Genomic DNA, 121,896 nt, shown 5'->3' with positions numbered 1-121,896 from the left:
TGTTTAAACATCAAGCCGTTTAGCATGTCCAGTGGAACCTATAAAGAAGTGTGTCAGTTTTGCATCTACAGCAATGATTCTTAAGCTAGACCTATGTGATGGTAAGCAGTGTTAACAACAGAGCCTATCAGTACCTTCTGTGCTAGTCATAAATGATGTCCTTTAGCAACAACCAGCAACTCAAGAAAGAAAAAGTGATTGTGGCACTTTAGCTTCTAGAATGCTAACCACTGATCAGTTTATCATTAAGTAATCAAACAACAGGAAACTCTAGCTCCTAGTGTGTTAAACTTAAATCACATTTGCATGTGGTGAACCAACTACATTGCAATTCAACAGCTATGCTATGTTATTTCTTCCATAAAGCCCTTAGAATAAACACAAAAATACTAACACCTAGTGCACAAAGTGTTTTAGCATCTTAAAAAGGCTACTACAAAGATATTTTGGGTCTAAACTCAAAATATATTTTGTTTTGACACCTGGCCTGATCAGATCCTGAGAGGTTCTGACTAAAGACACAAATCCAGCTATACATTGACCATAAATGAACACTTTTTCACTAAGAGTTATTACTCTCTATCCAGTGTCGAGGTCAAGTGGGCTGGCTTAGAATTTGTTTATGTGATGCAGAGAATGAAATGATGTGAAGTTTTAATCATGCCATATACTGGTCTGTTGTGGTTCTCTACACATTTATTCTGTTATTTATTTATTTTCCCCCTGTCTTTATTGATTTCAGTGGTACGATTAGGAGATTGGCTACAAAGTTTCATTTCAGATGTTGTGTCTGGTCATCTCCACTGATGATACACCCGTGTGTTGAGTCATCCACACCCTGAAGTGCAATGTGCAATTCCACAGTTTACGTGACAAATGCTAGAGATGATTTATACAGTAATATACAGTAGGTGTGTGTAAGCATTAAGCTTCAGCAGTGTGTGTAAGAGAGAGAGAGAGAGAGAGAGAGAGGGAGCACACAACACTGGTTTTAGATTACTTTATCACGAGGAAGGACTCTAAAAACATTGTACCTTTTGATTTACGACGCAATATTTTTCAGTGTCTTCCCTTATCCTGACCACTGGACACTGTAAAAGCAAACACTCTTCAGCGGAGAGACACTCAAGGTAAGAGCATATTGAGAGAGAGTACAGACGGATCATTCAGCTCAGGGCTCTAACACTCTCTCACATACACACACAGACCCTGAAATGCCAGGATGAGTTACAACTCATCACGCACCAACACACTCACAAAGGAAGAAAATACAGAGCAAAAAAACAAAGCAACAGTCACCTTACACAAGTCAGTGTACACTCACTGGTCACTTTAGAAAACCCTGTCAGTCATGTAAAAGAGCAAAAGACTGAAGCCTTTCTATTTACTCAAAAGCCTCTAGTAGTTTTTCACAGTGCATGAAAAAACTTTACTGTGTAGGTGCAGGCTTCAGGTAAGAACTTCAGACAACATACATTGTACTGAACTCTGCGTATTAAACCCCTAAAAAAACTTGTGTTCCGCAAAATTGCATATTTAGAAGTAACACTTTTAATGACTTAAAGATGTTCAGAAGTCCACCAGGATATTAATCACAAACGTTTAGAACTGGAAGAAGAAATGGAATAAGATGTGATGGAATAAGACAAAGAAGGGCAGGAGGTATAGAAAAAGAGAAAGAGATTAGGGGAAATGGTTACAGAGGCTTGGGTATAGGGGAGTATGTTTGTTTTGAGTTGTGCCATTAACCCCTCCTCCTATAATCCTGTTATGAAACTCAGCTGTATTGGCCTCTAGGGCCTGTTTTTCACAGTGAGTCTAAGTCACGTTTTACTGCAACAGCAACAGAAAAAGCTTCAGTGCTGAAAAGGGTCTTTTGAATCATGCACTGCACTTTTATGGCGCTTGAGTAGCTCGGGCTCTCCAGCCCACCAACACAGCCTAAAGCTTGGGTTTGTGGAAGGTGCTCTATATGTAACATCTTCTAATTATTATTACAGTGAGGGGAATAAGAAAGGAGAAGGAAAAAAGAAGAAGAAAAAAAGATGACCTGGTCATGAAGAAAGTTACGATGGATTTGGTTGCTTATGTTTATGATGAAAGAACCCATGGCTGTCTGACTGCCAATTTAGCATTTATGTAATTTTCAAATGCTTGGTAATCAAATGCCTTAAATAACACCACACAGACATATTAAAAAGATTAAACATTAAAAGCCTTTTATGTTTATATATCAAAATAAGCTAGACTTTGTCTTGTACCCCAGAATAGACGTGATACTGACGAAGATGAGGTTTGAGCAGTTGAGAGAGAAGTTTATTGAAAAGGCTTGAGTGACGGTTGACATTCTGTGCTTAGCAACATTAGCATCATAGCTCCAGCACTCAACTATAAAAGCTACAATCGAAAGGCCTTGGCTGGAGTAATTGCAGTTGCAGAATAAGTTGTTAATATAAGTACCTATGGTCTTCCTTAAAGTGTGTTACAGAAAGAAATATTGTCCTTAAACAAAGGAAAATTAGCACAACTCTGCTAGAACCTGCTCTGACTGTTGTTTTGGATGCAAGCGTGCATGGACCAGCTTAGACCTCATAATGTTTATTGTTTTCTTAAAAAATAATTTTAAAAATCAGTTTTTGTTTTTTTATTTTATACAGCTAAACATTTAAAAAAACGACTGACAGAAATAAATAAATAAATAAATAAATAGCATTTTGATGGTCTTAAATTACAGATGTTGATTTTTTTCTTGGTAAAATAATTTCAGAAATACTTTAGTTCAAAAAGTACAAAATCTAGAATGAAAACCTAAGTCAAAGTAACAAACACAAGTCAAAATGGGTGGACAGTAGGTGTAAAGTGTGTTTTAATAAAATAAGACTTTAATATTAAAATGATTCCAGTCTCTCAGTGTTGTTTAATAATTATATTGAATAAAAATTAATTCAGTGATCCTACTCTAGGGGAATATGTGATATTAGTGTAATATATTATAGTTAAAAAAGGTTTATAGTTAAGTTTTAAAAAAGGGGGAAACAAAAAAAAAAACTTGAACAGCACCTAGCAGTTTTAGCTCAGCGAGATGCTACACCTCACAAGTGAGAAAATATTTTCACTGTGGTGGGTTTTTGCGAGAGTCTTGACAGGTTGAGAAGTACACATACACATACACACACACACACACACACACACACACACACACACACACCTCATTGTAATTCCTGAATTCTATTAGTCCTGGCCCTGCAGTGTGCCTGTGCTTAGCGAATAAATAATGCTAATGATAACAATCGCTCACACTGTCACACAAACTCTCAGCGGCACTCCCCAGGGGCACAAAGCCACACTGCGGCCAGACAAGAGTGTGTGTGTGATTCCAATGCTCTTAATTGCTCCCAACCCTGCAGCTTTCTCTCCAGGCCTACATCCCTACAGACCTCCCAAACAGTGTGTGTGAATGTGTGTGTGTTTATACATATACATATATGTGTGGTAACTTTCCTTTCCACCTTTACACTCCTCCTTCAATCTTGTTTCTATCTCTGTCTCTCTCTGAGAAATATAAATGGATCAGAATATGTTTTAAAGCATTTTAAACAACATCGTTTTTAAAGTGTTCATTGTGTAACGTATAATTGTAATTCCATCATTCACTCTTTCTTTTGTCATTTTATGTTAACTGTTACAAAGTAGGCGGCACGGTGGCGCAGCAGGTTAGTGTCACAGTCACACAGCTCCAGGGACCTGGAGGTTGTGGGTTTGATTCCCACTCTGGGTGACTGTCTGTGAGGAGTTGGTGTGTTCTCCCTGTGTCTGCGTGGGTTTCCTCCGGGTGCTCCAGTTTCCTCCCACAGTCCAAAAACACACGTTGGTAGGTGGATTGGCGACTCAAAAGTGTCTGAATGTGTGAGTGTTTTTTACATATATGTGTGTGGTAACTTTCCTTTACACTCCTCCTTCAATCTTGTTTCTATCTCTGTCTCATTCTCTCTCTCTAAGAAATATAAATGGATCAGAATATGTTTTAAAGCATTTTAAACAACATCGTTTTAAAGTGTTCATTGTGTAACGTATAATTGTAATTCAAAATTTAATCATTCACTCTTTCTTTTGTCATTTTATGTTAACTGTTACATGGTATTAAATAACCTAAAAATGATGTAGCAAGCAAGTATAATTTATCCTTCCTGCATTCGTTATGACTTCCATCAAAGAAAAAGTGCTGTAAAAGCATGTGCATAGATTTGTTCTGTTCTTGGGGATAGTGTCAAAAATACATATGAGTTTTGGTTTAGAATGGTTTTGGTTTAGAAGATGGCAACTTCAATGATAGTTTGAAGGTAACATATTAATACTTTTTTTTGTATGTTTTTATTTTTAATTTCTAATAAAAATATTAAAATGACAAAAGAGAAGGAGAATGTTTGAATTATGAATTACAATTATACATTGCACAAAAGCACTTACTTGTATGCCTAAATTTTATTAATCTAATGCTTTTCATGGGTAATACTAATTTAGTTTGACTAAATCTATTAGCAAATATAAACATCACTACTTTGGTACTATTATTGTTCTTGTACTTAAACACACATACCAGAAAAAATAATGGCTTACCCATCATAAATATATAAATATAATTAAATAAACACACAAACAATATACTATAGCAGAAAGGAAGCAGTGGGATATTTACTTCCAGTTTGTTGGAAGTAACAAACTGAAAAGATGGTTCTAAAAAATGGTTCTAAAAAGAAAGTAACTGTTATTGAAAATTATTCAAATTTAAAACAGTACCCATTTTCATTGAAAATGTTTACTGTGGTATCTCATTAAAATGGAAAAATGTCTCATTCCTAAACAAAATGACAAGTCGGGTAGTTCAGGAACGTACGTGTGTGTGTGTGTGTGTGTGTGTGAGAGAGAGAGAGAGAGAGAGAGAGAGAGAGAGAGAGAGAGAGAGAGAGAAATGGGGAATAGGTAGAGTAGGGAAAGAGGGAGAGCAAAAAGCAAGCAAAATGTGCAAAAACAAGGAATTGGGCTGAATGAAAGAGAAGCCCAATGAGAGGGTGAATGGGATGGAGAACATGGTGAGTGAAAGTAAGAGGGAGGCAAAGAAAGAAAAAGAAAGATAGAAAGGAGGGAGAAAGAAAGAAGGAAAGAAATAGAGAAAGATAGAATGGGGGACAAAAGAGAAATAGAGAGACAAAAACACAAGTGTCATAGAGTGAGAATGTGAGAGTTTGCTGAGTGCACCCCAGGATACAGAGTGAAGAAGCAGACTGTCTCAGCTCAGCTGGTGTTTTTGAGTGTAGAGGAACAGGTGAGGACATCCAAAATATCAGGAAGAGCTAGAACAGCCCAGCTCACTCTTTCTTTCCCTCAGGTCATCTAATGAAACTCAATTTCATTACCTCTCCTGCACCAAAAACAGGGAAATATTGTTAGCCTGCCTGCATTTGCAAAGCCACTCTGAATTTATGAATAATGAAGATTAATAAGCATACAAATCATATTAGATAATTGAATTCAACCACAGTGAAAAATGAGATGGAATAAGAATAGTTATTCTTCAACAATTTCCCAAAGAGCCGTGTCAGAGATTTAATATTATGCCTCATAGATTCGACCATTACTGGGGCCTGGCAAAACAGAGAGTGGGAGGTGGTGTGGGGGGTAGAGAGCGAGAGAAAGCAGGCAAGCGAGAGGGAACATGGAACACACATTTTCTTGCACAAAGATAATGCAATATATCATCAATGAGGGGAAAATACATGTAAAAATAACTGATTCCGTTCCCTAATGCCGTAATGCAGTTTGGTGGCTTTGAGGGACTGGGGAAGAGAAACATTAATGGAGCGGACGAGAGTGTCTGAAACAATGTGCTAAAATCAATACGGCCTCGATCCTGCACATCGCCCTGAGAAATACTTTTATTCTATTAGCCTACTTTCTAAACACATTTGCAGCATTTTTCAAAGTCTAAAAGTAGCTCCCAGCACAGATGGATGGATTTTCTTTAGGCCCTTAATATGATTTCAAACAGTGCTGGATGGACGGGGCTCTTCAACGCAGTCAGGAGTTCAAGTGAAAAGACACATTACCCATCATGCACCTGAGCTTAAAGCATAATAGGCATAAGAAACATGGGACTTGTGATTGAAACCCAATAACCAGAAATAATTAAGATTTAAAAAAAACAAAAAAAAAAAAACTTTTTTTAGTTCAGAGTACCACTCAAGCACTGAAGGGGAACTCCACTGAATTTTTGTATTATTAATAGGGTGGAATAGAAACAATATCTTTTAGAGTGATACTGATCATGGTGGTGGTGACAGGATCCAAGTTCTTTCACACAAACTAGTGGTGACAGGATTCAAAGGATCATACAAAATGGTTCAAAATCAATATACAGCAAAGCTAGAAACTGAATTGCATGAATTTTGAATGTTAGAATTGATCATAACATTCAACAATGTAAACACATTTTTGAAACAAAATGTAGTCTATTTTTTACTATATGTATTCAGGAAACTTAAATTACATTACATTTTGTGAAATTTGGGGTGACACTGGTAGTTTTGCAGCCACAGAGCCTCAGGGTCTCAGAGTCCTGGGTTTGATTCTTGCCTTGGGTCACTGTGAGGATTTTGGGGTGTGTTCCCCGTGTCTGCGTGGGTAGATCTTCTATCTAAAATTGTCCACACACATGTGGGCGTATGATGCCTTGCAATGGCCTGTACACGGTCCAAGCCAGATTCCTGCTTTTCACCTCAGGACCCTGGTCATATGGTAAGTTTATTGCACACTTGTGGTTTACACCTAAGCTGCAACAGTAGGCCTCTGCTCTTAGCTGATAGTGGATGCAGCACTGAAAGACCTTGATGCTTTGCCAGACTTACCATACACAAGTGTGTGGCTCGAGGGAAAGGCGGCTTGAATGCACTAATTGGAAACTCTCCGGTCTACAGAGAAACACTGGTTAAAGGTACAGTCTGTGATTTACAAAGCTGCTTCTGTTTATATCCTTTTCCTGAACACACACACACACACACCAATTACTGAATATATAGATGCCACATCTGCTTACTGCAATTATTTCACCCTATGGAGAGCCAAAACATGATGTCTTGATCCCTCTGTTCAGAAATAAACCATTTTTTAAGACCTATATTGTGCACATGTGCTTAGGGGCCCCCCTTGAAGCGGAAGCTCACTGATGTATCAATTTGTGCATACATCCCATTTCAGGGACAGATCCATTCACAATACAGAAACATACAATTCACTTTTATGGATTTAAAAACCATCATATAGTTACATTAATTCTGAGTAAATAATCAGAATTGATCAATGAGGCTTGTAATGTGACTGAGGCTATGTTTACAAATGTGACATGACTCTGTTTACAAATAGCATTTATATCCAGTAACCAAGATCTTACCATAATGATCAGTGGGGTATTCCACAAAGATTTCTGATCCTGTTTTGTTCACTAGCATTCACATCATCATCAAAGCAACACATTACACTTGGTTACACTTGCTTTCAAATGCAGCTTCTGCATTCAGATGTTAGTTAGATCTCATCTTTCAGTGCAGACACACACACACACACACACACCCCTCCTGATCCAATCACAATTAACCAGTTCCCTGTATATGGATGCTGTCTATATATGAATTTAAAAGGCAAGTAAATGTATTTGGATCTAGCTCCTGAACCTGAGGTGGTCAAATGTTTTGTGATTGGATCTACATGTGTGTAAAAATATGTTTTGAGGGTGCAAGTGTAGACAGTTTTACTGAATTATGATGCGATCACTGGATGTTAAAGCCAAAGTAAAGAGGGCTACAGAACTAATAATGTGTTTCATTAAAGAATCCCCATTGACATCACAATTTAGTCTAAGACCATAGGCGTAATCCGTGTCCAGGAAACTGACCCATAGTGTACCATTAAGATGATGCTCAATTGTCTCAGCCACTTTAACGTTCATTTATTACAAGTTTGATTTCTGAGTCGGAAAGCCTGAGAGGAATCTACACAGAGAGGGAAAGATGCACACACTCGCCCTGTTCGCGTAAAACCAGCATTAATAGCTTTTCACAAGAGCTGAGCAAATAGATTATAGATTTGGTCTCAGAATGGAAGGATGGCAAGAGAAAGATAAAGTATTGATGTGCAGAGAGAGAGAGAGAGAGAGAGAGAGAGAGAGAGAGTGAGTGAGTGAGTGAGAGAGAGAGATATTGTGTATACAGTATTATTTATTTTTTAACGTTTTTTTAATGTTTACGTTTGATTGACTCAATGAGTTTACAATACATATGTAAATTAGTCATGTCAATATGGCAACTTTGAACTGAACACACAGAGAGAGAGAGAGAGAGAGAGAGAGAGAGAGAGAGAGAGAGAGAGAGAGAGAGAGAGAGAGAGAGAAATAAGAGTTTGACGACAGGGAAAATAGATGCAAGAGCGACATCCTGTGGTTAGGAGTATAAGTGTAGAAGGTTAGAAGTATATTGTAAACTCTTGAAAATAGCATTAGCAGCAACAACAAAACTGAAGAATGATATCTATTGCTCTTTGTCAGGTCCAGCTGATATATAGGCTCACTAATATAACAGTTTATACATTTTTCTGTGAAATCCTTCTCTTTCTCTGTCTTCTGTTTTTCTTGACAGACAGAGGTCAGAGGTGAACTGTGACACAGCAGCTCTGATGTCCCTCCACCCTGTCCCTGTCACTCCTGCCCCAACTGCACCAAGCCAGCCATCAACAGGAAGCGACCCATATCTGACGGGGCTGCTGTCGGCCAATCACGCGACTGCTGAAGCTTGACGGTTACCTGCACACACTTCACACTCGCCACTGACAGCCAGTGGACCTATTTGTGTGTGTGTGTGTGTGATTTTTTTTTCCTGAATTCTGCAGATAATTATGGCTAGAATGTCACATATACACATCACACTGGATGATGCCTGACGAGAGAGAGAGAGAGAGAGAGAGAGAGAGAGAGAGAGAGAGAGAGACTGACTTATCTGTTACAAATACAAATGACCAATGAGATGGTACTCTCAAATACAAAAAAGAAAAGGAACATCAAGGGTGCCATCAGCATAAAATTCAATAGTCAGAATCTGTCATGGTACAGATTATATTAGTGTCCATGTCATGAGTAACTTGCCCTTCTGTTAAAGCAGTAATTAATTCACATTATTAAGTACTATATAGGGTGAGTCAACAGTCTCAGGACACCCTTTTATCTGAACACCCCAGCAAGTAATGGGTGAGGGGGGCCTGTTGCCCCCATACTGGATTAAGTGTTAGTCTTTCCAATGGGAAGGTGGTCATGAAGCATATCAAAGAAATAAAAGGATATCCGGTGACTGTTTACTCACCCTGTACACCAATCAGCTTGTTTCTACACCCACTGTCCATTCTCTGAGGTCAAATCAAAATCCACTGATGATACAGGAGCACTTTCTATTTCTACAGACTAAAGAACAATTTTACTCTGCATTCTGTGCTTGCTCTCTTTTAGCCTGTTCTTTAATTCTTTAATGGTGAAGAACCCCAAAGGACCACCAGAGAGTAGGTATGATTTGGGTGATAGATCATTCTTCGTTCTTCATTCTGCAGTGACATTTCCATGGTGATCAGACACAGCAGTGCTACTTGAGTTTTTAAACAGTGTCCACACTGTTAGACTCACCTAACTTGGGTCCATCTTGTAGATGTAAAGTCAGAGACAGTAACTGAGCTGTTGTTGCACAGTTTGTGTTCATACTCTAGTCCTCCATCAGTGGACACAGGTGCTGCACAACACAATCTGACATATCCACCACATCAATATCACTGTAGGTCTGAGAATTATACACCATATATATGGTGGTCTGTGGGGGCCCTGATCATTGAAAAACAATGAATAGGGGCAAACAAAGCATGCAGAGCAACAGATGGACTCCAATCTGTCATTGTAGAGCTACTAAGTGCTCCCGTATGGACAGTGGAGCTGAGAGAATAGACGGTAAGTGTAGATACAAGGCTACTATTGATCAGTGTTTGATGCCTTGTGGATGACCTTTTTTGTGGAGGTCCATGATTATTTTAATGTGCATTTACAAAATAAAGAAAAAACTGAGATTATACAAAAAATAAATAATGCTGCATAATAACCCATTATATTTCTCTATAAATATAATAATACTATTAATAGCTTCAACAACTGATCATGATTATTAAATAAAATGATAAAAATAAGATGTGTAGCATGGTGAAGTGAGCAGTAGGATCTTTAGAATATGTTTATAGTACATTAAAAAACTGTTATCAGTTCTCAAGTGGAATACCTATCAAAGAATAATAAATACTTCTTTTTTTTCAAATTTCTTTCAGGTTTTTCTTAAAAAGATTCTGAATTTAACTTGTAATAAATCAGTCTACACTGTATATGCTAAAAAGAAAACTTTGATATAAGAATGTGCATCAGCACTTTATTGTATTCAAACACACATTCAACTGATTTCAAATTCATCAAACATAGTCCCTACTTAAGATATTTAGGAGATATCACACACACACACAGACACACACATTCAGATTTCCTGGAGGATATCTGCAGGAAAAAAACCAAGCTTGCGTCCAGTGCTGACCTTCAGATAGCCATTCACCTCGTCTCCTTTCTTCACCACAATCTGACAGGAAAATTACCACATGAGAAAGTGAATAAATTAATTAAATAAATAAAAGTCAAATAATAAGGGACAGTGCAATGTGCTCAGACTCTTAACAACAATTATGTGCATGCAGTCAAACCCAAAGCATGTCACGGACCATGTCAGAGGTGTAGTTGGCTGAATGTGACCTATGCAAACTAATGTTAATGATCCAAGGCCTGGGATAGACAAAATAGGGCAACCTTATCTCTGTACATCAGCATTACTCAGTGGGCCATAAAGCACCCTCTGGTGGTTCTAAACTCAATACTTAAAAGCCAGTGGTCTGCAATAGAATTATTAGATAGATAGATAATAGAATAGAATTTTTTTGAATAAGTATTTTTTTATTTTTACATTTTTCTACAAAACATCATTTCTCTTGAGATGAATAATCAAATTGATTTGTCATTCATGAAACATAACCAGTTTATGTTCTATAGAGCAGGACCACCAGCCGCACATGGTTTAATACAGGACTGATACTGAATCTCAAACACATTCCATCCTACTCTATCCTATCACACTTTAGCCGACTAGGTTCAAGTATAATGCCTTTTTTAACATAAAGGATAATGACTGATAGCTCGTCATATATATGATCTCAGAATATGATGCAAAATTGAGCTTGTTATAAATCAAGCTCAAATTAGCCTAATCTGCTGATATAGTTGGGTGTGTTTATACATGTTCCAACCTGGTCTTTCTTCAGTGTGATCTGGCCCATCTCACGGTTTCCCACAAAGGAGCGCGTCACTTTGTACACCGTCTCCCCTGAGCGCACACGGATGATGTAGTTTGCAGGCAAGAAGCCAGATCTCTCACCAATCTTCCCCTGACACACACGCGCACACAAACACACACACACACACACACACACACACTTGTTTCTGTGGCCATTCTGGGACCATTACATAGAGTTCCATTCATATTGTGGAGACTTACAATTAATTTTCCATAAATACTACTAGCCTAACACTTGCCCTAACCGTAATCCATTCATTCATGGTGGTGTTTAATATATATATGTTTCAGAGTCAAAAAATTCTTAACTTACTAATTTGCTAGATTCCTTTTTACTAGATTTCTGTGATATATCTTTGAAGGATATTATAATGGGAGTAGACCTTAGTTCACATTTGGGTACAATTTACCCATCTATGTACCTTAATTTATTTGAATACATCACATTTCTGAAAATGACTTTTATTTTAATTTCTTCTATTTACAAAAAAGTTTGATTGGTTTCTGGTGTTTGGTAGTTTTAGGAACCAGGCACACAGTTTATCTCTCACTGTGAACAATTTTGATTGCTTAGTTTTTTCTAGAACATTTACAAGGGGGAAAAAATCTGATTTACTTTAATAATTTAATTTCAAATGGAGGGACTCTTAACTTGGATTGAACTGGTTAACTATACAGTAGTTCAGTAAATAAACCTGATACTATAATAATGTTAAATTACATTAAATACTTACTCTCCACCACTCTTCATTGGAGTCATCTATCACTGTAATACGATCTCCTGGACTTTTAAAACAACACACACACACATACAGGAAAAACAGAGGACAGGCAGGTATACATAGAGGTAACAGGGCTGTACACATTAATATAATAATATTAAATTAAATATTAAGGTATTATACAAGTATGATAAATCTGTCTGAAGTTGGTGATTTATGGATGTGTGACATGTATTTATGGATATTTGAATATAATATAGCTTCAGTTGGTCACAGGTTCTGAATTCACCAGTTCAACAAACAAAGGATCATGAATGGAGTGAATAGTTATACCCTGCTCCCACCATTCCACAGACAATCTCCAGCACTCTGTGTCTGAGTATTGTTTGCCTCATTTCTCTTTTGTTCACTACTGAGATATTTACTGAACTTGCTCCAATTATTTTGTTGTTATTGTTCCTAAACATTGTATACAAATATTTACATCATTTTCATTATATTAGGTATTATATATATAATTTACTTCAAAATATCATCAAAATGTTTGCATGTATCGTGAAAACAATCCCCTGTGGATAAGAAGATTAGTATATGCTAATTTTGTTTTTCTCAAAATAAAATTTTACATTATTATTAAAAGTAAAAGCTTTTCCCAAAAATGGTCTCTTTGGCTTTGTAAACTGTAGTGAAATAAAAGTAAATACACAGTTTTACTACCAGTAACTAACTCTGCAAGTGCTCTTCAAAGGCTTCCATCAGATCCACCTACATTATACATACATTTTCTAGTTTCTAGTTCTAAAATGCATTATAATACTTTATCCTTTCTTTACCTTGTTTATAAATTGCTACAGTCCTTTACAGAATCACTAGAGCATTACTTGGGAAGTGGATCATTCTGCTCTGAAAGTTTTAAACACTTTTTTTTTAAACACTAAAGTTTCTGTCCACTTTATTAAATCAAACCTATCCTTGTTAGTTCACCTTTAAGTGGTTCATCATGTGTGGCACAGACTGTCATAATCATCTTCCAATCCAAGTGTTCAAACTTCTTAATGGGCCATAATTAGAGCACCCATGTGCCAAAATGCTATTACAGAAAAACAATTCAAAATATTAAAACGTGCAAACAAAAAATTCTACAACCCAAATTCCAATAAAGTTAGGACGTTGTGTAAAACATAAATAAAAATAGAATACGATGATTTGCAAATCCTTTTCAACCTATATTCAACTGAATACACTACAAAGACAAGATATTTAATGTTCAAACAGATAAACTTAATTGTTTTTTTTTTGTTGTTGTTGCAAATATTCACTCAATTTGAGGCCTGCAACATGTTCCAAAAGAGTTGGGACAGGGCCACAATAGACTGGGAAATTTGAGGAATGCTCAAAAATCACCTGTTTGGAACATTCCACAGGTGAACAGGTTAATTGGAAACAGGTGAGTGTCATGATTGGGTTTAAAGGGAGCATCCCCGAAGGGCTCAGTCATTCACAAGCAAGGATGGGGTGAGGTTCACCACTTTGTGAAAAAATGCATGAGCAAATCTTCCAACAGTTTAAGAACAACATTGCAAGGAATTTAGGGATTTAATCATCTACAGTCCATAATATCATCAAAAGATTCAGAGAATCTGGAGAAATCTCTGCAAGTAAGCAGCAAGGCTAAAAACCAACACTTCAGAAATCCATTGTCAGTGAACAAAGTTTGTCGTTCCATCTACAAGTGCAAGAAAAAAACTCTACCATGGCAAGCGAAAGCCATATATCAACAACATCCAGAAACACTGCCTGCTTCTCTGGGCCCGAGCTCATCCGAGATGGATTGACGAATAGTGGAAGTGTCCTATGGTCTGACATTTCAAATTGTTTTTGGAAATCAAGTCGTGTCCAAGTCGGCCAAAGAGGAAAAGGACTGTCCGGATTGTTATCAGCGCAAAGTTCACAAGCCAGCATCTCTAATGGTATGGGGCTGTGTTAGTACCCATGGCATGGGTAACTTGCACATCTGTGAAGGCACCATTAATGCTGAAAGGTACATACAAGTTTTGGAGCACCATATGCTGCCATCCAAGCAACGTCTTTTTAAGGGACGTCCATGCTTATTTTAGCAAGACAATGCCAAGCCACATTCTGCATATGTTACAAAAGCATGGTTTCGTAGTAAAAGATTGCAGGTACTACCTGTCTCCCATTGAAAATGTGTGGTGCATTATGAAGCGCAAAATACGACAATGGAGACCCCGGACTGTTGAGCAACTGAAGTTGTACATCAAGCAAGAATGTTTTTATTTGTTTTACACAATATCCCAATGTCACAAGAAATGGAGTTGTATAAAATAGGTGCATAAAATACATTAAACGTGACTTTCATGATTGTAATCAAAAAATATTTTGTATAAAATTCAGATGATGTTTCCTCACCATTTGCTAGATCTTTAGTCTGTTTGCACACTGGAAATCAAGCTGAATGTGCACACAAAACCTCGGTGTCAGTAAATGAGTTAAAAAAAAATCATAAAAAAAAAATAATAATAAAAAGAAAAAAAAAAGTGGCTCAGTCAGACATACTAGGCTAACTCTCTCTCTGCTCACAGCTGAAAAACAGCAAATAATCCTCCGTTAAAATTCATGGAAAATTTGCTGTTTCAGATCATTTAAGTAGGAAACCACTCTAAATTCAGGAGACTGCTAACTGGATAAAAGTGCTACAAAACTGAACTGTAACTTTACAGTTACAAATGAGTTTCTGTGGTAATTCAAATAGTGAATAAAAACGTAGACGTGTTACACTCTATGATATATGTTCTTATATTTCACACAGTTCTATAATGAAAGATAAACGTTCATCTCTCCTTCTGAAGAAGAGAATGTAATGTATCCATAGGGAACATAACTTGACTCTAAAACCATTGTTGTACCTTTAATAGTACATTTAACTATTTGTAACTTTAGAAACAAAATTGTAACCATACAGTTCTGTACACACACAAATAAACCCTGTATGAGTGACAGTGGTGCACAGTGATGAAGTAAAAGTAATTCGTTACTGTACTTAAGTAATTTGTGTAGTTGTACTTTGTTCTATTTGGGCTACTTTTTACATTTTACTCCACTTTTACTCCATTACGAAAATCTTTCCTTTTGGTTTATCTGTGAATAAAACTGTAACGTGTCTGAACAAATCGCAGAGACACACAGTGACACTGTTGCTAGAAGACCAACAAACACAGTCACTACGCTAAAACCAAAGACTTTTTTTTTTAATCAACTGTTGTGCAAATCTGAGACTGTAAGTTATCACTTTCAGTTCTTAGAACTGTTATGAAGTAACAAAATAATTTGTATCATTTGGGGCGGCACGGTGGCACATCAAGTAGTGTTGCAGTCACACAGCTCCAGGGACCTGGAGGTTGTAAGTCCCACTCCAGGTGACTGTCTGTGAGGAGTTTGGTGTGTCCTCCCTGTGTCTATGTGGGTTTCCTCCGGGTGCTCCGGTTTCCTCCCAAACTCCAAAAACACAGTAGGTGGATTGGCGACTCAAAGTCGTCCCTAGGTGTGAGTGAGTGTATGTGTTGTCCTGTGAAGGACTGGCACCCCCTTCAAGGTGTGTTCATGTCCCTACCAATTTCACTACAGTGCTGTAAAAGTTAACTGCACAAGAGGGAGGAGCAGAACACCCCGCACCCCACCACCCAAATATTACCTAGTGTTCCTAAATGAGTAAAACAAAATGCTGTTGTGGTTCAGAGAACACAAAAAGAATATGCTGTAGCCTGCACAAGTGTCGTATGTCATTGTGAAAGTTTATACTTATGTGTTTATATACTTAGGTGTCTGTTTCGTTCTGCAATTACACCGCCAAACCACTTTGGCTGAATTTCAAATATTTTCCTCAACCCAATGTAGTTCACTATGTAGTGGTGTAGTGGTATTAGTTTTACAAATCTTTAAAGTGCACTATTTAGAGAGTGTAGTGTAGAGAAGTTATTATTTCTGGACTATATGTCCTTGACTTGAGCAACTTGAATCATATTCGTCCAACTGCAGACCAATCACAGTCACTGTGGTCTGCGTAGACGTGATGAATTACATTTCTGGAGAGGTGCGCATCAGACCATGCTGCCTACAGCATAGCTTCAACACAGCTTCAACAAGCATAAATTGGGCTAAATTATCAGTAGACAGCAACCTCTGTTGGTTTGGAGGGGGCAGCATCTTGGGTATACGTAATAGTTGCTGGAACATCATTCACTGTATTTAATTCACTCAGACTAATTATGTCATTCTATTAAAAGACTTGGGAACCAAGAGTGACACTAGAGTCTTTTCACCAAATATACCACTGATGAATGACAAGGAAACGAAGCAGGTAGACCATATTGCTATAATAAAGATTTGTTAGGTTCACTTACTGCAGGTCCAGGTCATCTTTCTCAATGGCTTTAAAACGGTACAGGGCTAGGTAGTAGTGAGACTGAGAAAAGACCCCCAGTTTCCCTGGCTGAGGCTTCTTCATCTACATCACACCACACACAGACATGTCTGAATGACTATCCACAAGCTTTACACAAGATGTTGGGGAAAAAAAAAATCTTTGAGGTCTGGATGACTTTTAGAAACAAGAGCATTAGTTCTATGTCATAAAAGTCTCTAATCTTCTCAAAGGTATAAGGTAGAGCTCCTTCACTGATACAGCTCTGGCCCATGCGTTGTTGGACATGTTAACCATAGGCTTGTGTCTAGTTGCTTCAGAGCATAATATTTAATATCATGCTTTTTTGTAGAGATTATAAATGCTGTGTGTCCAGCTGAAATCTGCTTTTCATAATGCATGATCCATAAAGCTATATACATGTATAGTATATAGCAGAATGAAATACATGTCATCTCTAACCTTGTCTTCAGCTGCTGCTTTGTCTCCCTTCTTTTCTGTCTCTTGGGTACCTGGGCAGATTTAAGGAAGTTATTTTAATACATTATGTTATAAAAATGTGTATATATATATATATATATATATAAACATTTGTACAGTACCATATGTTTGTGTGTGTGTACAAAAGTATCTATCTATGAATTTGATAAGATAAATTGGTATGGTAAGATTATGACTTGTGACTAATAATAATAAAAATCTTAGATGCCTAAGAATTATGTGCAGTACTGTGTGTGTGTTTGTGTGTGTGTGTGTGTGTTTCAATTTTATATATATTAGGCATTCAGGCCATCTCTCACCTTCCTCTCCTGGTCCTTCCTCAGCTTTAGGCTGGGATTCATCTTCTTCTATCATCATCATCATCTGAGTAAATAATGAAGTTCAATGTTTGGAACATTGCAGGAAATGTTGTAGCAGGGAAAACGCAAACAGATGGACAAGGAAAAAGGAGGCTGCTTTACCCTATACTGCACTTTATGCCATACCCTACGCTGTAGCCTGACAAGCACTTCCCAAGAAATGTAGTTGCATGCTGCGGCAAAGCAAAGCGCAACAACTAAAACTCTGGTACCCTTGGTAGCATATTTGCTAGTATCTTCCTGGCTCTGCTTACAGGGACACTGTATTCTTCTCAGAATGCCCTTTTCTGTCTTTTTTCTGTGTTATTAACAATGTAATATTATTACTACTGTAATATTACTATATCATTGACTCTGTTTTAATAAAAGAAAGATGGTCAGCTTGCTAATATCTCTGGAAGAAGGTATAGTTAAAAAATAATCAATCTAGCTCTTCAAAGAACACAGTTTCTATTATTCAAAGCATCTGTGAATCTTCACATAAATGAAAACTAAAATACACACACACACCCACACCAAAACAGTTGGCGAGCCAGCCAGGAGAAATGAGAGCTATCTGCCTGACCTATCCCTGCTCTCTGAGACAAGATGACAAAAAAAGGGCCCTAACAACAACAAAATTATATTAAAAACACTCAGTGAAGTGAGATTCTTTGTGGCTTATCCTTGGTTTGATAAAGTTGCTATGTATTTTGAAACCTTACATGTTTCTTATCTTCTGATGCTTTCTTTCTCTCTTTGTTGGCCATGATCACCCCGATACGGAGCGTCTCATACACCGGGTCAGTGCGGTTAGACTGGGCTACAGATACAGATAAAAATAAATAATTATGTTTTCATCTGAAGGACAAAGGAGGAGGAGTCAATATACCAGACATGAGGTCATTAACAGCTGGTTGAGTGTTGAAGAGATGAATAACTCACAGAAGGGAAGCAGCTCTTTAACTGTGGCATTCTGCTGGCTGCTGTAGAGAGGAGAGCTGTATGCCCGTCTGAAGCCTGGAGGCTGGGGGTATAAGGGGAGAAGAGAGAAAGAGAGATGAAAAATGACAAGCAACAAAGTGTACATACAATGAATCATAATGCAGCGTTAAGAAACTACTCACGATTTTCCCAAAGCACCGCTGGAACTCCACGTAGCTCTGACACTGATGATGAATATTGGTCTTGCAATTTTTACACCTCAGTGCAAATTTATTATTGACTGCAAAGAGAAGGAAACAAGATATGAAATTAAATGGTAACAGCCTCATATTGCTGTCACCTCTGAACCTGGTAAACTTACGAACAATCATACGAGCGCACACATCACAAAACTTGGGCTTTTTGCAGTAGTGGTCCTTAAACTTGTGTGGCTTTTCATTGACAGGCTTGACTGGCTCTGGGGGTGGGGGCTCTTCTTTCTCCTCTATTTCCACCTCCTCATCATAGATAAAGTAGACCTGAGAATAGGAAAGAGGTTAACAAGAATACACACAGAGGCATGAAGACATGACACAAATATCACTATTCCAGTAGTGAACTGAACAACACATCCCCTGGATGATGAAGGCCTGAGCATTGATCCGGTGACCTTACATTTCTGTCTAGCTAAATCTGTGCACACCATTTAGACCTCTGGGCTGTCCTCTCATACAAGACCAAGTAAAAGCCATACAAATAGCCATTCAAGAATTACACAATCAAACTTAAGGTCAATGCTTAAATTTGACACAATTTGAATAAACAGTGGTATTTGGATAACCACCACCTATCACCACTACTGTAGACAACCTTTTTTTTTTATTAAATTGTGTAGATATTTTCCAAAGATCAGTGTCATTTATCTTTAAGCTGTTCCATAAAAGACACGTTCTAGTCAATTCATAAGGGAATGAACTTAATCAACTCAACATGAATCTTGTGAGCAGAGTTTGGATGATTCTATTTTTGCCTGCTCTCTGTGGAGAAGTGGATCTACTGCTGTAGTCAGGAATGCGGCTGTGTTGTCCATGACTAACACTCAACCTGTTCTCCAGAATCCCTTGGGAACCAAGGATTTCAGAGGGCCCTGTTGCTGTGGGTGATCTGTTTTTGCCTCCCACATATTTGCCTGATGCTGTCTGTCTCTCTCACTGCTTACCCAAGACCCCCCATCTATGTGCATGTATGTGCACACCGAAACACTCACATGGGAATATGGAAAGAACTCTGAAGAGGAGCCAGTAACTCTCTCAGCAGAGCTTACAGAAAAGGGGCTTGGCATCATTCCTAAATATATTTCAAAGCAGACAGGCACAACCAGATGCTGCATAATTACTGCTTTGTGAGCAGAGGGATAAATGTGTGTTGTTTTGCATTAACCAGTAGAGGCTCCTGACTATTTGAGTGGTATTTGAGATGTTGGTTATAACAGGAGACTGGACTGGACACATTATGGGTTATTTCTGACTGAACCCACCGTGTTATTCTCCTCCTTCACCACATTGTCTGGAGCAGGAGGGTTATCATGGATGTCCACAGAATCCTTATCATCCAGCCTATAAGCAAACAAACATTTAATGTGGAGCAACATATGAGCCTAAGGAAGGTGTGCAAGTACATGTGGTGTTTAAAACTGGACTGAAATCACATGCAGCTGTGTTAATACTGATCCAAGATCCATTTCATTTGGGTAAACATAAGAGTATTCAATTCTCTTATCAGCACCTCCTTCCTGAATAAATTCCAAGTAATTTGGTTGAAAGAAATAAGAATGAATAAATAAAGGGAAAAGACTTCTATTATTATTATACACATTCATTACACACAGACTGATATATTTCAAGTCTTTATTTCTTTTAATGTAATGATTATAACTGACAACTAATGAAAACCCCAATTTAAATATCTCAGAAAATTAGAATATTGTGAAAAGGTTCAATATTGAAGACACCTGGTGCCACACTCAAATCAGCTAATTAACTCAAAACTCCTGCAAAGGCCTTTAAATGGTCTCTCAGTCTAGTTCTGTAGGCTCCACAATCATGGGGAAGACTGCTGAATTGACAGTTGTCCAAAGGATGACCATTGACACCTTAAACAAGCAGGGCAAGACACAAAAGGTCATTGCTAAAGAGGCTGGCTGTTCACAGAGCTGTGTGTCCAAGCACATTAATAGAGAGGCGAAAGGAAGGAAAAGATGTGGTAGAAAGAGTGTACAAGCGATAGGAATTGTGGGGGAGATTCACAAAGACTGGACTGCAGCTGGAGTCAGTGCTTCAAGAACCACCACTACACAGATGTATGTGAGACATGGGTTTCAGCGTCACATTCCTTGTGTCAAGCCACTCATTTTTTAAGAGACAGCATCAGAAGTGTCTCACCTGGGCTAAAGACAAAAAGGACTGCACTGCTGCTGAGTGGTCCAAAGTTATGTGCTCTGATGAAAATACATTTTGCATTTCCTTTGGAAATCAAGGTCACAGAGTCTGGAGGAAGAGAGGAGAGGCACAGAATCCACGTTGCTTGAGGTCCAGTGTAAAGTTTCCACAGTCAGTGATGCTTTGGGGTGCCATGTGATCGGCTGGTGTTGGTCCACTGTGTTTTCTGAGGTCCAAGGTCAAAGCAGCCGTCTACCAGGAAGCATCTGCACACAGTGATAAAGCTACCAGTACCTGGTTTAAGGACCATGGTATCCCTGTTCTTAATTGACCAGCAAACTCGCCTGACCTTAACCCCATAGAAAATATATGGGATATTGTGCATATGGTGCAGCAGGTAGTGTCACAGTCATACAGCTCCAGGGACCTGGAGGTTGTGAGTTCGATTCCCACTCCGGGTGACTGTCTGTGAGGAGTTGGTGTGTTCTCCCCGTGTCCGCGTGGGTTTCCTCCGGGTGCTCCAGTTTCCTCCCACGGTCCAAAAACACACATTGGTAGGTGGATTGGTGACTCCAAAGTGTCCGTAGGTGTGAGTGTGTGAGTGAATGTCTGTGTGTGTGTCTGTGTTGCCCTGTGAAGGACTGGTGCCCCCTCCAGGGTGTATTTCCGCCTTGCGCCCAATGATTCCAGGTAGGCTCTGGACCCACCGCGACCCTGAATTGGATAAGCGGTTACAGATAATGAATGAATGAATGAATGAATGAAGAGGAAGATGCAATACACTAGACCCAACAATGCAGAAGAGCTGAAGGCCACTATCAGAGCAACCTGGGCCCTCATAACACCTGAGCAGTGCCACAGGCTGATCGACTCCACATTGCTGCAGTAATTCAGGCAAAAGGAGCCCCAACTAAATATTGAGTGCTGTACATGCTCATACTTTTCATGTTCCTACTTTTCAGTTGACCAGCATTTCTAAAAATACTTTTTTTTGTATTGATCTTAAGTAATAGTCTAATTTTCTGAGATACTGAATTTGGGGTTTTCATTAGTTGTCAGTTATAATCATCAAATTAAAAGAAATAAACACTTGAAAAGTCTGTGTGTAACTTTTTATGACCAGCACCTGTAGGCCTTTGTTCATAAACAAACTAGCCAAAACATGGAAAGACTTTGTTTAAATTCCCAAAAATGCATGACTGTAGGGTCAGGGGTGCTGTGGCAAGACAGATTTTTCATCCATCCTTAGGGCATATGCATTCCCGCTGGCACTCAATGCTGCTGCATTGTCTCTGAACTAGATGGCTCTGTCTAATTGCATGCTGTAATATAATTACACACTTTTGAAATTTAAATTTCAATGCACGCATGACACAAAAGTAATAACAGATATCTCTTAATGTAGTTAAATGAGTTAAAAAATAAGATGATTGACTTTGAAATGTAGTCACATTTATTTAAAAAAATAAGTGAGTAAAAATAAAAAGCCCCCAAAATAATATAGATAATATAAATATGCATTGATTTCATTGCATGTAAAAAACAAATTCAAGTGTGTGATTATTTATAAAACTTTAATTTAATAAATAAAACACAAAAACGTATGCTTAGGTCAAAATAAGTAGAAGAGGTATAGTATAACAGCAGTTCTATAACCTATATAATAATCAGCTTTATAGATTATTTGTATGTAAAATCAGATAATTTTAAAATGTAGAACATTTTTCCAATATACGTGAGGCCCTGGGTATTTGATGACACTTACTGGTCATATTGTGACATCGCTGACTGGCGAAGGCCTGTAGAAATCTTCTATAACCAACACAGTGCTGTAGGCATAAAGATATGACACATTTATTTAATAATCTACTAAAGATGGTGGGCAGTCACACTGGAGCCTGTGACAATAGGGCCCCTCATATAGAATTCTGATATAATAGTCCATGTAATCATTTAGGTTTATTTTTAGATTAAAGTAATTTTAATATTACAGATTTGAACATGAATTTAATGAGAAATAGAAAACAAATTAATACACCACTGTATCAATTCAAAGGAATTTCACATTGGAGGCACTTCATTTTTAAATGTGAAGCTAGGCCATAAGATCCTTGTTAAAACACATTTTGGGTTTTACACCCAAACAAATATGGGTGGCTTAAAGAAATGTTTAAAATCATATTCATTACATCTGTTAGGTATACATGAGAAAAGATTCAGAATCTCTTCAAAGGAGTTACTATATTTAACTGCCAAACATAAAGCAAAATTGCAGATCTAAAGTAAAATAGTTAATGTAAAGTTTGTGTTGGGCAGAACTGTTTCAACATTTGCATCTCCTTTAGAGTTGTGGTGTACTTAAGGATATTGATGAAAGCTAAACGGAGCCTTCCCTATATGGATTCTCTATTATTGTCTCAAGCACAACTTCACAGCATGCTCAGCTGTATTCAACTGCCTTAAAAATAAGTAAATAAATAAACCCAAATCAACTCATGATTAAGTTTGTTACACTAAAAAAACCTACCCAGTACCAAAATTTCACTCAAATACCTTTAGCTCCATTAGACCCATTTTTCAACACAGAACTCAAATCAACCCAATTCATTTCCATATAACTGCATTCATTACACTGTGAGAACACTTCATCTGGGACTGGAAAGCTTCCTTTGCATGTCTATGTGAATGAAAGGAAGGAAGATATTTATTCAGTCTATATTTGGAGTTCAAAATATATCCCAGACTAATAGACCATATGAAAATACAGAGAAATGCGCAGAGATTAGAAAGATGTGGCTCGTTCTTACACTGAGCGTAGTCTCAGTTTTCAGTTGGTTGATGTGTAATTTGTACAAACTAATATAGAAATATTTAGTCATGCCGTCTTACCTTACTGGAGGAAGTTCTGTTTAGGTTCCACCCTGGATTGAGTGTGACAGGTCTTCAGAGTTAAAACAAAACCCCCCCCACCACCCACTCCCAACAGGTGGGGGATTCGGAAAGTAATGCCCCCATCCCCTTTGAATGGTTGTGAGCATAACCCAAAAACAGAATTTCAAACAGCTGCGCCTGTCAAATGTTTATAACAGAGTGAAAGAAATGGACCAGCCAAATGGACAAGTTCTTTCAAATAAATGATCAAATTGACTTTCCTAAAATGAAACAAATACTTGGGTGGCAAGTCATTTGTAATATGTAAATCCATACTGCACTAGTGATTTCAAACCTTTGAATGTTAGTGTCCATGAAACTAAATCAAGGGTTTTAATAAACACAATGAGCAACTGAAGCTTTACCTAGCTGTCCAGTTTAAATGGTTTATAGCCATATGTTCATAATTTATTGTGTGGTGTCAAAATGTTGAGCTCTCCTAATAATATTATGACCATAGATTTCTTAATTTCCACCATATACATATGCGCCTACTTAATCTTGTTAATGTAAGACAGACAAATCAAATCTTTTTATCATCTTTATATTTTTAAAAACAAACAAAAAAGAACAGATTAAATAGAATTTACAGTAGACATTTGCAATCATTGTGCACTTTTTAAATACCTCAGACAACTTCCTGCACAGCCGTCAACAAAAAACGCAAAACACAATGAAGGAGAGAGAGTAAGGAACCAGGGAGTGCGGGTAGAGGGAGAAGGAGAGGGGGAGTAGAGAGGGACAGGGACGGGTAGTAAAAGAGTAACTTATCCACTGAAAAGAAAAAAAAAAAAATCACTGAATATATAGATTTCTTATAATCCTTACATCACTTATATAAATATATCGAACCGAAAAAGGAAATTATTTCATCAGAGAGAGACAGAGAGAGAAAGAGAGAGAGAGAAAGAAAGAAAACAGCGCAACGTAGAAGTCACCAATAGCATTAAGGCAAACAAAGCGAGAGAGAGAAACAGCTGAAAGAGTGAGAAAGAGTGAAAAGGCAGACCCTGGAAGTGAACAGAAGGGAGAGAGAATGAAGAGCAGCAGAAAAAGAATCAGCTTAAGAGACAGTAAGAGCAAGAAAAAAGAAAGACATGGCAAGAGAAAGACTGCATATGAGGTCTGATGGAGAATGACAGAATGAAAGGAGGAGATAGAAAAAGGAGGTGGATGAGTGTTGAGGGGGAGCGTATCCATGTTCCTCTGTCCAGTGCGTCTCTGTGTGCTGACACTGCTCTGTTGCCATTGTGTGTCTGTATTTGTCTATGTATGTGTACATATGTAATTACATATACAGCAACAGAGTTCCACATGCATACGTGTCTTATGTGCTCTTCAGGAAATATATCAATAAATAAAAAACAAAACAAAAACAAAAAAATAAAACTGAGGGGGGAAAAAGAAGAAAGGGGGGGACGGGGAATAAGAACACCAGAATGACCTCTTCCCTTGTAGCATCATCAGCTTCCTCTCAAATGACCAACAGATTCCCCCTCTCCACTTCTCCCTCCCTCCCTCTCTCTCTTTCCTCACTGGGAGCTGGCTCTCTCAAGCACGCGCAGGTCATAGTTCTTTTTGGCGGCGCGCAGTTTAAACAGGCTGCCTCCGCTGTTGTTCAGCTTGAAGGAAGCGCTCTGGGCAGCCATCGTGTTGGGGAACACGGCCACCACTGTGTAGAGGTGAGCTGGGTCATGAGCATCGTTTTTGATCACTCCTCCCCCAGGTCCTGGGGCTGTCGGGGGCCCTCTGGGCCCCTGGGGGTCCTTCAGCCACTGGATCTTGGCTCCGCAGAGGGAAAGCTGGTTGAAGAGCTTCTCAGCCTCAAGACGAGAGATACCCTCGGGGAGGTCTGTCACCTCCAGCACACGGCTTACCACTGAAAGTGGGAGAAGAAGAAAAAGTCAAACAAACAAAGTCACCAAAGTGGGCAACATGTCAACAAAACTAGTGGTGTTAATAAGCAGCTTCTAAGCCAGTTTTGTAACAGGGACATGGGCAACTTGACTCGTGTCCTGGTAAAAAAATAAATAAATAAAATAATAAAATAATATTCATTTTGTAAATAAATTTTGAATCATACTGCTTCAGACATAGGACTGACTTGTTTGTAGTTTAAGGGTTATCTTCACACAGATTTAATATATATATATATACACACTTTTTTTTTTTTTGTTTAATTGATTTTTTTGATCATATTTTGTATTCCTTTTGTATTTGCTTTAGAATGAATATTCTATTCATTATTAAACGAGGGCAAAAGCAAGCTTTTTGTAGTTCTGTAGCACAAATTATTAGTGTGTTACATGGACGCTAAATGTTCACCTACCAATAGATTATGAATCTGTGTGTGTTCCGGTTCAAACCTATTTTTGAACCATTCAGGGCATTTCCACCAACAAAAAATAGGATCTGGAACCCGAAAAGTTTGTTTGCAGCATGAACCAAAGAATATTAGTTTTTTCAGCACGAAGAGCGACGACGTCTGTGGGGGTGTCTAGTTATACTGCAGTGCTGTTGATTATGTATTCTGTGATGTATCCTCGGTTCCACTAAAACTGGTGTAAGCGTGGGTTTGTTCACAGAAAATCAACAAGGTTCTTACAAGCCTGAATGGAACCAGTTCAAGAACCAGAGTTCATTTGGTCCAAGAGTTATGTGTGAGACTCTTACCCACGTCAGTAGTTCCAAGATCTGTAGAGGCAGATTTAAGTGTCGGTTTCTTCCCTCGGGCTCCATGCTTTATCACTCCAGGGCTCTGTGGACAAATGCATAAAGCAGTGTCAGAAACCACACTGCTAAACCTGCATTCACACCAGCAAACAACAGTTCACTTACATCACCCCAAATCTGTCTCTCGTAGATATGTTTGAGACACCAATATTAACCACTACATTCTTCCACACTTCATTTTTCTTCAAATTGTCCCTGTATATGCGCATGATTAGAAACTGGGGACCTCAGACCACAGTGTCCAGCCCTGTGCCCAAAATGGATTCCTATTCACTATTCCCTATAATACTCACTATACAGTGCATTATTATATGGAACTGAAGTCAGGATGGTAGTCAACAATTTCTGACACTAACTAATGAGTATTTTTTTAACCAACAAGACAATGCATTATGAGTATCCACTATCGACTAATATCAGCTAGTGTACATGGGTTCTACACTACATTTTGTGGTGCACTGTGGGATTGTTTGAGCGCACTGAAGATTGTCCACTATGTTTTTGGACACTACTACAAAATGGCAGAACACCAAAAAAGTGAATAGGGCACAGTTTTGGACACAGCATATGATTCTTCCAGAGATTTGCTTGAAGACAACAGTTTAGAATTCCTTTGCTTAAAGTTTAAAAAATATATATTAAACAGATTTGTTGCTCTGTCGGTTGCAAAAGTGTGCGGAAGTAAAATGTGGAGTGCATAGAAGAAACAGCAAGTATGTTTACATATGTAATGATGTTAACAGCACAATGGGATAGTCTTAGCCAGCCTGTAAAAGATGAAATAAATTATCTAAATGCTTAGATCACTGCTTTGTGTTTATTCATTTACAGCTTTTTTGGTAGTAATACAGATATTTGACAACAAAAAGAAATGAGCCACCATAGGACAAAAGAGTTAATGACATACTATATTTGAAATATAACATTATGGAATTATATTGGCCTTCTCTTTAAACAATGGATATTTTTAAAGCTGAACAGCTAAAGGGAAAAAAAAAAAAAGTAAGAATATCACCTGGTGAGCGCTATAGGAGGACTGACTGTGGTTGTGCATTATGGGCGGAGGACACAGGCTATATTGCAGCGGCTGCCCCAGTAAGGAATACCGTCCATCTGTAACACATGGAGCGTTTTACATGTTTAGTGTTTCTGGAGAGGGGCCAAAGCAATGAGATCCTGTCAACACAGCATTAGTAGGGCAGTAGGGTAACCAGATACTGAAAGTACACTAAGTGAATGTGTTTGTATCTGTACAGTAAAGATGCAGCGCTGATCTACTGGCAGAATACACTACAATTTGTGAGTTACTTGTAGACACGGTGACAGTAACATACGTAACCTGTCATTGGTCAATGAAGCCATAATACTGTGGGCGCCTAGGATGCATGCATATGCATGTGTGTGTGTACATGAGATAGACACTAGCCATAATAGAATTACTTAATCATCACTGTGCTGTGGTAAAAATGGTGAGTGTGTACATTACCTTGTGTTGGTCCGCTGGGACGGGGGAACTGAGAAATGAGAGGGAGTGCGCCCAGCCCAGGACACACACTGTTCCCACTGCTGGATGGAGAGGGAGTGGGAGACTGCGTAGGAGAAGCCAGGGGACTACTCAACTGGGTGCTGACCTACAGAGAGATGAGATAAAGGCTAAAAATGTAAAAGTCCTTATTTAAAAAAATATGAAACACACAGAAGCTTATGTATCTAGGATAATAAAAAATGTAATAAATATTAGCAACACATGAAAACCACTGATACAGAAAATCTCTGTTTTTGTAGTTAACCATACAGTGTAATTATTCATTTAATAAGCAGCCTCTTTATCCTCAATCAGCACTATGTTAACAGTAATATTGGCATTAAGGTGTCATGTAAGTTACTCAATGTGTATAGACACAATGTATGCAGAAGAGGCCTTAAAGTTCGAAAGGCATGCCTGGAACCAAAAGTTGCCATTCTGATCCCCATGACAGGCAGGGAATAGACGTGGGAGTAACTGTGTTTCTCCTCATATTATCCATGGCTGAAGTGCTCTTAAGCAAGGAACCTAACCCCCAACCACCAATGGGTGAAATGCAGAGAATGAAATGCAGAGAATGAAGGAAAACATAAAGTAACACTTCTTAGATATATTCAACCTTGCAGCTTTACTCTTAATACTTAAGTAAATTGGAGCCTGTCAGCTGTTAAAGGAGCTGTTAAAAAATATTTATTAGATAGGGTATATTTAAGTGGCCTTTTGGACCTTCATTTACACATACATTTCATACACACACATTTTGTCAACATTCATGCATTAGACAGATTCAGCCATTGCGGATTCATTCTTCTCTTTCAAAAAAAGGCTAACAGCTTCACCTTGTGGAATACTTGTGGCACAGGTCTATAAGAAACTGTTGAATGTAAGAGCTGCACAACGTGCACTGTAAAAATATGAAGGGAAAAAAACAAAAAACAAAAACAAACAAAAATGAAATATTTCTATATGAGGCTATATTTCAATTTGACAATCTCAGATTTTTTTTATTAATTTACAGTATTTATTAGGTGCACAAAGAGGTTTTAAAGTTTTTTCTCTGTAAAATATAATTGTAATTCAATATACATTCTCCTGTGCTTTTGTCAAATATAACAATTGCCATTTTATTTGTTAAAAACAAATAAAAGATCTTCACCACACACCTAAAACTTGGTATTAATACGCTAAGTGAACAATCACCAACATCAAAATCACCATTTTAAAATCACCAAAGAACTCACATGTACCCCCCACCCCAATAAACAGAATAAATCAATGCAAATGTTTTGTGTAGACATTTGTTTTTGTTGTAATACCTGTGGCTCAGGCTTGCTGGGTCTCTGTTCCACGCTGTAATATTTGCATGGATTCCACTGCACCATGGGAGGATTCTGGGTAGACTGTGGCCCATTTGGAACGCTCAGCTGCATCACCATGACACCCGGTCCAGGGGCTGGCACTCCTACACAGACACACACACACACACACACTGACACTGATATTCCGTTGAAAACAAGTTCCCAGAAAATCTGATTTGGGAGTCTATGCCCCAATTCAATCACCCTGACAATTACAGCACAGAGAACAGTTTCATTCAGCAGAAATTGTTTGGATATTCACAAATGGTTGACCTCATTATGCTCCTGTGCAGATGCCTGGATTAGTGAATGTAAGTAAATGTGGTTTATGATTGGAAATTGTCACTGTAAGTTCTCACTAACCAGCAGAAACAGACTAAAGGAGGTGAAAGGTAAGAGTAGCTATTTGTGGCAGAGATCACGCCAATGACCACAGTTACTTCATTCAATTCAAAAGGTCAGCAGATGTTGTACAAAAGTTCACGGCACGAGGTTGTACAAACTATTTATACTGGGATAGCAGGCGCCAAGTGTCAATACAGACTACAGCTTTTATTCTGTTTAGAAAACAATTTAGAGGCAAGGTTTTGTCATCAGTAGATATTTAGTGTGGGTCATCTGTGAGCTTATTCTTCATGAATGAATATGGGTTGGAATTAAATGCAACATTTTGAAAAATAAAATAAAATTGAGTTCCTACAGGTGTCATCCTAACTATTCAGAGAGAGCGTTTTGCTAGAGCATGTTTCTCAGACCATGAAGCAAATTTTATGGAAGCAAATCTGTCTCATCAGACTTGAAGTAGCAAGTAGTAATTTGCAGCATTGAATTTGCACTGAAATTATGCATCTGAATTTTGTTGCTTTTGAATTTAAGTCTTCAGATTTATATGGAGCTATATTAGGGTCAAAAGTTTTGTTCATTTGAAAAAGAAAATCTGAAACTGAAAGTTCAAATCCTGAGATTGAACTTTGAAAAATACAACTGTGCATTAATCTCCATCAGCGGAGAGGAGCGTGGTCTAACGACTGACAGAATACCAATGAATGCGGAGGAGCTTCCTCTGTGTTGACAATGAAAACTATCGCTGGACACTCACATTATATGCAATATTCAGTGTAAAACATTGACTTCAGTGACAAAGTCCTTTACAGTGAGCTCTTTTAGACAACATTTAGTACCTATCGCAGTAAAGGAGCTATAAACTCTGTCAGAGTGTGTAGTTCCATAACCACACTATTTTCCCAGCACTTTGCTGGCGTCCCCTCCAAAATACAAGTGAAAAACTTCAGCCAACACTTCCAGGATACAAAGGATAAGCAATCGATTCATTTAGATTTTCTCTTTCACCTTAAATGCTGCACTAGTTGCATTCTGTTGCCGCTAGATGGCAAAATACGAACAACTTCCATACTGTGGAAAAACTACACGTTTAGCTTCCTTCTGCGGATATTATCTCTTTGTTTTCAAAGTGTTTCAAAAATCTGAAAGTCTCACTAAAGACACAATATAACAGACTATTAATATCCTGAAGAAATTTTACTATGGAATTTTTTTGTAATGCCCCTGTGAACATAGCATGTGATATGACAGAATATGTGGACACATGAACTGTGGGGATGTGAAAATTAGGACACCCCATGAAAGCCTTGGTCTTTTTGAACATATTTAAACATATAGACATTTGAATTTCATTTGAACAGCACTGAGAGATGGAGCTTATACAAATAAAACTGAAGAAATTACTTATAAACATAGGTTGTAAAATGTAATTGACATTGGCAGAGAGGATTTGGCAAATTTTTCATGGGTGCAACCCACACACTAAGCTCTACTGCTCATCCCACAAAAGCATGTTCCTTACAAATGTGGGACCTTTGAAAACGGAATTGAACTGGCTTTCCAGCGGTATAAGATTTATTGCCAAGAAGCATTGTTACAACAAATAAATAATCTACAAACACAAATTCTATATAAATATTTATAATATTAGAAATAACCAGACATTGTGAATACACACACCGACATTCAGTGTTTAAACAAACACAACTTTATGAATTAAACTCTGCACTTTGGGATATTATATTTGTATTACACCTTCTGTAATATCAATTTCAGATTCTTGATAATCTGACAATTAAAAAATAAAAATGCTACAGGAAATATACTCCACAGTTAATGTTTCCACACTCTGTCATATCACATGCTCTGTTCACAGGGCCATGACAAAACATTTCCAAGTAGAACTTCATCTTCAGGATATTGATAGTCTGTTTCAATAAGCCTTTCAGATTTTTGAGACACTTTGAAAATAAAGATATAATGCCCAATGAATTTAGCCAAATGCACAATTTCCCTACACATTCTATCATGTCCAATGCTGTGTTTATAGGGTAAATATACACACATTCCACAGTAAAATCAATAGTCTGTTATATTGTGTCTTTAGTGAGCCTTTCAGGTTTTTGAGACACTTCAAAAATAAAGAGATAATATCCGCGGAAGGAAGCTAAATGTGTAGTTTTTCCACGGTAGGGAAGTTGTGATCATATTTTGCCATCTAGCGGCGACAGAATGCAACTAGTGCAGCATTTAAGGTGAAAATCCAAATGAATTGATTGCTTATCCTTTGTATCCAGGACTCTGGATTTTTTAACTCCTATTTTGGCATCTGAATTTCATTTGTCGAATTTGAGCAACTTCGAAATATATTGTTTGAAGCTTTTTTTAAAGCTATTTTTAAATCTGAATTTATTAACCTTGAATAATAACAGTGAAAACGTGTTCTTGAAAATTCACGAATTCAATTGAAGAGCAATTATATTCAGATGCATAATTGCAAAGCATAATATTCTGAGTTGGAAATCTGAAGACTTAAATTCAAAAGCAACAAAATTCAGATGCATAATTTCAGTGCAAAAAAATTCAGTGCTACAAATTCAAAGGTGGTAATATTTCAAAGTCTGATGAGACAGATTTGCTTCCATATCATCTCCTTTTGGGGAAACTAAAGATGTCTAAATGTGTTTAGCAGTCATAGCTAAACAATAACAACAAACAAAAAGTAAAGAATCCACATGAAAAGCAAAGAAATGAAACCACACCCTGAAACCAAAAAGAAACTACAAAATATAGAATTATATTTTATCTTTTCTATTTTCATTTACTGACTTGATCTGTTCATTCTTGTCAACACTCACTCACCTGGAATAAAGATCATTTTTTGTTCCGTGAAAAAATACATGCTCTCAACAGTTTTTTTTTTTATTTGCACATCAGTAAATGAATGTACAGAAATTCAAGCATCTGAAGCGGAACTAAATAGAAAACAGGCTTGCGCTATGTGCTCACTTCACTTTAATTTCAAATATTCATTATACTTATGTATAATAACAATAAAGGCTCTCTTATCTCTATCTCTCTCTCTCTTAACAAGGGCACACTTCACAGCTCTGTCAGAACAGTGTTCAACTAAATTGTTGCTGGCTTAAACATTTTCTCCATGAATTTATTTGACCAGGCATAATAAACTGTATCTGTGTTATATATACTTATAAATAGTGTAAAATCCATTATTTTAAAATAATGTACCATCTGCATTCTCTCCATAGCTGTTGTGTTTACTCTGAATTTAAAATACAACAAACATTTACTGATTTCATATGTCTCAGGAAAGAAGAAAATGTCTCACTTCAGACTTGTTGTGTTAGACCAATAGAGTTCAATAATGTTTGATTATCTGCCCTTTAGTTGTCATCAGTTAAGAGCACTAAGCATGTCATTAATCCAGCACACAGACTTTTACTTTAGTTATGTGTCAGGTAAAATATTTTGATGGAAAATTCTAGGTCTGGTACCTGAATACTGCTGCTGGATCTGCTGTGGGCTGCAGGGAGAAGGAGACTGGGTCATCTGGTACTGATCTGTACTGGGAGGCTGCAGATAGCCTACAGATGGACTAATTAATACAAACACACAACTACAGTCAAACAAGCATTCTGGTTATGTGTTTCAAAAGTTAGGATGTTTTGTGTATTTATTAGTACCTTGTGCTGTTCTGCTGTGTGGGGGTCAGGACGCTGTAGTAGACTGGCATTGGTGCAGCAGTTGGCATGGCTCCCTGTACAGACTGGCTGACAGGCACCATGACAGGCTGCTGGTATTGTTGCTGCACCACTGGCTGGGTTTCATTAGCTACTGCCACCTGAGGTCACAGGAGCAGAAAACACAAAAACATCTATTACTAATAATAATTACAAAGCACATATTACAACATCATATGCAATTTTAGCTTACTCCTGGTCAAATTACATGTTTGTTGATTTTTTTAAAAATGAAAACATGTTAACACTGTCTGCTGCACACACACACTTCTGCACATTTTAATGCACAGCTATTATTTTCTCAAATTAATATATTGGGGAAAAACATGTGACCTGTGCATAAGTTATAGCACATTTATTTTTGGTTTTGTTTGATTTATGATATTAAAATATAAGAATTTAAAAATAAATATTAAAAAAAATATTTTATAAATATGCACCACAACCCTGATGGATTAAGAGGAAAAGATGATGATGATGATGATGATATATTAAATAATACACAAAAATTAAAGTGACACATTTAAGCTTCCTGTACAGGGTACAATGACTTCTTTCTATTTACAATATGACCAAACTCCTGATTAGGCCAGGTGTTTTGTATGTATCTATACTTTACAAGGTGTGTGCATCTGAGCACCTATGCCCCAACTCTACCTGATAAGAAGGCATGGGCGTGTACTGGACCATCATGCCTTGCATCTGTCCACTCATGCCTGTACGTTGAGAGTTCATTATACTAGCATTCTGCGGCTGTTGAACTCCCATCATGCCCTGGTATGCTGGCTGCTGACTGGCCATCATGGGCTGGAGAGGAGCTGATTGAACAAATACAAAAGATACATTTAGAAATAGGAGGCACTAACGTAAACTTTTGTTCATGATACTTACAAGCTGAGTAACTTGAACAAACATCTTACTGCAATTTATTTTCCCTTTCACTCAAACTATATCAGCAGTTACAATATATGCTTAATTTAAAGAATAGAATTTTAAATTAAAAAGATGACTATTTTAAGAAAGAAAAACAAGAAACATAACAACAAGGAAACATTTTCCTGTTTTTGCTGTAATCCCATCTAAACACAGGGCCATATTCTCAATACTGAAAAATCACTTGCTTGATAACTGTTCCGGAGGAGCAGCATTTGAAATAGATTGGTATTATAACTTGAAGTTAAAATGTCTAAACGTTACTAGAGGAATTCACAAAAAATATTAAGCATTTTGAATCCTTATGTTTATAGGTCTGGAAGAAAAGTGGTGAAATGAAGAAACTTGTTGGACCAAGTTTCATGACCTGCAAAGAAGAAAAATACATAAATGCCTGGGATAATTACCTCTGGATGTAATTTAAGTAGCTGTACTTCTAAATCTGATATCTAACACGCATTAATGTATCCTGAGGACATAAATATCAGATGATTGCTTCATGAGCACAGAAGAAATAAAAGAGGATTGTGGACTGACCAGGGGGCTGCGTTGGCGGTGGGAGGGGCTGAGAGCGCTGAGCTGGATACGACACTTGGTGGGATATAGACCTGTACTGCTGCCCTGAACTGGGATACTGCCCACCAGCTGAGTAATACTGCACCTGGATCTGCGAGGATAGAGAGATAGACAGAGAGATAAATTAGGACTCATCAGCCCTTGCATATATTGCATGCCAATATCTGTGTAGCCACCCACGGTCTTCACACACTGCTGTTCTCTTCACAGGGATACAAAGGCTTATTTTACACATCTTACTGAATGCTATAATTATGATAACTTGGTGCGTTATGGACAGGACACTCCCTTAGAGCCCAGACCATTAGAGCAGTTCTAATAATGATGACACAATGGAGAGATCACATGACTAATTTTGAAAGTCACTGCTGCTGTTTTTGGAAGCTGTCTTTGTCTGTTCCTTTCTACACACAGTATGTTGGTGCAATTCTTTTCTTCCTTCTTTTTTTGTCCATTCAACATTTTGTTTTCTTTTTAGACACTATACAGTCACACATCTAAGGTGATACCACCTCTGCACCTGGAGTGCGACTTTGCTCATACTCACACATACAGTATCAAAGCTTTTTCACAGGAACAACAGAGCTGATTGTTCTCTCTTTTACCTCATTATTTAGCTAAAAATCTTTTTAGGTCCAATGTTCTCAGATTCTCTCTTTCCCTGTTAACAAAGGGTAAGACATTTTGGGTGACATTTTGCTGAGCCAAAAAGTCAGGAAAAACAATCAATTTTTTTCCCCAGAACCAACCTTTCTGCTAAATGCTATTTTTAGCAAACAAGTGTAAACAGCTGAACTCTGTGCTGTTGCCAGTCAAATGTTCATCTACCTGCCCTGAATCATTCCTCAAAAAATGAAGGTATTAACCAGAGTATTAACCATCTTTTATCTAGAAACATAGAAACATTGCATTCCAACAGTAAAAGGATAAGTACAATTTTTTAATACCCATTCAAATTGCAGATATTTGCTGAGACAGACTAGCCTAGCTATTAATAATACACATAAAGCTGTTTAACTAATTTAATTTAAGGGGACACCGAACTGTCCCCCCAAAATCAAATGTTCATTCTGTGAAACTACAAGTTATTTGAGTAAGTACGTAGGGAAGTAAATAAATAAATAAGCAATCCAAGTCAGCTGGAATCATGTAGATTGTCATTAGGGCTAAGTATTAATGATACAACAAAACAAGACTAGACTTAAACATATCTATTGTGGGTGATTCTTTCTGATCATTTTTGTTCAAATAGTGCATTTCAGTAATGGGAAGACGGTCATTCATGTGTGTCTAATATTTACATTTTTCTTATTCCTACTCTAAGTTCACAACTTTAATCAGAAAACACTTTTTATACTTTTCACTTTTTTAATTCTGAGCATGTTTCCTCGCCATTTGCTTGCTCTTCCATCTATTTGGGTGCTCGAAACCAGTCTAACGTGTTTACAAGCCCTGGTGTCATTAAATGGGTAAAAACAAACAAATAAAACGTATCTGGGTACGATATGCTAGGCTTTATCTATCTCTGCTCACAGCACAGAAAAGGCAACTGGAGCCTATTAGACAATTCCGGCCTCTAAATGAGAACTCCAGGCACTGAAAAGCCTTGTCCAGAACCACCATTTTCAGCCACTGTTGAGAACGAGCCTCTGTTTACTTTCATGCCAGAAAAGCAAAGGGCTCAGGCGTGTGAAGCAAAAAGAAACTGGATTTAGTCAAATTCTCTTAACTCTGACAAGAGGAAGTGGGACAAATTGTTGAGTACCTGCTACAAAAGATGCAGAACAAAATGAGAATGACTCGTTTTATCATATGACCTAAGACTGGCAGATCTGGATTGTTCATAGATTAATTTGGAGATCTGGAATTCCTGACAATGTGTGAATCCATTCAAACCACAATATTTTTTTTTCCTTACACAAATCATCACATGGTTTTGTTCTTTCACTCTATGGTTATTTATCCATTGCTTAATATTTTGTCAGATTTTCATATTTAGAGGCCTCATTTAAGCCAACGGAGTGATTATTTGTGAATTAATGTGTGATCAAGAATAAAAATGTTTAGTTATGTAATAAGCTGAATGCAATACCTGCTGAGGTGGTGGAGGGGGCTGCATGTAGCCCTGTGCAGGAGGAGTTGTCTGCAGTACAGTCTGTGTAGGTGGCTGAGGAGGTGGTGGAGGGTGTTGGTGAGGTGTGGGCGGCTGGTAACCAGAGGGTGGAGCAGACATAATGTAGCCTGGCTGTGGCGGATGATGTTGGGACAGGACAGCAGGAGGAGGCTGGTAAAGGTTACTCTGCTCTGGAGCCTCGCTCGAACCTTGGCGGCTCAAAGACATTTGCCCAAAGCCTGGATTTAACTCATCGGCCTGAGACAGAAATGGGGAGGAAAAGGGTTTAAAAATCACATAATAAAAAACAAAGGCAAAGTAGCAACATCAGATATTTTATTTGATAATATTGTTCAACTCAGTATTAATTTCTGAGTATGGAATCAATTCTAAAAAACACTACATTCCATCCTACATTACCAGTCAACTGTTTTGCCACACCTGAGTGATTTTTTTTCTGTTCTCTGCAACAGAGAAGCCTACTACTTTATAGTAAACATATAGGCATATAGAGCAATATAGTCTAGGCGCAGGTAAAGGAATAGAGAGAGAAAAAGCTTGAGACTAGAAAGAGGATGTATAAGAATGAGTTATACAGATAATGAGAAAGATGAAGAGACTGCAGGCAAATAATCAAACTGTTAGAGGAAATTGTCATACTGCTAATATCATAATACAGTTTAAGGAGGATGAAGAGACATTAAGGAGATGTGAAGGAGAACAGGAAAGGGAATTAGTACCATGTTATACTGCTGAGAAGGAGAAACAGGCAGGATGACCTGAGGGCAGGAGGGACTGGAGTATGAGACAGGCTGTGGAGAGGGCTGCAGAGATGCTACCGGCTATAAAGAGAGAGAGACAGACAGAAATAGGAAGATAAAAGATGTAGCTGAGAAAGTCAAGAGTAAAAATGTGTTGCCATACTTAAAGTAGTTTTTTTGTGACATTCATTCGTCTGTAAGCGCTTATCCAGTTCAGGGTCGCGGTGGGTCCGGAGCCTACCCAGAATCACGGGGCGTAATGCAGGAACACACCCTGGAGAGGGCGCCAGTCCTTCACAGGCCAACACACACACACACCTATGGACGTTTTTGAGTCATCAATCCACCTACCAACGTGTGTTGTTTCTTGGACCATGAGAGAAAACCAGAGCACTCGGAGGAAAAGCCACGCGGACACGGAGCGGGACTTGAACCCACAACCTCCAGGTCCCTGGAGGTGTGTGACTGCGACACTACCTGCTGTGCCACCATGCCACCCACGTCCAGTTACAGATACAATAATAATCCTATGTTATCTTTGATAGAAGTAAAAACCTAGATATTTTGTAAAAAGTCCACTTACCTGTGGCAGCATGTGGTTGTGGCTGCTGATGGGATGTTGTGGGTGGGTGTGAGTGTGAGCATGTGTAGGGGTGGGCAGCAGTGCAGTTTGAGGAGGTGGTGGGGGTGCCTGGTTCTGGGGTGGAGGGCCACTGGAGGGACAGTTGGAAGGACATGGCAAAAGACTGCGCCCCTGCTGAGGGGGTTGGGGTAGGGTGCACGCCTCTGTGGTGACAAGAGGAAGACCTGCAAAACAAGAAAAGTAAGGAAGAGTAACATTAAATTCTATTAAATGGAAGAGTAATTTTGAATTATTTACTATATTCATGCTGGAATCCTTTTATTAGGGGAAGAGTTACAACCCTAATTCATAAACTTGGGATGCTGCATAAAATGTATATAAAAACAGAATGCAATAATTTGCAAATCTCATCGACATGTTTTACTCACAATAGAACATACAACACATTTTGAAAGTGAGACATTTTACAATGTAAAACTTATAAGATTTTGAATATCCCACCATCTACGGCACATCATATCCTCAAATGACTCAAAAGAATCTGGAGAAATCACTGTGTACAAGGAAAAAGGTGGATGGTCATATTGAGTGCTTGTGATCTTGGAGGCCTCAGGGGGCACTGCATTAAAGACAAGCATGATCCTTCATTGAAAAATCACTCTATGGGCTAAGAAGCACTTCCAGAAATCATTGTCTGTAAACACAATTTGCAATCAATAAATACATGTGAAAGTTGTATCATGCTAAGAAGCTGTCAACATGATCTAGAAACGCTGCCATCTTCTATGAGACAAAGCTCATCTAAAACAGCCTGAGGCAAAATGGAAAACCATTCTGTGGTCAGATTAATCAAAATTTTAAATTCTTTTGGCAACAACTGAAGCCATGTCCTGCAGACTCAAGAGAAGCAGGAACATTCAGTTTGTTATCAGCACACAGTTCAAAAGCCTATATCTCTGGCAGGGGCAGCTTACACATCTGAAAATGCACTTTTAAAGCTGAACAGTATATAGAGGTTTTAGAACAACATATGCACCAATAGAAAACATTTGGTGCATCATGAATTGAAAAATCCAGCAAAGATCTAGGACTGTTGAGCAGCAAGGATCTTACATCAGACAAAAATAAATAAATAATAAAAAATTCCTCTCCAAAATCTCCAACAATTGGTCTCCTCACTTTGCAGATGATTTCAGAAGACGTTGTTAAAAGACAATCTAAGACATGGCCCTGTCCCAACTCTGAGATATGTTGTTGCCATGAAGTTTGTAAATGAGTTAATATTCTTTGTGAAATGTTACAATATCTCACTTTCCACCTCTACTATGTGTTCTATGTTCTACTGTGAATAAACTATGGGTCTTTTTAATTGAATTTGTCTTTAATATATTTTACACAGTGATCCAACTTTCATGGAATTGTTTTTGTACTATTTAAACAAAAAATAAAATAAAATTTATATATATATATATATATATATATATATATATATATATATATATATATATATATATATATATATATATTTTTTTTTTTTTTTTTTTTTTTTTTTTTTTTTTTTTTTTTTTTGGGCCAAGTTTTAGTTCCAAATTGACTTCCCTTTACTTAATGATCAGACCTGGTTACATCATCATCATCATCATCATGTGACGACGTTTAATATATTAAGACGACTATGTGAACCTGTGCGTGAGCCCCTGGCACTGCCCTGCGAGCCCTTGCTGCCCAGGCTGTCGCCACGTGTGAGGATGGAAATCCCACTAAAGCTGCTGGCCTTAGTGACAGGTGGCCGCAGTGTGCGGTTAGAACTGTCTGAGTCTGTGCTGCTCCATGGACGTGGTTCTAGACTCTTCATGTCACTGTCCGTGCTGCTCTGTCGACTACTGGACGCCCTGCTCGAACTCTCCTTATTACCCCTACATAGTCAAGGAGAGCAAAGGAGAGGAAAGAGACAGGGGTGGAACAGGAGAAAGGAGAAGGACAGGAAGAAGGGAACAGTTCTCATAAAATATCAATAGAGAGTTAACACAGACCTGTCATTTCTATAAATAAATAAATTATAAAAGAAAAAAAAAAAAAAGAAAAAAAAATTATAATAATAATACATAAATCTTCAGATAAAATAAACACAAACACACATAGCCACTTTGACATTTTTGACAAATGTACACAACACTACAAAGACCCAGCAGGATACACACACATTAAAAAAGGAGGCTTCAAAGAAACAATATTAAGACAAGGCACCATTCACAAAAAACACTTGTGAAAATGTCCTCCCCTCTTTACTGCAAGCAACAGACAATCAATCATACACACAAACAAGGACAAATCTGCAATTGTCTATTAGCACAACAACTCATGCCCTTTAAAAACAAACTGCACAATGCAAAAAAAATAAATAAATAAAAAAAAAATTATGCATACACATATATATTAAAAAAATAAATACATTTGATACACACACACACACACACACACACACACACACACACACACACACAAAACACTAGCATTTTGTTTAACTATAAGCATACACACTCATTTTCTGTGTGCTACGCTGTCCCTCTGGACAGGAGCAGCTGCCAAGAAAACCAATAAATCAATAGTCATTTTTATCATTTCATTTACATATTTTTCATTAAGTGACGTTCCATATTAAACACTTTTTTAAATAATTAAATATTTGCCAAAAGAAAAAAAATCTAAACAATAATAATCTAAATAGTCAGATATTATAATCTACAAATACTGCCTAAATAATGGCAGTTTGTAACTTTTCCTTTGCATAAGTTCTTTACCCTACTTCAACACAGATCCACAGTGTGAAAGGTATCTATTTCTAGCTGACATGGTTCTTGGCATTATTCAAAAACACTTAATGGCAACCTAATGGCTGCATACTGATGTACTGTGCAAAAATAAAATACCAATCTATTATGAATTTAACTACCAGTTAAAATGGTCATTAAATTTACTCATTTTACTGTATCAGGGAGGAAAAAAAAACAAACAAAACAAAAAAAAAACATACCATTAAGAATATTATCAAATTTATCGGTATATGAATTTGTTCACACATCATTTGCACATTAATGCAATTTTCTCTTCCAACCTTACCATCTTAAAACCAAGCAGTTATAGCTATATCCTCCCAACACTGCTCCCAAATGAGTCACTGCAGTTGTGTCCCTTCAAAGAGATCCTAACACTAACAAATTCACACATACTCCTTTAAATAATTGAAGGTCAGGCTTCTGGTATTTACACAGGGTCATAAACTTATATAAAGGCTTATAACAAAACTATGATTTTTAGTATCATAAGACGTAGGGGCTTTAAACATCATTTTAAGTTTTCCATGTTCTAATTGAGTTCATGTTTTAGGCAGCCCAATAACAGTTACTCACACCAAAAAACCATTTAATTGAACTGAGGGACATAACAGACCTATTTCTTAGTTTTCAAAGAGGTCACCTAATACATCCCCTACAATAACTTTATACCAATTAAATGCTAATCTGAAAACACCCTACTAAACCTTGTTCAAACGGCCATGCACAGAATGCTTAGGTAATAATAACAGTAAAATGAAAGTCTTCCCCAAGATGAGTAGGCTATATGGCAAGTAGTAGCATGGGCAACAAAAACAGCATGGCCACCCTTGTTTTATGCTTGTCCCACTTTGTCCCCAAGTGAAAATTCAATGCCCGTATTAAAATGATGAAACAGAGGGAAATGTCCTCACTATTTAGTCATTAAAAAGGGTGTGGCTACAGATTCAGCTCCATGGCATTTTCAGGGTCATATGGAAAACATTTTGATTTGAACATCAGAAAACCAGACGTTCATGATACTGAATAAAGTTAAGCCCATGTAGAAAGGTATTCTCAATTTTTTAAATGTTATAAGTGATTACCTATCAACATCAGAAAGCAGAGATCCCTTTATGAAAAAATATAGCATATCAGCATGGATCATTAATTTACAAAAAATGTTATGTATTAACAGTAATTGCTATTCTTACACATTGCAACAGACATGTCAAGGCTCACAGATGTCTTGAGGTGCACACCTGAAAAAGCCTCAATTATGCATCATGTGGATATGCAGATATACATGATTTTGTGCATCAAGTACACACTGCTTGGCTATGTAGAAGTAATAGTGGCAGGTCACAATCTAAACAGGCTAGATGGTACCGTCAATTAAAGTGTATAACATTTTTTTTACAATATGCTCTTTCTGCAACTAATTTTTTTCTTTGCTGGTTTATACATTCTGGTTTGAATGCTGTCCAAGTGCACAAAATGTTACATTAAAATATGTTGGTTAACATTCACAAATACGGAGCCTTCATTCTATATTCAGTTCCACTGTGAAACTGTATGCAATCCAGAAGTCCCACAGAGCTCGCAGGACGATGTGTGTCTTAAAAGGGAAAGTCTACGATTGTGGGGAAATGCAGTTTTCTCTGGTTTGTTTATGTTCAGAATCTCAGCATCTATTATAGTTGGAACAGTATGTGTGAGGGGGAAAAAAAAGACTATGTGGCTGAAATTTAACTTGTAAAAAAAAAAACAATTATAAATTGTATGTTTTAATTCACTGTTTGAATTACCACAGTAATTCACTCATGTGTAACTTGAGTTGTTTAACTTTGTAGCATTTTCTGGAAAGGCATTTCTGCCTTAAGTAATCTGAAACAGCAAAATTAAGTCAATATTACCCACCTATGGAAAAGGAACAAGGCAATATCTTCATATTGGTTCATGCTTTTTAATGTTTGGAGGTCTATTCATTGACTAAAATCCTTCAGATTCAATTTCTGCCATCAGCAGACAGAGAAACAAAGCCTAGCATACTAGACTGCAGCACATAATGAAGAAATATCTCCTGAATTTCATAAAACATGCTTACTTGATTACAATTGCACGTCTCCTTTAATAGTGATCAGTTTGTTTTATTGAATGCTGTGTTTGTTGTCAAAATAATTTATACATGATCCTTTTTTAAGGCAGTGTAGTCGAGTGAATATTTATGTACATAATTAACAGATGAGCTATTTATGCTGCCTGCACACCAATTTTCTGAGAAATAGGGAGGGAATGTGAGAGAGAGAGAGAGAGAGAGAGAGAGATTGATTCAAGAAGGATCCAGGTAACCAATTAAAAAGTTAAATAAATAAAAAGAAGAGACTGCAAAAGTGAGGGAGGGAGGAGGATAGAGAGAGCGCGAGAGCAAGAGAGAGAGAGAGAGCAAGAGTGGGAATCAGAAAAATGAGACATTTTTGTACTTTTCTGCCATGCTATTTTGCTCATTAATAAACTGAAGCTAGATACAGATAGAATTATCTATTAAATTATCTTTACACTTTATGGCAAATAATGAAAAAAAAAAAAATAAATGAAAATGGCAAGAAGACCCCACAGACTGCAATAACTCCAAACATGCGTCAGGTAGCAGAAAACTGTTGCATCACCATACAGCAAGTGACAATGCCAGAACATTCCCCACTGCAACCATAGCAACCAGAATTAGCCTGGCCCCACATACACACATGAACACACATATATACACCCACCAAAGTCCAGGTTCATATCAAAGAAAGTGCAAGAACAGTTAAGATTTGTGAAGTCCCCCTCCCCAATACCCCACAATGCGATTAAGTTCAGATTCACACAGCAGCCATGCACGGGCCCCTAGCAACCCCACGCCCCCCAACCCCCCTCATGTGGCAACACACGGTCACCACAGAAACACGCATGGTAATAAACAGCACATTCAGTACCTAAAGATCTGCCTCCTCTTATGGGAGGAAGAGGAGTAGCCTTCAGTGGACAGTCTGTGGGGTTAGAAAAAGGCTGAAAGTTACAGGGGAAGAGGAAGGGGATTTTTGTGCATGTGTGCACATCTATAGGGGGTTTTTGGGGGTGGGTGGGTGGGGTTAAAACCAAAGCCTGGATTTGTTCGATCTGGACAGGGAGAGTAGGCTTTAAACAGGGGGGGAAAGTGAAAACTAAGCAAAGTTTCCAGTCCTAAGCCCACAGTGTTTATACCGCTCTCAGCACTGCTCTACAGTATATTCATCCTATCTCAGCAAAATAAACTACCTCCGCATGTGCTCTACAAAGGCTTTAAGGCAGCAATGTTCAGCTCATGTACATTCATTGGACTCTATTAGACATGGCTTCCATCAGGTCCACCTACATTATACATACATTTTCTACTTTCTAGTTTTAAAATGTATTATAATACTTTATCCTTTCTTTACCTTGTTTATAAATTGCTACAGTCCTTTACAGAATCACTAGAGCATTACTTGGGAAGTGGATCATTCTGCTCTGAATTGACACTTATATGACAGTTTTGAACGCTTGCTAAAGTTTCTGTCCACTTTATTAAATCAAACCTATCCCTGTTAGTTCACCTTTAAGTGGTTCATCATGTGTGGCACAGACTGTCATAATCATCTTCCAATCCAAGTGTTCAAACTTCTTAATGGGCCATAATTACAGCACCCATGTGCGAAAATGCTATTACAGAAAAACAATTCCAGAAATTCCAATGAAGTTGGGACGTTTTGTAAAACATAAATAAAAACAGAATACGGTGATTTGCAAATCCTTTTCGACCTATATTCAATTGAATACACTACAAAGATCAGATATTTAATGTTCAAACAGATAAACTTAATTGGGGTTATTATTTATTTTATTTTTTTTTTGCAAATATTCACTCAATTTGAGGCCTGCAACACGTTCCAAAAGAGTTGGGACAGGGCCACAATAGACTGGGAAAGTTGAGGAATGCTCAGAAATCACCTGTTTGAAACATTCCAACAGGTGAACAGGTTAATTGGAAACAGTGTCATGATTGGGTTTAAAGGGAGCATCCCCGAAGGGCTCAGTCATTCACAAGCAAGGATGGGGTAAGGTTCACCACTTTGTAAAAAAATGCATGAGCAAATCTTCCAACAGTTTAAGAACAACATTGCAAGGAATTTAGGGATTTAATCATCTACAGTCCATAATATCATCAAAAGATTCAGAGAATCTGGAGAAATCTCTGTAAGTAAGCGGCAAGGCCAAAAACCAACATTGAATGCCTGTGACTTTTGATCCATCAGGCGGCACTGCATTAAAAACCGACATAAATCTGTAACAGATTACCACATGGGCTCAGCAACACTTCAGAAAACCACTGTCAGTGAACAAAGTTCATTGTTCCATCTACAAATGCAAGTTAAACTCAAAGCGAAAGCCAACAGCACCCAGAAACACTGCCAGCTTCCCTGGGCCCAAGCTCATCTGAGATGGATTGACAAAAAGTGCCCTATGGTCTGACGAGTCCACAATTCAAATTGTTTTTGGAAATCATGGACGTCATGTCCTCCGGGCCAAAGAGGATAAGGACTGTCCTGATTGTTATCAGTGCAAAGTTCACAAGCCAGCATCTCTAATGGTATGGGGGTGTGTTAGTGCCCATGGCATGGGTAACTTGCACATCTGTGAAGGCACCATTAATGCTGAAAGGTACATACAGGTTTTGGAGCAACATATGCTGCCATCCAAGCAACTTCTTTTTCAGTGACTTCCATGCTTATTTTAGCAAGATTCAATTGAATATAGGTTGAAAAAGATTTGCAAATCACTGTATTCTGTTCTTATTTAGGTTTTACACAATGTCCCAACTTCACTGGAATTGGGGTTGTAAATAAATTAATATGTATTCAACAACTGAACATTTGTGCTAAAAATCATTAACACTTCAAGGCTGTTTAAATTTCACAGCTGATGTTTTGTCTTTTTGCCTTCAGTACACTCGGGTGTTGTGGGTCTCAATGAAAATTATTTGGTATCTCAGAAACTACAGGTATTTGCTTTGTGATTTTGTCTGCAGTCCTGAATAAACGTAATACATTCTGTAGTTATTTCTAAGGCAGACATTGTAGGAACACTGCTAAATGCGATTCACGTTCTAAAAAAGTAACTGATGGACAGGGTAAAGAAAGGTTAACAAATTAGGAGGATTTATGAAATGGACTACAGTGTGTAATTAAACCACAAAAGTAAGTTATAGTAAGTGGACCTGATAAAAATTAGTGCAGATAAAAGTTTGGTGTACTTACAAAAGTGGCCAGTGAGTGTATAAAGTAGCAAAGTCTTGGATTTACAGGACATAAGACACAGTTCCATTTAATCAGAGAAATGACTGACAAATATTCAATCCATAAAAAAATCATCATTCATAAAGTAATTTAGTCTTTCACTGGTGTTCATCCTCAAACACTTGAACCTTTTAGTAACAAACAAAACGTCAGTTGGCTTATGGACTGCGTACTACACTTGACAGAGACAGATTTATGAACAAACATTTTTCAGGGTAATGGGGGTATGTTGCAGCAATGACACACTAGCTATTTATTGTCAGTGGGCATTGCTGGTGAGAGGAACACTCAATGTGAGTAGCATAACAGATTGTAAGAAATAAATCCGTAAACATACTGTCATTACATGTAAAGTACACGTATAGTTGTTTATTTTGCTAGTATATTATTTATTTTAAAAACATGCCAAATAAAAACACTAACTTAAACCAGTGCTGCTCACCAGTGTAGGTGCATCTTACCTGTTGTCGTTGATGTATCCATTTTGAGAAGACTGTGAAGAAAAAAACACCTGCACATTACGAATAGCTCCAAAGCTAATCCTAATCCCCAAACAGTTGCTTATAAATATAGATTAACAAGCAGGCAGCTCTTTCACTAACAGTGATTTGCAGAGTGGGTTTCAATTATTTTTATTACAAATCATTTTGAATTACACCTTGATCAAGGCAAATGACATGATCAACTAAACTGTAAAATGTATAATATTAAGAATGAGAGAAATTTATTTTTAAAGGGACTCTAAGATGCTCAAAGAAGGCTTAATACATCAGAGTAGCAATCTGGTAGCAGGTGGAATATTCTGTGCTCCTAAAAGCACATAATATAAGTAATACAATGAACATTAGAATTATATATTTTTAAACAAATTAAGGTTCTGGAAGAGTTCGCTGGCAATACAGATTGTGTATTGTGCATTGCTGCAAATTATCCTCTTATGTGAAATGTGGAATAGTGGCACTGCTTTGATTTTTTTTATTCCCCATGCCCCAGTGGCAAGCACTTACTTCCCGTGCAAAGATTCTATCTCGGACCCGCTGATACTCCTCCTCCCTCTCCTCAATGGACTTACTGCGTCGACCATCCTGAAGTGGAACCCGGATCTGAGAGACAAAACATGGGCATACAAAAGGTAATAATGATGGAGGATGAGACAACAAATAAAAATCCAACAACAGGCAAACCTTGTTATAAAAGCATGCCACACAAGTGTTGTATTTCAGTAATGGAGAGACTGTAATTTAGAGTCTAGAATATACCTCTTACTTATTAGAATCCATGAGATGCAAATAACTGTTTTAAAGAATTATTGTTTAATTAATTGTGGGGTGTTTATTACGTGCTATGCCTACGCTTTGATGCAATTCTAACTCAATATGCTCACACCACAAGATTTTAAACAGCTCTGCAAGCTAACCCTGGGTGTAGTTACCCCATTCCCCATGGATGAAATAATCTCCTTGCACTTCTGTATTTAAACAAAATAACTGTGTCAGTCCCCAATGACAAAAGCCTCTGCAGGACCACCACATTAATTGTGTATATATTTTGAGAAAGAAGGGCTCACCTGGTTATCATCTTTGTCCATGCTTGCATCATCCCTTTTCAAGATAAATTTCTTTTGGAATTCCATGTTCCTCTCATCCTTAATGTGCTCAGAAAACCTCTGCTCAGGGCTGAAAAAAAGTGAGTATTATAGTATTAGAGCTGACTGAAAAACCCGCATGTTTATCTTATAAAACACCTCAATTTTTAGAACTTATAAACAGTGCAATTTTTAGAACTCAGTTTCATATTTAACGTTGTTTCTATAGGCATTACCATATATGTCTTATGAATGCAAATATTGAACATTTATTAAATAATGCTAATGGATCATTCAATGATGCCTATGAAGTTATTGTATTAAATAATTTTCCAGTGAAAACCAGTGTCATGTTTTTCTGAGAATTGTATATAATCCCCATACATGCGTGTGTTGCTCGTCTTGTTGATGATGACTGCTTTGCCTGTTTGGTCCACATTGTGATCCATGCCAAAATAAGCTGCCACTCGGTGCAGCAGCATACGATGGTAAGAGGTCATTTGTGGGAACTTCTTATACTGGTTGCTGAAAATAAAACAAATTTTAAAATACTTATGTACTACGACTAATATCCTATAAATAGTAAACTAATAAAATAGTTATACTTTTTGTATCATTGAATCATTACTAGAAATGATGTCTGTTGAGAGGTGAGAGGTGTTTTTGTGATTATATCTCCTATCCAAAAAAAAAAATTAACTGGCTTTAATGTTTGCTTATCACCTCTTAAGTCTTTTAAAACTAACTGATTTTAATATTACCAACTATAAAAGCAAACATTCAACCAGCCAACAGGGGGCAATAAGCACTTCATATAAGTGGTCACGACATACAGACACTCACACCATCAACCCACCATTGTATATTTAAAAGAAAAAAAAAAAACACCTGAGTTTTTGCTTTGATGCTGTCCATTTATACAGATTAAGTCAAATTACAAAAGAAGTCAATGTAAATACAAATTTACTGCAATTAGATTACAAAGTAGGGGCATTGAAACAGATACACATTTACATAGATTTTAATATCTGTTATTCTTTCATAGGCACAAACGGCCAATAAAAATAAGTATTGGGTAAAGATAGCAGTTGAAAAAAGATGTGTATGTGGCATTTTTCACAATCTTTTACTTTGGTAAAAATCAAGTATGAGTCAATCAATCTTATGTTCATCAGTTCTAAACAACAGGACTCTGTTTTGTGTGTGGAGCTACTGGGTTCATGAGTTTGCAACAATTAAAACAATTATGGCACTACTGCTGATGGAGAATGTAAGCTTGCCTAATTCTAGGAAAACCTTGAAGTCCATGTAAACAAGTTGAAATACTCGAACACTCACTTGTCATCATTAATAAATTCCAGTATATCTTGTTCCAGCTTCAGCAACATCATTCTATCCCTGTTGTATTAAGAAAAGTGTAAAAAAAAAAAGTAAAAAGGAGGGGAACAGGAGCTTTTTAGTGAAGGAGAATGATTAGTTATGCTATTAACATAGGAGAAACTACTTGTCATCATTTGTAATCTATATAAATTTAAAACACTGACAACTGTAAATAAAAATGAACCACACAAAAATATTATAATCAAATCAATACTGACTGGCAAATATTCTGGTCCACACAACATCTTTAGATCTTTGAAATCTGCATTTATGACAAATGTTCATACTGGACAAGCACTAATAACTACAGGTGCTGGTCATAAAATGATTATAAAAGTATTATTAATTAGTATAAAAGTATAATATATATGTTTAATATGCTTTCAAAAGTATAATATACAAGTTTCACTTTCTGAATGGAATCACTGAAATAAATCAACTTTTTCATGATATTCTAATTTTATGACCAGCATTTGTATATCTAGGTTCTGTAATATATGTAGCGGAGCTAAACTTGCTGTAAATTTGTCCTATGTCGTTGCTGTCTATGCTGGGTCAATTTTACCTGGGATTGTTTTTCAGTGTATTCACCAAGAACTCATGCACATCAATGCCTGTGGAGTCTGTGTACTCCTGACTGGAGTCTGTAATAAGAAGAAGAAAAAAAAATAATAATAAAAAACAGCACAGTAAGTCTCCAGGTACCTAGCCATCCTCAGCTGTGGAACAGTATGTGGATTCAGTATAGTTTAATTGTGGAACTGAACAGACCATTTGCGTTACACACACACAAATCATGAGCAAAAAAATAAATAAATAAATAAACAGTAAATCTTTTCTGTGGTAATTTCATTCATGTCTTCCCCAAATGTAAGAAGCTGAATTCATTGCAAGTACTTGGATTTGCAGGGGATTAAACTGAAATAAATCTTACAATTTATCCAAATCTTACGAATGTGAGTAAACAGGGAATACTAATCCCAAACCTTCTGTATACATGGCTCCTCCTAGGCCAAGACAAGACAATTATCTGCTGAACTAGAAGTGCCTGGAGCAAAAACGGCAAAGAACGCAATATGGTCATTTAAAACGGCTCTCCTCTTAAGCAACAAGCAAACATTTTTATCATTTGCCCCATACCACTTGAAAATTTCTAGTTTTTAAAAATTGTTTTTTTATATTGCGTGAACATTGTATGTTATATATCAATAAATAAATAAATGAATATATATATATATATATATATATATATATATATATATATATATATATATATATATATATATATATATATATATATATATATATATATATATATGAGAATCCTATTCTAATATGGATCTGTTTTGTCTTTTTCAAATTTACACCATAATACAAATACAAAGCAACCTATAAATTCAGTCATTACATGCAAACTAGCCAGATATTACTATCAGTCCATATTAAACTTATTATTAATTCATTAAGTCAACTATAAGCACTGGGAGGTCATTAGCTGTTAATGGCACAATGCTGATGAAGAACAAACATGGAATATAGCCATTGCAGTGTGGAATGGTTAAAATGACCTTGCCCAAACTGAACATTTGGGTGGTCACAATAACATTTAATGTAATTCAAATGTCTTACCACGTGAGAGCATTTTGCGTGGAGTCTTGTCCTTTTTCTCTCTCTCCTCACTTTCATACTCATCCTTTGATGACTTCTCCTCCTCTTTATCTGATGGACAGCTGATGTGGAGCTGAATAATGTCCTAAACAGTTTAACATTATACGAAGTTTATAGGAACAGCATCAAACTTTAATACTGTATCACGTTTTACAAGAAAATATATTTCACTTAAATATTTCGGATACAAAACATGGAATAGTAAAACATGCTTAAGTACTTGGGTCTCTGGAGGTCCATCAGTGGAAAACGGGCCTGAAGACTCTTCACATACTGCTAGACTCCTCACTAGCTTCAGCTTGGCATTAGACTGAGAGAGAGAGAGAGAGAGAGAGAGTTTTCCACAGAGAATTTAACATTGCAGAAGTTAGCTTAATAAATAATTAAGCTGACATTTTTAAAGAATGTTATTTGTAATTTATACAAATGAAATAAGATTTACTTTATCATTTTAAAATCATAAGCTTTATACATCTCCTGACAGACCTTGGGTACTTGCTTCCCCTTTTTAATTAGCAGTAGGGGGTTTTAAATACTCAGGATCCAAACTCTAAACTCACTGACAAGTATGATCTCCAACTTATTAATAATATAAATTACATTAAATAATATTAATAGCATAAACATCTTAGATTATGCCTTTTATGATATTTTTGTCCTTTTATCTATTTCAGCAGGATAAACCTAATAAGAAAGAATATCCTCCCTCACTTACTCTCATTTCAGTCAGTCTCTTGAAGTTTACCCAAAAAGCTTTTTAAGATTTAGACAAAAAAATATTCTCAAAACGTGTTGAATAACAAAAAGCCAAGACTTATTTTTTCCAGATTACTAAGAATGAAAGATAAGGGTGGTGCCTGTGCATCTAACATGCAGATATATTACTGGTTATCTCAATCAAGCATATGATTAGTTCATGCACAAATAGCTTAGATTCTCCCTGGTCTCTATAGAGGATGAAGCCTGCACCTCTATTCCCCTTTGAATACTATTGCAAAAATGTGCTTTTTTGAATTTGGTTTTACATCATACTTTTATGTCCTGGACTGATGTTAAGAAAACGCTAAAAAACCCTTTGCCTTTTGATGCTCTCCCTCTGACCCATAACCTGGACTTGCATTTTCAGCTGAAGAGATCTGGGCTCTGTGCTTGGATTAACAGAGGTATCAAAACCATTTCTTCTGTGGTCCTTGATGTTCCTCAATATTCAAATCATGCACGTAATACAACAAGAATACGAACAAACTAGGAGAGACTTCTTTAATATCTTCAGGTGCAACAACTGAATAATTCAACTATTAGAGATGGAGGAACTGGAAGGACTTAACCAACCTTGAAGTGTTCCTTGTTAAGCAAGATCAAACTAGAGTGCTGATCTCATATATTTATGACATCGATGAACATCAAAGAAATACTAGGTAGTATTTCTACCTTAAAATTACAACTCATAAGTCATTGTTATGCTCCACTGTCCTGTAATAGGGAGAACAGGGCCTCTACTGTTGCTACTCCTAGTTCAGCACTGCAGAAACTGAACTATGTAACGTGTGTGTGTAAAATAAATAAATAAATTATATATAAATATAAATAAATATATACACACACACACACACATGATTAGTCAAACAACATTCAGGTCTTAAGTGACTGCTGTGTGGTGTGCATCATTGTTTACCTTGGCTCTTTTCCTGGTATGGCCATGATTCTGACAGCGTTTCTGAGACAAATTGGGGAAAAACTATTTAGTTCACAAACAAACAATATTTGTCAGAACAATCAACTAAATCTAATAAAGCATTCTGTGAGTCTTTTATATACAGTGGGTTAAAATAATGTAGGTGTTGGTACTTGCAACACAAATTTGACTATTAAATTACATTATTTCATCTCTGTGATTACATTATTAAATCACTTTTATTAATTTTTACTTCATACGAGAATTCAGCTGAAACAAGCTAGAACATGGACTTCTTTGACCACTTTGAACATATTTCCACTTCTGGATCATCTGAGATAATAACTAGCTCAGAGAAATCATTGATGTATGACCGTGTAGGTTCCGTGTTAAAATTTTGCAGTAAAGATCCACAAAAAATGGAGATACGTGTTTTAATTGAACGATAATGTTACTCTATTTAAAAAGCATTTATGAATTCTCTTATGAAGTTTGGCACAAAATGGTAAGCCAAGACCCATCTTCCCTTGCCTGATACCAATTCATTAAAGTGTAACCTGAACATTCTACTAATTTTTTGCTCCTATTTCACTTTTTTCACTCTTATTTTGACAGTGCTTTGTAGTGTCACCATTTTTTTTCACAACACTTGACAGACATTAAGGGATTGAAGACAAAAAAGATGCAGCATTCAGGTCTAATTTTGCCCCCAAAAAACAAAACCAAACTTTCAAGTGTGAATGAGAATTAATTTTTTTTTATTAACAAAGTACAACACATTGTCCAATTTCAGGCGAACAGTCCATAGTCAGTACCTTATTACTAGTCCCAATTTTTTGCAGGGCTTAATAGCAGAAACTCATTCATTCATTGTCTGTAACCGCTTATTCAGTTCAGGGTCACAGTGGGTCTGGAGCCTACACGGAATCATTGGGCGCAAGGCAGGAATACATCCTTGCCTTAAACCCACAACCTCCAAGCCCCTGGAGCTGTGTGACTGCGACACTACCTGCTGCGCCACCATGACGCCCATAGCAGAAACTGATATTTGCCCATGAAATACAACTGATACAACCAGATAAAACCTAAAGTATCTTGTGTTCATATTGTCAGCAGTGAAATACATTTGGAGTCGTTTAACCACGAGGAATAGGTCTGTTATTTGTATTTATTAATTTATTACCTGTGTGTCTTGTGAGACATTGTCGTCGGGCTCAGTGTTGTTGTCTGTGGAGCAGTCTTTGCTGGGTGTGTTTGCGTTTCCTTTGCAGCGGGTGCTGGCTGGACCCTCAGAAGTCAGTACATTCTCCCCCTCCCTCACCCCATCCAGGGGCAACACCATTGACATTTTCTCTCAGGAAGGGGCCAGAGCCCAATCACACACACCTTGAGCATGCACAAACAAACAAGAGAAACCAATCAGATCAAGACAGGAAGTTATTTTGCTTTCTTAATAAATTCCCCACTACAAAACACCCAACTATATGTGAAAATAAATTAATCCACAATTGTTATGAAAAGAAATGCAGATAAACACATCACTACAACAGAATATTAATACCATATAATTTATAAAGCCATTCCAAACTTTGAGGACGCATTGCCTTTTGAAGAGTCATGAGAAGTGTTAGTACTGAGAAAGTTTTAATACACTTTCAGAATAATTTGATGAATTTATAATTGCTTGTACTAGCTCTTCATAAATGTATTGTTCTTCAGACAAAATATACCAGTTGAAATATGACACAACTAGGCTAGCAACATCAGCTGAGGTAAAAACAGTTAGCATGTGCCATTTGTCTTTTTTACTTCTCTGAATATAGATCTTGGCCTTTGCCTACTAGCAATAGGGCACAAGGCAGGAACACACCTGGGAAGGGCCCAGTATTTCACAGAACGACACAAACACTTCACTCACACACTAAAACCTATGTACACTTAAGTTGCCAATCCACCTCCCAACATGTGTTTTTGGACTGTGGGAGGAAATTGGAGCACACGGAGAAACAGGGAGAACACACCAAACTCCTCACAGACAGTCACCCGGAGTGGGACTTGTACCCACAACCTCCAGGTCCCTGGAGCTGTGTGACTGCGACACTACCTGCTGCACCCATATATATATATATATATATATATTATAATTACAAGAGGGTAGTCCACTTTTTGCTCCCCCTGTCCTTCAAGGGTCAGGACCCCAACAGGACCACCACAGAGCAGGAAATATTTTGTCATTCTTAGACCGGCAGTGACACTGGACATGGTGGTGCTGTGTTATTGTGTGTTGTAATAAGGATCAGACAGCAGTACTGCTGAAATTGTAACAAATGGACTACAGTCTGTAATTGTAGAAATACAAAGTGCTATTGTATGGTTAGGAGAGATGAGAGAATGGACAGTGAGTAGAAACAAGTAGGTGGTGATAATGCTATGGTTGATTGGCGTATCTAATTATATATAGCATATAGTTACACTTCATGCACACACACACACACACACACACACACACACACACACACACACACACACACACACACACACACACACACACACACACACACACACACACACACACACACACACACACACACACACACACTTACAAAACCAACAAAATCTAAACAGCTTCTTGATACGCTACTGCAACTCATGAAAAAACATATGCATCATAGCAAAGTGTCCCCAAACACTTGGTGGATACTGCTTTAATTTTTCAAATATACCTGAGACTGTTGTGTGTCGGTGTGTGTGATGTGGTGTGTGTGGGGCTCCACTATGAAGCCCCAGTGGTGAGATACACGGTGGACAGGGCTCTTAAACAGGGGGAGGGGGTGGGGGATACGCCATGGCGAGTGTGCCACCTCACTGCTTCTGCATTCTGCACAACCTCCACACACAGGCGACGTCAGACACCCCTCCTCCTAGAGAAAAGAGAGAAAAACCTGAATGAGTCATGCATGAAAAAGCTGATAATTTGACAATAAACACAATCCTGAAAGACAGGACAGAATAAATGAGAATTGTGCACAATACTGTAACCAATGAATTAGTAAATCTTATTTTACTTTTTCTCAAAAAGACCCAGCATCTCATATGACAAGGTGACCCATTTTCACCCCAATACACACACACACAGAACCAAGACCATGATTATATGTATTTGGGTTTGTGCATGCGTGCGTATGTGTTGCTGGCTAGAAATAAGTTTTGAGTATGAGATGCCAGAGTTAAATAACCTGCCAACTGTCATCAACAGGATCAAACGTATACGTTATACAATTCTGATACAATTCACACGTTGATTATACAACGAACCCATGTACAATGAACCTGTATACAATTGAACCCATGTAGCTTAAGTCACTAATTAGTAAGGCTGTCTGTGTGCATTTAAACAATACATCTACAGAAAGCAATGCCACATAAGCAGAAAATTTAGGAACCACAATGTGTATACAGAGGCAGGTAATTAAAATCATGCAATTTGGAAGTCATGCCATGCAGGCAGCAAAAGCCTGAGGCTGTGTGAAAGAAGTAGAACAGCCTGTGCTGCTAGAATGAAAAGAGAGGAACCTCCAACAGTGACGTCATACTGCAGAGAGAGTGGGGGGGGGGGGAGACGTGTACAGACAGACAGAAACACATGCTGAGAAAGCAGAATAGCGAGAGCAAGAGAGACAGACAGAGAGAGCTGGATGAACGAGAGAGAAAGAGAGTGAGAGTGAGAGAGAGAGAGAGTGAGAGAGAGAGAGACAGAGAGAGATAGAGATACACAAAGAGTAGAGCAGGGATTCCCAACTGCAGAGAAGACGTCATCAGCAATTCATGACACAGTTGACCATTCACCCACACACAGCCTTACACAACACATTAGCAAACATGCTCACTCTGCTGCCCTTCACTGTGCCACGGGCATGCCTATATAAACCAGTTACCTGAATCATGGTAATGAGACTTTGACATTAAAAAACAAAAATGACAGTGAATGAGGGAAGCCAATGTTCATGAATGGGCAATCACTCGCTTGCGCTCTCTTTGCCTCTTTCACTGGTTGCCAGGGAGACGGTAACGTCATTCCTAGCTGCTGCCATTTGTGTTAGAGAGAAGGGCAAAGTGAGGGATGATATTAAAAATAAATATTAGAGGGGAAAGAGAGTAAAACAGAGTGTGAGAGAGAAAAATCTCTTCACCCCACCCAGACAGATGAGGGCAATTACCACTTCCCATCGTGTTAAACAACATGTCCAGGGTGGACTTTGATAACCACGGGAACCACATGATCTGGTTTGCGCTGTACATTTTTGAAAAAACTAAATATTACAGACTCATGTATAGAGAAACACAAACTACCACAGGAGCGACTAAGATTTGGCTTTCTCACACTTAATCTAAGCTAATTACAAGAGGAGAGCAGGAGTGATCCATGGACATCTTTCAGATTACCCTCAAGCCAATGTGTCTTTGTGCTGTCTGTGTTCCAACTCAAAGTGTGTTTATAAGCTATTCCAATGTGTTTTATTAGGAGTAGGTAATATGAAATCTCTACAGGTAAGAAACTTAAATGTTAAGTGTTCAATAGCGAATGTGTTGGAAATGACACACACATCAACAGAAACAGAACATCACATGGATAGTATTTTAGGAAAACAGATGACATCATTCTTATTGCAGAAATTCCCACCAGTGGGTCAACTGCTCTTTCCTCTGCTAAAAAAAACATAATCCACATTTAAGATATTTAAGCCTGACTTTGCATGTAGTATTTTTATTTTGTACAGTTACACCTGTGAATCCTCTACATCTGGTGTAGTGCATAATGTAATAACTGATGATTTCTGAATTATGGGGTTGGTTTGAACATCAAAGCAGGTAAATTTGACACTAGCATTACAAAAAAAACTGTAACGTCCACGTGCGTCTCCCACGTGTCATGTTAATAGTCATCATTCAAAACATAATAATAAATCACCAAAGACTAATTACAGGTTTGCCAGTAGCACAACAGTCTGCTCATATTGTGTAAGCGAGACAGTCTCTCCCAGCAGAGCGACTGCTTCCCCTCTCCTCCTACTCTATGCTAGACTGTGCCTATTTTTGACCATTTAGTTTCAAACCCTCTCTCCTCCCTGTAACAAAAAGTCCTGGCTTCAATACCACATGCTTGAATATTTCTAAATTTTCAGACAATATTCTCATAAAAACACAAATCCAGCTATAACCCAACAAGGGTACAAATAAGCCACTTATGTATTTTGGTGTTCCAGGAGGAGACATGGACATCACATTATCCTTATCTCATGAGTTTGTAATACTATTTTCACCATCTCCCATACTACTATACATACTGTCTTGCTAATGGAGGCAGAGTAGTTAACCATTTCTGCAATAATACTTTGTGTGGTATCATTTTAGAGGCAATAAATGCTTCTGACATCTGGAGGCTGCAACAAATCTGACATTGGCAAGTTTCCCTATAAAAAGGCTGATTTTGTTTCAAACCACATTGACTGACTAAATGCTAAAGTTTGAAACTATGCAGAAAAATGTAAAAATCAGTGAAATGTCCATTCCATTTAAATTTGTGCTATTTAAGGTAATTATTGTTTTTGTCAAAGAAATCCTGTTCCTCTACTATCTTTAAAAACGTGAGAATAATCTGATGTGTTGAGTATAATCTACCAATTACAGCTGACATGTTCAGTACTGGCAGTAGCTCAAAATAGCAAAAACACTGCAGGGTGGGACCTGGTGGTCAACTGTTAGGACACATTTAACATTAGGCAAACTTAAAACAGGATTCCCTGCTTTAAGTGCCTGCATACACACTAAAAGTCACAACCACATGGTGTGCATGAGTGATTAACACAAACCATCCTGCCAAACAGATGGAGAACAGAGGAATGAAGAAATGAGTGAGAAAAATAAATTTAAAAAGTAAGTTTGCAAAAAATGCAAGCAAAGGATTAGTGTTTGCAGAACAAGAGTATAGAGAATAAATGCAGCTGCTGTGATAAAATGACAGAGGTAGAAGAAGGAGACTGAAGGAAGGAAGGTTAGAAAAAAAGACTGAGAAAAAGAAAGAAACAAATGGAGAGAGGGGATGAGTCAGAGTTGGTCCCACTGGACTGAGTGTGGGCTGTGTGGAGGAGGATGACGTCAGCAGACCTGATGATTTACAAGGAAAAAGGAGACACGGGGAAAGAGAGATGTTCAACACTTTGCCTAGAGAGAGGGAGGGGAAGTATGAGAGAGTGCAGAGGGGGATCCTCTCTGACGGAGCAGACTGAGAATGAAAGTGAGGGAGCGTGAGGGAGCACTGGCATGAGCAGCTCTGGGCTGGTCATAACAGACATCAGCAAGGTAGTTTACGTGAAAACTGAAAAGTGTGAGTCAAAAGTAATGCCATTTTGTATAAGCAGGTTACAAAACTTGGGATGGCAAGAGTGTAAGTGTGGGATACAAAGTAATTTTTCTCTTCAAGGTTTGAGTTAGATTTTCTAAAAATAAGTGTGTCAGGTTAAAACCTGTTCTGGCTCCCAATACAAACCTTATGCAATTGCTCTGCTTCCTACTGTTAGATAAAAAGCGAGAAAGAGGAAGAGAGCTAGTGAGAGCAAGCAAGAGTGAGAGAGAGGGAAAAAATTCTCAATGATGAAACAGTGTGTGCTGCCATGCCATTGGCTGGGGCCTTCGCCAATAGAAGCAGCAGCTCCATGGCAACAAGCTCTGTCACCAAGAGAGAACAGCGATCTCGCTCAACCCCCATCCGGCTCACATCAACCCTGTCCCCCAATTACACACACACACACACACCTTTCTGAATCACCCCAATTATCCATGTCTGAGAGAGTAGTTCAGTAAACACACTTATTCACTCGCTATTTCCCTCTTCCTCAAACATACACACAGACACCAAAATATGAGGCCCTAGAGTCTTATCATCTTGTCCTTCCGGTCAGAGAGGTAGTAATGGATTTGAGTGTACACACTGTACCTATCTTCATACATGGTGATTCACACACACATACACTCCATCTCTCAAATGCTGGTTACTATTAAAGCACTGGGCCTTTGATTTGGGATACAACATGCTAATTAAAACAACAGCTTTGGGCAACATGCGTATGTCCCTGAGATAACAGCTGCTCCATTTACAACACAGAAAAAGAGAGGTCATCTAAAATATCATATATTAACCATGATCAAAGATGGTGCTGAATATACTTTTTTCAGGGGTTTCCAAGCTATGACGTAATTTATTTTCCGTAGTCCACAATTTCTGCTGCAAACTGCAGCACTTCCAAAAGCCATGGTTGTTCTGAAGTGTTCACTAAAGCTGTCAAGTTTTCAAGACTGATGGAAAAAATAAAAGAAAAGATACATGGTATCAGCATACATTAAATGTATTGTTCAGTTTCAGTGATTTATTTTAAACTCGTTAATTAATTCATCAGCGACAAAAGATGTCTAGTATCACAGGTGAACGGTTCCTGCCTTCATTCAAGTTTCTGCAGTGCTGAGCCTGGGGTAGCAGGTCAATGTTACAGGTGAGTGAATCATCACAATGATTCTGAAGCTGTAATTTTAAGGTAAAATACAACCTATCCGTGATTCAATTATTAATAATTAAAATCTATCCATAACTTATTTGGAGATGATGAAAACAATGAGTTTTATCAGTACTGCACAGCAGTTCCTTTTTTGTTGAAATAAAGATAATAGGCTATTGTTTTCCAAAAGGAGTGAATCAACTGTAGAAATCATCAGCTCCAATCCAGGAAAGCCTGGATTCAGTTCAACTGCCCTCATTACAGCACTCCAGGAACTGAAGACAATGCACAGTTCACACAGAACTGTCAATTTTTAAAGATATTTAATTTGTTTAACAAAATTTGTAACAGCCAAATTTAAATTTAATATTAAGGCCAAGATGCAAGCTTTCTCAGCAGAACGTTGCCAGACTATCACCCATGCGCTGCCATCATGATTTCTTCATGTGGTGCATTTCTTACAAAGCTAGCATTAACATTTTCAACGGAATGAGATCGGACGGGCTAGCCTTCACACCCCAGTGTTAATGAATGTATTTTGGGTACCCAGGGACCTGACGGTGGCTCACGGATTGTCCATGCTTAAATCCACTTTTGGTAGATACTAACAACTGCAAACAAGTATCATTCAAGACCTGTTAATTTTGCCCTTGTCAACATTGGTAAGACCCATGCTCTTGGCCAGCTTCAAACACATTTCAGTCTAATAAATCCAGGCCTATGATCGGTGACACTGTAATGAGGTTATTAATGTTACTGACTTTTCATTGGTTTTAAAGTTTGGACAAATGGATGTACATGTTGATTCTTCCAATGACATCTCTGATAGTCTAAGCGCATCAGAAGATGTACTTAGATATTATATACTGTGGATACTACTTTAAGCTTAATCTTTTACAAATAAAAGCACATAATAAACACACAGTTGTGACTGTACTAGCCATGAGATATCATCAGATATTGCAATCGATTGAAAAAATGGCCATAATATACATAAACTATTGATTTATTTATAGGCTGTACCCACTAATTCAGTTCAGGGTCCCGGTAGGTCCGCAGCCTACCCGTAATCATTGGTCTCAAGGCAAGAACACACCCTGGAGGGGGTGCCACTTCTTCGCAGGGCGACACACACTCACACTATTTAAATTATGGTTTATTCCATTTCATATCCCACCTAAAAAAAAAAAAAGCAGGTAGTGTAGCAGTCACACAGCTCCAGGGACCTGGAGGTTGTGGGTTCGATTCCCGCTCTCCAGTCTGTGAGGAGTTAGGCATGTTCTCCCAGTGTCCGCGTGAAGGACTGGCGCCCCCTCCATTCCTGCCTTGCACCCAATGATTCCAGGTAGGGTCTGGACCCACCGCGACCCTGAACTGGATAAGCGGTTACAGATAATGAATTAATAAATTATCATTGGGCAGCACGGTGGTGCAACAGGTAATGTCACAGCCACACTGCTGCAGAATTCTGGGGTTGTGGTATCAGTCCTCACCTCAGGGAGGAGATTGGTGCATTCTCCATGTGTCAGTGCAGGTTTCCTCCAGGTGGACTGGCTGTGTGAAACTGCACATATTTGAGCGTATGAGTGACTGGGTGTGTGTGATTTATCAGTTCCAATTTGCTCTATGAATGCTAAAAGATTTTTAAGCTGAAACTCAAGCAAAATATATATTTTAAATTGCAGCCACCATACACCAACAGTATGGTTTCAATAGAGTTGTCAGAGAGTTGTCAAAACTTAAATTACCCAAAACAACAAGCTAAAACTAAAGGCAACTTTAGTAACTTAGTAACTTGTTGCAATAATTCTGAAAAACAAGCCATTCTGAAAAATGTACCCTTCTTCAGGAATGTAATTATGTTCCATGTGTATAAGCTCTGTTGAAAAGGTGTCGCAGACTTGGTGCAGGAAACATCTGTGACGTAACTAACCTATAGGTGCTGGCATTCTCCATATCACACAGAGCCATGCCATCTGCTCAGGTACTACTCACCTCCAAACACGGAAAAAGCCCTCCCCTTATGGTCCCACTGTTCATTAGCTTTCTGACTATTACCTTTCTCTCTTGCTTCTGTGCAAAAACATTTCTATTTTCATCAGGTCCCCTGCTGCTTCAACTCTAGCTCACTCTAAAGCAAAAGCTGGAGCAGAGCAGTGTTAAATAGAAATATATATTAAGGCAGCAACGATTAGTTGACAAAGTCAATTAGTCACCTACAGCATTAATTCACAAAAATTCACATTTCTTCAAAACAAAAGCTTTCCAGAGTGTTCATATACTACAAATTATTCCTCCTGGCACACTGCAATACACTTGACGGCACTTTATGTTTTTATTGTGTTATAACATAAAAGTATAGCATTGTAAGGCACAAATACTATAACAAGTGTAAAGGGAGAAGAAACAGCAAAAGGCATTATGCTTCAATACGTGAATGTAAGCAATTGTACAATAGTTTAATTATACTAACAAATAGCAAATAAAAAAAAAAACATTATAGAATGAAAGTTCTAATACTTTAATTTCTAAATACTTGAATTTCTGTAATGTCTCAGCTTATTTGGTATAGGTTTCACACTTGGATGGGGATTTTACAATTGTGACAGGCCATCTACAGATGGAAAATATCAATTTAAGAAATGTTAATTAATACCACTTTAAATAAAATACATAATTTTGCAATGGAAATACAGACAAAAAAAAAAGAGTACATAAGCTCTGAGTGTAGACAGTAAATAAACACTAAGGTTGGTTAAGTTTAAGAATGTGTTTCATGTCCAGGGTGCCAATGGGACCGGAAAGAGTGGGAACCAGTCCAGTCCATCACAGGGAATCACTCACTCATTCACTCACACACACACTTGAGGACACTTCTGAATAACCAATCCACCTACTAACGTGTGTATCAGGATGAAAACTGATGAACAATGATTTTTGTAACACCAACCATATTGCTACCTGAAGCTCTGAGCTTACAGATGCAGGTTCTGTTGTTAGAACTCAGAGACACATAAATCAGGTGATTAGATAACATCTTAGAACACAGTCATTCAGTGCACACAGTCATTCTGCTTTGTTGGCTAATGCTTTCAAACATTGCCCATTCATGGGGTTTAAAATCACCTGGCTCAGGGGTCCCGAATATGTGGAACGATGTCCAGGTCCTGACACACATGGTGTCCTAGCTGGACCTATAACTGATAAAGTATGTTTGAACTGTAATTTTGAAGAGAGTGTTTGTTTTAAATGGTGTAACTCTTGTAGTCATTATGGTTCAGTTTTAGCATGCCAGGAAATCACCAGACTAATTGCATGCGTTTCTGCATATCATTTGTGAGGCTACTCAGCCAATCACATCTCTGCATTACGATGAGCGATGTGACACGAACGAGTGACACACACATTGCAGGGCTCCAGACACCGCTGTCCTGGGGCCAGTAAAAATAGTCCAAGTGACGTGATGGCTCTTTTGAGACACCTTCTGGATGATGGTGTCATGTGAGGTAAAACCAGAAACATTAAAAAGAAGGGAACAATTACTGGTTGAAATTCTCATAAAGCTGAACTAGGGCTGTCACGGTGAACGAATTTCCTGTGCAGTGTTTTATCAGGCCTCAACACTGCGATATGCAATATTACCATAACAAACTACTTAATTCATCCTGATTCTAGTGCTACACTCCTCACATGGAACCAGCCTGACCCTTTCATTTTGAGGCTGCTTCACGACTCAGGACTGGTGGAAGCAGTTGGGCTTTGATAGCTGGATTATAGAAAGCTAGATGAGGTCTCAAATTCAGATTTCGCTGTTTTACAGCAATCTTTCTGGCACAGATTTTGCATATTGCCTCATCAGAATTGCCTGGCTCTCCCTGGCGCTTCGTTGAAAGCTGGAATGCTCCCAAACGGTCAAAGCTGCCTTTGGTTTTGTGACTAGGTTTGCTGCCATTGTGTCCGTTTTATTTTTTATAAAACAAAGACTGACACTCAGCAGTAGATCAGATGCCAAAAGTTGGGAAAAATAATTTAACAAAAATGTATTTATTTATTCCTTTTTTTTAAACAAATTTATTTAACATCCACACGCGCGCGCGCACACACACACCAATGTGTAAAACAAGAAAGATCATTGGGAGGGTGGGGGGTGGTCCATAGTGCTTTCCAGTCCTTCAGCATAAAGAGCCAATCAGCTTGTTGTTAACGGATAAAAGTCCGCCCTTCAGCAATAAAAGCCAATCAGATTACTAGTTATGGAAAAGCAGTAAAGTCAAATGCAACCTCAATAGTCATTAGGGACTTTATTTAAAATATGCTTTTTTCACAAAATCATTGTTTTATTTGTAACTTTTACTTGAACCGAGCTGACCAGTTAAACATCCAGAAAATAATAATCCCTGGGTTTTCATTGTTAGCTTGTTCCCAGGTAGCACTGTTACCATTAACAGTGAATAACAGCACAGTATGCAATATTTTATGCATCCAAACACCATGGAAACATGTCCACATATAGCAGTTGGACAGTACTCTCTGTGTATGTCTGATTTAATAAAACAAAAATAGACTGAAATGCTAACAATGTGTGTAATACTACTGCTTTTACATATTGTTGAGGTGTAGGCAGCCATTTGGGATTCTAAATTCTTGGTTGCTGAGACTCTCCTGCTTTTCTGAGCAGGAACTCTTGGGCAGTTCCAGTTGAAATTTCATACTTGAAAATTAAAAATGATGATATCTGAATTCAAATGGAACACAATATCACTTCATAAGGGAAACAAGATTATTTTCACTAATCTGTTGCTGAGTTTAAGGATGGTCCTATGATGTGGTGATGGCATATTAGATGTGTTGTGCTGGCATGAGTGCTGCTGGAGTTTTTAGAGAACTACGTGTCACTGCTGGACTGAGAAATGTCCAGCAACCAAAATAAGCCACCAACAGCAGCCTAATACTGTGGCCAGCTGAGGGAAACAGGGTTTAAAAGCCCCAACACCACTATGGGTATGATCCTATCCACAGCAGCTTAATATGCCACCACCACATCAGCATCGCTGCAGTGCTAAGAAGCACCAACAACCCAAAAACACCTGTTCTGCGGTGGTCCTTTGCAATCCTGATCTTTGAAGAACAAGCTGAAATGGGGACATCAACTAAACAGAACAGACTGACTAAAGTCTTACTACACAGTGTACGGATTTGTTAAATGCAGCTGATTAAATGTACAAAGGGTTTAAAATGGAGTAATTTTATGGCTTGTTGCATGATTGTATGTATGGTGTTATGGCTGATGGTTGCATATACCTACTCTTTTGAATTGCAAAATAGTTTACTCAATAATCAACTTAATAAACAACGATGGCTCAGGAAATGACTAATCACAGCAAACAATGTATCTATTCACTTAAATGGTAAAAGATAAAAGCAAAAAGGTTTTAAAACTGGGTTAAACCTGGGTTCAGTAGAGGCATGGTCTGGGGAATGTTTCTACAAAGATTGTGATTGGTGTGTGCATACAGACTCCAATTATGTGATTTCTGATGAGAAAGGAGTGAACTCGTTGACTTTAAAACCAATTACAGAGCTACTCACCCCAGAGGTTAGTATTGATCCCCACCACCCCCCACCCACCTTTTTTTCGCTCTCGTACACTTCCTCCCTCTCGCTTGTGAGCCTCACCCTCTGCCTTTTTCCCACGGTTGGTCAGACCAGCTACCTGACACAAAGTCAATTAGAAACAAATGAAAATATTACTGCACCAAATTAAAAACTACAATATTAATTACATCACGACTTTAACCCCTGCAGGTAGTTATAGAAGCTACATGTAAGACAAGACAACCACATAACCAAATGCAGAGTAGTGCTAATGATGCTTTTGCTTGAAGGCTTTAAGAGTGTTAATAATAGAAGCTAAACAACTTCTCGTGAGCAAATAAGTCATACTTTCTTAACAAGAAAAAGGAACAGGGACAAAATGTTAAAAAATTGATAGAAAATCCATGTCACAGTGTTTTAACACATTACACTGTAAACATGTGAATAAAGGAGACTTCACCAAAGGCTTAGTTTTATAGTTGCTCATTACATTACACTTTGAGAGAGTTGCTACCATCAAGATGGTGTCTCATCCTGGGAAGACCATCATTATTTTAGCAAGACAATGTTAGACCTCATTTTGTATGTGATGCAACATGGATACATAAACACAAGGATTAAATGGACTGCCTGCAGTCCAGGGGCCTCATTTATAAAGGGTGCGTACGCACAAAAACGTGGCAGAAACATGCATACGTAACATCTCACACCGAAACTGTGACTTATAAAAAATATATAAATAAATACTTTGCGTTCAAATCGATTTTAAAGAATGGACATATAGTTAAATATAATAGTTACAATTCTTTGGGTTAAACATATAATTTATATCTGGTTAATACCATTACAAAATTAAAAGTAAACAAGGTCTATCAGGGCTGCAAGAAATGTTTAAGTGTGAAAACACTGGACTTCATTAAATGTATTAATGCAAATAAATACATCTAACATACTGTTATTTTTAGGAAATGGTATGAAAATTAAAATTATCGATACAGCCCAACACAAACCACAAAAACCACAAAAGTGACCAGAATTACATTCTATGTTATCACTTCCCAGCCATGAGGTCATCCGAGTCTCTGATTTTTGAGCAGCACTTCAAAGTAATCAAAATGTATACAGATAATCTATATTAAGTATCTTTATATTCAAATTTAATATTTAATCAGTAGGGACGAGAATCCCTCTCCCTGTGAAATGAGTAAGTGATATAAGGAGTATAGATCGAGGGAGGCTCTGAAAACAGGCCTCAGAGAGTAAAAGATGATGACCACATGCAGTTTTAAAAAAGAAAAAAGTGAATCTGCACAAGTGTAGATGCTATGAGGACAGCCTGCTATTTATAGCAGCACATTTTTTCTATTCACAAGAGCTTCTCCATGCGTTACCATTCTCTCTTTCTCTGTGCCTCCCCTTGTCTCTCTACATCCCCATTTCCCTTCCCCATTCTCTCATTCTCCATCTAACTCTGCTCCAACACACAATGTTCAAAAATAAACTGCCTGTGTGTGGTAGGCTCAGGTGGAGGTGCAGACAGAGTTGTTGATGGCTGATACTGCAGGGGTAGGGGAGCGAGAGCAAGAGAGTGGATATATCTTTATGAACAAAGTCTTTGGAAAATTCCCTGATTTGTTCTTTTCACCGCCTCCAATAATTGCTTTTAATCTACCCACCTTCCTTGTTCTCAACTCCCCCACACTGACACACTGCTCTCCCTGCCATGCGTGTCTGTGACAATGTGGGTGACAGAAGCATGGCACGATGACGCCCCTTTCCCACCAACTCTCTACACCCCCACCTTCTACCTCCTCGTCCACCCCCATTCTGAGGGCTGGACGCACTCAGTAAAAGGGAATTCCTCATTACCTCAGCAAAGGTCCATGCTCCCTCCCCCTCACTTTGCACACGGGTGAGCACACATGGATTTCTCTCAATGCCATACACAAGTCAATGACCACAGAATGCATGCAAAGCTACAGCACACCAAGTTAACAGGCAAGCAACTATACAGAAATGACAATATATCATAGAAGTTACCACACTATAAATTCATAGGCTGAACACACATGTAAAAGTTGCTATATGTAAGCTAAATTTTAACCCCCCCCCACTATATTTAGAGCCATATATCTGCACATACATACATACATGCAAACCCAGTGCCTGTTCCACTGCAGTTTCCAACGTGTCACATGCTTGACCCATTTTCAACCCTCCTTCCATTTCCAATTTCATTCCAATCACTACTTTATCCAGAAAGCATCTGCCACATGCTTTAAATACATGTATTACTACACCAATCAGCATTACCTTAGCTTAATTTACATTTATAGATTTTCAAAGCTTCTTCAAGAGTACACACAAAAAGTAAGGCTGTGCTAAGTAACACACTGTACAACAGGAGAGAGTGTGAGAGATGCAGGAAAAATGCTCAAAGAGATGCTATGAAACAGATGTAACAGATCTGATGTAAAAATAAAAACAATTATACACAATTGACAACCTTAATGTATCTAGTCTACAGACAAGACATACACACCTTACTGTATTGAGTGCCGTATTTGTGGGGATTCCGTTGAGCGTCAGGTGCTCGAAGCTTGAAGTGCTTTCCTAATTGCACAGTGCACAAAAGCAGTCATGCACAAACACACCAAAACAACCCATCTGTGCAAAATGATTCTGCAGCTTTCTGTGCAAAAAGATTCTCCTCCTTTTTCCCTGTTGCTCTGCTTTTCCCTCTCTCCTCCACCGTGCTTTGCGTTATTTTTCTGTGAACGGAAGACTCTTCGCTTCTGACGCCCCCCTTCTTTTTCTGAATGAAGTGCAGGAGGCAAGGAGCCGCACTCACGCTCCCTCTATTTCTGTCTGTGCATCTCTCTCTCCCCCTCTCCCTCTCCTACTCTCTCTCTGACATGCGAGCATGCGCTCATTCATTCTCTTTCCAACACCCCCCCTTTGATTGTCTCTTCATCTTTTACCCTCTGTGAAAGAGCGCAACTGCACTGATGAGAAGCCAGACACTTTGAGGTGGCCCTACATCACATATTTAAAATAAATAAAAAATAAACAAAATAACAACAACTAATAATTAACACAGCACAAAAATCTGGATTTGGGTTGCAAAACATATGTTGGGGAAACTGCCCGGTCTGATGACCCCATGACATGTGAATCTACAGCTAATCTATGGAAAACTAAAACACTAATGACAGAAAACTAGGGCTGGGTAACCTAACAAAACACTAGTCATGAATTTGCCTAATTTATGGTTTAATCCAGCGGTTATCAAATGGTGATGCAAACACCACTGGTGGTACGTGAAGACAGATGACCTTGAAATGTTGATTCAACTAAGGAATTTATTAATAGCTGAAAATCTACAGTTTTAATGCATAAATTACTTAATGTCACCCAATTTTCAGTCAAAAATATGCACACACTGCATTCTGTAAAGGAAGAGGGGAAGACTGCATTTGCCCATGGTTTTCCAGGGTGGAAACGGGTCTTTTGCTAAATCGCCCAGTTTCAACTGCATACTGGACGTAAGCAAAGGCTAGAGAAAGACGTGAGCAATTTGGACTTTATTACAAAAAAGTAAAACAAGAAAAACAAGCCAAGACCAAGCCAGAGAAATACTCTGGAGCATAGAAGGTGGTACTTGCATCATTTGGTTTGATAATGGGTGATACATGGTGTAAAATGTTTGAGAACAACTGGTTCAGTCTATTCAGGTTATTTAATTAATGCATTCAAATGTGTAATTCCATTTCGTAAAAATGTTCTAATGTACTTCCTACAAGTGATTTTAACCAGCAGGCTCCAAATACCACCCAATGAACAGATATACTGTTAAATTAATTTAATGCTGATAAATATTTTAATGCTGAATAAAGGTCTGAAATTTTGTTTTTGCCTCAGTTTCACTGAAAATGAAACCACAGAAATAGAAAAGGCTAATATGCTTGGTTTATACAAAAGTCAATACTTCACAGTAACGTGAATATTTCTGCTTTGTAATTCTGCAGTAAAATCAGCCATCTGTAAAATACATTATAGTTGCTAGGTGATGGCCATGTCAGTCAGTGGACTACTTGCTCAATGATACACCCTCCTTAATTCCCATGGCAACAGTAAGCAGAAAACTGCTCCACTTGCCTGCAACTATGAAGCCATTTTAGGACCACTTGTTTTTTTTTTTTTATTGAAAAATTAAAGTTGTAATATTTTGCGTATATATATATATATATATATATTTCACTTGTGTACCTGACAGCATTCCACTTGCGCATCTACATTAAATTTTACGGTAGAGCATGAGGCACAGGAAAACCTGGTTCTCTCTGAAGGGCTCAGATACTAAATCTCCAAAAGAACTGGATTCTAATACTGAAATACACATTATTCACTGAGGTGTAATCACGAAATCATACCTGACCAGGAGAAAAAGAAGCGTTACAAACGTTATTAGGAATAGAAACGTGAACAATAGAGGAAAGCCACAGTTTTCCCTTTTATTAATCAGGAGAACCCCACTGCAGCCCTAAAGAAAAAAAATTCTGATTCCAGTATACCTTGTATTTTTTCAACTGTAGGAAGTGAGCCTGGTAGCCCAGTGACATTTATTGTATTATTTATTCTCAAAATGTTACTTTTTAATTCAAGAATGATTACTAATTTAATCTCAAAATATTACAACCTTATTCTCAAAATTGTGTTATATTTTTTAACTAGCGGTCTTAAAATGCCATCATATCCAAGATTGTTATGGAGTTGTGGGGTATTTTTTCTGAAATTATGCACAGCCTAATGAACCAGACTAAGGGACCGTTTTAAAGACATAAAAACCCTTTGCAGGTGTTTTGTTTTTATTATTCTAATTTTCTGAGATAATGACTTTTAGGTTGTCATTGGCTATAAGCCATAATCATTAACATTAAATGAAATAAATGCTTGAATTAGATCACTGGTTGTAACAAATCTGTATATGAGATTTAATTCTGAATTGAATTCTTGAAATAAATTAACTATTTGACGATATTTTTATTGGGATACACCTGTAACTCATACATGCCTATAGATTTGCCTACATAAACATCTACCACCCATGTCAACAGAAAACTCATTTTTCAGTATTTTTACTACTTTCTGTAACAAAGTTTGAAAAAGACAAAACGTTTCACAAAATAAGTCTTAGACCTTACATTACAAAGGCTACAACAATAGCTTTAATGTCTAGACTAGGCCTAACAATGCAAACAAAGCCTACAGTGTTTCAGTGCTAGCTGTTTCATCCCATCAGTAAAAGGATGGAGGAGATATGTGATGATATTTTACACCACCACATTTTAACTTAAATGGAGCTCAAGAGTGCTGGTCTATACTATAACATCATGTTTCAGAGGGCTACACTGATGACTAGGCTGTAAAAGCTAATCTTTTTTTGGAACTGTAAGTGGCAGGTTCTTCAAGAAAAGAATCATCTCTGCATGTTTAGCTGTGAGCCTGTTTCTGCTTTCAGTGAGAATGTGTGACATTGAGCTAAATAATCACTCACTTTCCAGACTACTGCATGGGGTTGACAGGTATCTACTTGACATTTGGGACAAAGTTGGGAATCGCACTTTGTTAACTGCCCAGTACTGGAGCGGTTTCTCTGAACGAGAAATCGTCTTCTCTCCAAGGTAGAAAATCTGACCCCTGCTTAAATATCCCTCTTAGCAGGCTGCGCCATGGCTCAAAGCATGGCTACACTCTCAAACCTGCTAACTAAGGGCACAGAGTATACACAATGTAACCAGTTTGAGTGGAGGTGCTCTAATTTCAGGTACAAAGCTGACAACATGAACTGTGCCGTCGCCTAGCTTCGTTGTGTGTTGTTTTAGCATGTTAGGCTACTTTATATGACTGAGTTTTAGACTTCATTTGCACAAACACTTATGTTGATGAGTCTGAATACAGGTGGAGTGGGGAGAGCACCGCTTTTACTGCTGGAGCCTCAATGTCGTGTTGCCTTTATCGATAATCACATTTATCCAAAAATATCCAAATTTCTAAATTTGAAACAGAATACATAGCCAATGATCACATATCTGAATACCCAAATATTTGGGGCCAGCCCTATTGTTCAGAAAATCAGCTCGCAGCGTCCTGCTGTAAAAATTAAAGCCACACACTTTGGCTCCCAGCATGGCTCCACTCACTAAGTCGTTTGCTAACTTGTGCACTAGACAGTGCCACTAATAGCACAGAGTGTACACAAATTACACCTCTTTGAGATGTAAAGCTGACAAAATGAACTGTAGCTTTGCTATACTTCGTTGTAAGTAGGTTGTTGTAGCGTGTTAGGCTGTTTTACACTTCATTCAAGACTTTTATGTAGACAAGGGTGAATACATGTGGAGTGGAGGGTTGCCTTTATCACCACATTTATCCAAAAAAAGGAATATCCTAATCTCAAAATTATAAACCAAAAACCTACCCAATGAACAAATATCCAAATATTCGGGGCCAGTCCTAACATTACCTTTGATTTATATCAAGAGGTCACGTTTTAAAAGGTTGAATGCATTTATTAATTACTACTTTTGTCCAATAATTGTACCTCTGTCCCTAACAGCCACAGGAGTACAATTAGACTAGTGCAGATGCGTGGCAGCTCATCTTGGTCAAATATAATAATATGCATTATTAGACTAATATAAAAGTGAATTTCAGGAAACAAGGTCAAATATAATAATGAAAAATTGCTCAGTAAAGATTGTGGATGTAAGTTGTCTTCCATCATATGGACAATCCACAGACAGATTATGTCGGTCATCCAACACTGTAATACAGCTTCCGTTTCAGTTTATGAGTATTAGTTTGTTTTAGCCTGCATGCGGTTTATGTTCAATATATTTTTTAAAAACCTGGATAAGCAAGGAAAAAAAACTCAGTAAATGTAAATATATTAAATTTATCTAAGTAATAACAAAACTTCAGCTTTTGATGACTACCCAAAAAGCAGTATTTATGAGAGTTTGTTGAATGTTTTGGCACGCATCATAAACACAGAAGCACTGCCATTAGAGGGTTAAACTGTAGTTGAGAGACTAAAATGTAAATTAATTATAGACTGACTGTCTACAATAAAAGAGCAAAAATTAATCAAGTTATTTGACATTTTAGAATAGAACAAAAAAAATGTATTGTTCATCCTTCTTTATATCGCATTTTCCCACATTACACCCCAATAAATTAGTAACATGAGAAGCACACACACATTAGTTACCTTGGATCGAGAAGCATTGCGGTGGTGAGGTGTGAGATTTGCTCCACATCAGCAAATTGTTTCTGTACAGCTGTAAGTAAAGTGCGTTTCATTGTTTTGATCCCCTGCTCCTCATCGGTTTCCTTGGACAACAGTGTCTGTAATACAGTGATAGTAGGAATCGCAGGAGCTCACTTGTCGAGTCAACTCTTCGAAGGGCACCAAAATTGTCACTACCTTCTCTAGTAGGTTCCACTGATTAAGGCTTAGGCTGTCGGGAGCTCATGTTCCGACCCAAATATTCAGAGAGCCCGTTTCTGCTCAATGAGGGACTGTAGCATATAGAATGTGCTGTTCCACTGTTTTCACGACTTGGAGACATTTAATTGGCTGGTTGAGCAGTAACTGAATGTCTTCTAAGTGGGAATACACCAAAGTCGAATGTTTGACATTTGACAGTCGAATGCCCAACAACTTTGCGTCCAACTGCCACAGCGTCAGCGACACTACGCTGTGCCAGCAGATCCTTGTTTACTGCCAGGTGAAGTGTGTGTGGATCACATAATAAGCTAGGCAGTCCAGCATCATCCATTGCCTTTATCATGTTTTTAGCATTGTCACGCACCATGACATGGACAGAACTTTTAGGAATTTCTCAAGTCTTGAGCATTTCCTCAAGTATGCTTGCTATTGCTTTGTGTGTAGTACACCTAGGTGGAGAATGAAACCATTGTCTATCCACTGTGATGTTAAGCTAATGAGAGACAAACGTTGGACAAACGTTGCTGATCCAAATGTCTGTAGTAAAACTGAAGGCTGTAATGCCATGTAACAAGCTCTTGATATGGCTTTGCACAGTGTTGTTCATCTTTGATAAATAAGTTTCCGTTATATGACAACGGCTAGGAATTTCGTACTTCGTACTAACACATCAAGAAGGTGCCTAAATCCCTGGTTGTTGATGATTAAAAATGGTTGCTCATCAAGGACTATATACTGGGGAAGAGCTTCTGTTATTTTCACAGACATAGGGTAGTGTGAAGATATTTTATCTCGTCTAGCTGGTGTTTGTTGCAGTGTTGGTTGATGGCGTGTTCTGTTAGCAGTGAACTCCTTATCCTGAGTTTTGGGTTTCATGTCAAGATGTTTTATCAGTTTCCTTGTTTTGTAGGAAGAAGGCAGAAGTAGCTCCTCTTGATAATTCCATAGTGCATGGTTTGCATCCTGCTTTGCTTGGGTTGCAATCACTGATTGTGAAATAATTCCAGATCGCTGACATTTTGAGTTGAGTTGTCTGCTCATTGGTGCAGTAACGTACACTAGTCACAAGGTATTGGATGTTGGTATAGGAGCCTCATTTGTGATTACGAGTTAATTAACACTTTATCAGGCAAATACTCAATACCAGTATTGGTATTCATGTATCTCTAGTCATCATGCATGTAAATTGACAAATAAACAGCTTGAAACTAAACAGCCCAGCATTACTTACCATCCGTGAAGGATTTCTAAACAAAAATTGTTTTTGTGGCAAGTTGAGTGATAAACCTACTGTGGAATAAATTAAGTCTCACTGGCTAGAGCTTATTTTAGCCAACATTAGTACTGGAGAAACTTTGAATAGATTGCTGGCAAGCGTGATACAAACTGTATTTATCATATATTACACAATATATAGAAAAGAATACTTTCCAATAAGCATGATAATACTTTCCATTTAAGGCAATGTGTTGTTTTATTCCTTGCTTGTCTTTACATTTCTGAAGAACAGGGAGGTTTTCTAATAGCACTAATTCATTACCATTTTTTTTTATTTTTGTGAAGACTAAGACTGTTCAGAGGAGGAACTGAGCTGGACTCTCTTACTTAGTGAAGACTCTCGTATTTAGTGAAGATTAATGCACAAATATGCTTTTTTTTCTACTATGAAATACATATTTTTCCTCTCACATGATTATGAGGAATGACCCTCCATCTGTTTAAACCACAGTCATCACTGTCGAGTGAAAAACAAGAAACGCCCAAATTAATAACTTTACAGGTGAATGAAAAAAACAAATTAACATCCAATGGAAGTAAATGCACACATTTTATTCCAGGTATATTCAGAACATTTCTATTGGTGCATTCATCATGAAATAGTCACACTTTTATGAGAATGACAGGTTCTAAGTTCAGATGATGTAGTAAACTATAAATCAACAAAAATGAAGATACATGTATTTAACTGGACAGTGACAATATCTGAAACTGTTGGCACAAAGCCCTCTGCCATCAGTTTTCCACAGAAAGCATTTCTAGAGTAAAATTTCAGGAATGTGAGCTAATTCCAAACTTTGATTTCTATAAAAATGACATTTTCTTAACTGCCCTCCATCTTCATATCATATTTTGAGATCCAATGTGTGAGCTAACTAATGTCTGACAAGGCTTATATGTCCAATCAGAAATAAGACTCTTTGCTTGCCATGCCAGCAGTCCCCACCCTATAGCAACTATCAATAATTCACATTCAGCAATCCAGAGAGAAAAAAAGAAAGAGACAGAAAGAAGGAGAGAGAGAAAGGGTGGAGGTGCGGAGAAGAAAAAAAAAACAGGAGAAAATGAAGCAACAACATGGAACAGGAGAATGGATACACAAGGAAATGAGGACAAACGGATAGAGAGTAGGATGTGCAGAGACAAAGACGAAGAGACAAAAATTAATATAAATTAAAAAAAGAAAGGCATTTGAGAATACAATATGAAGGTGCAAGAGATGACAAGCAAATTAATCCATCACGAATATGAGGAAAGTGTGTATAATAGAGCATGAGAAATAGAGAGTGTGAGAAAGAGAGGAAGAGAGAGGCAGCCGCACCATACGCTTGGTGCTCCAGTAGGCATCTATAAATAGCGCTTCAAATCTCTGAAGAAAAAAAAAAAAAAAAAGAAGCTATTCTGCTTCTGCTGCAAACCCAGCATAAGACACGGAAAATAGACAGTGCGAGTACACATGCACACCAATACTGTGCGTCTGTCTTTATATACATTTCAATCATCTACTGCAGTGCATAATGCATATCACTAAACATTAGAAACACCTTGTTAACTTTAGTAAGGGGTTAGTAAGCTTTAGCAAGATGCACCAATCCAAAAATACTCTGTATGCAAACCAGAGACGTAATATGGTGGATTCTCCCTCATCAATATTTCAGCAGTGCTTCCTGCTAAACATGAGCCAGAATCACCAGCATCTATGACTCAATGCCATATGTGGGAGGACCACACCATATAAAGATTCACATCATTATATCTGACGCCAAGATACCACGGCCAAATCAGAGGTAAAATAAATTTAACAGCTGTAAAGGGAGGGCTTGTGCTGTCTACATATTGCGACAATGTCTGGATCAGATTAGACTTTTACGGTTAAATTATATATAAATCTTGTTTTTTCTTTTAAAGCACTGAATTAAACTCAAAGCTCCTTCTCCCATATCCCCATCCCAGAACAATTACTTTTAATACATACATTTGTAATACATCTATGCATGCAGATAATTATTCATTTTACTTAGAGGTAATTCACAAAATGTTGGAAAGTAAAGCCACAAGTTATTTTGCTGCTAAGCTGTGCATGCTGATATACTGATATCTGAATATTTTCAAATAAAGCCCTGTAAATCTAAATATTAGCTAAATCTAACTGAATCACCCATTCACATTCTTACCACATCATTCCAGATGTCAGAACTTACATAATTCTATTTATTATTATTATTATTTTTTTTTTTTTTTTTTTTGGAAGGGGGTGCTTTTTGTTTGTTTCTGTTTTTTTGTTTTCCTCTGCATAAAACATGAGGGACCAAGACTCTGAGTTCTTGTCAGAATATCTAACTGCAGTTATTTAAAAAGAATGACAGGTCCACAATAAACAAATTAAGAATGAAATTGCTTCAAGTCAATCAAGAGATGCAAATTCATTGTTAGCTACAGCTAACTGGGCAAAGTCGTTAGTACCAGTTTGTCAAATAGGATGACCACATTTACAGCAGACTCATTTGTACGCACAATTGCTTGAATACAGGCAATGCTAGTTAGAATACAGCGGTGTCCTCAGAAAAATCACCAAGCTCACAACTCCTCATTTCTTTCCAATGTGTTCTGAATCCACTGAAAAATCGCAGATGCTCCCTGTGAGTGTTTTGATTAATGGACTCAATTTAAATTTTTTCAAAAGTATAAATTTAACAGTATAAACTCCACAATCCATCCTTTAAACAATGTCATGGGTAAAAATGGAAAATTTGTTGTGTCATATTAAGGGTGACATTCACAATTTTAATCCTTGCTATTTGTTAAATCTCAAGATTATTTGCTTGCTCGAAGACAGTCCAAGATGTTGAAGTCCCTATGACAGTAGATGAGTTACAAAAATATGTGCTAGGCTTTTTATATTTATCTGCTCATGACAGATACATCTGGAGTTTTTAGACAATGGACAGAAATCTCATTGTTGAAAAGCACAAACCAAGATGAGGATATTGCTCTATTGCTGCTCCATAGATGGGTAATACAGACTTATTTTTGATCTTTTATATTACTTAAGGTGGAATGTCTCCAAAATCAGGAGACGGCTAATTCGACTATTGAAAGTGCTACAAAATGAAACACTACATGTTAGAAATTAGTTTCTGTAGTGATTCAAACAGTGAATAAAAACTTACTGACAAGTTTCTCCTCAGCCAAGTACAAGCAACAGCTGGCCCCCAAGATACTGTTCCACAAATGCAGAGATTCTGAATGTTTCCCCACAATCATAGACATCCCCTTTAAGTGAAATTCTGGAATGTGTCATTGGCAAGGTAATTGCAATTTGATACTATGTTTATTTCATATAGTCTTAGATTGCAGGTTACACGACACAAATAATGCTGTGTTTTGAAAATGCTCACAGATGTGTCCAGGGACATGGTGATATTACAAACAAGCTGATACAAGGGGAAATAAATTTTTCCTAAATTATTCATGAATGTGGTACTTGTATGTACAGAAAGACTTAATTATCAGCATTGTCTTTTGGTCTGAACAATGTTTGCATCTTCTGAGTGTATCCGGGTTGATGGAGCTCTTACACCTGTGGGAGTTTAGACACAGAGGAGATATATATTTTTTACTACTGCATCCAAATTTGAGGTAGAAATGCAGAAGAGATCCTTGGCTTGTGTGAGTTAAACCGGGCAAACACTACATGAATTTTAATCTAATTTGATTCAAGCAATCTGAAGCAAATTTTCCGGTCAGGAGCTTGATCACAGATGATCTGGTAGAGTGAGAGAAGTGAACCTTAACCTTTAATCTTAATCTCAGGCTCCCAAGGATCAAAGGCTTGCAAATATTTTCATGCATGAAAAGTCCTGTAGTGTGAAAAGGCCAGCAATACAACTGAATGAATGATTTAGGGAATTGCAAAAGAGCTAAAAAAGGAAAAAATGCAAAGGGAACTTGGACAAGTGACTTAACTTCAGTGTCATCAGAGTCATGAGAACTCCAAGACTCTTCCCAATTTCACATCAGTTTGCAAGTTTCTAGTAAAACACTTCTCACTGCAGGATAAAGTGTTTATCCATGGGTTGCAGTCTTATTTATTTATTTATTTTCGTCTTTTGTGCCATATTAGGTACAGATTGTCTTGTTTCAGAGCTCTTCTCTCTGTGCTGGAGAGAGTCTCACTTAGGGCATAGAAGCCCTTTTTGCAAATGATCCATAATATGGAGAAAATTAATTACCCATTAATCTTATTAGCATTTTCATCATAGGAATGCTATCTAATGGAAACCTGTTAGCGCATGACACTCTGCCGATCCTTTTCTCTGCTATTGTGAGAAAATCTGTGTTATTCAGTAGCTGTGTTATTTCACTTATGTTTGTTTCTGCAGCACAAGCCACATTTTTTGGTTGTCTCCCCCCAACACACTCCATTACAGCGTAAATAATCAGACCCTGCTCTCTCAGATTATAAGGCTAGGAGTATACTTCATGTTTGGCCATGCATTCGATTAGACAAGACATCTGCATCATGAACATTACTGTTCACATACTTGCCTATGTGCTATGCTTGTGAAGATTTTATAACTGGTTTCATTACTGGTAAATTAAGCAAGATGGATATTTATATGGTTTATATTTGTGCACACATTCTAATTATAAAAATACTTTAATGAACCTCTTTTAAATAGCTGTTAAAAACATATCCTGTTTATCTGTACTGATCCTTCTGTTTAAAGATGAAAATGAACAGGACCAGGGCACCCAGAGTAACCTAGCAACCTGGGTGCTGTTTCATGTCAAGTTCAGCACCATTTTTACCCAGGCATAGCATAGCAGTTTAGACTATAAGGAACATGTACTCACCAGAATATAAAATTCCCATGCCATAAAATGTAGAGATGAGCATGACTATTTGACTAATCAAGAAAGCTAGGAAAGACAATCAATAAAATAGGACCATTAATTACATGTAATTTCTACTCTTACTCATTCCCGAAAAGTTCCATGACTGAAGCCTTTGTAAAATGTACAACTAACGTATTTGTTTATTATAAAAACAAACTGGATCTAAGAGCAAGGACAGTTTTGCTGGACAGCTACAATTTCACTTCAAATTGAACAGTTACAGTCAAAACATCACTTTGAACACAACACAAGTCCCTTTATGACCAATTCTGCAATATCAGTATACTCATGTATCACTGCACAACTGTCTGAAAACAAGCTGTGATTTCCTTCCATATGTCTTAAATCTAGAATGTCTTGTTAAAAAGTGGCCTGTACTAGCTGGGCAATTAATGGAATGTAAACACTGACAAAAACAGTTTCTGCAACCAAAGTTAATCCTACCAGCCTGTTTCAACATTTTAAGCACACTCATTTCCAAATATGAACAGTGCATGCCTAAATAAAAATGGGAGCAACTGACAAGCTCCCAGCAAAAGAATCATAATAAAATATAAATATTTTTAAAAACACCATTCGAGGTAAAATATTAAATTAATCGTGATACTGATCTGTGGTCATATCGCCCAGCATTAGACTGAACCCTTTTAAAAAAAACTTTTTCAGATTCTCTTCTCTTGTGCACAAAACACTACACTTCAAGCATCCAAATTCTACTATATTAAAGGTGATATTATGTCCCTTTTCCCACACATTAATACAGTTCTGGGTATTAAATGAAACATCTTTGACATGGAGAGACTTTGCAAAATGGGAAAAAGCTATCTCCTGTGTAAAATTTGTAACACGGCACAAGCAAGAGAGCAGAGATTCTACAGAGGGAATGTAAACTTGTTTGTTACATACTTAAACACACATGTAATCTTGACAGGTGCAAACTGATATTACTGTTGTTTACAAAATGGGAAAATGTTAAACGATCTGCTGTGCTTCTTTCTTAACAGCTTATTACAGTGGACTATAATTAGGTAATAATAAAAAAACTGGCAGCTAACTGCACCCAAAATGTGCTCTTTTTCTGTTCATTTAGATGAAACAAAGGTACATTCAGATTTGACATGGCTCAACACAGAGGCAGTATCTCAAAGTAACCCTAAATTTCAATTTAGTATAAAAGAAATGTGTGTAGCCTGTGTCCATCAGTATTTCTGTGTCTTATAAGGGCAGAAAAGAATAACGGCTAAAACAGCTGTTCTGTAGACTGATACTTTTAATGAGTAATTGCAATTAAAATACTAAGTGATGCAATTAATGGAGCTTCTTTCTTACTTTCTTTTTTTATTTGTCTTTACATAAAAGATGGAATAAGTGCAGCATTTGTTTTTGTCAGTGCACATGCAAAACAAACTACTACCTGCAATTTTGCATTGGACTGTCATGTTTACAAATAATTAATATGACATATTTGGTAAAGTGATTATTCTTATTATTGCTGTTGATATTTGATTATGAAGTCAAGCTTTTCTTCATGTTGTCTCCTGATTTAATAATATGCTTTGCCTGCACACAACTGACGAGCGAGGGCCATAGAGAATAATGTTAGTAAATATAACAATTGGAAGTTTCATGAGAAAGAGGGCATAGTTTAGCTGAATGGGGTCACTACTTTTTGCATGTTGACTGTGTCTGCGTGACCAAATATATTGATATGTATGCTACTGTGTATTGTAAAAATGTTACTGTATCTTGATGCTAAATCGTCCATCCGCACTACATCAACTCCTATTGACGTGATATTATGAGACGGATATCCGTGGAAGGTGTGAAACTAGTAACTAGTGATAGATAATGAGCTCACACAGCTGAGCAGCACGATATTTAACTGATAGCTTTTATGGGGCTGGTAAATAATAAACACAGGTAAGAATTAGAGACCATATGCAAGTCAATCAGAGAGAGGTTAAGGTTAGTTAGTCCCGGCTCCAGTAAACAAACTGGCACTCTGCTTTAGATTGATTAGTGGCTGGGTTTCGTGACTGAAACCTCGCTAACGTTTAACTCACTGAGCACACAGAGGAAACGGAGACACGACTGTGGGTTAAAAAGATTTCAGCAACTTACCGTCTCTTTACGCGTTCATTCAAAGCAGAAATGTCGCCCGAACTCCAGTCTTTTGCGGACTGACTGGGCTTAGAGAGCTTTGGTTATTTGCGGGGCTCCGCCAGCTTGTTAAACACAACGGCTAACGCTAGCCTGCGAATTTATTACACACAATTATGTCAACGCGGGGAAATAAACGTTAGCCCGCTGTAGCTAGAGGACTAGCCTTCATTATTATAAACGGCTAGTGTGAGTGCGTCTTATTATGACGGATAAATCCGCTCTTCTCTCTGTAACATGTCTCCCTCCATGTATTTCCAGCAACAGCCACTCGCTTCGGACCCGCCGCTAAAACCCCTTCACCTCAGCCCTCAGCTGGTAGTTAACGCTGGTAAATTAGCTGGCTAACAACATCCCGCTAACATCTCGCTAGCGCTCTCCCATTCACGACCCCCCGTCCGTGAATGAATCGGCTCTCTGGATCGGTTCCATGTGTGAACAACCGGGGCCGACTCGCATCGAGGAACCGTTTGTTAAAGACCCCTCCTGTGAATCAATATTTTTTTTCATTTTATGAACTTATCTATTTTTTATGCTAGTAGATTTTGAGCGAAATAAGCAGTCTACATCATGACTGAGCATTTCTGCTTGAAACTGCGGTGTAACAATGTGTCTTAAATAGTCACATTTCGACTGACAATGTTTCTTTAACCATAAACCAGAGAAATCAATACCAGCAACTTGCAGGGCGGGTGAGTGGCAGAAGAGTATATGGAGTCAGGGAATATTGCATATTCACTTATGTGTGTAATGGATGAATGTAAACCCCCTTTAATGCTTCAGGAGGTTTTTCTTTTAAAAAGAAAATAAATAAAAATAATTAGGACTACAAGATTTTAGAAAAGAAATCTACTCAAATACATAAAAAAACATTGTTAAGGAAAAAATATATTGTAGAGCAAAGTAAGAAATAATGGCCAAAAATAAAATAAAACCTGCCCCCCCCATAAAAAAATTACAATTCTAGATTGTTCCCTAAAAATATTTTAGCTTCTACATTATGTGAAATGTTAAATGTGGCACTATTTATACATTGTGTCTGTCAATGTACAAATAGTGTCACATTTAACATTTCACACAATATGCAGCACTACATAAAATCAAACACTGCTAAACTACTGAAGAAATACCAAAATATCGGCTTTCCTTATGCTACGGTAATTTAATTCCATCAAGGTAATACTGGACGTAACGAAGAGATCAAGCAAGCATGATATATATATATATATATATATATATATAATATATAACTCAAATATGCAATGTTGGAAATATTTTGGAATTTCTTTCATGAAAACTTTCCTGTAAGGTCTCTGGACATTATTATCTATTGGATCAAACAAAATTCTGTTATATTTATTCTTCAGGAGGTATAGCAAGATATTTTTACCAATGTAGAATAAACAGACAAATCCAAAGAATCCTGAACTGTAAAGTTTAGCTGGGTTTGAGAAAATTGCCAAATTTCTGTTGAATGAATAGCTGTTTGGAGCTGAAAGAGTCGACTCTTGTCTAGCTGAGTCGATTGGTGCTTCACTGAAAAGACACGGAATGATCATCACTGCCTTTACACAGAGAGAGAGAGAGAGAGAGAGAGAGAGAGTCACGACTAAAGTACAGGGACTGAGGGAATAAAAGAAATTTAATCTTGTTATATATATATATATATTTAAATCTGCATAAACAGTTGTTTTCTCAGATTTGACAGTGTTGTACCTTTATCAATATTATGTATTTAACACATGTAGAGTATTTATTGTTGTTTTTGAGATATTGCAGCCCCTTAAACTTTCTTCACCGCCACTGAAAACTAAAATCTGAGTCAGTGTGTTTCTTTAAAATGAACCCGAATACATAACATTTTGAATGGATCTATGTGCCCCTTGACATACAAATTATACATAATACATCTTTAATTAATTTGAGACAGTAAACTGTAGTGAGTTATACAACCTTGGCCTACTATTACACACAAATATTGCAATGAAATTTTGTATATGAACGTCCATTAACTGGCTGCATATCCTTTGTGTGACGTTGTCTTTTTCAGTTGGGAGTCTTTTATCATACTTGTCTCATCTTTAGAATGTGAAATGTGTGCTGAATGGTGTCTTCCAGTCAGGAACATTCCTGTTTTAGGCTGATTGACTGAACTATAACATCATTGTTTTCGCAGTAGAATTTGTATGGAGAGCAATTAGTCTCAAAATACTGCATTTGTATTTGGATCGAGTGAAATGCAAAAGGAAAGTCTCAAAATCCAAAAACCCATGAGAGGAAATGAACAAATGCACATCACAGAAAACACGTGAGTGACTTGATCCACAAACACAGATTCAATAATTTACAAATAAATTTTTAATTCGAGACTTCGACTTTACAAATATTTGCAATGTAAATTTAAACAAATGTATTTATTTTCACATAAAATTGTGATTTATCTATGAAAAACAAAAACATTTATTTATGAATGTGACTGTATTTGTACAAACTGCAGACCATGAGACACAGATTGGGGTGTATTCATTCGTAAACATTTGTAACTACGGCACCCGGCGAGCAATAGTTACTGTTACTGGTGTCTGTGACTTAGTGTATACTTATTTTTCTAATTTTCAGCTTCTTGAGTGCCTGCTTTGCTGAAACTGAGATTTGTGTGGTCCTTGTGTTGAGAGACTGACTGTATATTCTTCAAATTCAAAAGCTTCAACAGGAATCCCCTCCAGATTTTAGATAAGTCTCTTTTGCTGAAATATTGATGCACTGTTGTTCTGTTGTACTGAACAGGCGATTACTGATGGACTGAAATGAAAGAGCTATTTTGATAAACTGAAGTGATATTAAAGAACATCTGCTACACAGAAGCAGTGTATGAACTTCAAATGCTCTAAGCTATTAATTATTCATTGATATGTATAAGACTATAAGCCTACATGCATAACATTCAGGGCATCTATTATTAATGTTGCCGGTGGTCAGTAATTAGCACATTTAAAGAGGTCAGATACATGATGATACAAACATAAGAACAGCAAAGCTTTGGCACCAAGTTGCACCAAAACTTGGCTCCTTATGAGACTGGACTGTTGGAAATGAGAAGAAAGCACTATTTATTGTTATCTTCTGTATTTGTTTTGGTTATGCAAGAATGGCTGTACTGTTTAAAGGTACACTCTGTGATTCACTCACTGTCACCGGTCATGTGATCACTTGTACTACAGGTGGAGGAATAGACTAAAGGGATGCTGTCCACTTTAGGCACATTTAAATATTGTCAGTGTAAACACTGCCAAAATATTAAATAAATAATTTTCACATTCATTGCTCATTTTATCAGCTCCAATGCCAGTGTAGGTTTATTTAATAGTTGTACAAATACAGTATGTAGTCTGTCTGTTGCTCTGCATACTTAGCCCCCTATCTTCCTGTTCCTTAATGGTCAGGACCCCCACAGAGCAGGTATTATTTGAGCTGTGAATTAAGCACTTCAATGACACTGATGTCTTTATAGCATGTAAAAATTGACGAGACACAGTAGTGCTGCTGGCGTTTTTCAATACTGCATCCACTCAGTGTCCAGTATAGTAGACACCTAACTTTTTAGTACACCTTGAAAATGAAAAGTTAGAGAAAGTAGCTCATCTGTTGCTGCACAGTTTGTGTTGGTCGTCCTCTGGTTGTTCCTTCAGTGGACACAGGATGCTGTTGGCTGGATATTTTTGGTTGGTGGACTGTTCTCAGTCCAGCAGTGAAACAGAGCATTTTAAAAACTGCTGCTGTTTCTGATCCACATGTTTCAGCACAATGCACTCCAACATACCACCACCACGTCAGGATCACCGCAGTGATGAGAGTATTTGACTAGCCAAATAACAGCTGCTGTGTTGTAGTCTTTTTTAGACCCTGACCTTTAAGTAACAGGGTGAAAGATGGATAGCAAAGTATGCAGAGCAGCAGATGAAATATGTTGTAATTGTAGAACTTTAAAATGCAAATATTTGGCAAAAATAGCTAATAAAATGGCCAAAGAATATATAAACAAGGAGGCCATTTTGATTTTTTGGTCACTCTGCTCTTTCCTGTAACATTAGTTGTAGGGAGAATAGTTTATTTTGTTTTTAAATGCATTTAAAGCAGGGCCTATGCAGTATGGACAAAGTAGATTGTTCCTTTACAATGACAGAAGTGGCACATAAAGTGTGCAGGCAACATGATGATAAACCTTGTACCATGATGCTAAATTTGTATACTGTAGTTGTAAAGCTGCTCAGTTCTTGTCCAACAGGTGGTGCTGTAACTCTTACCCATTGATTGCCAAGCACTTCTCAAAGACCACTACACTGACAATGAAAGCATTATTCATTCAGTTTCTTTCATTCACTTTCTGTAAAGGCTTCATCTGGAGACTAGACAGGGTGCCATCAAACGTCTCACAGACAGTGACCATAGGGGTTTGACCCCACAACCCCAGAACCTTGAAGATTTTGGACAGAGACACTGCCTAGTGGCCATGATTGCCAGAATGGCGTAGAAGAGGCATTTTTCCTTACTGATTGACTGACTCCTGATGTTGAAATGTGCATGCATGAGTAGAAACGTTATTTCATCTTCTGCTGTTAGTTTTCACAAGGTTTGTTGTTAGTTTAGCCATAATTCACGTAGCGCTTTTCCACCAACGAGGAACCGGAACAGTTCCAGTTCATGAACTAAATTTCTGGACCCAAAGAAGCATACCTTTTTCAGCGCAACCCATGGCTTCGTCTGTGGGCGTGTTGAGGTTTAGTAACGCAAGAAAGAGCTCAGAGTCTCACACACAGCTGGACGAGGTCATTTAGAATGTTTCCTATAAATAAATAATACGGAATAAAACAGGAACACGCCCGGTTTGTGTGTGTTTCTAAGGCTGTGTTTGGCTCTGTGTTATTTATGTTTCTCCACTGTTCACAAGCTCAGCAAGACGGTCTTATTGTCTTTAAAATAAATATTGTCTTATTTCACAAGTGTGTGTCTTTGCCTGAAATACTGTAAAGGGAAGTGGTGGGGAGATATTTTGTGGCATCGTTGTGTTTATAAAACTCCATATTGCTGCGCACATCCTCCTTAAACTTCACATGTCTAGCCAGTTACATTGAATAAATAAGTTCTTGGTCTTCCGTGTTCATTGGTGGTAGATCATCTAGAATTTATCTTTAAATAAAACTAACAAGAAAAACACTGATGCTGGTGTTATATCTTATGAACAAAAACTTTGTGCTCATTTTTTTATTTCTGTATTTATTAGTCTTGACCTCTATATTTTCTGTACAACACAATCACATAATAAAAACCACATGTAAACAAAGACATTGATATGGAGCACCTAAGCTTCTCCAGACCTTCCAATGACAAGGGTATGTATTTTGGGCTTTCCTGTTTTTGAAATGCCAGAAACACCTCTGTGACAATGGCTATGTGGCTAATGGCAGTCCAGCTAAACTAGGATTGCCTAGTCTTGTTATTCATACATTTTGAAATGACAAAATCATCCACCCATCCACTGATCAATTAGTAGCTTTGAAATCCTCTGTTAGCGTAGGTCAAGTAATATTTAATAGTCTAAAACTTGCTATGTACTAAAATGTTTAGCCTACATTTCAGTCTTTTTATTTTATGAGTCTGTATATTATTACATATGTCTTATCACTTATATTCTATTGTAAGACATGGTGTTGATTTAAAAAAAGGCACGTTTTCTATGCTTCTTTGTGTTGTCATATTTGGTAGGCATCTCTGTAATTGTGATGGAAAATTAAAACAACTAATTTGTCAATCGGGCATCATGGGCACAGCTCCATGGTCAGTGAGGTCTTTGGTGTGTTCTGCCTGAATTTCCTCCGTGTGCTCCAGTTTCCTCCCATGGTCCAAAAACACATTTTGGTAGGTCGATTGGCTTCTCAAAAGAGTCCAAAGGTGTGAGTGAATGTGAGAGTGTGTGTCGCCCTGCGAGGTACTGGTGCCCCCTCCAGGGTGTGTTCCCGCTATTGCGCCCAGTGATTCAGAGTAGGCTCCGCCCACACTGGCAACCTGAACTGGGTAAGTGGTTACAGACAATGAATGAATGAATGGTAATTCTCCATTCAGAAGGGAATTCCCTTGGCAAAACTCCTACCATTAGTCTTTTCCCACTAAACTATCTCCTGCATAAGAATGTGAATTAAATCCATAAATGTATCTGACAAGAAACAGCTGCAGAAACATATGCTACTATAGAGAGTAAATCTGACTGAGGATGACTCCAGCCATTTTGTTTTACAGAATAATTATTCCCTGTACTTTTGTCATTTTTAAATGTATGTTTTATTCTATTTTATCCAGAGATTAAAGAAAAAACAAATTAAGATTTCATTACACTAGAGTATGATTAAAGGTGTTGGAGTTGTGGTCAGAGATATACACTCTACATAGTTTATGTGCAGTGCAGTATCACACTAGCCTTAAAATGTTAAATTAGCCTTGTTGTATTTTGTAATAACTATAAAAACCTACAGCAATGCAATAATAAGGTTCAGAGTAGCAAAGTTCAGTGTCATCACAAAGTCATTCTTTAATATGCAAATATACAGATCAGTGTGGCGTGTGTATATGAAGATGGCCAAAGTCTATCAGACCACAAGACTGGAGCAGGTACAACTCAACCAGCCAGTCAGAACATGGAGGAACTGTAGAAATCACTTTTCTCAGCTTGATGTACTCTGTGGCCAAAAGACTATAATTCATCCAAAATGTCTTCTGAAACTAACATTATTCACTGAGTGTTTGTCCTTCTCTCCAGCAGTAACAGCCTCTACTCTTCTGGCAAGGCTTTACATTAGGTGGTGGAACATTTCTGTGACAGTTTGATGGAATAAAGCCAAGAGAGCATTTGTGAGGTCATGTACAGGTGGTGATTGATTGGTTTTGGATCACAACCACAACTCCAACAAATCCCAAAATTACTGAATGATCTTCTGCCACACCTACTCAAACGTGGACTTTATACCCCTCTATGTGACGCTGCACATTAAAGTTGCTGATTTCAATAACAATATGAGCAATATCTATTAATCTCTGGTTATATTATGTATCTATTGTCCAAAAAAAAAAAAAAAAAGAAAGAGTACAAGGCCAAGGTGGCTAAAAAGCCAGCGTTTCTACTCCTCACACCTCACTGCTGGGTGCCTCTCATTTGGATTAAACAAAGGTTCATTCTAAACGAGCCAAAACAGGTCATTGTGAATAGGGCTGTGCTGTTTGATCCTTGCAGTATTTTGAACACAGGATGTGTCAGATGTCTTATTAAGACCCCAGGGCCCATTTAAAAGTGGTTTAGATGAGACTACACAGCTTCACCTTCTTTCAGTGCAGATAATCCCTGCATGTTTCTCCACGTAATGATGGGATTGATTCTTTAGGATTTTGATGTAGGAAACCCTGGCTATGAAAATCCACTTGTTTTACCCTGTTTGAAATACTGCTGTTCAAAGCAGAAGCTTTTGGTCAGGGTATTGCCTGTTTAATTTTGCTCATGATACGTCTTCTAGCATGAACATCACATGATAATGAGGTAAAAAAGAAATTATTTTTTTTAAATAAAGAAAGATAAAGTTTTTTTTTACAGTGTGGAATATAATATCACTATACTGAATGATCACTGTATTTGGAACAACTACCTTCTGTCTAGACTCCCTGTCAATTTTATCAGCTCCACTGACCACACAGCAGCACTTTGTAGAGAAACAGGTGGAACACACTCTGTAATTGTAGAACTACAAACATTCTCCCCATTTCACCCTGATTTTTGTTCCAAAAATAACAATTTTTGTGAAAGACGTGTGAGTGTGAAGAACCTTTTAAAGTTTTTAAAAAAAAACTCAATTTAATGTAAAGTTTCTTTATTAATTTAAAGGCTTTTAACCAAATGGTTCTTTATGGAAACAAAAGGGGTTCTTGTCTAGCATCACTCAAAGAACCCTTTATTTTTAAGAATGTAATGTAAACCTACTGTACATTATCACATCTAAAGTATACCCTATTTCAAGTGTGTGTGAATCATGACTTACCAGCTATAAAAGTGACATCAGGATGCCTACATCATCAAGCTGATTAACTTGTGTCTGTACATGTGAGGGCTAATGATACTCTTAGTTGGAGGGTTCATGTGAACTTTGTTCTACAGTCAACAGCGTATGAGGCCACCTGTAAAAACTGAATGGGTTCTATTGTTCCACAGTCCAAGGTTCAGGTTCTCCAGACATCGCGTGGAAGCATGACACAACAGTGTTGATATACAGTGAAATCAAAAGTTGTTGTCAGCATGCATTAAATATATGTGGGAATTTCTAAATAATGCCATGTGTCCAAAAAGAGAAGACCCCAGACTTAGGTGAAATCTCTAGTGATGTAATGAGGGGCTAATTTATAAAAATGAATGAGCCATGTTTTGTTGAGATTTTGTGAGATTTTTTATATTGTTTTAATTATTATTCTGCATTATTTTTTAACCAGATTAGTGTTTTAGGGGGGTGGGGTGGGCAGGCGGTAAGATGTGTTACAATACCTTAAAGGAACACTAGCTAAGATTTGGGTTTTTGCTTCAGAGGCTCCCCGCATTGTAATTCATATACAGCTTAATACAGACGTTGGGGGAGGGGCTTCCTAACCTCTACCAAAAGTTACATAGTGCAGTTTCTGCAGTGCTGAGCCCAACAATGACAGAGGCTCTAATCTCCCTATTACAGGTGTGTGTAAAATAACTTTATAAATAAGCCAAAAAAGTGCACAGGAGAAGAAAAAAGCCTTCATTTTCAGTGGAATGAATGGAAAAATATATTTCAAGTAATTTTCAAGCATTTTTATTGGTTCATTAATCATGAAATATTCACAAAATATTAAGACTGCTGTGTTAAAATGATGTACTAAAATAATCAACAAAAAGTTAAGTGTCTTAGTTTTTTGACATATTTAGAATATTCACAGCTACTCATTCAAAATAAAAGTCTGTGTGGGATCTGACATACAGTTTAAAAAGCAACAAAAAAATGAAGCTGAGAGTGCATTTCTTTGTTGCCAATATTCTACATATGTCAAAAAACTAAGACATATATATTACAGACTACAAGCACTAAATCTAATTTGTGACTTTTGCTGAAAGCATGTTCTGATGCAACAGGGTGCGGAGTTTGTGAAATTGAAGCACGTTGTCTAATATTTGTGTGATCCCCTGGTCCTTTTGTGCAATTTACTGATAACAGGCCTGTAGAGGGCGACTGAGTGGTTCAGGGCTGTTTACAGGCTCCTAGCTCTGTGACTGAAGGCCTGCTATCACTCAAACTGTGATGAATTATAAACAGCCAGAGTGATCCTGAAGATACAGAAATCACCACAAATAGCTCTCAAACAGGGAACGATCTGTCAGACTATCTTTTTAACATACTTTTTTAAAACTACATTTCAATTCTTTGTATCAAATTTATTGGACACCTAAGGTCTACTTAATTATCCAGTTTTTCAAATTTTTTAATTGTTGTACCGTGTGTTAAAGCACAGAATATCCTGCCCTGAATATGTTTTGTCCTTCTCAGGTTCAAGCATTCCCTGCCCAAACACACCTGGTCCAATAAAGACTAGTGTTGGGGTAACAGGATTCTCGAAACTGCACATCATTGGATCCCCAGGGTTCAAGGATGAGGACCAGTGCCTCATGGGTATCGGATGGAAATATTAATACAGATAGAATTTGTTAAAAAAGCAGAAATTCTAGATCTTTTTCATAAATCTAGCCTCCAAACTCGGGCCTTCTGTGTCCCAGATTTATTGCACTTCCAACATATGGCTGCTAGACGGCGACTTCAAGCTGTGAGGACAATTAGGCCGTCTCTAAGCTGTGAAAGTGTTCATCAGCTCACAAATCAGCTACTGGTATCTTTAGGCCTATTAGCTTAATATATAACACACATGTAATAACTGGTAACTGTATGAACATAATGTAAAAATGGAACTAGGTTTTGGTCTGAAAGTAAAATGTTCAGAGTCAATTGATGTTATATATTTGTTGTGGTTTTTTTTTTCTTTTAAAAAATGATTGATATATTTATTGATGTGAATAGTCAAATACTTTTTAACCTGCCTGTGTCTGCATGAACAGGGCACAGGTGACTGTGTTTTCAGTAATGGCAATGTGAAAAAACTCCAGAACAAACGATAAACAGGTCAACAGTGAGGACGATGATGACCTGCATTCCCCAACCAGCAGACTATAGCTCCTTTTCCCATGGATGTCAGGAGCCTAGATTGCATCATGTTTACAATACACGTGTTGCCTTATGCTTTCCTGAAGCTCCACTGTTTGGTTTGGATCTGTGGCAGGATGGAGGTCACTGGGAGAAAGGTCAGGAGCTGGACTTAGCTCTCTCACTGCTGGATCTTATTTTATTTATTTATTTTACCAACCTATATACTGACAAGTCCTGCTTCCTATACTAATATTAGTTGTTTGAACCCCTGTGCTATGACTAGCTAGTATTCCAAAGACATGTATAGTTCATAGTACAACTAAAGGGTTGTGATTGGGCAGTAGTTCATACTTTTGTGTTACAACTGGTTAACACACAGGATCTGCTATTAAAAGTTATTTTTGATGCTACAACTGACGAGCATTTTGTACCCTAATAAAAGGCTAGTAAGTCATGATTGCAGACAATAATTGAGTATTATGTCACATTCCTCTGCTAAAACCAGCTAACGGTTCATACACTCTGGACAGGTTTGTAGATGTTATTGTGCTACATTTCGCTAGTGGGAACCCTGATTGGTAAGCCATTCAGTGTTTTGCTAGGATGGGCCTAGGATAGATAAAATTAATGTGCTTGGATTAGCATATGAGCTAAAATTGACTAATAATTCTTACTTTTGCTTTAGTATTGGCTAATAGTTTATTCTGTTGTGTTATGTTTGGCTAGTTTTTGTTTTTTTTATAGTCTTGTGTGAGGAGATTCTTGTACACTTGTGCTACCACTAGCTCTTTCTAGATTGGCTTGTAGTTTATACTTCTGTGCTAATACTCACTTGCGCCTGGACTACAATTAGCTAAGATTAGCTAGTGGTTCAGGTTTTGAATTCCAGGCTTGACACTTTTGTGTCTTCCCTACTATAAGCACCGGACCCAGCACAGGAAGCTTGTTATGCCAGGCTAGATAGGACAAATATATATATGTGTGTTCTCCAGGACTGGGATATATCAGGACTCTAGCACTGGGACCTTTTTGGACTAGCAGTTACTCCCTTGCTGAAGAAACTACTAACCAATATTTCATTGCTGTCCAAGGAAAACATTCATCCCCGTTTTTGTAGAATTTTAGTTTACTACATCATTTAAACCAAGCAGCTGTCCTTCACATTGTGTGAAATTTTCATGTTGATAAAAATGTTCCAAAATAGCCTTGGATAAAAACTTCCACTGAAAAGGAAGAAGGGCCTTCCTTCTCTTATAAATGTACTATTTTGGAGATACATGATTTACTTTGGACAGTGACGATTTGGGAGATGATGTAAAAGCCAATCCTGTAGTTTGAGTCTGGATCCTACTCGCCAGATGGGCGTGGCTTGCCCTAAAAATGGGTAAGAAAAAGAAGTGTGCCAGAGCCAGAGTTTACAACACAGATTCAGGCACCGTTCGGACCCCGAGTGGCGCAGGGGGCACTACTCCACATCACTGCCGCGGTTATTGCCTCGTGTCTGAGCTGTCTTAGCGCTTTTTTATTCTGGTCAGTTTGAGCACCGAGAGTACATTATCAACTTTAGTCATTTCACGTATCTCTCGCGTGCACCCTCTCCCTCCCTCACCTGTGTGTTTGTGTGTGTTCGTGCGTATGTGTGTGCGCGTGTGTATGTGTATATAGCTGCGTGTGTGCGCGTCCGTGACTCCGGCTGCGTTCATTGGCGCGTGTCTCAAGCGTGTCACAACTTTCGGTGGATTACCCCACTTCTCCCTCGAGCTCCTGGCACCAGTAGCAGCCTTCACGCTCATCCTGCCCGAACTCCTCCAACTCGACGCGGACCACAAGCATGCTCTCCACGTCGCTCTCCGCGCTGTTGCCGCTGCTCTCAGTGCTGCTGCTCCCGGGGCTCGAAGTGACGGCTGCCGCTTGCGCCTCCTGCTCCCTGCCCTCTCCGGCGATGGATGGCGACTCCTCCGGGGAGAACTTCCTCATCGAAGCAGCTAAGAAGCAGATCCTGAGCAAGCTGCACCTGCGCGAGAGACCCAACATCACGCACACGATCCCGCGCGCCGCGCTCGCCACCGCGCTGCGCAAACTCCACGCAGGCCGCGTGCGCCCCGATGGCACCATTGAGCTGGACAACGGAGGGGCGAGCTCGCGCCTCAACGACCAGTCGTATGAGATAGTCAGCTTCGCAGACATGGGTAAGACCCCTACTCTCACACTCACCTCATCAGAGGAGATACACCTCACTGCTTCAGCTCGGTCTGGAAAGCACGCTGGAAAAGACAGTTCAGTTTAGTGGAAATGAACAAAAACGGTATTTCACATCAGCTGCAGCATCAGAACACTTCACACTCACTTCAGCACTGTTCCACTGTTTACAATTCTATATTTGATCAAACTTTATATAAAAGAAGCTGGTGCAAAATATGTGGCACATTATATGTTACGTTGTATGTTAAAATCTGTACTAAATTTTGAACAACAAATGCCTTACTTATATTCAAGTTAGTTCCCATGAAGATATATTCATTTATTTTCACTTCAAAACACTCCAGACATGTACAAACCTTTCTGTGCGGCTATATGTTCTGCCCAACACCTGACCCAAGACATCAACTGACTAAAAACCTGCTTTTGAGTTGGATGAGATGTGCTGAGTTGGTATTTTAAACTGTGCGGATCTCAAAACTGGAGCAAAGAACCCTGCACTATACTCTCTACACATTTTTACATGTATTCTGTGTTTTTTACTGAGAATAAAATTGAAAAGCTTTTTCCAAAACACAGAAATGTCAGCCCCATAGCTACAAATGATGGTTTGCTGACATAAGGCCATACACTTAACATGGGCTCAGAATCCAAACGGCTTTAAAACAGTGTAAAGATAAACAGTTGCTTATAGCCTGCTTATTTTTATGCTATTTGGAAAACTTACTGAAAAAAAACACAATTGATTTTAAAACATAATACATAATTACTGCATTAAAACAGTCAATACATTGACACAGTCTTGTCTTTAAGGTCGCTTACTTTGAGCAAGAATTGGTTTGATATGAGTATACACTTCAGTATACACTAAGTATATACACATCTGACCTTTTACGGGGTATTTAGATGTAATCATCAGGAATTACACGTATCTATCATGGATCTGCAGTAAAAAATAACGTAACATAGAGCTCCTTATTGTGACTAGTGTTATATAGAATTTTAAATAAGAGGAATATTAATTTTGCCCTGCTCCAGATGACAGTCTGTGAGGAGCTCAGTGTGTCTGCATGGGTTTCCTCCAAGTGCTATGTGTTATCTTACCCTTGTACCCGCCTCCACCCAAGCATCCCGCTCTCCCAGGTTGCATTGCTAAAAAGCTCTTTCTTGTTGTTTCATCAGATGACATGGACTCCAGTCGCATCGACCCGAGCCTGTCCTTCCAGTTCCTGCAGGAGCGTGGTCAGAGTGTGCAGGTGCTGCAGTCCTCTCTGTGGCTGTACGTTCGTCCTGCTGATAGTCCACGTCCTGCCGCCCGTGTCTCTGCTCAGGTGTACCTCTCAGGAACAGGTGAGAAAAGCAATCGTACCCTGCTCCTGCAACGCAGTGTGGAGGTAACGCGGGGCAGCTGGCACACCTTCCCCGTCACCAGCACCCTACAGGCCTTCCTGGATGGTGGGCAGCGGCACCTCCGGATGGAGGTGCACTGCGAAGACGGAGGCCAGAACCTGTGCGGTCGGGGTGGTGCCGACAGCTCTCAGCAGCCCTTCCTGGTGGCACAGGTGCGTTTACGTGATGATGAGTCCAAGCACGCACTGAGCAAGCGATCTCTTCGCTGTGGTGATGACGTGAGCGTCTGCTGTAAGAAAGACTTCTACATCAAGTTCCGGGACATTCAGTGGCAGGACTGGATCATAGCGCCTGAGGGCTACCACATGAACTACTGCATGGGCCAGTGTCCGCAGCACCTGGCCGGTTCGCCAGGTATTGCCTCGTCCTTCCACGCCACCGTCTTCAGCCAGTTAAAGGCGAACGGCATCCACACGGCCGTCTCCTCCTGCTGCGTACCCATCCAGAGACGTCCGCTCTCCATGGTCTATTTCAACTCACAACACAGCATTGTAAAGACTGATGTCCCAGACATGATCGTAGAGTCCTGCGGCTGCACGTAAAACAGAAACAAAAATCAGAGACAAGTTTGTGTCAGAAGGCACTTTTATCTTGAAGATGATGTTGAGAACACAAATATATATTTTGTATGCAATAACAGTATAAAGCAATACTATTTATAAGTGCAGCGTGGTGTTTGAGTCTAGAAATAAACCCCTTTCACGTAAGCATTTGGTTCTTTAACCAGTCTACAGGAAGGCTTGTAAAATACCTTGTATAAAATATTTTTATGGACAAAAAGCAGTTGAATCAAAGCCACAATGACACTCTGGGCTTTTTCACTGTACTGTTTGATTAATTTTAGGCTGTGGCCATTGGCCTGACCTCTGCCTGGTTACTCAATGAGATGGGTAAACATTTAGCTATTGCCACACGCACAAGCAAAAGTCTAAAAAGGCATGATGGTAAATGGGCCTATGTGACACGCGGGTGTCTGCTGCCTGTTTGAAGTTCTGGGGACATTAGATTATGCCTGAGTCTGCATAATCGAGCAAAATGTTAAAATGTTTGACTAATGTTTTACTACAGTTCTCAATGCTTTTGTGTACTGTTTTGATTACAGCAGAAGGTTGTATTTTGTATGTGTTGTTTTATTCCGGTGCATGTTAAGTTAAAACGTTTTCTTCAAACTTGTTACTTTTATGTAGAGGTGTTTTTTTAGCAAATGCAATACATTTGGAATTTTCTGCAAAAATCCACCAGTGACGCTTTTTTCCGACCAAAGCAGAATACACTTAGCTGAGGTATTCCATCAATTTTTGTCTTTTGACTCTGTTAGTTAACATACTTCCTCTTTTGAAATATATTTGAGGGGGGTATGATTACACTGATCTCAGGGTTAGGGTCTCATAGCTTGCTTCATTTTGCATGTTTACAGCTCTATTGATTTGAGGGTCAGGCTCACAGCAAAAAGAAAAAATTGCATAATATTGCATGCTTGAGCTTCATGCATGTAAGACTCCTAGGAACTTCTAGGAACAAACTCATGTATGTGGCTGCACTTTGTTTTAACTGTTATACTTTAATAATTTTCATTCTGCTTTTTTAAACTGAGTCTGACTTCATTGTATGTTTGTGCATTATCTTTATTTTTCCTTTGCTTCCTCTATGTAAGTTAAGTATACAGTAAGTTATGACCAAAGATTAATATAAGTTCAAGTTCTCCAAAAAGGTAATCCTTTTTTAATGTAATTTGTTTAATTTTGTAACAAAGTACTATTTTCTTACAGTATAAGACTTTACTAATCTTTTATTCTTGCATTGTGATTTTGTTGAATTTTTTATTTTATTATTATATAAAAAATAAAATCAATATTTTATGTATTATGGCATATGGTTCATGTAGATTCTTCTCAACTTGAACACATCATTACACATTATTAGCTTACTGTAAATGGCACTATATTTCTAATGCCAGTCCATACCACATCAAATATCATACCATATCTTCACAAAAAATTTGATTGCCTTGTAAGTACACTATGTTGCCAAAAGTATTTGCTCATTTGCCTTTGCACACACAAACTTGAGTGACATTCATTCATTCATTCATTTTCTGTAACCACTTATACAGTTGCAGTGGGTCCTACCTGAAATCACTGGGCGCAAGGCAGGAACACACCCTGGAGGGGGCAACTTGAGTGACATCCTATTGTTAATCCATAGGGTGTAATATGATGCTGGCCCACCTTTGCAGCTATAACAGCTTCAAGTCTTCCAGGAAGGCTTTCCACAAGGTTTAGGAATGTGTTTATGGGAATTCGCAACCATTTTCCAGGTCATACACTGATGTTGGACGAGAAGGCTTGGCTCACACTCTGCTCTAATTCATCCGAAAGGTGTCAGGACAGGACTCAAGTTCTTTCACACAAAACTCGCTCATCCATGTCTTTATGATCCTTGCTTTGTGCACTGGTGCACAGTCATGTTGCCCCCCAAACTTGGGAGCATGTAATTGTCCAAAATCTCTTCCCATGCTGAAACATTAAGACTTCCTTTCACTGGAATTAAGGGGTGGAGCCCAACTCCTAAAAGACAACCCACACCATAATCCCCCATCCCCAAACTTTACACTTGGCACAATACAGTCGAACACGTACCATTTTCCAAGTACCGAGAAGAGTAATTCTTCACTCCAGAGAACACTTCTCTACTGCTCTAGAGTCCAGTGGCTGCTTGCTTTACACCACTGCATCCAACTATACATTGCGATTGATAATGTCAGACTTGGATGCAGCTGTTCGTCCATGGGAACCCATTCCATGAAGCTCTCTATACACTGTTCTTGAGCTAATCTGAAGGTCACATGAAGTTTGGAAGTCTTTAGCGATTGACTCTGCATAACATTTGTGACCTCTGTGCATCTGCTACCCCCACTCTGTCATTTTAAGTGGCCTACAATTCTGTGGCTAAGTTGATGTCATTACCAATTACACCCACTTTGTTATAACACCACTGATTGCACAGGTGGCATCCTATCACAGTACTACACTGGAATTCACTGAGCTCCTGAGAGCAACCCTTCTTTTCAAGTTTGTAGAACCAGTCTGCATTCATAGGTGCTTGGTTTTATGGCCATGGATGTGATGGGAATACCTGAATTCAAAGATTTGTATGGGTATCTTTGGCAATATAGTGTATCTCTATATAAACATTGTTTGATTTTGAGAACTCAAAATCAATAGCGTCTGAAAGGCAAAGAGCGTGTTTGCCTGGGCAAACACATGAATTGGTTTTTTATGGATCGTCTATATTTGTCAAGTAAACATTCATTATTTTTTTGCAGTGTCTAAATCCCCTGTGCTCCATAAAAACAATGGACTGACACGTAATACATTCAGTACCATTTTGTACTAGTCTGGCTTGGTCAGTCTGGCAACATTATTTTCCCACTTTACCCCATTAGCACATTCCCAACTATCACAAAACAGTTAGCAGCAGTGGGAAGTGGATCATAAATCTATTTATTTCATACCTCACAATGCTTTTTCATAGGCCAGAGCAACATGTTCCACAAAAACAAACAAGTCCCACTTTATATTTGAGTCAATATTTTCACTTCTCAGCGACAATTTTAATATGTAGAAAACTAAAGTTTGGCAAAAGCGAATTACAAACAGACAAGCCTCCTCACAAAACAAAACAATCACTGACTCTTGATCCTGAAGCACAGTTGGAAATAAGAGTGCTACGTGAGCAGTTACTCAACGCTGCATGTGAGGATCAGAGATATGAGTTGGACTCTGGCAGTACACTGTTAACAGTTAACAATAACTTAACATTTGCAACTCTGTGACAGCAGGCATGATGCAAATTATAAACGACTTCATAATTTGTAGGAGTGATGTAAATTATAAGTGACTCCACTGACTCCACATCCAGATTGACACACTCTAAAAATATACATAATACACGGTATGCACTGATTTTCCTGTATTATCTATATTTGGCAAGCTCTTGTCACAGCTGCACCCCTGACAGCATCTCACCAATACACTGCTGCTTATTAATACCTAAAACCAAGTCTAGACTGTTCTATGCAACCCATTCTACTCCTCTTTTCCAGAATATTTTTCGGTTCTCTACCAATTTGTCACAGAACGCCTTGCCTTTGAATCAAGCACAGCATAAGCAAACTTAGCAATGAAATCAACAAAGAAGAACAATTTCCTCTCCAGCACACACAAAGGAGATTAGCTCAGAATCACCTGCTGTTCCTCAGAACATTTGCCCAATGTTTAAGGAGGAACTTGAGTTAAACTTACAATTCCCTGTTGATGACTTAAGGCACCTGATTAGATAACCTCCTGAAAAAGAAAGTTCAGGACTGCAAAGAAAGAATCAGTACCACTTCCAAACACACCCCCTGAGGCTATGTGCCTACAAAAAACCTCCCAGTCAAGCAAGAGCAGAGACAGTGTCAATGAAGCCGGCGGGCCATAGACAGGTGGACTACACGTTCATCTCTGACTCCAAAGCATCTGTTGTCAGTAATTTACATATACTGTCTACAGATAAACTTTTTCACATTCGAGCAACTATCTGTTGGGAAAATAGTATACTTCTCTTTTAAGAATGGGATTTCTGTAAATAAGACATGACAAGTTTTATTTGCTGTTCATTAATCCCAGTGGGTGAAGAAGGGTCTCAGAATAGGCTCATTCTCACTGTCACCTCACTAACCCGAACAGCATATTTTCTTTTCTGAATAGATGAACAGCCTCCATTCCACCACTAAGTACCACAGCATCCACGAGGTCAATGTCAAGTACCAATACTCCCTGCCTTCAGCATGTATTTATACAGATGTGGACCAATACATAGTTCAAGCGAGGATAATAACTTTTATAGTACAATCAGTATCTTGTCATAAAACACAATTATAGAAATCTGAGAATGGAAAAGCACAGAATGTCTGCTGTTCTGAATTTGCTGTCTATGAGACTCAGTATTTATGGCAGCTGCATTTGTACTGGAAATGCATTCTAAATTTTCTGGTGTATTCAGTAGTGTATTCACAGAATCTCCAAGGTTTCTGATCCGAAAGATCACTACAACATGCAGCTTAACTTTACTAACCTCTATCTGCAACCCACATTTCGATATCTCTGTCACTCACACCCTTGATCAGATCCTGGGCTTGGGAAGTCTTCAGAAGCAGACACATCCTGTAACAAACATGCAATATTAGACATTCCCAATGAGAAGACATTTCTCTTGTTTTGTGTAAGGCAGTTGCTGTCCAAGTGGTACCTGTTTAGGTCTAAGTCATTAGTGGAGACCTCTGAGCAGGCATGTGCAGAGATAGACCCCTCAAGCACCTGTCCTTTTGCCTTGGATGAGAAAAGTGCCCTTTCTGCTGGAGCCCACTTTTTTTCTTCATTCATCAATATTTAAAAATAAAAATTACCAGTCATCAATTGATATCTAATGGGCATTTATTTGAGTTCTTGTGAGAATTCTGCCACGATCTGATCCATGGCACGCACAAGCTCCCACTTTGCCCCTCCCTCCTCCTCCGGTTAGCACTCATTCAGTCATTTGGGCTTAACGCATAGCCTACAGGTTTTGTACTCATGAACTCATGAGTCATGAAATACATAATTTCAAAGCCTTGTCCAGCTGTTTACTTACATTTGTCATGTTTAATGAAGGGGGAGGGGGACAAACTGCAGCAAACAGAAAATTTAAAGACTGTTTTACTGTTTTACATTTTTTGTTTCATTTAAAATCAGAATTATTACTTATGCACACAATATGGCCTTGTTTTTGCCTTTTTCATTTATGTATGATATTTGATAATTTGAGTTTTTTGATGAAATGTGTATTGATTATGTTAATAATAATAAATACAAAAGTTAAATATCCTACAGTTTTTTTTAATTAATTAATTTGGTGATGGTTGCCCTTTTTTTGGCTTGGGCTCCTGCCCCCAAATATGTCTGTGCACGTGTTTGCATCTGAGGTGGTATTCCAGGCATGTTATCACATCAGCAGAAGGACTCCAAGCTCCATCTCCATGCTATCCACCCCAAGCTGATACTAGTTGAAAAGTATGACAACAACTGAAACTTCCATCAAAGATTCCCTAAAATAACTGTATTAATCAAATGTGAATTCTATCAACATGTGCACAGGAACATATGCACTCATATTCGTCATGTATTTGAGGAATGGCCACACAATACATGTGTGTGTGTTTGCTATTGTTATGGAAACTCTACTAATATAGCCAGAGTGAAATAACAACACTGCTGAATATTTTGGTGGGAAAAAAACACTCCTATCTCTCCTATAACAGGCCTTAATTTTCTGGTTGGTCTCCAGCTTGTTAATAGCTCTATTATTTCACAATGCATTTTAAACATTGTGCTCATCAGTTAGAAGCTAGTACAGAGGTGCCAAGCAATTTGAAGCCTTTGTGAACTCAAATTAATCTGCATTGGGCATACATATTGTCACTGCAGTAAGACATGTTAAGTGCTGTGGTGAAAAGTACATCTGGTCTTTGTATGTTTGTGTAAAACTGAACATGCGCAAGTGTGTGACTCGTGAGCAGGAAGTGTGTTTTGTTGTGTTAATGGAAAGAAGGTTGTCTTCCGGGGAAACCTAGTGACTCACTGATACACTGACACACTAACCCACAGACCCACTGATTTATCCTAATCCTACACACATGGAGCCACACACACACACACACACACAATCTTCAATCCTGTTAATCCTCACGCAGTGTGAAGTGTGAGACGTGTCCTCACAGCTGGGTTACATGTCACAATGAACTTCAAAACCAAATGACATTACTTTAAAATGTCCAAAGGCACACTTAGGACCCTAAAATATACCATGTGCTGGAACAACAGTGCTATACCTAAAAACAAATAAATAAATACTAACAATCTCCATTCCTGAACTGATTACCGCAGGTCAACAAGGTCACTCAATGATGGGTACTTTCTGTGTTGTTCACTGTTTTTTCCCCCACTTATGGCCTTAATTATTCATTGACAGAGATCTGCTCTGTGATCAGCTCTGGACAATGAGAACCTGCTAACTCCACCTAGTACAGGGATCTGACCTGGATTCTTTCCAACAATGTAGGATCTCCTGATAGAGCTGACACATGACCTGAGAAGAACACAACAAAGCTGTCCTGCATAGCAGACTGCATCAATCCAGTACAATCTGGCATCACCTCAGCTGTAGTAGCTTAGTTGTGGTGTGACAGGAAGATCCAGCCATAACAACTTGCGAACATCCGTCCTTTCAGTGTTAAATAACAGCGCTGATTAATCATGTGGCAGTATAAACATATAATATTAAGAGAAGTACAAAAATGTATTATCACAGTGCTGTAGAATTTTAACATTACAAAAATATAAAAAGATATATTTAAAATATAATTCACAATATAAAAAATTTACTACATCTATGATATGATACATGCATACATGTAGTGTCCTGAAAGTCCTAAAGCAATAATGTTCCTTGAAAGTTCTTTGTATAATGGCAACACAAGTTTCATCCATTAATGGAATCATGGGTCTTTGGTTTTTTTGGGTTTTTTGTGCGGGTATGTGTCACATGGCAGTGGGAATTATGAAACCAGATCTGTTCTGCATGACCACAATATTTTTGCCTAAAATGCAGTAACATTTATAACAATGTCAGTGTCCATGATAACTATATTCTGTGATATTTCTCCCTTTAAAAACTGCACCATTTTGCCCAGAAGCAGGGAGAACTGCAGTTTTAGGTTGAGAAATGTTAGCCATGCACACTTTTAACATATTTGATACAAAAAACACATTCACTTAATCATAACATGTCATTCAAGGGCAGTTAACATACGTTTGAGTGGAAGGATCTTTTTCCTATATTCAGTCCTAACAAGTACTTTTGGAGAAACCAAATTAAACAATTTGGCAAATATTTTCTCACAGAATTATTGTCAGCCAATCATTAAAGACCTCCAACCACATACAAAGCCTTCAGCAGGTCACACGAAGACTGCTTGTACTAGTATCTACCGACAATGAAAAGCACAAACCACTTAAAATAACTCGCAAAGCCTTGTGCTGATCCCATTACTCTAGACCCACTTTCCTGATTTATCCACTCAGTTACATCACAGTCACTTTGAAAGCCTAACAACTCTCCAACACCAGCTCTCAATGGCCAGGGAAAGGCTAATCAAATGCAAATGTATTCTTGATAACAGTTATTAAATCAAATAGAACTTCATTCAAATATGCCTAACTATAATTATGTCCTTTATAAAGTGTATTCAATCCAAAATTAATATTAGAGAGTAAACCAGCCTCAAAATTATGTTTATTTACATATTTATTCGCATGAATTCTATGTGGCTTTCAAGACACAAACTGTAATTCACTGTAATATAAGGGTCATAAAGTAATCTGTCAAGCCCAGAAATGAACGGAAAACATTAAACTGGCTGACGTACTTTAAAATATTGCATGCATTTGAAAATAAACCATTTAAAATGACAGCTCATATGTTAACACATAACAGGTCACATGAAAAAAATATCTACACCCATTATGGCAAAGCAACACAACATTGATTATAAAACAAAACAATAAATGAGTGTAAAAGCTACACACGTTTTAATAAATATTTGAATTTGTACTAAACCTAAATATTCATACAATGTGTAGTAAAAGGGCGGCACGGTGGCGCAGCAGGTAGTGTCGCAGTCACACAGCTCCAGGGACCTGGAGGTTCGATTCTGCTCCGGGTGACTGTCTGTGAGGAGTTGGTGTGTTCTCCCCGTGTCCGCGTGAGTTTCCTCCGGGTTCTCCGGTTTCCTCCCACGGTCCAAAAACACACGTTGGTAGGTGGATTGGCGACGCAAAAGTGTCTGTAGGTGTGATTGTGTGTGTGCGTCTGTGTTGCCCTGTGAAGGACTGGCACCCCCTCCACGGTGTATTCCTGCCTTGCGCCCAATGATTCCAGGTAGGCTCTGGACCCACCGCGACCCTGAGCTGATGCTTACAGATAATGAATGAATGAATGTGTAGTAAAAGCACAGCAGTCTTTTCTTATTATATTGGAACTTGTCAACTACACTTCAAGCCTCTTATGAAATAAATCAGGTGTGTTTGTACATTAAAATTCAAATTGTGAATTGGTTTAGAAATGAGGATTGAGTTGAGAAAAATGAGTGCACCTTGACTGCAAATCATTAGTGTTTAAGCAGATGTGCTACTGATGTGCACATAATTTTAAGTTGATAGGTATAACTAAAGAAATATTTGTGCCAATAAATATTTCATCTGGTATCACCATCACTGAACAAAAATTACATTTACAAGAGGTAGAATTGGAAAATCTTCATAATTATGGTCAAAACCGGAAATCAAACTTCAGGTGGAGTTTTTCATAATACTTAAAACAGCTCAGATTTTCCTAGAAAAACTATTAATCAATAATGTCGGACAGGGATGTTCAACTCTGGACCTAGAGGGTCAGTGTCCAGTACTGTTTTGTAATACTTCAAACAGAACCTCTAAACCTGGCAATTAACAGATGTGAGCAGAAACATTAACTATAGAGGACCCCAGACCTACTGGACCGGAGGTGCACACCACTAATAAAGAGACTCAGATTTGTAGGTTTTAAAGTATAATCAGTCCTAATTCTGTTCATATACTAACATACACAGCTTATTTCTGACTAATATAATACACATGCTTTAAGTGCATCATATAACAGACCGAAGCAATGAAAACTTTCAAGAAGATGAGAATATACTTGAACCAGGTGAACCAGGTGAGAAATTTTAAGGGCTGTAGATTTCCAGAACCAGAACTGTGTATACCTGATCTAAATATATGCATTATGCATGCATATATACATTCATTATCTGTAAGCGCTTATCCAGTTCAGGGTCGCGGTGGGTCCAGGGCCCACCTGGAATCATTGGGCGCAAGGCAGGAATACACCCTGGAGGGGGGCCAGTCCTTCACAGGGCAACACACACACACACCTACAGACACTTTTGAGTCGTCAATCCACCTACCAACATGTGTTTTTGGACTGTGGGAGGAAACCAGAGCACCCGGAGGAAACCCATGCGCACACAGGGAGAACACACAAACTCCTCACAGACAGTCACCTGGAGCGGGAATTGAACCCACAACCTCCAGGTTCCTGGAGCTGTGTGACTGTGACACTACCTGCTGCACAACCGTGCTGCATATATACAATATATAAATATTAGTTATCAGTATAAACATTGGGTACTCTTAACTGCATTCCTTACAATTTTGCATAACAAAAATAATTAGGCATGTCTCTGTACAGAGACATCTATCAGGAGAATTATGCAAATGTTTTACTACGGTTCTACAGAATTATAATGTTATAATCCTATTCACAATATAATCCACAGCATTCAAAACATCACTATATAAATGCATGCATGAAGTGCCTGAATGTTAATATTCCTTGACATTTCTTCTTATAATGGCACCACAACCTTCATTCATTATTTGAATCATGGGTTCTTGATAGTATTAACGGAGATCATGTCTTTACATTATTTGGTGTCAAATGGCAGTGGGATTTATGAAACCAGAGCTGCTCTGAATGTCTAAAAATCTCTGAAGAACTGTACACTTTTTGCCTAAAACGTAGTAACAGCAGATTGTATTTAAAATGTAAAAAATATCTCAACATGTCCATGATGACAATGTTCTGTGACTTTTATAATTCTCTTTAAATGCTGCACCACTTTTCCCAGATGTAGGGAGAACTGCTGTTTTCAGTTGAGAAATGCTAGCCTCATCATAACTCCTATTATCAGCTTATTTAATCATAAGTGATCTAAGGGCGGTTAATCATTTAAATAACACACTATTGAATGGAAGGTCTATTTCCCATATTCAGTCCTAAAAAGAACTTTTCTATCCCTGCCCTAAATGTTTACATGCATGCATTATGTGTCTATATACAGTACTTGCAAAAGATTTAGGCACCTGAGAAAATGAGATTTGAATAGATATATATATATATATCTGAGCAGTAAGTGTCTATTTGCTCAAATTACAAGTAAATAATTCCATTAGAAAAGAAACAAGAATTCTGTCTGTGAATATTGTAACCCTTTCCACATCTCTCTTTAAGACAGTCCAGTACCTAGGTTTAAAGAGGTTTAGAAATGTTAACTCAAGTGTGTTGTCGATTTAACAAATCCATACAATCAAGGAGAGACAAATTTTGTTCTTCACACTCGCTCACAACACCCCTACTGTTCTTTAAAAATGTTACATTTATTCTTTCATTCGTTCATTGTCTGTAACTGCTTATCCAGTCTGTAACCGCTCATCCAGTTCAGGGTTGTGGTGGGTCCGGAGCCTACCCGGAATCATTGGGCGCAAGGCGGGAACACACCATGGAGGGGGTGCCAGTCCTTTACAGGGCAACACATGCTCACATATTCACACCACGGACACTTTTGAGTCGCCAATCCACCTACCAACATGTGTTTTTGGACCATGGGAGGAAACTGGAGCACCAGGAGGAAACTTAAAAACTTAAAGATTAATCATTTTAAATTATAATTATAATTAATTATAATTTAAATTAAATTATAATAATCTTAGGCTTAGGTGCCCATTGACTTTTGCACAATACTGTATGCATGCTTTTCATCAGGAAAACATTTTTTTGATCTAATTGCTTGTGCTTAATAGATGCCTCTGTATGAATCAGTAATGCCAAATGTAGAACAATATTACAAATATTGATAAGATTAATATTTAACTGGCTATTTACCTAGTTTGACCCTTCTAACAACCTGCAATCTCAGCTTGGAACCCGGGTGCATACACACATAGAACCTCACAACTGAATCTCAGCAACTGAACTTCTTTGAACTTCTTGCTTAATTTAAATACAGGCTTAGGAGGATAAAAACCTTACACTGATATGGCTAAAAGATATCTTCTGGTATGGTATGGTAACATCAGTATCTACCTGCACTACTTACATAAATTTGACAACAATAATAATGATTAACTATTAATATTGGTTGGCTGTTTTTCATTCATTCATTGTCTGTAAGCACTTATCCAATTCAGGGTCGCGGTGGATCTGGAGCCTACCCGGTGTCACTGGGTGTTGTTTGGCTGTACTAAATAATATATTTTTTTAAAAAGACATTTAAAAACTAATTTTCAGTAGCCAACAAGTACTAAACATAAGTGGACACAAGAAGGTTCCAGGTTCCTGTCCAAAATCTAATTTAAAATATTACTCTACATTTCTACATGTACAAAAAAAAAATCCTATAGGAAATGTAACCATACCTTAATAAATGCACAAAACTAATAAGGCACTACTTTTAATGCAGGAATTGAGATAATTTAATGTGCACTCACCACTGATCATGCACATTCATTCATTCATCTATTCATTCATCTTCTGAAACCTCTTTATCAGGGGATGCCTATCCAGAGAAACCAAAAAGACATGGGGAGAATCCTTGTGAATGCAATCAAATCCTCAGAACAATGCCCCAGTACCTATTGCAAAAATATGCCAGAAGAAGCCAATTGAGTCAGGTACAGCAGTGATACTGGAGTTTTTCTTAACCCCTCAGTGTCACTGTTCACTGAAAATAATCCACCAATCAAAAATGTCCAGTACTGCAGAACAGAGGACCTGCTGCCTCTGTCTATACATCTGCAAGGTTAACCAACAAGATAAGTGTGTTTAATAGAGTGGACAGTGAATGGTGTTTAAATAAATCATTGATATGTCTGATCCACTGATACAACTGCAACACACTCTAACATGTCAAAACCACATCAGTGTCCCTGCAGCACTGAGTGTTATCCACCACCCAGATAATACCTGTCCTGTGAGAGTCTCTAAAAATAAACCTACCTTTCCTTTCCTAATAATAACAACAGTTAAAGAAACATAATTTCCAAAAATAATTACAATTATAATTGTAGTTGTATAATATCATTATGTAATTAATATACAAAATGTAATAACTGCTTAAATATCACAGTTAGTAGAGCACGTTTTCATTAATTTCCTGTTTTCATGAACTATATCCACCTGATGGCAGTATAAATGAAATCAGTAGTTGTAATTGCTATATTTGGCCACTAGAGGTACACAGTTATATAGTTAAAAGCTATTATCTAACAAAATATACTGACCCAAGACCAGTATGTACAACTTGCTCAAGATGAGAATGTACTACTTTTGTTATAGTGATACTGGTGTATGGCCCTGTGAAAATATCTTCTGAATCAAGCCCACCAATGACATAAAATATCACTGTTTCATTCAGAAAATGTAACTTCCCCATTTGGCCACTAGAGGTGCACAGTCATCATCAAACTATCCTAAATTGAAGTATATCATAAGAATCTAGTATGAAAATGAGCTAAGCAGGACATGACCTGTTGCTAGGATGCTGCAGAGGCTTGCCTTGATGAACCACCTACGCCTGAGTCAAAAGCACTTCAGGCAGACAATGGTTTGAACTAGTCTCAACATCTAAAGACAGAGGTAAGTGTCTAAAAGTGTACCGTCACCTCCAGACAAGAGTTAGACAGCCCAAGACATGCAAATCAAGTTGAACATATGATCCTCTGTTAAGAAGCAACTGAAGAACCTTTTTGTGAAGAACCTTTTCCTAGTGCTCAGCAAAGCAGATCATCAACTAAAACTGACCTGTGAGTTATTTTACCTGCAATGTAGCCTAAACCTTGTAGCATAGCCATTTTTGACACAAGGTACAATGTTTCCATAGATGTCTAAATCAGGGGTGCCCAACTCCAGTCCTGGAGGGCCAGTATCCAGCAAATTTTGGTTATACCTCTGCACACACACACCTGAGTCAACTCATCTGTTAATTGCCAGGTTTAACGGGTGTGTTTTAGCAGAGCAATCACCAAACTTTGCTGGATACCAGCCCTCCAGGACTGGAGTTGGGCACCCCTGGTCTGAATGATCAGGTTAAAGTTACGTGAGAGAGCTGCCTGGTCTCTACTTTGGACATTTGAAGCCATTGGAAGGCATAAGGTCCTCTGACAGCACCACAGAGGAACATGCAAACCTGGGTGCCTTTTATGCTTAGTGCATGGCTTGGTTTTTACTCTCGGCAATCTCAAGATTTATCCTGTGCACTTGTTTGTTGATAAAACCTGAATATTAACAACTGTATAGCTATGAAAATAGGTCTTACAGCATTTGATGTGTTTCATTGTAGCTTGTAATGAAACATGGTCCCCAAGGTAACTATGCCAGGCAGCTCTAGCATGGTTATAGCCCTTCTGTCTTGTATTGTACAATGTCCTGCTAGATACTGTGATGACCTCTCCATCTATTTTGAAGTGCCTGCAAACTGATTTTTCACAGCAATGTCAGCATGTTGGATGTTGGCTTTATACTGCCTCAGAATATCAACAGACAAGTCTAATGAACCAGCTTGAAAATCACACATAAGTATGATATAGAAACACAGATTTTTGGTTTGTTGGATAGATGTCAGTTTGATCTAAACTTTATACCAACACTGGAATCCCAAGTGTGCAACCTGCTCTGAATGTCCTGCAACATTTGGCACCAGTATTATAAAGCATACCTCTTGACATCCCAAGAGACACATTCTTGACCAACCAAACTCTCAGCTGTCAGTTTCTGTCAGGTACAGCAACAGTAATATGCCATTCTGTAAATAAAGAACCAAACGAAGGAACAATCCATCAGAGGAAAAAAATGCTGTTTCTCTTTCAGATTACAAATATGAAACACTGCAACAGGTGGCAACAAAATACTGATTCCTTGCTGAAAAACATTGACTTGATGGTAATTTGTTTTGAAGATACCTACTGTACAACTAAACAAAACTGTTGTTCAGGAAACGGCAAATGTTCAGAAAATGTTCAATAGAAACATCTCAGTGTGATTGAAATCTTTAGCTCACCCTGCAATTAACAGCAACACTTATTTGCTGGTTCAATTTGGATCTTTCATCCAGACCGAATTCTAGATGCACTTCTTGCAAGACTGTCAGTTTGATGTTTGATTTGAAGATCCTAAGATTGTGTTGACATGGAATGCAGGGTTAGTCAGAGATACCCTATCCTTGCCAAGTACCAGTAGCCAAGTAGCAGCAGTTTACATGCAAACCTTGCCTAAATGGGAAAGCTCCTTCCAGAGTCATTGCTTTGCTGCATGGATGACATTCTTATAAGCAAATCAAGTCTTCATGTATTCTTACTGGTTATCTTTACAGTCCTCAAATCCTAAAACTACCCACACAAAAACTTACACAAAAGAATTCATCTAAAGCTTTTGGTTAGTCACAAAAACATACTGAGGCTGTTTTCAGACCCTAGTAAGAACAGTAAGATAAAAAGAGATGTGTAATGTTACCTCCAAAAGAATTGAGAAAGGGAAAAGGGATCAGTTAACAACTGTGAATATAAATGTGAAAACATAATAACTTTGGAATCCCGGGGCATCCTTTTAAAACACTGGAAATGAGAAATAAACACATATTAGGCAGGGACTTTTAAAACCTACTAGTGGACTACAACCTGAGAGGTTGCAGTGCCCCACTCTTGTATGTTCCCTGAGCACTGCCGTACCAACCAATTGTACATACGTATATTAGCTTTATATGTCTAAGAAAGCCCTGTGAAGGACTGGCGTCCCCTCCAGGGTGTATTCCCGCCTTGCGCCCGATGATTCCAGGTAGGCTCTGGACCCCCCGCGACCCTAAATTGGATAAGCGGTTACAGATAATGGATGGATGGATGGATGGATGTCTAAGAAAGGGAAAAGGAAATGATCAGGTATTTGATAGCTGAACCAGATTATGTTGTGTGCAGTGTTAAAATTAATACCCAATCTCCGGAAAGTCACAGTTTCTTGGGTTTCAGACAAGACTCCATAACCTGGTCCTCGACTCGTTGTTTGTAGTGGTAGAAAGACCATGTTGAGAATGAATGGAACTCAGGATCTTCTGAGAGACCTGTGTTTGATAGAGATCTGATCATTATTAAAAGGTGAATTATGTAGGAAACCTTTGTAACATTCCAAAATCAATTGATAAAGCATGCAACCAGAATCTCTAGCAGCTTCTGTTGCAAAATCATTTCTGAAACGAATTCCTCTAAATTCCTGAAATTCTGAGGTGCAATTCAGGATTAAATTAGAAAGAAATAGTATGTCCATTGCAGGGGTGTCCCATTTTAATTGCAGTGGACTGGCATAGCTGCAGGTTTTCACTCCAACAAAGCAGGATCAAACCTGGTTGACTGTTTTAAGACTGAAATCAAGTGTTATAATGAGGGGAATCCTTTGTGTTCCAACTTGTTTGGATTGACAACTTTCAGCTACGTTCCCCCATGAATAAGACTCAACACCTTGGTTTATGGCATACATAAGATTCACATACAATTTTGGCAAAGGTTTTCACATCTGGCAAAGGAATGAACCAGATGTCTAACTGTCTTTGGTGATTAATTAATAATTTGTAATTCATTAATGAAACTAAAACAAAATATGAAATATAAAACTGTCCAAATACCAGTTGTAGGGCGGCACGGTGGCGCAGCAGGTAGTGTTGCAGTCATAGAGCTCCAGGGATCTGGAGGTTGTGGGTTCGAGTCCCGCTCCGGATGATTGTCTGTGAGGAGTTTGGTGTGTTCTCCCTGTGTCTGTATGGGTTTCCTCCAGGTGCTCCGGATTCATCCCATGGTCCAAAAACACACGTTGGTAGGTGGATTGGTGAATGTGTGAGTCCAGCCCCCTCCAGGGTGTATTCCCGCCTTGCGTCCAATGATTCCAGGTAGGCTCTGGACCCACTGCGACCCTGAACTGGATAAGCGGTTACAGATAATGAATGAATGAATGAAATACCTGTTGTTAAAGACTTGCAAGTCAAATACCACCAAGGGACTAGTTAACTTGGCCATCTTCATAGAAAGTCGTGTCAAAAAAGTTAATGTCCTGCAAAACAGGGAAAGAATCACCCTCAGAGTTCTTCCAATATTGACATATTTGGTATATAAACATTTATATTTGACTGAGCCTAAAGTGGAGAGTTGTTACTCACTTCATTTCATATGTGTTTCATAGTGTTTTCCAGAACATGAAAGTAATCTTTGTGTGCTGGCATTAACTACTAAGGACTGTTAAGATACAGTTTGCAGAACCTCTAATAAATTATTTTGATCTTTTCATGCTTGGCAAAACATTTCAAATTGACAATCATTATCACAATCTATATAGGATAAGCAACAGGATAAGTGTAATTTGTGTATCCTCTGTTTTTGCCCACATCAGTCTTTTGGCTTCTTGCATGCAAGACAACATCACACCCTCTTGGCAACTGGCTCGTAAATTAGATTTCTGTCAAAAAAAAAAAAAAAAAAAAAAAAAAAAAAAAGAATATTCACTTTTTCAATTAAAACAGGGAGACGGCACAAGCATAGGTTTAATTTACAGAAGACAACGTTGTTGGAGCCAACAGTGACCATACTGGAATTTGCTAAAGAATTACTGACTGTTTCAAGTACAAGTTTGTCATTTTCTTACCATCACTTCAGCACATTTAGATTGAGATGGTATTGTTTCAAACTAAATATTAAACCTTTGGGCATGATCAAAAAATTGGAATGGTAACTGCAATATTTTTTTCCTTGTAACTTTTTCTGGAGCATGCATGAGAGCATTAAAAGAGTCCAGAGGTGTTGAGATCTGCAATGACAATTAACTCTAGGGTCTTTTCAAAGAAACATTTTATTGCTACGTTCACAAAAGGAGAAGACTGGGAATCAGACATCAAAGTTACAAAGAACTACAATTAAAAGCTTCCGCCAACAGAACAGCTGATCTAAGCCAGGTATCCATGTACTAGTGCCTCTTCACTTTCTGAAATACTCAAACCATGCAAGAAATTCTGTTAGGTCATGAACACAGAACTGAGCAGTTTTATGTACATTTCATCATTGTAAATACAACAGGTTTCTTGTGAGTTTCCTCCCTATTATTACTCATACAAATGAAACAAGTGCTAATATATGATTTGTGGAGAATCTTCAGCCTGCTAAATGTGTGTGAGTGAACGACTGTGTGTGTGAGAGAGTGAGTGTGTGAGACTCATAATGCTGAAATCACACACCTCTGCTAAAATGCTGTAAACATTAACATAAATCTTAATATTATAATCAACCTGACCAGGGACTGCAGATGAATATTAGCTATTTGACTATGTATATTTACCGTATGGAAACATTGATGTTTATATGTGTTCTGTCCATGTTTAATAAACAAGTAAAGGAAAAGTAAAGTAGTAAAATGGAAACGTGCTTTGCAGGTTTTGTGTGAGGTTGCTTAGATGCCATTGTATTGTCGTTTGCTGTTTATATATAAAAAGCTGTAATTTACATATTATCACATTTTCCTGACAATTCAATCAATAGAAATGCTCCAAAATTACTTGGAAGTACTTGAAAGTGTTTTCACTCTCCTGTAAACTTATGTTTCAATAATGACAGAGAGCAACTTGCATTCATGTTATTAGCTTTATTACAGATTTGTAAATGCTAAGTATCATAGTTTAAATGTTTGCATGGTTTTTAACAGCATTTAGTCTCTTAAATAGTACACTAATATAATTATTACCAATAATATAATTTTTTAAGTCACGTGTTTAAAAGCAAATGCAAAATTATTAATGTAAAATATCCATGGTTAAAAACCCAAAAAGAAAAATTATTTCAACATTATTCAATTTAATTGGACACTGGTGCACACTTTTTTACCACATTGCTCAATAACAGGATAAACTCCAAAGTCTAAAATGACTGATTTACCTGCGTACAAATTCATGTTGGAACTAGACTTATGATTTGGACTCTGGGAACAACAGTATGGAAAAGGTGATCTGTACTCTGGCACATCACCATGCTTGTTAGATAATAAAGATTTTCTGCCAATGAGGAGATTTTAAAGAAGTAGTCACAGTGATATTAGTTCTTTTTCTCAGTAGGGTGTCAGCCAGAGATAATTAAAAATGGTTATTGCACAGAATCATGAGATAATAACATACAAGCCCAAGAAAGTTTTAACTTCATTCAAAGTTATTCAATAGAAATCATCTGCATAAGCTTTTATGTACCGTTTATAAAATATGTACATGAATTTGAGATTTTCTTTCAGTATTTATCCTTCTTTACTTTTAAATGTGCACGAAATAAACCTGACACAGGCTACATCCGAAAGGACAAGACTAAAACAGAACCTTTTCCTTTGAATAAGGACCGAAATATAGGGCATAGCCCTGAATGTTTTTTTTTTTTTGCTAATTTATTTTTAAATAAATAAATTTTGAAAAAATTGAAAAAAACTGAAAGTGTTATTGGCATGAATCATACAGGAACATTATGTTCTGTAAATAAAGCTTTAATGGCCTTAATACCGTTTCCACAGTCAAGCATACGAAGAATCATCAGCACAGCGAGGGGGTCCATGTATAGGTTTGCAATGAGGACAGGGGCTGGTAGATTTATCTAGTAAGTGATCCAACAGGAGCTTGCATCAGCAAAGCTCAGGGAATTAATGTCACAGGCGGTGTTGTTCTCTTTAAATCCCACTCTGGCTCAAGGCTTCCAACCACTCACATAATTTCTTAAGGAGACCTAATTCTTTAGGGTTCAAGTGGATGGAAACTACCAGGCCTTGGGAGGTGCTTAAGCTCATGTGGATGATAGTTTCACTAAGGGCAGAGCTGTAGGCCTCTACATGGTCAGAGGGGAGAGTGACAGGTCATACAAAGGTTAATGCTGAGGTCTGAACATTGGTGTGACCCTTAATGTCATTATTTACCTGTTGGTATGTTTTCCCATTTTAACTTGTAACTGAAGATTCTTTTGAGATTTTTTTTTATGTGCCCATTTTAATGTCACATAACACGCTACATGCATGGTTATCAGATACTAAAAAAAGAAGCGCTGATTTAACTGATTTAACTTAAATTAACTAATCCAAAAAAGTCCTCATACCATGAGGAGGTTTATGATATAGTTCCGGATCCTGTGTACTACTGCCCTCTGGTGGACGGAAGAATAAATAAAACTGCAGTACTCAAAAAAAAACCTCTCCAGATTAAATTCGATAAATACATAAACAAACTTTAAAGTGCTTGTTCTAAATTATTCATTCATTCATTATCTGTAAGTGCTTATCCAAAGCGCTTGTTTAAAATTATTTTATTGTAATACAGAGAAATGCAATTTATATATTAGTACTTGTATGCGTGTTTTTTTTTCCAATGGGCAGCAGATTCTGCTTTTTATTGAAATCCCGGTCCTTCAATTTACATAGCAAGACACAGAGAACATTTTTCACCAGTCTGTGGTAGCATTTGTGTACTGGGTGGGCTGAAAATCTTGGCAGATATTATCAATATTTATGACAAATTTCATAACTATGTAGGGCCCAACATAGGTTCTTGGCTTGGTTTAAATGATCTACATGCAGTTTACAAGCTCTGTACTGTTAAATTCAATTTCCTCTTTGATTCCTCTATTTGCTCAGACAACTCTGTTCACAAAATCTGTAATTAATCCTTCTTTATACAGCACCTTTACAGTTTAAAGAGCTTTAGGGATTGATTACACCAGAATTAAAAATACTACTACTACAACAACTACTACTACAACTACTACTACTACTACTACAACTACTACTACTACAACTACTACAACTACTACTACTACTACTAGAACTACTACTACAACTACTACTACTACTACTACTACTACAACTACTACTACTACAACTACTACTACTACAACTAATACTACTACTACTACTACTACAACTACTACTACTACTACTACTACTACTAATACTACTACTACTAGAACTACTACTACTACAACTACTACTACTACTACTACTACTACAACTACTACTACTACAACTACTACTACTACAACTAATACTACTACTACTACTACTACAACTACTACTACTACTACTACTACTACTAATACTACTACTACAACTACTACAACTAATACTACTACAACTACTACTAATACTACTACTACTACTACTACTACTACAACTACTACTACTACTACTACTACTACTACTAACAAATCCGTTACAAAGAAAAAGCAGTCAAATAAGCAATTTGGCTGTTCAAGACCCAGTGCTGGATAATGGTGAACATAAAAAACACTGTTCTTAACTCACTATACAAGTGTTTATTCAAAGTGCAGGCTCCAGTGACGTGAACAAGACACATAAAACAGATGTAAGGTGTGACATTTGTGTTTCATTTTGAAAATTGCCCTAGAAATGCAAGAACATCCAGATTTCCAATGTGGTTTTACATGTTAGGAATCCGTAACAGAATGGCGTTGTGTATGTTTTAGCTTCATAGTGCATGTAACACGAGACTCTGCTACATGAATCACTTATATGATTTTTATTAAACCTATTATAATGAGACTCCATTTCTGCACTTTTACATTTAGGATGCTAATAATCTGATTTATTCACTAATACACAATATACTTACACTGATATATATATATATATATATATGTGTGTGTGTGTGTGTGTGTGCGTGCGTGCGTGCGTGTGTGTGTGTGGCTTTAATACAATTTTTAGTGTACCACATCATTTTAACCCAGTGAAACAATGAAAAAATTACTTGGAATAAAATCTTCTTACACTGACGTCCATAAAAGCTGAATGTTAGAACATAATAACAAAAGCAATTATAATTACTTAGAAAAGTACTTTTTCTACTGATTAGCATGTTGATTATTTATAATTATGTACAATTATTTATAAAACACCAGTATTCCCTAGGAAATCATTAGGAAAACATTCATATCCAAATATCCATACCTAGTAACATAATTTATTATATGTTCCACAACACAGGCGACTGAAATTATAGGTGTCCACTCATTTTAACCTTTGTTTTAGTAAATGCAAGCCAAAACAATAAAATATTGGTTATAGATCATTTTCCAATGGCACATTACTTTCAATGGCAAATAATTATGTATGATCTGGAGAATTAATTTCTGCTCTGAATTTCTGCCCCTGAAAATGAATGCATTACAACATAAATATAATGAATGAAACAGTACTTCATTTCTTACCTGTATTTATAATTCTGCAGTTCTCTGTTCATGCTCAACTGCAGAAATGACTTTGCTCATTTTCTTCTCCTGTTTCTTCTGTTTGCTTGCCTTCTCTCCTCTCTGTTATGCAGGGGTGGAACCAAGTGAGGGAGAAGCTGCCTTTTATGCAGAGCTGTGTGTGCTATATCAGTAGCAGCTCTCGATCTTGAGCCAATGAGAAGAAAACATATGCATGAGACCATCTGCAATGGAAAAACAAATCCGGTAAAGATGCTGTGGATTTTGCAGAGCATGGGAGTATTGTCCAGATGCTTCATGCCAAGGCAACAGATGCACTCATGCACTCTCTAAAACACGTATGTACACAAACACACAGCTTTCTTATGTTAACACACCCACTCTCGGTCTGAGCCTGAGGCTAGGTCTTGAATGTGCACAGAAGTAGCAGCAACCACAAGGCACCTTTAATGCAATATTTGTTTTTGGTAATATCTGAAATTTTCAGTGATTGCAAAAGAAATGTTTTGAACTGTTTAAGCTGCAATTAATCTGAAATGCACAAATAGGAATATGCTCAAAATGTTAATTAAGGATCAATTTTCTCTATCCATATTAAATATAGATAACAGTTCATCATCTTACATTAAGTACAAGACATGGCTTAATTAGTCACATGTAATACTTAATTTCATATTATGTTGTCCAAGGTTGGCAAAACCCAATCGTTAATCTGCCTTACACATTCACAAAAACAGTTGCTAGAGTCTCACTTTTGATTCGAAAGTGATGAGCAGAGATGAGTCTTCTCCTTTTCACTTCAGTCCCATGAATAGATTGGCCACATTAGCCTCTATTCTGGCTTCCAGCATGCCAATGAACTAATCCGCCAAGGGTTGTAAGCTCACAATGAGCTCGACCAGACATCTGTGAATGGACACCTGTAACTACTAGGCTATTTGTGAACGAAGTAACACTTCGCCCATTCTTATTCTCAAAACTAAGCACAGGTGGCCGATACCTGAATTAGTAAAGCTGCACTTTATTACAAGTTTAACTCAGAGACAGGTGCATTTCTCTTTAAAGCCTCTTTAAATTCTACTTTTAGATAAAGCAAATGTTCTTTATGTCTTGTGAAGAGTAGATCAGGCCTTTAAAGATGCTCCAGTGTGGCAAAACTGATAAGCCAGCTTAAGGCACATACAGTGCACAATGCAGCGTGCAATTTAAAAATATTTGCCCTATCTGGATTTAGCAAATTCGTCTAACTAAATGGTTTCCTACAACTGGAGATTAGTCTTTGTTATAGATGAACTGTGCCTCACTCTTGTTGGTGTGATTACTTTAGTTGAGCCTGTTGCTCATGGACTTTATGTCCTGACACAACTGACTCAAGGGAGGGTTCAAATCATGACTTGGCTTGAGCACAACTAAACCTTACTCAGTGTTGAACTTGCACTTGTGCTTTAGATTGTTGTCTTGCTGCATATCTCAATTGCTTCTGGTTATGAGATTACAGACAGAGGACTGGACATTCTGACACAGGATATCTGTTAAAGAGCCAAATTCATGGCTGAATCAATAAAGTAAATACACCCAAGCCCAGAAACAGCAAAACATCCCCACATCATCACACTACTGCCACGTTTCACTGTTGGTATGATGTTCTTATTGCAGAATGTTGTGTTGACTTTACATCATATGAAGCAGGACCACCATCTTCCAAAAATCTGATTTTAACTCATCAGAGTCTAAAATAAAAGAATGGGGGGGTCATCAAAGTGTTTTGGCAAAGGTATTGAATGGAGCTTCATTAATAAAAAGAATGATATTCTCTGGGCAAGTTGACCTGAGTCTCCCATTCAACTGGCAGTGCGATTCTATGGAGAATACACTAACTGTGTGTGTAATACATGTCTGTAGTAGCAATAGGAGCAACTTAAAATAGATCGTTAAACTTAGCAATGGAGTCTACTGTAAACATTCTCATATTGTGTGTAGTATGTGTGGAAAAATACCCTTAGAACACCCCAATAACCCTCTGGTCACCTTGCCATATATATTCTACTGTCATTTGGAAAGGCAATCCTCTGCATATGTAGAAACATGTGTGGGGAGAGGGGGGGCGAGAGAGCGAGTGCTTATTCTGGGCCTGCGTCTCATTCTCAAACTGGCATATGGCTGTAGCATCTGCCTGAGAATAAGCCCACTGACTACTCACACTCACAGGCAGCATCAACTCTCATTCACAATCTGTTCCTGACTAGAGTCTATATGGTCTCAATGGGCTAGAGAGAGAGAGAGAGAGAGAGAGAGAGAGAGAGAGAGAGAGAGAGTGATTATGCAGGCAGAAGTGAAGAATTCAAGGTCTAGGTCCAGTCTTCTAGTAGGTTACATACCATAAAAATCAATTGCAGTCAGTGATTCTCAAACTTTTTAGACCCAGCACCACTGATTGTCAAACCAAAACCTCCAATTACCACCACCTATAAATCATATCACAAAAACAAACACAGCACATGAAACACAGTGTATATATATATATATATATATATATATATATATATATATATATATATATACACACAGAGAGACAAAGAGAGAGAGAGAGAGAACACTATATCTACTGAGCAAAAACCAGACGTTTTTTACATAATACATAATTAGCCACTATGTAATGTCACCTATGAAATTCCCAGTCCCAACCATCAGCCCTCCTCTCAAAGCCACACCCCAAAACACATGAGACTGCTTAAATATATCTGGAAGAATCCATGACAGTTGTACTCTTTTTAATTGTGTCTTGTTTTCTGACATTATTTTAGTATGTGTTTTTTTTATTAGTTTGAATTATAAGTTATTTTTAATGTGCTTCAAAATTCAACATGTGGCATGTTCCACATAAATTTCTGATTATTATTTTAATGGAACATTAAACATAAAATAAAACATTCCATAGTGTTCAATCTGATAAAAAATAATCAGTTAGCTAACTATTTTGCTAGCTAGCTAATTGATAAATAACAGCAGGTAGATAGCTAGGTAATATTCTCAGAATTAAGCATAGCTGCTAGTTTTCTAATTTAGCTGTTTTTCTCACTACACTAATATAGATTCTTCTGATGCAAAGATGTTCTTTAATGTCATTTGTTTACAGTTTATGCTTGTAAAAGCCAAACACTTAAAGATACCTCACTTAAAAGTATGTTTTGTTGGCAGAAATCTCGGTAAGAAGTGGAACTAAGGACAATTTCTGCTCTCTTTTACAGTCTCTCAATATTAGGGTTTAAGTTATACACATGCCTCTTCTGTTTTAAAATTAAATGCTAATTACATTTTTTCCGGATTATTATGCTCAGCAGATAATCAAGACTGTATAAACGAGAATGATCGTAATGTGTATTGGATTCGTTGTTTTTATTTGATGTATTTACCGCTGAGTTTCTGAGTACACTCTTGGCAACCCCTGAGTCCCTCCTGCTCCAGGGTCACAACCGCTCCGGGTTTTACATCCCACCGTCAGCCTTCACAGACCACACCACACACACACTGCCTCCTTCACACAGTCTCACGAGCAAAGCAAACTCTGATATCACTATATAATAATAATAATAATAATAATAATAATAATAATAATAATTTGTTATGTATAACATTTCATTCATGTTTATTTGTTTATTTTAGTGTAATATACTACAATAAATTCACTCACCAAAACACAAATTTGTAAATTACTTGGCAACATATTCTGGTTATTAGTAAAAGCCATTTTATTGTAGCTCCTCTACCTAAAACATTATTTTTAATTATAAATCAAGTCTGAAATTAAAATGATCTAACACAATAAGATTAAAAATCAAATAAAAAAACTTCATGTTTAATTCTGAGAGATAAAGAAATGTCTCAAAACAGGACAT

General features: G+C 37.8%; 3 protein-coding genes across 5 annotated transcripts; 1 reads left to right on the top strand and 2 right to left on the bottom strand.

Annotated features, from left to right (window-relative positions):
* Positions 1 to 10,598: 10,598 nt before the first annotated feature.
* LOC136692897 (SH3 and cysteine-rich domain-containing protein 3-like) lies at positions 10,599 to 22,608 on the bottom strand. The gene is made up of 12 exons (XM_066666622.1): positions 22,592 to 22,608; positions 19,926 to 20,004; positions 18,771 to 18,927; positions 18,592 to 18,689; positions 18,432 to 18,491; positions 18,190 to 18,282; positions 17,426 to 17,489; positions 17,088 to 17,137; positions 16,606 to 16,709; positions 12,197 to 12,248; positions 11,416 to 11,553; positions 10,599 to 10,697 (listed from the first exon to the last, which is right to left on the bottom strand). Exons 1-12 carry the CDS (start codon positions 22,606 to 22,608, stop codon positions 10,599 to 10,601), a joined length of 1,011 nt encoding a protein of 336 aa, XP_066522719.1.
* A 1,723-nt stretch (positions 22,609 to 24,331) lies between these two features.
* Positions 24,332 to 82,298, bottom strand: LOC136691723 (R3H domain-containing protein 2). Of its 3 annotated transcripts, none has more exons than XM_066664450.1 (26): positions 81,877 to 82,298; positions 55,644 to 55,841; positions 54,104 to 54,306; positions 52,921 to 52,962; positions 51,466 to 51,555; positions 51,207 to 51,330; positions 50,143 to 50,221; positions 49,536 to 49,595; positions 48,582 to 48,722; positions 48,180 to 48,288; positions 47,620 to 47,715; positions 47,074 to 47,105; positions 44,234 to 44,287; positions 40,126 to 40,358; positions 38,443 to 38,666; positions 37,839 to 37,940; positions 37,078 to 37,356; positions 34,947 to 35,076; positions 34,134 to 34,294; positions 33,420 to 33,577; positions 33,231 to 33,331; positions 29,332 to 29,477; positions 27,977 to 28,121; positions 27,506 to 27,603; positions 26,431 to 26,515; positions 24,332 to 25,636 (listed from the first exon to the last, which is right to left on the bottom strand). In XM_066664450.1, the coding sequence occupies exons 3-26, from the start codon at positions 54,266 to 54,268 to the stop codon at positions 25,290 to 25,292; spliced, it is 3,201 nt and encodes a 1,066-aa protein (XP_066520547.1). In that variant the 5' UTR covers positions 54,269 to 54,306; positions 55,644 to 55,841; positions 81,877 to 82,298; the 3' UTR covers positions 24,332 to 25,289. The 3 variants fall into 3 exon arrangements, with proteins under 3 accessions (XP_066520547.1, XP_066520548.1, XP_066520549.1); XM_066664451.1 differs by lacking the exon at positions 81,877 to 82,298 and adding an exon at positions 68,608 to 68,726; XM_066664452.1 differs by lacking the exon at positions 44,234 to 44,287.
* An 11,509-nt stretch (positions 82,299 to 93,807) lies between these two features.
* Positions 93,808 to 97,445, top strand: LOC136692640 (inhibin beta B chain). Its single transcript, XM_066666204.1, has 2 exons — positions 93,808 to 94,354; positions 95,547 to 97,445. The coding sequence occupies exons 1-2, from the start codon at positions 93,997 to 93,999 to the stop codon at positions 96,314 to 96,316; spliced, it is 1,128 nt and encodes a 375-aa protein (XP_066522301.1). The 5' UTR covers positions 93,808 to 93,996; the 3' UTR covers positions 96,317 to 97,445.
* Positions 97,446 to 121,896: the final 24,451 nt, after the last annotated feature.

Source organism: Hoplias malabaricus, chromosome 3 (assembly GCF_029633855.1).
Source record: "Hoplias malabaricus isolate fHopMal1 chromosome 3, fHopMal1.hap1, whole genome shotgun sequence".
Lineage (NCBI taxonomy): Eukaryota > Metazoa > Chordata > Actinopteri > Characiformes > Erythrinidae > Hoplias > Hoplias malabaricus.
Note: the sequence above shows the minus strand (reverse complement) of the source record. Positions and strands in the feature narration are given on the sequence as shown.

What these genes read in the sequence shown, in the direction of transcription:
- LOC136692640 (XM_066666204.1), top strand. Translation starts at nt 93,997, where the DNA reads ATGCTCTCCACGTCGCTCTCCGCGCTGTTGCCGCTGCTCTCAGTGCTG. An exon ending in AGTCAGCTTCGCAGACATGG is followed by an intron (nt 94,355 to 95,546) that starts GTAAGACCCCTA and finishes TTGTTTCATCAG; the next exon opens with ATGACATGGACTCCAGTCGC.
- LOC136692897 (XM_066666622.1), bottom strand. An exon ending in TGAAGGAGGAGAATAACACG is followed by an intron (nt 18,928 to 19,925) that starts GTGGGTTCAGTC and finishes TCCTATTCTCAG; the next exon opens with GTCTACTTTATCTATGATGA. An exon ending in AGCGGTGCTTTGGGAAAATC is followed by an intron (nt 18,492 to 18,591) that starts GTGAGTAGTTTC and finishes TTATACCCCCAG; the next exon opens with CCTCCAGGCTTCAGACGGGC.
- LOC136691723 (XM_066664450.1), bottom strand. Translation starts at nt 54,268, where the DNA reads ATGTCAATGGTGTTGCCCCTGGATGGGGTGAGGGAGGGGGAGAATGTA. An exon ending in GAATTTATTAATGATGACAA is followed by an intron (nt 48,723 to 49,535) that starts GTGAGTGTTCGA and finishes TTTTATTTTCAG; the next exon opens with CAACCAGTATAAGAAGTTCC. An exon ending in CCAGCAAGCCTGAGCCACAG is followed by an intron (nt 28,122 to 29,331) that starts GTATTACAACAA and finishes ATCTCTCTGTAG; the next exon opens with GTCAGCACCCAGTTGAGTAG.